Genomic DNA, 103006 nt, shown 5'->3' with positions numbered 1-103006 from the left:
GCCTTACGAAACGGACCTGTCACTAGCAATCGCCTTTTTGTCAAACCTGTGCTCCGGAGCTCGCCAACTTGTTCCCAGCCAGCAGCCGCCGAGGCTGCCCTGCCGCGGGCCTCCCCCGCGGGGCGCGGGGCGCAGGCCGCTGACTGACAGCTGCCCCACGGGCCCCGTCAAGGCGGGTCGCCGAGGAACGCCGCCTCCCTCTCGGCCACGGCGCCGGGCCTGGGCCGCGGCGGCGCTTCCCCCCGGGCCGGGACAGCACAGCTGCCGCAGCGGGCGGGGCGGCCGGGAGCGGGCCCCGCCGCAGCCCTGTCACGTTTTCCACCGCCCGGGCTCGGCCGCCGCTTCCCCGCCCCCGGCCCTCCCTCGCTCCGCGGCCGGCGGTGGGGCGGGCGGAAGGAGCCGCGTCCGCAGCGGTTCCTCCTCCTCCTCCTGCGCTCCTGCTGCCACCGCCTCGCAGCGCTACCGAGCTGTCAGGAGGGGCGGCGGCTGCCGAGGACCCGCGGTAGGAGCGACCGACGGGCCGGGCCGGGCAAGAGGGCCGAGTGGCACCCAGTGGCGCGGGGCTGCGGGCCGGGCCGGTGTCCCCGGGGTGACGGGGGAGCTGGCGTCCGCCCGGAGGGGGCGGCAGCAGCCGTGGCGCACTCGGGGTGACAGACGGCGGCCCTGGGGGCTGGTGTCCGGGGAGGTCGGGCCCGGCGGCAGCTCCGCGGTTCGTAGAAAGCTGCTCTTGCTTCATAGGCACGTGAGGTGGTTTCAGAGGAAAATGAGTCTTTTGCTCTCGCAGTTGCAGTTCGGTGTTTTGCCTGTGTCCTCAGCTTATCTTGAGCTTGTGATTTTGATGCATATGGTTAACAAGAGGAAGAAGCCTAAGATGGTAGTCTTGTCAGAGCCGTTATACAATGCTTTTTTTACCAAACATCCCTTTCTACAAAGTGCTTGTAATGTGCTTTACTTTTTCTTACGCTGCACGTACTTAAAGGTGTCTTAAAACAGAAACTCTTAAACTTTTGCTATAGCTTGTGTAAGACAGAAAACGTATCTAACTAGACGTAAGACAGAAAACAGCATAAACATCTCAATATTCAGAAAAGCAGTTTTCTTCCCTGTCTCCATCCTGTTTCTGGAGAAGGGAGGCTGGGCAGTGGGGAGTATCTTCTTGGGATGTTTTTTCCTCATTTATCAGATTAATGGTAGTTCCTGGAAGCCTCCTCCTGGTAAGGAGGAAGGGTTGAGGGAGAGATCTTCTAAAGGGAGCAGCAGAAGCATGGAGAGCAGCTCAGCCAGAAATGGGGACAGATGCATTGGAGCAGAAGGACTGAGGTGAAGGTGTGAAGAGAAGAGTTACAAGAGGGAAAAGTGGTGGTGCAATGTGTTTTGATGAAGGAGCTATTTAGTAGGTTTTTGTGCATCTAAAAGCCTGGCTGCTGTAGGAGGTGAGGGGATTCATTCCCTGACACCCCCCTGCCCCAGCACACGATATTTTCTGTTGAGTGAGTCAGTGCTCTGCTGGTGCACAGTAACATCAGAAACGGTACAAAACCAGTGATAGTGCATGGCTGCTATAAAGCTTGAGTGCATGAATGCTTTCCCCAAATGCTTGGCTATTTCTCTAACTTCCTGGTTTTAGAGCTGCTGTAAGAGTCATGTGGACCACTCTCCTCCCACTGATGAAGCAGATAACTTGCACTGGGCATTGCTTCCAGTTTTGCCTGTGGCCCAGTCCCCGCTGCATTTCTGCTGAATTTCTTCTTCCTGAAATTGCCTCTGTAGCTACTCTTGTGACTTCTTCCCACCCACCGCGCCCCCAAAGCATCGTATATAATACGGTATACCATATATAGTACAGATTCAGGAAGAATTTGAAGTGCCCAATGATTTTATGTCTATGTCAACAACGGTATTTATGTACCTTTCTGTTGCCTGACCTCAGTATGAGGTTAAGAGCCAAAACGTCTCTGTGAATCTGGACTTAGAAATTTCTGGAGTAGTCATCACACTCATTGATACGCTATGTCACTTCTTTAGCTTGTTCTCTATAGTCCCCAGAAGTTTTGAATTGCCAGGCTGGAAATTCTGTGAAATGTCAAAAGTCACTAAAAGATATAGGAAAACCATAGTGTGATGGAGCTATTTTATGGAGGTATTTATGTAGTCAGTATATTAAAGAAAAAATATTGTAAAGACTGTAGTGTTAGATAACAACTTAAAACACATAATCCAATCTACTACAGAAAGTCAAGCCAAGAGGTCTTTCTGGTTTGAAGGCCACAGGAGATGCTGTTTCCTAGATGTCTAGCAAGTTTCAGAAGATGGAGCGTCTCGAGGGTCTGTTCAATAATGTTACATTAATCAGAGCTAAGATAGAGCCTGTCTTAGTTCTGTGGTAGCGATCTAGGGATAAAAAAAGGAAGCTATAGTTAAAGCAGAGATGTAATTAAAAAGAGCAGATGGTTTAATGGCAGCTACAGAAATAGCAGGGCTTTTTAAGAACTTGAAAGTTTAATTTATATTTAGCCAAGGCTCTGTGTAATCGTCCATAGAAACTCCTCTGTCAGCTTCAAATTGCAGTTAGAGGCTTCCCTTGAATTAAGTATACAACTGAGTAACAGCACCAATGTAATTTCTTTTATTTCATACTTTTATGTCTGCTACCTTGAAACATGTTCCTTATTGGATATGTTATAAAACTGTATTATATAAACTATTGGAAATAAGGGTGGAGACTTGTCAGCTGTATGTAGTGACTTTTGTTTTGGTTTGCTTTCAAAGAAAGTAGCAAAAGCCTTTTTAAAAAAAAAAAAGAAAAAGAAAAGGCTGCGTGTTTACGCTCCTGTGAGCAACACTTTCACCCATTTGAAAACTGAGTTGTTGTCACGCACCAAAGCTGAGGTGGTCCCTTTGGTTTTGCTGTTGCCAGTTTACTTGAAAGCAGGTGTGTTTGATGTAAATGCTGAATTTCCTTCAGGCAGTTCCCCAAGCTGGGGAGAATGTGGTGCAGTACCGCAAGTGGTAGATAAGTAAGCAAAAGGGCAGCAGCAAGTATTTACAGTTTATTACTTCTATTGTTGCTTCATGTTTGTTCCAGATTTTATCAGAGCTCACTACAAAATCTTGATAGGAGGTTAGATCCTGGCTGGGACAAGCTTCAAGTCAGTTATGGGTCAGAGTGGGACTTGCTGGTGTCCTTCTAAGAGACAATTTTACTATGTGCTTGTGATGAGCAGGCAGCCAATCCTGCCTATGCTTAGCAGCTGGTTTTTTGTGTGTATGTGTGAAATTGTATTCATACTATTCAGCTGTCACAGATGCTGAGTGTGGACCAGTGCTAACCATTAGACTGTAAGGACTTAGACTGAGTAGACTTCATGTTTTTTTAAAAAAAAACAAACACAGCCCCACACAGTCCCGCTACCTGGCTGTTGCCTGTGCAGTGCAGAGTGTCACTGTGCTGTCCGATTGGTAGCAACATTCTTTTCTAAGATATACAAAGAAATGGAAAGAAGTCCTTCCCAGACATTGCTTCCTTTTTTTCCTTACGTGGTGTCTGTTTGAGAGAGAAGATGCTGTCTTATTTGGTAATAGGGAAGGTTAAAAGCTTTTTTTTTACTACAAAGTATGGGTGGTTATTTTCTGAGGGCACTGGGAAAGTGTCACCAGTAGGTCGCTCTGTTCTAGCTTTAGCTCAGCTGTTGTCTTAAGGAAGCACTAGACTTAACAGTTTCCTTCCTTCTTTGGAGCCATTGATTAGTATTCTTTTAATCATTAGGAGAGGTGGGCCTCCGATTCCAGGCTTTTGGATCCCAGCTTCTTTCTGGCAGGTTTAAGAACTGTCAACTAAATTAATCCCATATTAAAGATTCAAATTAGTTTTAAATCTTTGCAAGGCCTCTGTTTGTGCTAAACTTTACTATAGCCATTCAGTGAATATGCATGCAAAGCGATACTAGCTGTGATTAATTTATACATCTAATTCACTTTCCCAAAGACCTCTCGCTTGGGTAAAAAAGCATGTTAGATTTCTGACTTTGGCCTAGCAAGTTGCTCTAAATTAGGTGCTTAAGTTGCCTAAAGCAGATGGTGTGAATATCCCTTTTATTGTTGCTAGAGAGAACAACTTTAAGTTTGGAAAATTGCACTCATTCTGTAAATGTTGATGCCTATCTATAGTCCAAATAACTGGTTATTGGCTGCACTTGACAGTGTTTTGAAAATACTCAGTTTTCTATTAGCTAGGAGACTAAATGTATCTTACAAATGTTACACTTTAGGGGGAAAAACACTTTCAGTAATAAGCTTTAAGGGTTAAAGTTTGCTGATCCTGTGCACAGACTAGATTTGAAGGCCATAGTCTTACTTTCTTTTAACTTCCCTTGTTTACAGTTGTTGTGAAATACCTGGCTTTCTAGTTTGCTATGCAAGATTGTTTTTTTCTTGAATAAGTCAATTCCTGGAATGAATTAATCAATCAGCTGAAAATCAGTAATTCTTTATAGTCAGGAATGAACGAAGCACATCCATTTGCTCACTGACAAGTAATAATCTTCCTAGCATTGCTGGACAGCTGTGTGTGTAAGCCCTTCACTGTCTAGAAAGCATGAAAGCTGTCCCCTTTAAGAAAAAGTTCATGTATTTGCACACTCATATTTACCTGTCTTTCAGCTGGGGAGTCCCAAGGCTGTCAGCCAGGTGCGGAGCATAGAGGTTTTGTGTGCAGCGTAGGGTACATCCATACAGCTTTTAACTAAGGTCCCGTGCAGGTCCTGTAAGTGTGCCTTTGTGGAGTTGTCACTTGAACAGCTTGGTGTTATTTGGCTGCTTCTGCAGCCCGAACACTGTAAATGTAGGAAGTACTGGCAGGAGCCCTAATGGAAAAATTTAGTTGTCCTTTTGTTTCTGTTGCCTCGCAGGGCTGGGGAGTGCTGGAGCCCTCCGCTTTCGCAGCGGGACCACTCCCTGGCTCTGCACTTCAGGCCCGGGCACAGCAGCTAATTAAAAATCGGTGGTGTAAAATGAACAATTAGGTGTTTTTCTAGTAACCGTTTTAGAGTACTGAATGTTACACTATTGCTTTAGTTCTGTAGGATTTCCCACACAGAGTGTACTTTGTGCAATGGAGTAATTGGTATTTACCTAGTCTGACTTGCGCTGATGATGTAAAAATGGGTTCTTGCATGGTAGAACTTAAAATAGATGAGTATAAATCCTTGAGGCATTAGTCAGTTGAGAACATAATTCAGACTATTTATATAGCATGACTGTTTTTTGCAACAAATTATTTTATATGACAAGTTATGAGTTTGAAGTAGAACAACCTCATTCTATTATTTCTTCAAACATCTCATAAACCTATTTTGGTATTATTTCTTGCTTGTTGTGTTGTTAGGAAAGTGTCTTTGTGTTGTCATATATGTTTTGACTGTCTGTATTGTAAATACTCCAAAGAGAACATTGCAAGAGTGTGCTACAAAAGGAAGCACTTGGGTCAGGGCAGAGTAGGAAGCCAAAGTGAAGCTCCAGGAATTTAACTCAGGTGTTTGCTGCACATGGATCTTGAGAGTCCGTGCAGCTCAGTGAAGTTCTTTGGGTTTTGTTGCCTTGAGTATAGATGTAGGGACTGATACGTAAACCCAAAGAGGTCTGTGATCTTCCCAGAAAAGTAACAGATACTGACTGAAACCATATGCTGGGGGAATAAATGTTTAGCTACATAAGCAGGATCTTCACAACGATGAAATGCTGCCACTGAGTCATAACTTTATACTACCTTTTTCCCCTCTCCCCTGTTCTCTGCTGTTTGGACCCTTAAGACAAAAGTCCATAAAACCAAGCACAAAAGTATGTGTCTTTCTGTTCAACCTCTTGTCATCTCTGGTTCAGTGCTGGTGAATGGTGTTACATTGCCATCTCTGGCAGACCTGGTTCTGCTGGCAGCTAGAATATGAGGTTGGCCTACTTGTCCTTTCAAATTTTAACCCTCTGTGAAGGGTGTGGGTCTTGAGTGAGCAAGGAGATGTACCAGTGAGAGGAGAGTACACTCAAGCTGGGATGAGCCTGTCTCATGAAGGAGGCAAGGGGGCTGGTTATGGGAGCTGTTGGTCCCTATTTGCTGCTGTGGTGTGGCAGATGCTGGTTATTGTTACTAGGAGTTCAAAGAACTTTGTCATGAAGTGGCTGAGTTGCCTGTTAGATCAGAATTATCCTTTTCAGGCTTCTGAGGTCTTAGTTGAATGTGGTGTCATTTTTGTTTTGTTTTGTTTTCTCACTAGCCAATAAAAGCAGGCAATAAAAGGTACTAGTTGTAGGTCACAGTGAGTCATCTGGGAAATTCCTTGTGGAATAGATGATCTCAGAAGTAACTTCTAACCTAAGTTATTCTGTGAAATACAAAGTTTGTACTGGTGCAGGTACCATCAAAGCAGTTATTTCACTATCTTGGAGAATCTTATTTTGGTCATATATTCTCATGCATTTCTCTGTTGCGTGGAGTGTTTCTAACACTGTTCAAATTACTCTTCAAGTAGCGTTTTAACAGTATAAAATGTTTGAAGTGGGATAATCTTATATGTAGTTTTAAATTTAACTTCTTGTTGCTAGAGGTTTGAGAATTGAAGTGTGAATATTCGCACTTTTGTCTAGAATCCATGACACAATCGCCTCGTGTTAGCATCTCCTGCAGTGGTATGTCTGTAGCATCACAGTTTATGCTTCTGTCAGTGGAAGTTATCAGTTAAATGAATGTTCTTATTTAACATTTTTACAGCTCGGTTGTGGCTTATGGGTCCATCTTCCCATTCAGCTATTCTTTGTTGGACATAGCATCTCTCTTCTGCTCTACCTTACTTGGACTAAGGCTTGTCAGTGCTACCTTTCTGATGCTTCCCCCCACCCCCCACTTACCCCAGCAGGTCAAAAAATGCTAGATTATCTTCCAATAAAGTATTTCTGTGATGATGGTGGTGATGATATTGAATTAGAAGGATCATCAAAACTGGCAGTGCTCCTCACTCGTAATACTAGCAAGCAGTTCAAATGGATAGTTTGAAAAAGACCCCTTATTTGAATTTCTGTTTTACCATCTATTCAGAGCCATGGGTTGTTTTTTTCTTTTTTAAAGAAACATCTTTTTGTAGGAAATGGATGATGTGTTGGTACTCTTCAAGTATACATTTTTGGATGAAGACCAGTAAAGGTTCCTAAAGGCAAACTATGAATGATAAGTTCTGTGTAAAAGAGGTTTCCTGAGTTTTGGCTGGCGTGAACTCAGCTACATTAAGCCCTGTTGGAAGTGGAACCCGTTCTACTAAATTAGTTTTTTCCTAGTGAAAGGAACACTAGACAGGGAGTCACATACACAGAAGACTTAACGGAAAACCAAACTGCAGGGCTTTTTATCTGTTGGGATGAAGAACATTACACCTCGTACAGGAGAGAACATCTTCTATGCTGCAGTGCGTAAGTCAAAGATAAATCTTGCTCAGGCTGGTAAAATAGCAGTTAGCTTGTCTGCTGACTGTGGCTTGTCCTTGTCTTGCAGAAGCACAGTGGTGGATGCCTCAGTTCGCTACTGATGAAAATCTACAGCGTGTTGTAAGGTGATAAATTCTGTTCTGCTGGTTTCATAATCAGGGATCGGTCTCAAAGCAGGTTTTGTAATTTATAGCTTTAGGCAGCCTTTTGTACTGCAGCCTCTTGTACTACATCCTGATAATTAACCTGGAGGAGGAGTAAAGGCCAAGGGTTTAATTTTACTCAGTGTTCCCTGGGAAACAGGCATAATTAAACAAATTATTTTGAACAAATATAGGTCATGGTCTCTTCATCCTTTTTTGCACTCAAAGTATTGGACCTTGGCATAGCTGGAGCCTGAACAGCAGCCACTCAATAAATTCCAGGAATGGGTGTGAATGTGGTTGCTGAGCTTGTTTCTATTGCACCTTGAAACGGAAGTTTTCTGACAGTCTTACAATTTTATTCTTTACTTCTGCCATTATTGTGTAATTTGTAGTTTTGTTACAAATAGCTCCAGTTGTAGTCCTTTTCTGCTGTGCTGTGGCTCAGAGGAGCGTATGTTCAAGATTCCCATTGAAAGTATGTCACAGATTAATCTCTTATGAACAAGTCTGTTCCCTCTTATCTTTGCCAAAGCAGCAGGAAAATGCTCAAGAGCCCTAGCTGTTCATGGCTTGCAATGTGGAGTGAGACAGCGATGTCCACTGCAGGAGTAAAACCTCAGATCTTTACTTAGAGTTTTGAGGTGGACCTCCAGGGTGAACACTGGGAACAGGAAGAGGACCTTATCAGTATTTGTTCTGTATTTTCTTCAAGGTACTCCCTCTTTCCGTGTGTGGTTTGGGTGTTTGGATTTTTTTCCTCCTCTTACGCACTACTTCTTTTATGGCTGAGCAAACACAGACCTTGCTGTTGCTGTATTGTCCCAGACAGTATTTGTATAGCAGGGTGGACTTCTGCAACTTCTGTACCCTGGCCTATGTCACCACTTTATTGTCAGCAGGCAAGTGCCACTCATCACTAAGTTTTAGTAAGATGTTGTGGATGTAGCAGAAGAAATTTGGGAAGATGGGCTTAGAAGACGAAATGGAGACAAGGTTGTGGGAATGGTTGGGAAAGTTAACTTAGGGGGCTAAATATTTGCTAAGTTAGAGAAGTGGCCAACAGAGACTTGATGAAGTATGGAAAAGGTGGTGATGACGGAAGTTTTTGAATGTGAGTCAGTGTGTTTGTGGATCTAGTTTGCCTGGAATCAAACCAGTGTGGGAGAAATTCCCCTTGGAAAAGTCCTGGATAAATGCAGTGTTCAAAAGAAGCAAGTGAAACGTGGAGAGAGAGAGAGAGAGTAACATTTTTTTCAGATTGCTAATGAAGTTAGCCATTATTTCTTAACCTCAGCTTTAAGTGCTAAAGGCTCTTTTAATATTTTTTCAATTTGAAAGGAACGTTCTACATAGGATTAAAAGCAAGAAAACAACCCTGCTAAGAAAAACGCCTATCCCATTGCTCCCCACCCTTTACCACAAAAAAAAACCCCAAGCCTTTTTGCTTTAAATTTGTACCTAAAGCCTTATTGAAAAGGCATCTTATAATTTTTTTTTTAGTATCCTGTCATTATTGTATTTACATGTGAAGCTAATAAATAAATAAATAAAAATAATTATGGTTACACATGAAGAAAAAAAATATATTTCAATGCTGTAATAGTAAGCATTATGCGTGCTAAGAATCTGAGTTGTAGGGTTTTTTTGTTTGTTTTTTGAGTGACTTGAGTAATAATTGTTCTTTTTTATTTTAGTACCATGGCTATGTTTTATTATGTAAAGCAAATTACTGATGTATCGAGGCTCTGAAGTGCCAGGCTGCCTTCTCTTGATTTTTTTTTTTAATTTTTTTTTCCTGTTCTGTCTCCACTGCCATGCACCCGTACCTGCCTGGAGGCAGCAGTGGAGCAGAGCTGGCAGCGTGGACAGCGATGGCAGCCGACTGTGCAGCTCCCCTGCTGCCACGTACGCTGGGGCCTGGCAGCTCCCTCCAGCAATCAAACACGCCTGTGTGCAGGCTGATAGGAGCATGGCAAAGCACCAGGAGGGAGGAAGCTCCCTGCTCTTTTTCCAGCAGAGGAGGAGAATATGTGTTTTGCTTTCAGCTCTAATCAGAAATGTTGAATTTTTGCTTTTTGGCCTCATGAGCTTTGGGGGGTTTAACAGTCCTTGTATGTGTAACAGCAGGCATTGCCTCCAGCAGTTGTGATTCCCTTGGGATAGCAATATCTTCCAAGTGTTCTTTGGATGGGTTTTATAACCATATTTGCATCTACTTTATTAAAGTGTTCGGCTTTATAGAGTTCTGTAAAGTTGCAGTGAAGTATGGTGGCATTTTGAAGATGTTCAGGCTGGAACACTGTCTCTCTAGAGCATTGAAAAAGACTCCATGCAGCAGCTGCCATATCTTTATGCTCTTTATTTAGCATCAGTGAATATTCAAAAGTAAAAATCCATTATTTTGCAGAACTACAGGGATGACCATGAGAGACCTATTTCCAAGATTTAGCTTCTAGCATTAAAAAGGGACACAGATAGGAACCAAATCTAAATGTAAGGTATGCCATTGGGCACACCTGGAAAAATAAACTTGATCTCCCTGATGACTGCTGTGTGTGGAGGTTGTGCCCCTTGTGTATATTGCACAGTAATTGTATGCTGGATTTGGTGCTGTAGGTCTTACGCACTGTGTTTTCATATGCAATGAAAAATTACATAGAGCTTAGTCATGTAGAGGAGTGCATGTATAATAAAAAGCTTGTTGTCTTTTCAGCAGCCTTGATATTTAAGTTATTCCAAAACTCCTAGATAGCACTGTAGTGAAAGATCTCATTGGAAACCAGGGCTGAAGGGAATGTGGGAAATACATTTACCATGCTATCGAGAGCATCTCGTAAGCATCTCATATGATGTAAAAATTTCTGTGAGCCTTTACCCTTCAGATATAATCTGGTTATGAACGGTGTCATGTTAGCTAATCTATAGTCTGTTCTTACAGTTGAATATGCAGAATTGGGCCATGAGGGTTGTAGGTGGCTTTGACTTCCCCAGACCTTTCTTGAGGTTTAAATCTAGCCATTTGTGATTGACAGTTTACTGATTTAAAGCCTGATTCTGTAAAATGCCAGCAAGTTTCCTAGCTGTGTGTCCTGCTTGGTTTCCTCACGTGTGGAGCTCGGTGAATTGTTAACTGTGTTACACCCATTGGAAGAGGAAAAGGGTGTAATGTTGGGGTAACGGTTATACTCCTGGCTGATCCCAGTTCACACTTCTGTTTGTAGGGGGGGATGGAGAGTGAACAAATGGCACAAATGGAAGGGCAGTAGTTAAATTTGCATACACAGAAATAGTTTTTTTCCAGTTAAAGGCATTCCATTTAGATTTACTGGTAAACATGCTTTTTCTAATGCTGAGAAACTGTGTTCACTTACTTGTTGAGTCTGTTGGAAACTTTACACACTGGAGTAAACGTAAGGTAGGGTTATAACTTTTAGTCTGCTCTGTTCGTTGTAATTTCTGCTAGTTTATTTTATTTATTTTTAAATTTAAATGAGTACATGTAGCATGAAGTCCAAACAGTTTTTAAATAAATTGAAGATTTCCCAATTGTATTTTCCTTTAAAAAAAAAAAAAAAAGTGTTTTTCCATTCCAGTGTTGCTATGCAAAAGAGCCATGCAAACCAGAAAGGGAAGTTATCGTGATTATGCAAAACAAAAACAATCCCACAAAAACAGCACCCCCCAAACCCAAACCAAACCCAAACCAAAACTCCACAGCTGAAATCCAAAACACAGCAAAACAAGCCAGATGCAAAAGGCAGTGCTTTGGGGGAAAGAAAGGCGAGGGATACTGTTTGCATGGCAGTTTAAAAATAGACTAGGGATTGTCACTAAAAATAACCTTGAAAAAGTTAACACTGATTGTGGATGTTTTCTTCATCTGCAACAAGCTCCTTGAGTTACTTTTATCATTATTCCTGGCAGTTTTTCTGTTTAAAATAAGGCTTTCTGTATTCTGGAAAATGATTGTTGTTTTGTCCTTCATTTAGCTGTCCGTCCTTTTTGACATCCCCTTCTGTTTTGGACAGCTAATGACTTTGTCCACTTCTGTGCTGACAGAGGCACTATCAGCTTTGAGAGATCCAATTTGTTCTAGTGATCTTATCCTCTCAGTAAACCCTTCATTTTTTATGGTGATGCTGTAAGGATGAAGTGTATCTCTTCTGCTTCTTACTCTGACCTTACGCTTTTGCAGACGTTTGTGTTTAAATGCCTTCTAACACTTCTCATACAATTACTCACTTGGAAGATGTAGCTTGTTTGTCAGAACATTTTCTACTCTTGATTAATAAGACTGTTCTGTATAGGTTGCAAACTTCTGGAGACTTTAATAGCACAATAAAGTAAGCATTTTCAAGTAATACATCCTTAACAACATAATAGACAAAGTGAGCAGTAAGTAGTAACTGAAGTAAGTAAGAAAAAATAGACTGAGGAGTGACTGTACAACTGTTTAGATAATCTGAACATGTTTATTGGTCCAGCAAGAGGAAATGGTAAGAAGTTTCCCAGGGAGAAACCTGGGTGACTTGTGCAGTTTATGTCTAAATTTTGGTAACCGACTACTGCAAACATGTTGCCTGTTAATTTTATGTGGTGTAATTAGTGAAGCATTACAGAACATGACTGTATCACACATACTTTTCAGATCTTTGCAATGAGCTACCCTGGCTATCCCCCGGCGGGTGGATATCCACCAACAGCCCCAGGTAAGTTGTTTAGGTGAAGTAACATTAAATGGCAGTGGTGGTCCTATCTGGAGTGGAAGGGTGGCATGGGGGAAGAACAAGACTGCGCAGCGTTTTCGTGACTCACTGAAGTTTCCTGTGCTCTCTTGTTAAGTCCTATTTTATCTTGGCTGGGGATTCTGATTTATATAATATGGGTACTCTGCCATGTGCTCATATAAGGTCTGTTTTCATTCACCTCAAATGAAGCACACAGCACTAGGAGATGGTCATAATTTGACCTAAATTAATAAATGTCAAGGAACAGTGTCCTGTCAGTACTGAGTCTTGAACGCAGCTGGTGAGAAAAATGAGTACGGGGAGAAATCAGTCACACAATTTAAAACCATATCCCACAAAAAATTAGGGCTTTAATTATGACATTATCCCTATTTCACTGTTTTTAGGCAGATGGTTGTATATAGAAGGGAGACGGCTGTTAAAAAGGATATAAATTATAATAATACAAAGCTGATGAAATACGTAACTACTGTTTGGTATCAGGCTGAACTTTACAGTTGTTAGTAATGAACTTTACATTTGTTAGTATTGTTGGTAGAAAGAAAGAACTGGAGTCACAGGGGTGTGGTGAAATGTGGGGTTAGGCAAGCTAACTTGGGAAGGGGAAGCAGTGTACAGTGAGAAGCCAAACTAGCCTGGGAGGATAAATCCTATTTCTCAGCAGAATATTCTGGCTTGCTTAGAATGCTATGCAGACAAGACTGTACTACTGTGCGCAGCCAAGTTTTGTGACTTGGGTAGCTGTGAATGTACTGTGTCATGCTCTGTAGACATCTCTCAAATTAGCAGCCTAAAAGGAATTAATAATATCTTCCTATTGGAATACCCAGACAACTTTGTAGTTTAAGAGAAACTACTCTGTAGGCAAAATACGGTGTTTACAATATTAACTCTTGAGTGTTAACCTTCAAATATGTTTGGAGTTGTTTTAAATGAGAACTTATAGATTCAATGATAACTAACGTGATTAGAAATATCCAGTGAGGCTCTCTTTATATCATAATTGCACTGCTACTCTGCACCTCTTCCGTTGATTTTCCTTCTCCCAAACTGCTAGTGTTGAACAGACATTACATTAGAAACTTAAGTAGTAAGTTTAAAAAGGTGTAGTGTCTTGTTTCAGCACAGCTGTGTTTGATTTCAGGTAGCAGTCCTTGGGGTGGTGCTGCCTATCCACCTTCAAATCCACCTCCAATTGGTCTAGAAAACGTGGCTGGCTATGCCAGTCAGTTCAATCCCAACTACATGGCTGGAATGGTGAGTTTGCTTTCATTTAATGTGTTTTACTGTGACTTCCTTAAGTGCAAAGATGTGTTTCTGGCATTGCCACTGAGAAATTTATCGCTTGAGTTCTGTGCCTTTATGTCTAGTCTGTTTAGGTGTTGAACATTCAATATCTATTGAAGAAAATGGTTACTGCAAGCTATTCGTTACTTTAGGAAAGCAGACCACTAGTTAAATGTTGATTTAAGAGCCTAACTTCGAAAGTCATGGACATAAAATTAATATAACTTGGCTTCTGCTGTGCAGAGGAATAGGGGAACAGACTATTAACACCGAGTGTCCACTGATAATATATTGACATTGGCAAACACAGTCCAGATTTTGCCTATTACCTGGATTATGGCCAGTCTGAATAAGGAACAAGGCTGTGCAATTTGAGGAATCAATGACTCATTCCTGAAAAGAATATGGGATCAGCTGTCTCTTATAAGCACTGAAGTTTAACAGATGGCAGATGTTTCCAGTGTGACTTTTTTTTTTTTTTTTTTTTTTTTTTTTTTGCATAGAGCAGAAGTGAGTGACACTTCTGACAACTTAGTCTTCAGAAATCTCTTAGGCTGCATAACGAGTGCACAGTTTGTAGGATGACATTTGCATTACAGATGCCTTTCTGAGGCAATGATTAAATGAAGTGATTTGGCAGCCAGCAGTCAAAATGAGCAACAAACTATCTAGGGTGCACGTACCAATATCCACAGCACCTAGCTTCTGAGAACGCTGCAATCATCAAATGTCAGTTCTTCTGGTTCCTCTGTAGAAGAGGGTCCAAGTGTCTCACGTGGGAAGATCATACTGCCTGTGGAGTGGAGTATCTTTGTGGCAGTTTCTGCAGATGTCTTTCCAAATGTAGTCCAGGAACTTTTGCTAGTTGTAAACTACTAATGCATCTAGTGCATTGTAGAACAGCCAGAGGTTGCTCGTAGTAAATCCCTGTACTCAGATAATGCTGTGGTCATGTAACGCAGCCATGGACAGAGAAGTCTGTTTATGTTGCTGGGATTAATTGGCGTAAGTTTTTAGAATAAGAGGTGTGTGGCTATTGGCACTCTTCCATGTGAGTGGTGTGTAATGCTGGATGCAGTGGCAGGTGTGTGTCTGTTGGTTCTGCTTCTTGATGTATGGCAGCTGATTACAGTAGAGCAAGAGTCAACTGCATACAGGTTTTCTTCCATCTTGCTCACTGGTAAGACATGATTATTGTAAAGGTCTTTTGCGGATGCAGAACTACCTATCTGTGTTGGTGGGGAGGAAGGTTGTATTGTATTGAGCACATCAATGAAACTCAACCATTTGTACACCTTCCTATCTCTGGCTTTATTGGCTGTCGTTGCAGGCATCTAACCTGGCAGGGACCTTTGGAGGGACAAACGTACCACAAGGCGCATATCCTTCAACACCTGGGGGTTATCCCCCAGTCCCTCCAGGTGGCTTTGGGCAATCTCCATCAGGACAACAGCCCTCTTACGGAGGGTATCCTCCACCTGGAGGAAACCCACCATCAGGAATGCCACCTTACCCAGGATACCCAGGTGGCACTGTGCCAGGCCAGCCCACACCACCACCTGGTCAGCAGCCTGTGGGCTATCCAGGACAACCACCAGCAACTTACCCAGGGCAGCAGCCCATGCCAAATTATCCACCAGGCCCAGCCGTGAATCCTTCTATGCCCTCTTACCCAGGAGCTGCAGGGCCTACAGTCTCTCCTGTAACAGTAAGACCATTCAGTGCTTTTGTTTTGAGATGTGACCATGTATATGTTTCTCTACATTTTTGTTGTGTATGTAAGTGTAAACCAACCCTAAAATTGAAAAAAAAGTCATGAAAAGAAGTTTGGCTGAAGAGATAGATGGATGCTTTCCAAATGCAAGCAATATAGGCTCATATGGCTTGAAACAAATGCTGTTTTACCACATTATTCAAGAGTTGACATGAATTCAAATTTAATGAAATTTGCCTTTCCTAACTTAACAAAGCACTGCCAGTTGTATATATGGTCTCATCAAACCATAATTAATTGGACAGCAGTTTTAATATCAGTGAACCTTCTTGACCTTGCATTTTCTCATAATTTGGGTATAGAAATGAACAAATTGTTTAAGGTGGAGTTTTCTTTGAGTTTTTCTTTGTTACTTTTCTAACAAAAAGACAATTGGCATCGGTGGTCATCTTTCCTAAGTAGTAAAACACAGTCTTTTACTGATTAACACTAATATGCAACTCAACTTGGTCTGATTTTAGCATGGAAGCCGAGGCACAGTCACTGATGCACCGGGATTTGACCCTCTGAGGGATGCAGAAGTCTTAAGGAAGGCCATGAAGGGACTCGGTGAGCAGTCTGTGGATTTACACTTCAGTTAAAAGTAGAATTGCAGCTTTGATTCAGCACTGATCTTTCTCCATTGTTACATGTGTACTGAGTGGGCTACTTCACATGTGGTTGTCCTTGGTTAGCAGAAGAATTATTGGAGTTCATGTAGGCATAAATAACATCCTGAGTTTAGTATTTGGTTTTGGGGTTGGTGTTTTTTATGATTGGGAGGTAGAGCTTGAAGTTCTGTGGTTGTACACAAGAGGAGATACTGTAGATGAATTAAAGGCATACATGTCCTTCGGTTGGGCTTAGGAGAGATAGGATCAAATCGAAACAGTAAGCTGAGTCCTCACATGACACTCATGCTCGTTCTGTGGTGTCTGTGTGCATGTACAGGAACCGATGAGCAGGCTATTATCGATTGTCTTGGAAGTCGTTCAAACAAGCAACGCCAGCAGATCATCCTGTCCTTCAAAACTGCTTATGGAAAGGTAAATACGTCATGAGAACAGAAGGAAGAAGAAAGTGACTTCACTGGAAGTCAGAAGACAGTGTTTGGAAAAAAAGATTGGAAGTTGCTTAAGAGGAAGATGGTTCACAAGTCATAGCCTGTTTAGGGTTCTGCTTTTACCCACTCTTGACTTTTTCATGCAGTATTTCAGATGAAACATATAAAGCAGTTTCTCTGCTAGATGATTACTTTGACTGGTCTGTGCAGTCTATTTAATTGGACCTTAACTACCTAGATGTACATGTTACAATTACGCTGGATTTAGTGTTGTTAAGTGGAACTTCAGAGCTTTACTTTGAAGATACATTATTGATGCTTACGCATAAAGAATTCTAATTAAGCTCCACAATTTTGGTGCTTACATTTGTCAGTTTTGGTCTTTATGCATTTTTTCCTTGTTTTTACTTCTCATTAGGATTTGATCAAGGATCTCAAGTCTGAGCTATCAGGTAACTTTGAGAGGACAATCTTAGCAATGATGAAGACACCTGTCATGTTTGATGCTTATGAAATCAAGGAAGCTATAAAGGTTTGTGTAGGAGATACAAATTTATAAGATAGAGGAAATATTTTAGCTGATAAAATTTTTGGTAGTACTTTAAAAGCTTGAACTTACATTGCCTCCTCTCCATCCAGATATTCAACCCACTGTTTGACTGATCTGTACCCTGTTTCTTGGAGGTATATGATAGTAAAATTGTGAAATGTTATTCCCATAGGTTAAAGGTAAAGACCATTTAATAGGTTTGTGTTGTAACAAAAATATATTTATAAATAAATACACAAAAAAAGACAGAAACTGACTCCTAACAGTTTCTGCAGTTCATTTATTACATAGTCTGGAGCAAGCCACTGAAGCGGCTCTCTTCTAAGCCACCTACTGCATGGCGTGCCTTGTTTCTGGGTTTTTGCTTTGAGCTGTGATGCAACTGATGATACAGCTCAACTTAGAGTTTCAAGTGACTTTACATTGAGTGCTCAAGAATAGTTCCAAAAACTAGGTTCATAAAGATTTTGAGCAGGGTGTGCCTTCTATTTATCTTTTCCCCCACCTCAAAAGCCTATTTTCCTAGTCCTTGCTGAACCTTTTCTAAAATATTATGGAAGTATTAAGTACTTTCTCCTTAAAGCAATCAGAATATTTTATAAACATTTAGGTTTTTAAAATAAAAACAGGTCAAACATTTGTATATCAAGACAATGTTTAAATGACAGTGAAATAAAATATTTCCATTACTGAGTCAGTACGTATATTTACATGTTCTTTGGCCACAATTTTAAAGTAGGTAGGAGGATGAAATAATATTAGCTGTATTGTAATTGCAACTGCTATCTATAAGTTAGTGAAAGTTACTATTAGAATTAACAAATTCATCTTTAATGGTAGAAAAAATTGATTCTTAAAATGCCTAAAATCTGGTGTGAATTATGACTTTTAAAATGAAATTTTGTTTTCATAATTATTTTAATTATCTGTTCAATTTGTATCTTTAATACATATCTGTGTCTTGGAAACATGTTATAAGTAGCATTTAAACTACTTGCTTTGACTTCTCCTATAAGATTATATTCTGAATTGTATTTTGTTGTATAATTTTATTACATTTCTTTATACTAGGTTGTAGAAGTAAGATGAGAATCTGAAGAGTGTGTTTTCTCTTATGCTTTGTTTTAGGGTGTTGGCACAGATGAAAATTGTCTCATTGAAATCTTAGCTTCTCGCAGTAATGAGCATATTCAGGAACTCAACAGAGTCTATAAAGCAGGTTAGATTTGTTACAGTTCCATCAAAATTTTCTTCCTTTTCTTCCTTAATCACTGACTGACAATATGATTTAGGAAATGAACAGGGGTGTGTGATGTTTCATGACTGTGTGTCTCTTCCAGAATTTAAGAAAACTCTGGAGGAAGCAATAAAAAGTGACACATCTGGACACTTTCAGAGGCTTTTAATTTCACTTTCTCAGGTACTTGCATGCCAGGGTTTTAGAGTTTGGGGGTTTTGTGTGTGTTTGTAGGTTTTGTTTTGATTTAAAAAAAAAAAAAAAAAAAAAAGCCCCACCAGTAACACTTTTGTATCTTCAAATTCTTTCAGGGAAACAGAGATGAAAGTACAAGTGTTGACATGTCTCTTGTCCAAAAAGATGTGCAGGTCAGTAAAAATTCTTCATAATTTCTAACTATAGTCAACTCAATACACTGAAATTTGACTGTGTGGTTTCTGCTTACTCTTAGTTTTGGACACCTTGTGACTTCTGATGTAGTGCTTATGTTTCAGTGGTTGGAAGTGATATGAAAAGCCCTGACAGAGCACTGGAGCCATGTAGCTCCATTACAGAGATGAAGCTCTTGGGAATAGAGTCCATAGGGGTTTTTTATTTCTCATTCTGTCAGTTCTCTGGCTTTTCTGGGTGCTGGGTGACTCCATTGTGCTGGTTATTGAGGGAATGGTCCAAAGAGATTTATGGTGATGCGTGTGTGGATTAAATTTTAATCTGTTCAACACTTGCATTAGCCTTTGCCTGTTATTTAAGGAACTCTGGATTTTTACAGCAAATAAGGTAGTTGGACCTAGTAACTCTTGCCCCGTTACTTTTTTTTTGTGTGTTCCACTTCACCACGTAGCAAAGAGAAAACCCCGGATCATTTCAGTGCACTACTGTCATATAAATAGTAATGTAAGTAGCTTTGTACATAATATGCCTTAGCCAAAAGACAAGAACATCACAGAACATACCTAGAGGTGTAGACTATAAGCTAGATGTAAGCCCTGTTAGGAAGAACAGTTTTCAGGTACTTTTAAAACAGTTTTTTCCTCTTTAGTAATCTGGAGCTCTTGTGTTTGAGCACTTATGCCTCAATAAGCTAGGAAGACTGCAAGCATAGCATATTGTAGGAAGGTTAGAACTAGTTGCTATTTATTGCTTGCTTCTGTTTTCCAGCAGTACACAAAGTATAAAAGGAGGGGAGGCTGTAAGGAAGCGGATCTGTAACTCAGCTTTTCAGCCTGACTGCTTTCTGAGTAATGAAGTGTGAATTCCCTTCTGTGTTTAGGAGCTATATGCAGCTGGAGAGAACCGTCTAGGAACTGATGAATCCAAATTCAATGCCATTCTGTGTGCAAGAAGCAGGGCCCACCTCAGAGCAGGTAATGGTGTCCTCTACATAGACAGTAACTTCATTCTGTTGTGTGTAATGATAAAAATGATAATATATGTAATGATAAAAACAAACAACACTGCTCTGTACCTGAATTTCCCCCATCTGTAAAATGAATGTAATGATACCTCAATGAAAAGCAGGGTGAATTCTGCTGAGGGAAAGGGTACACAAGAACTGCACATTATGACCATCTTAAATATCAGAGCAGGTAGTGGACATACTTGTTCAAATGTTTCTCTGATAAAAGAATCAAAAAACCGGAATTGTTTCAATTTTGCATGCTTGTGTGTGCACAAGATACTTGAAATCCTTCCCTTCCCCTTTTACATGCTGGTGATTAGGTGTTATACCAGTGGTGGAAATGTTTTAGTAACTACATAGAACTTTTGAAATGTGCTACATATTGAGGCACTTAATGGAGAGAAAAGAGATGGGGGTGTATGTGAGAACCTTAATGTTTTCTTCTTAATTTTATTGACACAAAGCTTTCCTAGAAGAATTTTCACTGTTTCCCTTACAGTGGTTTCTTTGTCTAGCCCTTTAAAAATATGGATAGAACTAGACAAGCTAGAAGGAGCATGATGACACGTCAGTGGAACAGTGTGGTTGATAACATAGTATTAGTCTTTGAGATGTTAAAAGTTCTGTAAGTATACTGTAGTATCAAGTTCAGAAGTGCGATTGAAATGAAGCCATCCAGCATGCACCATTACCACCTCTTTTTGTGAGGCCGACTCCTGAAATCTTTCTCTTCCATCAACAGTCTTCAGCGAGTACCAGAGGATGTGTAATCGGGACATTGAAAAAAGTATATGTCGTGAAATGTCTGGAGACCTGGAAAAGGGCATGCTGGCAGTAGGTATGTGTCATCTTAGCAAGTTCATTCCTGGTATTCCACTACAACTGGCTGAGATGGTGGCGTCTGTGACTCCAGCTAAGGATGATGTTCTTAGTAATAATTCCAGTTTTCTGCTTTTTACATTGAGCTTTCTGTGAAGTCACTTGTGGTTAGTAAAGCAGGCCACTTAACTTACCTTAAAATGACAGATGAAGCTTTTGCTTCAGGCAGCTGCAGAATTTAAATGTCACATGTTAAAGTGGGGAGAGAATTATTAACTGTACTTGGCATTATTTTAAGAAGTGACGAGAACTTGTACCAACTGCTGAGTCAGTGAGAATGGAGTATTTGGGACAGCTTTGGAAATCAAGCAAAATATAGGCATTAACCCGCCAATTAGTTACCTCTATCTCTTTTTAGTAGAAAGAAAACTTAAATTTGATTGTAGAGAGGTTATTTTTCCACATCTCCTGTGGTTACAGCTTTGTTAAATCTTTCTTTTTTAAGTACTTCTGAAGAGTAAAGACTTACCTCAGGTCTACTATTGTCCTTTGGGAGGTAGTCATTAGTTTTCATGAGGTTGGGACAAGGCCTCAAGTTGTTGTGCAGTAGTTTTATTTGGAATGTTTTATTCTACATAAAATTGTGGACCTCTTTTTCTCTCTCGTCTTTGTCTCTTGTCCCTTAGACAAGACTGCTTCTTTACATCTCCATTTCTTTTTCTGTTTATTACTGTGAATTTACTGTGATACCTAGAGCTGCTGCTTTAAAAGTGTTGTTCTTTGGTTGTGAATGTGGTAGCTAGAAAAGTGATGTAGCAAAAAAAAAAAAAAAGCAAATCCAAAAAAGATCCTACCAAAATAAATAGGAAAAATGTACTTTGCATCATGTGGAAACAAGATGGGAGAGGACATTTGGCTCAATCACAGCGGATTTTTTTCATGGTAGTTTCTAACAAAATCCTGCAAAATGGGAATCAATTTTAAAAGCCTCTTTTTTTCACTCCTGTCTTGTGCATGTGTGAACTATGTAACTATTGTTCTTGCTCTGCTTGGCCAAGCTGTCACTATTGTGGTCTTTTCATGACCCAAACTGGGTCCAGCTCTGTTGATGTGATACATTTGCAGACCTTTTCCAGGATTCAGAATCTGTCACCTCAAAAAGTATTGTTAGAAAACCAAACTTGGGGAAAAGAAGTATTTCCCAGTGTTTGTAGAAAAAGATCGCCTCAGTGAAGAAACTGTCCTGTCAGAGTTTGGAAGTCCTTTGACTTCATGGAGCTTTGCAGTCACTTGACAGGTCTCCATGTAGATACAGATTCAGAATTGGGACTGTAGCTTGCAAACAAGTCAATAGCCTTTTGAGCAAGAATTGTCATTAATATTCACTGAATAACTCCTTGAATAGATTTTGTTTGGGGTTTTTTTTATTTATATGTGTATATATATGTGTAGATACACACATATATATCTATGTTGGTCGATGTTAGCATCATTTGTTCTGTGAACCTTATTTTCAGGAAAAAACAGTTTTCTAATTGCAAATATTTAATTTCGCTTTCTTTAAAGCTTTCTGGATTGTACAACTGGTAACTTACAATAACATCTTCAAACATCTTAAAAGTGCAAGTGTGGTGTTTAGCTAAATACAGTGATGAATAAACATGCATTTCATTTGTCATTTGTTTTTGAATTGTATATCATTGATAGTTGTGCGTGGTGAACTGCTATCTCTCATCTACATTTTCCTATTCAGAAAAGTGCTTTTTCCTATATAGTATGTGTGTTGCTGTGAAATACGTGTTTAGGTTTACCCCTTTTGTTCTGTATTGATTTTACATGATTGCTTTTGATACCTTTTTGTGCTATAAAATATAAGTCAGGTGTGGTTTGTTTTCTGTGTAGTTTGCCACAGATTGCATGACTGTTCACTTGTAACGAACATAGGATCAATATATAGATTTTAATTCTGATGAGTGATGGAGAATTCTTTCATTATCCTGATTAACATGACAGTAATTTGGTTTACATTTTGCTCTTTCAGATTTCTAATAAACTGTGCTAATTAAATATAAAATCCAGTCATTACTACATAAGCATGTCAAGAATTTTTCAGGAGTTCTGGTGAACTTTGTGGCTAAAAAAAAAAGTGTAACTAACTTCAAAATAAGGGTGAGGTTTCTGTCATAGGTGGCTTCCCAACTTGTGTTAGGGTAGCACTTGAATTTTTCATACCTTGCAGATGCATGGCCTAAAAGTTCTTAAATTAGGAAAAAGCCAGGAACACCACTAGCTATGTGTTCCTTCAAGCCTTCTGCCTCCTGCCTATGCCCTCTTTTCCCTTCATAAGCAAGAATCTGGTCATTAAACTTTAAAGATTCATTATGGCTGCCTCATGCTAGATGGTTTCTAGTGACAGAAAAGTTTGCTTTGAGCCATGATGTGTAATAGGTTCTTTAACTTTATTGCAGCTACTGTTTGGATTAAAAATTATTTCAGTGACTAACTGAAGGAGTGGAAGCTGCATTGTATCAAGTGTATGTTTATTTAAAAATAAAGCATGTGACTGTCTAGGGTAAGCTCAAAAAATGACTGTGAGTTCTGATTGAGGAGGAATACCTGATTTCTGTGATACTGTTTCTTTTTGCAGTTAAGTGCCTCAAGAACACACCGGCTTTTTTTGCAGAGAGATTACAGAAGGCTATGAAGGTAGGTGCCTGTAACAAGATACATAAACTTATAGTGTGGATTTAGTGGTTTTTTTGGTTTGGTTTTTTTTTTTAAATGCTTGTACAGCTCATTGGGATGAATTGTTCAGCTGAAGGTATTACATTTTTGAGTGGGCAGATGACTAACAAGATGCAGTCATTATTATGAAAGGCTGGAAAAATCTAGTTAATTTGATCCACTTAACAAAGAGATGCATACAGCCATACCTGAAACAACAGAAGTCTTCATTTGGTAAAACACAAATATGCTTAAGACTCATTGAAGTTGGTATGTTTTTAAGTAGGGATGTCTAGCTGAAGTAAATAAATAGGCAATTAAACCCACCAAACTTTCCTGACTCCCTGTCCCTCTGACACCCCCCCCCCCCTTTTTCCTAACTGTTCTTGTGCAGAGAAATGACTGTTCTGTTCAAGCTTATTGAAGTCAATGTGTTATGCTAGTTTGTGGGGTGATGTATCATCCAGCATTTCACACATTATTAATACATTATATTGTTGTTTTTTTTGTTTCAGGGAGCGGGAACAAAAGACAGAACTTTGATTCGAATCATGGTATCACGCAGCGAGGTTGACCTGCTGGACATACGTGCAGAATACAAGCGGATGTATGGCAGATCGCTCTACGCAGATATCACTGTAAGACTTGGAGACTTTGTGTTCCCTACCATGACATCCTTTCTGCTAGTAGAACATGGATCCTTATGCTGAATACCTGTTAGCTGCACTGAGTGTAGCTGGCTGTGTTTGGCTTGCTGCATTTGTCAGGAGAGTGGAGGCTGAAGTGCCAGAGAACAGAAAGCACTTGCTTTTGTGTGGAGGCTAGATGAGCTAGAGATGGGCAGGAAGCCAGCAGACAAGGAAAGAAAGGGAAATTGGTCCAGAGGAGTTTCAGAGACCTGGTCTTAAATCTGGTCTCTGTCCCAATCTCTGTATGTGATCTTGTAGAAACCATTTGGTCCTCCAACTGAGTAACGATGGTGCTCTACATCATGTGCATGTTAAAGAGTGTAAAGCTCCTAATATGCTTTTAAAAGATTGCCTCCTTTTTCTCTTGAAAGTTTGGATTTAGATTTTGGAAATAGACTAAACTTCAGATTCTTTAGCAGTTGTAGCAGTTGATCCACCCTACTACTGATATTAACAGCTGTAGCAACAGTCAAGAGGATGCCTGGCCAATGGGGAGGGTAATAAGAGCTGGAGGAGAGCAAGTGGTGCCCCTTTCATTTACTTTGTAATGAAGGTGCCAAATCTGTTAAGCCCCTACTTACTTCTGCTGTTGACGCTGAAGGGCTGCAACTTGGTGGTGTCTGGAAGGAATCCTGCAAAGATAGTGAAGGATAATGTGCGCCAAAAAGTCTTGATGTGAGTCTTCTGCCAGCAGCTATATAGTCTTTCTGCCCATGCACCACAGAGCTTCACCTAGCAGAAGCTTTTTCCCAGTGTGTAGCTCTGGCGTGAAGATGTGCTTCTACTGCAGTAGTTACATGCCCTGTAACCACCAATGTGTGAGTAGAAAACAGTGAGACATTGGTGGAAAAGCTGTATGTGTCTCTCCCTCCCCCCCTTCTGTTTTGATCTGGCATTAAAATAATTTTACCATTCAGAAACAGCAACAGGCCATACCCATTTAATGGGCTGAACTTACTCAACACTTGGTTTCAGTAAATATGGGGCATGCATGTGCACAGTTATGTGTATACAAACTCTACTTCTTATTTCTGTAAAAGTAGAACTGGAAATATCCTTGGAAAGAAAGTTCTTAATTCTTCTCTCTCTCTCTTTTTTTTTTTTTTTTTTTTTTAAAGTGGACAGCAGTTCTTTCCTTTCTGTGCATACATAAACAGGAATGTTTTTGCGGTGGGTTGACCCTGGCTGGATGTCAGGTGCCCACCAAAGCTGCTCTATCACTCCCCCTCCTCAACTGGACAGGGGATAGAAAATGTAACAAAGGGCTCATGGGTTGAGATAAAGACAAGGAGAGATCACTGAACCAATTACTGTCACGGGCAAAACAGACTCAACTTAGGGAAAATTAACTTAATTTATTGCCAATCAAACCAGAGTAGGGTAATGAGAAATAAAACCAAATCTTGAAACACCTTCCCCCACCCCTCCCTTCTTCTTGGGCACAGCTTCACTCCCAAATTGTCTACCAAACCCCCCCCCCCCCAAGCAGTGCAGGGGTCAGGGAATGGGGGTTGCGGTCAGTTGGACAGTCTCTGCCACTCCATCTTCTTCAGTGGTAGGACTCCTCACGCTCTTCCTCTGCTCCAGTATGGGGTCCCTCCCACGGGAGGCAGTCCTCCACGAACCTCTCCAATGCGAGTCCTTCCCACGGGCTGTAGTTCTTCACGAACTGCTCCAGTGTGGGTCCCTTCCACAGGCTGCAGTCCTTCAGGCACAGACTGCTCCAGCGTGGGTCCCCCACAGGGTCACAAGTCCTGCCAGAAAACCTGCTCTAGCGTGGGCTCTTCAATCCATGGGGCCACAGGTCCTGCCAGGAGCCTGCTCCAGCGCAGGCTTCCCATGGGGTCACAGCCTCCTTCGGGCACCTAGCTGCTCCGGCGTGGGGTCCTCCCCGGGCTGCAGGTGGATATCTGCTCCACCGTGGACCTCCCTGGGCTGCAGGGGGACAGCCTGCCTCACCATGGTCTTCCCCAAGGGCTGCAGGGGAATCTCTGCTCTGGCACCTGGAGCATCTCCTCCCCCTCCTTCTTCACTGACCTTGGGGTCTGCAGGGCTGTTTCTTTTACATCTTCTCACTTCTCTCTTTGGCTGCAGTTTCTGTGCCCCAGCAACTTTTTTCCCTTCTTAAATCTGTTATCCCAGAGGCACTACCACCATCGCTGATTGGCTCGGCCTTGGCCAGTGGCAGGTCCATCTTGAAGCTGGCTGGCGTTGGCTCTATTGGATGTTGGGGAAGCTTCTAGTATCTTCTCACAGAAGCCACCCCTGTACTCCTCCTGCTACCAAAACCTTGCCACGCAAACCCAATACAGTTTTATATTTTGTGGGTTGTGCTTTATGCATGCACAGGATTTATCCTGATCTTTGAAGTGTCTCTTTCTCTCAATTGTAATAATTTTTATCTGGACAAAACAGTTTTCAGTCATACCTGAAGATGAAGGATGAGATAAATGCACTAACTGAAACTGTTCTGTGAAAAGGATTGGCAAGCCTCATCAACCAAAACTAGTTCATGAGTAGCTCCCAGGGAACGCTTTTTACTCTTAAGAGCAGCAGGCAAAACTCGGCTAGCGGGGCCTTTTGTGATTAATTGCATGTTTGTGTGTGCATCCATACTAACTTTCACTGCCCACAACATGAAAAAGATGTTCTCTAATTGTGGGGAAAAAAAACCCTTAGATCTTTTGATATCAGGGCATTGGTTTTAACGTTTGAACATAACAAAGAGTAAACTTTCACTCGCTGCCCCTGGAAAAATATCCACATTGACTGCAAGGAAAAGGACTTCTGTATTAATTTTTCCATACCTTTTGCTGGAAGATAGCTTTTCAGTGAGGTGGTTGTTTTTTTTTTATTGAACTATTCCCAGGTACCTAGCTGAACCTGTATACCACATTCAGTTTGCTAAAGAAATTTATTCTCTATGGACACTTTTGGTTCCAGTCATGGAAGGAGCAGATTTTACTGTGTACTTGTGTTAGAGTGATTTCTAATTAGCAGGCTCTTTAATTTTTCCTTTTTTTTTTTTTTTTGCCTTTTTTAAGAGTTTAACACCTGCTTTCTTTCAGCCCTGGTTTCATCTCTTTTGGTTGTTAATGTTGTGTTTAGGATGCTTACACTTCTTTTTCCTCTATTTCAAAGCACAAGTCTTCAACTTTTCTTTTTCTGGGTTTCTTTCCAGGGTGATACTTCAGGAGACTACCGGAAAATCCTACTCAAGTTGTGTGGTGGAAATGACTAAATGGAGCACTGAGCTTTTCTTAAAAAAGCTGCTATGATCATGTTTTTACTTTAAAGCATCTTTTTTTCTCCATAAGTAAATATGTAATGACCTGTTTCTCCTAAAGCAATTGCATTTTAAAAGATAATATTGCATATATCCTCAATTCAAAAATAGTAGGTAATAAATGCCAAAAAAGTATAAATATCAAGCTTATGTGCCATCTGCTCAGGATTCTGTATAATACCCTCAGCAATCCATTAATGACAGGTCATTATTTCTTTTCTGCTTATATTATGCTGGAGTAATATGTTTGTTTTATGGAACAAAAGTCACAGTTGTGTGATTTAAGGTTTTATTTTGTATAAACATTATGTGCCATTTTAATGCAAGTTTTATATATATTGTATGCAGAGTTGGTTCATGCTAGCCTACTCCCTGATATGTGGAGAGAACAGCCTTGAGTTATTGTGTCTAGTTAAGACTGTTTTGAAGAAGTTTTGTCAAGTTCTGTTTTCTTTTCTTGATTGTTTTTAAGGAAGATGTGTTCCACGTTTCATTCTCACTAGGGCAAGTGTCACAAGGTAGTAGTAACGTTGACAGTAGTAAAGATTCTATGGTTAATGTTTTAAGGTTTTGGATTGTGCCTTAAATATATGTACGTAGGAAGAGGTTATGAAATTAAAGCTGTCTATCTTCTAACTCTTTGCAGACTATGCTTTTTGGTGTTCATGTTGATTTACGTGTGAGTGATCACTCAGTTTATGTAACTTAGTTTTTCCATAGCAGTTCTCTGCTGAATCCACAGAATTATTCAGAAATTGTTGTGTTGACAAGAGTCTGGGAGTTGTGTCCTGTTGATGAGCAATTGTCTGTACCTGGTATATGTAATCTGTAGTTATTGTTGAGTATTTTCATTTTGCATATTGTAACTTCTCTTCCCTGACTCTTGGAACTCTGAATTTTTATTCTCTGCTAGCATGGATGACATCTCTTCAGCTTGTCATTCTCAAAATAGAAACATGTAAAGAAAAAAAAAAGTAGAAGGGGGGAAGAGGTTTGGAGCTAGGTCACTGAAAATAGACTGCTTGTTAATCAAGAATGTGCAAACTCCTCTTTATTTCACGCACACATGCACGCTCTCTCTCCATTCTGTAAAGGTCAGGTAGGTCCTTTTTCCTAGAAGAAGTTGTGTGGCTGTTTGTCATGGAATAAAATGGGGGTGTCATGGGTGTGGATGTTGGAATTAAATCTGGGTTGCACGTCACTACAGCAGTGGAGAAGAGTGTAAAGATTACAGAATAAGGTGGTTGCGTGTCCAAATGACAAATTCTGACTAGTCCCGATTCTGACTAGGATGTGCAGCTAAGACTCCTCTTTCAGTCAATGGCAGCAATGTGACTACGTCCAAAGCCAGACCACTCCATACACTCATTTTTGTCAGACAATCTAAGCATATCTTGAGAGGAAATTGCAGCTGAAAGTGTATCCTCATTGATTTACACCAATAGCAAGAGTTCATTTCTTTGCAAGGGAAGGAGTAAGCTTTTGAATTAAGTGAAGTTTGTTAGCTGTGCTTCAGTCCCAGACCCCACCTGATCTTGTTTTCTTACTGAGAATGCTGTATTTGAAATGCAGTTTTGATAAAGTAGGGCTGCTGAAAGATTTAAAATAAAAAGCTTTGAAATAGTGTCTAAAAGCAAATACCTGTTTATTATAAAGCACAGGAACACAGAAGGCAAACTACAGCTGAGGATCGTTCATCCCTGCTCAAATTCTGGAAACACAAGCTTATTAAATGAACAAAAATGCCTACTGTTTATTACAACCATACTGTTAACATTCAGCTGTCTTCTGTCTTCACAGTGCTCAGCTGGTATCTGTATAGAGAAGAGTTGATGTAATTATTTTTGGTTATACAATCAGGATCAATCTCTGTGGATAAACATCATTTAAAACATGAATCCTGCCTGCTCCTTTAAAGTGGGAAATTGTCACTTTGATTCACCAAATCACGGAAAGAAGATCCTATCTGCAATTCTTGAGCCATTTGGCAGTTGTTGCAAGCTCCGAGTAGTACTTACTATAGTATGTGCTGCAAATATGCCAAGGTTGACTTAAGATTTCCATTTTAAATTCACTGTAATACTTTACTGGAATACTTTTCTTTTTTAAACAAATTATTATTGCAGGGGAGTAACTGAATTGTTACCTATTAACTGCCCCTTACAGAAAACTGGAAATATTAATGAATAACAAAGTTGGGAGGATGTATCATGGTGACCAGATCTGTACAGCCAACTGCAAGAAATAAAAACCAACAAACTCTACTGCTGTCTACTTCAAGTCCACCTTCTATCATGTAAGTGCACTATGGTATGCAGGTGTGTATGTACCCATGTACAGCTATCTTAAACCAACAAACAAAAAAAAACCCCAACAATGACAAAACTGACTTCATAAACGTGTCTGGATGCTTATACCTTTCCACAAGAGGTTTATTTTCCACCAGGAGTGTCTCTCACCTTGTTAAATTCACTATTGATATTTGGGCAGAGAATGAAGAGGGCAGAGCATTATAAGAAGCTGTGTAGAATAGGTGGTCTCATCCAAATAATTTCTGTTGTGGTTTAATGTATTTCAAAAACGTTTATCCAGGAGCATGTTTTGTGTGAGGGGCTTGCATGTCAAAATTGGATTTAAGATATCAAAATGCTAATACTTCCAATAATTTCTTTGGTATTTTGTTACCCTCCTTTGTTTCATTTGACACACGTGAAACTAGAGAATCACAGGATCTTAAAACTGAAAGAGACCTTGAGATTGCTTAGTCTATCCTGCAGTTCTAAGGTGTGATGCTTGTTTAACATTTCCAGTGCTGAGGAAACTACAGTCATGTAATTTCAGTGGATCACTGTCCTTGTAAGAAAGCTTTGCATTGTGTTTTGCTTGAGTCTTTCTTGCTGCATTATTTTTTGTTTTATTCACTTTTGCAATGGGGAAGAAAACACAGCTTTCATCTTCATGGCAGCCTTACTTGTTCTGGTGGGCTACGTTGATATTCTTTAGACTAAACATCCCCAATTTAACAACCTTTCTGTGTAGCTCATGTATCTAGCTCTTTGGCTGGCTCCTTGTTTGTTTGGTATTTTGGTTTTGGTTTTTTTTTTTAATTCTTTTATTTCCCCTTCTCTCCCCCCCCACCCCCCCACCCCAGTGGTTGTTGAAACCTGGTGTTCAAAACTGGACCCAGTGTTTCAGCTGAGGCCTTAGCTGCACTGAATTGAATGAAGGAATTACTTCACATCTCAGGGGGAGAAAAGAGGACATATTTGAGAATAACATATGTAAAGCTGTTTTCAGTTTAGGTTATATCCCACTAGATACTTACCATCAAAAATGTCTATAAGTGGGGTTCCTGGAGCAATGGGGATATTTGATGTTGTCTCACTGATGATGTTGAGGAGCGATTTGACTTCTGATTCTAGATGCTCCACTGTTTTTATTACCTTCTAATGAAAACAAGGGAGACAAATAGAGAAACGGTGTAGTCAAAGGGTCAGTTGGAAGGCATTGTACTGAATGTGTTAGTGGAAGTGCAAATCTAATGTCCCATAATGCCAACAGCTAATGTAATTTATATTGCGCATTGCAGTTTTAAATATTTCTTGTGTTATTCTGGCCTCTAGTGGCACAAAGTATTAAAACTTTTGCAAAATTACAGCATCCCTCTATAAAGAATCACCCATAATTTGACTTCTTGGAGGGAGCTTTGTGTTAATTTGTTTTTAATTCTCTCTCATTTCTGAGCCACTGTCATATCCAAGAAAAGAATCCACATGGAAGATGAGAGGAACTGATGGGGTGGAAAGAAGAGGGCTGGGACTAGAGCAGGAGAGAGGTAACGGTGCCATTTGAGAACCAACAGCATGCAGTTTGGCAGCTAGCCAGCTGGGAATAGTTAGCACTGGCCATGTATCTTGTGAGTGCTTAAGACATCAGGGAAAAAAACCAAAAGCTTTGCAGCTTTCCTAGAATCACAGTCACAGAGTTCATTTAGCTCTTGAGTAGAGAGCAGAAACTCCTCTGTCACTCTTCGTCACCTGCAGAGTTTACATCTAGCCACGACCAGATATGAAACTTTACAAATATCGGTTCTGAGATTGTTATATTAAAGGCACAGTTATGAACATTTTAGAAAAGGCTGATATCTAACAGTCAGTGATTGGTTAATCAGTTGTTTGGAATTCATCAAGATTATATGTTTCTGGTCATAATAGCTTTATGGATAGTTACAAATAATGACATCTGAAAAAAATAGTGAGCTTGAATAAAATCAAGAAGGGACATGTCTAGAATCATCATTCTTCTTTCTCTTCTGTGGTCAACAGGATGGGGCAGAGGTCTGGTAAGGACCAGGAACCAGCGCAATAGCTCTTACCTCTTCAATAATATCTAAGCGTTTGTGGATCGTATCATGTTCGTTACACCAGCTCCCTCTTCCCAAACTTCCAGGTAACGTACTGACAGGGTCTGCAGCAGCTGTAAAAACAGCCACAGTTAATTAGCAGGAGCTTTTTAATAGCAGCCCTTACCTTTCTGACTTCTGAAGTGGTATTTTGCATGCTAAATTGCATTTTTTTATGAAGCCAAATGTAGGAGTCCCAAGTAGAAGTTGAACCTCTCTCCCAGTAACTACAGCTATACCCTAGTACTGTGAATGTCTCCTTGCCTGTATATGTTGTCATGGTTGGTTGGAACAAGGTGTTTTCTCTTGCCAGGGGTATTTTTTGTTTTGTTTTGTGTGTGCATTTGTTTTACACAATCTGTTTTTTCCTACCGGTGCAGGGTAAGTTTATAGACTGTAACTCTGTCTCTGCAAGTATAAAACCTAAGCATTGGGAAGATCTACCTTACACATCAGCTCCTCTTAGACTTTCTTCAGAAGCAGCTGGTATGGTAAAGCTAAATTGGTCCACTTATATCCCAAATGGATACAAGCTGGTGATTGCCCTGAGCCAGAAACTTGTCCCTAACAGTCTGATTTTGCAATGGGAAGGGAAACACTAAAAGTGTGTATAGGTGATGCGATTTGCTGACCAAGTCACTTGTAAATGGTGCTATATACAAAGTCACTCATCTCTGTCAGTTATCTGTATTTACCTCAGTACTCGTGAGCTCTTGCTCTTCGAACATTTCATTCTGCTGGCTCTACTCCATGAAAGGTCAGTACCTGCTGGTGTCCATGCTTTAATGGAGCCAATTTGCTTTTCATAACTTCTGTGCAACAATTCAGTAATGTTTAGATTTTAATATGTATGCACAGAACCGTAGCGGAGTATTTTAAACCTCACTAAAGTGATAACATATCTTGCTCCATGTGAAGTTAGGTCTTTTTCTTGTTTGAGGCCTGAAGAAGCTATGATAATGAGAAAGCAGCAGTAACTCATTCTGTCGTCATTTGATTGTAACACAGACAAAAAGGGAACTGTGAGTTTGTGTTATAATGAACGGTAAGAAACACAGGAAGAGCAACTAGTTCTGTCTTCAGTACTGTTGGGCGAGAGCAGTGGTTTGGAACTGCTGCAGTGCCTCATCACAAGTCTGTGCCAAGATTTTGGGAGTGTATGTATCAGATGATGGCAAACACATGTCAGTAAGGATTGTAGCCATTGCAGTTTGATGGGATGAGAGATGTACTCTGAGTTGGAATGGTATCCTTGAAATTGGAGGGTGGGGAGGAGAGGAGGATTAAATTGTGATCTGATGTCATTTAGAAATGGGTTTGGCAGAGCTAAGAGAATTTTTGGTGGTTTATTTGTAACAAGATTTTGATTTGGGTTTTTTGGTGCACGCACCAGGAGGTGGTGCTGTTAGGACAGAATCCCAAAGAATTCATCTACCTGTTCACAGAAGACTGCTGAAATATGGCAGGTACTTAAACACTAGCTGCTTTGTAGTTGCCCTTTTTTTCCCTTTGTTGCTGCTGTTGGGAGTGTTGTTACCTTGTAACTTAGTAGTCAAGTGAACCATGGTACTTCTCAAAATTCTTGCGTATTTACATGTTTTTTTCCATCGTGGCTGGAACAATACAGAGATACTGAAACTCGGTGTCAAAAATTGAGGTTACAAAGCAGTGACCAGTCTTTGTTGACAAACCTTGGCTTTCCTAATAATAGGATAATAGCAAGGTAAGCTCCATTTTACTGTCAGAGATCAATAAAATTTCCACCTTTGCAATATTCCTAGCTCTAGCTCTCAGCATCAAGCCTGATGGCCCGATTCAGCTGTACGCTGAACTGCCACCCACCGTGTTGGAGAGAGGACCAAGGGCAAGCAGAAGGCATTGTGATGATGTAACTGTGGATCAGTTGTTAACTGCTGGGAACATTCCCAGATCTAACTACAAATGAACTGTGAAAAGAGGCAGCAGAAATCATTAGGTGGACTAAGAGCAAACGGAACAATTTAAGAAACCCCCAGGAGGTTATTTTTTCACTGTGTTAACCTAGCTGTAGATGGCTGGATTACAAGGTTGGATGGAAAGTCTGGGTGAAGGCCAGCACCAGTTGTATGTGGTTGTTAAAGGAGCTTTTGGCCAGCCATAAGTTACATGCCAGGCTTGTTTGGTTTTGTCCATTCCCTAGGAATGGAAATGCAAGGGGGTTAATGTTGGCTAGCTCAAGTTAGTGTTGGCCACTTCTCTTTCTCTGATCATGCATCTTATATCATGCTGGTCCGTTAAAGAAAGCCCAGAGAAAGCTCCTTCTTCCTGTAGGAGAAGCAGAAGTAGCTGTCTGTCCTGCCCGAATCGGACTCTGACCCAGAGACTCTCTGGCCCTTCCAAACTGCCTAACGGCATGGTGGGCATGCCTGTTGGCACTGTGCAGGGGCTCCTTTCACCTTTTTCCTGATACAGGACCTTAAATCCACAAAGTGACTTTTTGAAGCAGAAATTATATAAGTTCTTACCCAAAATGCCACTTTAATCATTCCTATAGCTTAGCCCTTCCTTGTGAAAGAGGATTCTGTTCAGCACAAACCTCAGCATTGTGCTGACTGCTACTCTAGGCAGTGTACATAGATGGGGAGGTTACGTATGACGGATGACTGTCATTTGTTCAAAGCAGGGTGTGCTATGATAGGTATATATAGCCAAGGTAAGGTTGTTGCATCTCACTGTGAGGTTAGCAAAACACTGCACAGCTTTGTGTGCACATGCACGTCTAAAAACTAGGTAAAGGGGTTGCTGTGAAATGCAGGACTCGGTGGTGTTTTGTTCCTTGGAGTGGTCGCTTCCTCTCTTCTGACACAGAGACAGACAGCTTTCCGGCACTCAGAGCACATTGCTGCTTTATAAACTGTATTGGGCTTACTGAAGGAGGAGGAAGTGTCTTGTCCTAGTTTGATAGGACTGTAAGATGTTACTCAGAACCACAGGACTAGTGCAGTGCCTAAAAAATTTGACAAATAGTCGAAGCCTAAGTGTCTCAGGAAGCATCTGAGAGCTGTTGTTAGCAAGTGATAAGAGTTAGTAGAAACCAAAGCATGTCTAGTTCCCAGAGCTCACAGTATGGAGTTGGCTGAGGGCTGACCCAGCAGAAACCCCCTCAGCCAGGGCCTGCGTGTCTGTGTCTGGTTAGCGACTTTTGCTCTTGTACTTGTGATTGCCCCTTCACCACCATGCCAGAACAGGGTACTTGAGGTGGGCGGTTGCTGCTGCTGGCTGGGCAGCCAGTGCTTTGGTCAGTGTAGTTTTCTTCTGTTTTCTGAGCCTTGGCTGGAGGCTTTGGCTGCTAAAAACCCTGATTGTTATTTTGTTGTCTGGCTTTGGCTCTTAACCCACAGCCTTTATCTCTGGGATGGGCTATTCACAGGACACATCCGGTCCCTTGTAAATATGGCACGTATCTGGGTCACTATGGTCAGACAATTCAGCTGAAGCAGTAATTTCCACGTGCTCAAAGGGAATCACATGTTGCTTATGAGAGCTGCCCTTCTCTGTGTTGCAGTTGGTGAAAGAAAATGACACAGTCTGCCTTTGGCACTGACCTCCAGTAGCATCTCTACCTCATGTAATAATAGTCACCTTGTAAAGGGAGCGAAGAATGGAAGGCTGCAAGCCATGTAAGCAAAAGACTAATGGCCTTTTAGGATACTTCCATGTACTTGCTCTCTTGTTGCTGAAGAAACATTTTTAAAATGTAAATTAAAATTTTTACTTGCCTATGTGTCAAAGCAGATGCATAAATGCAGAAAACTTTGATAGTAAATTTTAAAGCTAACAGCTTTTACAAGTAAACTGTTCTTTGTATGCTGTATAAATTACATATTTAAAATGTGTGGGTATTTGCAACTTCTGACAGCTTAAGCAAGTGTGTAGGAGGCATATTTCAATGTCTCAAATATCTCATTTGAAACTTAACGGATTACTTCAGGCAGGTATTTGTTGTAATGTTTCAATATGGCAGAGAGTATATTACCTTTCAGTTAACTTCCCATCCGCAAATTCCCACCTCATGCTTCCTGCAAGTGAGATGCTTCAATTCTTGAAGTCCATTCTATTTGATACCCAGGTGGTTATTTTCCATCAGGAATCAGAACTCTCTTGTTCAAGATAAGAAAAGGACCCGTGCCTTTCTACCTCTGATTAAGCCCTCTGTGCTACGTTGATGCTGCCCCATAAAGGCTGGGTGGTTCTAACTGCCCTGTGCTGTCATACAGTCAGACACCAGCAGATGGAGCAGGAAAATGGAGAATCTCTGAGTTGGTTGCTAATAAGGATATGTTTAATAGAAGAATATGCTCAATGTTTGAAAGAAGTAGCATGATGAAGAGTAAAGATCTATGTATCATGGTCAGCCTGACTGTACAAAATTTAATTTTGTAGTAGGAGACAGAAAGAGCAGTGAAGTAAGAATTAAAACAACCTTAGCAAACAGGTTAGGAGCAAAGGCCTTAGTTTTAGAACACCTCTCAGTTAAGCTCCTCTGCCTCCTGTACATTTGATATATTCCCGCAACTCCCCAAGGTGTTGCTTCTACACAATCCCTGAAGAAATTCCCTTCTAGGATCATCAGGATTCTGTCTACCCAGATGCTGTTAAATGGTTCATTTTGATCATCTAAGTAGTTGCTAATACTAAACATCGGAATAAACCTGAGTAACTGCCTCTTCACTGTCATCTGCTGCTGGTACTAAGGCTGACAGAACTGAAGTACATGATCACATGGATCTGGTCGGTCTTTATAAGTATTCTTCCTAAAGATGCATTGCTGGTCAAACTGAAGTTACAAGCTTGATACAGAAATTACTGGGTTAGGTTCTTTGGTCTGTGTTATGGAGAAGGTCAAGCTGAGTGACCATAATGTTCCCTATTGGTCTTAAAGTCTATAAAATTCCTCTTGTATCATTCTATGATTAGTGTGGTTTTGAAAGTTAACTGAGAGTTCACGTTGTGCTTAGTAGGGAGGGAGTGGTAGAACAAAGCAGGCCACAAGCCAAATGAAAGACAAGTGAGATGGAAACAGGAACCAGATGGCAAATAAGGAAGCCTGAAATCATGTGATGGACCAAAGGGAGTAAAGGAGAACATGTGTAACTCTTCAAGAAAACATACTATGCTGTGTGTTCTTGTTTGCACTGCATTAGGTTTAGCAGTATCATTTTATTCCTGGGAGTGTATAGCGTAAGGTGGCCAGATAGCTTTTAATGAGAAAATGAAGGGGGTAGTAATGGATTTATGTTCCAACATGAAAAAGGTCATGAACTTGAGTATCAAGTTCAAATGGTGAACCCCTAACCATTTTGGGAAGAATGCAACAGACCTCTGAAGGGATTTGCTGATCCTTGCTTACATTATTCCTTGTCTAAATATAAGTGTTGGACTCCACTTTAACATGTATATATAACTTTGAAGTGTTAGCACAAGAAATTACATGGTTTACAAAAGTGGTTGGTGAAGTTAACTTGCAGCTGCATACAGCAAAGGTTCCATTGCTTTGAACCTGAACAGATACTATCAGTATTAGTGCTTTCAGACCTAAGACCATGTTAAGCCAAGAGTGTTAGTCATATTTAATTTTGGGGACTGTTCTTAACGGCATCAAACTTAGTTTCTGGTTATGTCAACCCTTAATTACATTGGCATCCTTAGATATGGAAGTACTGGGTTAATTTTCTGTACCATTACCAGTTTCATTATCACGAGTGTGCCCAAATTCATTTTAAGCTGTATTGTATATAACTTAATCTGAATCAAATTTTATTATTAGGACACCAAAAATAATTGATTTGGATAGAACGTGTTGTATTGGAAATGCTTTTTAATGCGCAGATTGTCTTCAAATTCTTACATGCTCAGGAGCCGATCTTTAACTGGACATAGAGCATCTTCCAGGCTGTAATCCATAAAACACTGCCTAATACTTAGCTGTGATTTAGGCACCTCTGAACCTCTTTCTAGATTTTAGAGTTTCTAGTTGCTTAAAGATAAGGGAATTCTTGCCTTCAGTGATTGCAAGAAAGACTGCAGGAATTGTAATAAATATGTAAAATTTCTTAGCTTCTTATATACTGTCATAGGTTACTATGCTTACACTGCAGAAAACTGCAGGGGTTTGCTTATATATACATGCAAATATACATACACACACACACACACGTAAACATATATATGTACACACACCTTTATTAGGCTCTAGCTTTTATGGCAGAACAACATTGCAAATTCCATACAGGGCAAATGTGGAATATCCAAAGTGGGAGATGGAAGGTAAGCATTGTATATTAGACAGAGAATTGACAGTAGAAAGCTCTTCTGGAATTTGGGAGGCAGAGAAGGATTGGTTTGGTTTGGGCTTTTTTAAAAAATCATTTCAAGAAGGTACATTGAAAGTTTTTAATGCCTGATTAGGGTTTAATCTGTAATCTATACATTCACTGTATGCTTCAACTGCTGCCTGAATGCCAAGTCTTGGAAAGACTTCAAACATGGAAGAAAATCCAAGGGATTCCTCTGCTGTCCAAGATTCATGAGCCTCTGATAATAATGGAAACATCCTGAAGTAAGTTTCTTCCATGAAATTAATTATTTTTAATACTAATTTTAGAAGCAAAATAACCATATCAGAAAGTCAAGTTCCAAACCTGCAGACCTGGTTCATACTCTGTTTATCAAGACGTAGAATATGCTACTATGAATATTATTTCAGATCCTAGGTCAGTTAAGATTGAACTTATTTTAATTCCTTTTTCCCCTGAAAGAGAAGGACCAAAAAGGAAATCTCATGCATTGTGGGATGTATTGCATTAGTGAAGGTGGGTCAGGGTATCAGCCTACCAGTTCTTACTTCTCTAACTTGCCTGTCCCATCAACCTACATGTGAGATGCCATGTTGTGATGTGTTGTGGTCCTACTGTGCCTCACTTGTGCTTGTGAAATATGCAAAATCAGAAATGGGACTTGATAGAAATTGTTCCTAACTAGGAGATGGCTGCCATGTATTTCTGTGTAAAACTATTTCATCTGGAGGAAGTTTTTGCTATCATGATCCATGTCATTCTCATTTCACAAGGGAGCTTCAGATTTTGCTTACTCACCAGTGGAGACTGAGGGGGGGGATGTACAAGGCCAGGGATAGTTTGTGCTGCCAGTGGGCGCTCTTTTTCAGGCACAGCAAAATCTGGGGCCCCTGCCTTGGCTGTCTGCCAGAAGCAAAATTACTACTTGAAAAAACACTTTTCTTCTGCTGTGCTACCATATTTGCAATTGTAAGAAGCACTTAAGTTATGTATATTTTCACTCAAAGGAAGGAAGATAACAATAAAATGTTCCTGTGAAGGAGCTGTTGGCTTGGAATATGTTTCCAGCATGCTGGTCTTCTGAACAAGCAGCCAGGGAATATCCTCTTGTGCTTGTTGCTGCAATGGAAAATGACTACAGGGAATTGGACTGATAAGAGACATGAGCTACATAATGTGCAGGTAGGTTACTCTAGTTCATGCTGTAACTTACGATGGGATACCCTGAAGCTTTGGTCTGCAAACAAAAGTTTCCCTTTATTATGAATTTATTTCTCTGTGAATATGTATTTGTTTTGGAAACTAAGGCAAAGTGTTAGGAGGACTATAGCTAGTAGCTGTATAGGACCTACTTGTGAGTGGAGAAGGGGATGAGCTGTTTTAGCAAGAAGAGGAGCCGTGTTGTAGCGTATGTAATGAATTTAAGTTGTGTAGAATGAGTGAGCTTAAGGCTGATTTGGCAATGGAGGTGGTGAGATGCGTAAGTATTTGATGCCACCATCAATTTGAGGATGACCACTGGTATCTGGGGATAAAGAGTTCTTCAATTTTATGAGGACATGGCTTTTGGTCTGTCTTTAGTAATAGGAGCTACAGTCATGGGGAGTGGGGTGAGGCAAATCTGTGACTTATTAGTCAGCTCTGTGGTTGTGTAGTTTGCATATGAGTAAGTTAGGGTAGTAGAAAGAAATGTGATAGTAGAATGAAAGAATATGCTTGTTTTTTTTCTAATACTTGAACAAGTCTAAGAACTTGCTTGAAGATACATTTTCCTCTGGCAGACAGTTCATGTGTTCTGCAACAACTCAGGAAGTAGAATAGTGAGAGAGAGAGAGATACACATACACAAGCACACATACATACATACTAGATCTTGGCATTCATGGCCAAGATTCACAGCTGTTTCAACCAGAGCAGACCGGCTGCATTTGTAAATACAGTTGCATCCTGCAGATGAACAGCAGGAGTCCAGTATTTCTAAACCCCTGACTTTTTTGGAGTTTGATATTAACATTTGCTTTACATATGGAGGTTACAAAGTCCACAGAACTTAATAAATTCCTTTTAACTATATATAACAAAACATACGGTTTTACAGATATATAGAATCTGTAAAAAGGCTAACTTTTGCACGGAACCCCTATCTTCAGATGCCTCATGCTCTTAAAAACACACCTACATCTGGGTACACTTTGTTGTGACAAACTTTCTTTCTCCTTCCTTGTTGGAGCTCAGAGATGAATGTTTGCAAAGACTGTAATCCTTGCATTGGAGACGGTAATGCCAGTAGGTTTCTATAAGGACAGAAAATACCTATAACATGGGGTATAGGTTAAACCACTACTAGTTTATTAATAGAGAAATATGAGTCCAAGTCTGGTTTAAGATAGGACATCTCTCATAAATTTTTACTGTGGATTTAATTCTACAATGCAGTACTTTAATCTCCTGGAGGCAAAACGCTGTTCTGTGAGAATGCAAGTGGTCAGTTTTGGGCAAAAGTGTCTGTTCTGAAAGGATTTGTTTCTCTCCAGTTTCTAGGCAATGGTCTAGCTTATAGATCTTCTCAGCTTTGATATGGCATGTGGATATCAGAGGATCCAAAGTATTCTGAGAAGTCATAATATGTTAGCTGAATGACGAAAAACATTCTTACACTTGGTTTACTTTAACTTGTAGTTAAAACCAAAGGAAACTTCTGCTGTTTAAAAAAAAATCATGCCACAGTGTGGAGTATTGAGCAGCAATGCCTGTACTGGAGCTCTGCTGTTGCTGTTGCCCTAGCAGCATGCTCAGTAGTTGGTTTGCTCAGCTAAATGGAGCATGTCAGTGGAGCCAGCCTGCTTGCCAGCTACTTGTTTACCTGAGGACTCCAGGTCACCTCTCTGACATGCATAAACATGCAGCAAAGACTTTGCTGTTGGGGTGCTGCACCCCTCAGAGTGATTTGCCTGGAGGTTTTTGTAAGAATGGAAACATGTTTAAATGGGGCAGGTATTGAATGCTCCTGTGCCCCAGGCTACATTGTATGCAACATTTGAGCAGCATCCCACAAACTAACCCAGCAACAACAGCAAGGAACTGGAAACTGCGGCCATTAGGCAGGAGCACATGGTTGCATCCAAAAGGGCTCCAATGCCAGCCTCTCCTCTTGAGCTATTTGAAGGCTGAGCTCTATGAATATGAGATTAGTCATATTAATGGCTGAATTAAAACATAAACTCTACTGTGGCTAACTCTGAACCGTTTTTAAGAGGAATCCATGGGGATTGGGAGGGAGGATCTGTAAGGAAATCAAAAGTTAGATTCCCCGACTCAAAGGTAGCAAAGGGAAAGTAGGGATGACTTTTTTAAGCCTGTCAGCCAGCCAGGGTACTCCCCTGGCCATGACAAACGCAAAATTTCCCATCCTATATGAAGTACACCATTGAGACAGTGAAAATGATTCCCTGACTGAGTAGCTACCAGCTGGCATGATATTGGGTACTAGTCTCCACTGCAGTTATTATTCAAGTAGTATTCTATTTAGCTGGATTTTATCTGAGTTTGCTAATGATTTCAGCTTAAAACCATACTTTGGGGGAATAAACAAAAACATTTTTCCAGCCTTTTTTTTTTTTCTTCTTTAATTTCACAGTTTTTTTGTGAAGCTCGCAAAACTCACAAGGTGATAGTGAGTACTTGTGGAATGAAAACAAGTTAGAGTGCCCTTGCTGGGGTATTGATATTTCAGTTCATCACTGATAAACATTACAAAGCCAGTTGGGTGGGAGGGAGTCAGGGCAAGGAAGAGTGACTAGGACTTGGGGGCAGAAGGGACTAACAGTTTTTCAGGAAATGTTTTGATTGTAATGGAAACTTACTACCCTGCCATGAAATACAAACATTGTGTGTTGTCAAGAAGTAAGTGCAGAGGGAAAATAAAGCTAAGCATCAGCTAGCAGAAAACACGTAATACAAACAGGCTGGGAAGCCAGGTTTGTGGTTACACGGGGACTATAAACCCTTGATCTAGCCAGACTGAATAGCTTTCAGTCATGCTGTCAGCTACAATGTGATTAGAGGTTATTCCAGCACTAATCTGTTGTTAATGAAAGTAAAATTCAGATGCAAGCTTATCAGATGTTCTGTGTTTATACTTCATACTCCTAAGGCATTTGAAGGAGGTGTTATGTGCCTTAAAATCTCAGGAATAAGTAATCCAAAGCAGAAGAGAAAAAAATGCAGTGCTGTAACCAGCAAATCTGAAAAGAACAGTTTGAATAAATGAAAATCTTTCTCTATTTACCTTGAACTTCAATCTCATTTCTGAGTAGATTACTGTGTATTTTAATAAGGCTGCCAGAAGAGTAATTACGGAAACACAGGTCACTGGCTGCAGCACCTGAATGCAGTTCTAAATTTCTGAAAATACAGTGATAGTATCTCCTGTGAGAAGTGAAAAATCTTTATCAAAGCTATATGCCTCCAGGATGGACTTTAATAGCACAAAAATGAAGTTTTTCCTGTTAAAAACAATATTCTCACAGAATTTTGACACATACCTGTGTCACCTTCATATAAAACCCATAGAGTCAGCAATACTTTACCTCCCCCTCCCGCCCCATGCAAAGGCTTTGACTATGCTACGTTTAAGCTATAGTTTCTGCTTTGCAACCTCAGAGTCACTTACCTAGAAGATCTTGCTCCTGCAGGACTAAAATAAATGCCAGTGCCCAAAGGAAAAGCATGGTTTCAGCCTCTCCAAGCTCTGCTGTAGTCCTGGTGGAGAGCCCTGCAGCCTCCCTCCCCGGCTTCGCATCGACTCCTCCGTCCAGCCGTTCATGCTGAGGTTTAGCCAGAGTTAGGAGGAAATATGCCCAGGCTGAGCCAAGATTCTTGAGCTGTTCTCTTCTGCTTCCCTCCTTTTTAAAAACACCCTTCCAGCTCCATGCAAAGTCCAGTTACCCAGGCAGGCTGGCAGTGGTCCAAGCTCCCCAAAGGTTGGGTTTTTTTTTTACCCTTGTATTTATTTACATGGACTACAACTGCAATGTGCTGAAGAGCTTTGGATCCTATAAATACAGCAAATGGGGCAAGAAAAGGAACGGAGAAAAGAGGAGGAAGGGGTGCTTGATGTTTCTTTCCCTGTAGGTTTTCATCTAGGGCGGGGAAAGCAGAAACACTGGAAAACACACTATCTTTAGATTTTGTGAACTTACAGGGCTTTTTCCATTATTTGTTCATTTTGAAGACTGCTGAAACATCTTCTCTGGGCAGTATGAAGTATGGCAGTGTTGTGGGAGGTGGCAACTGTCTGTGGTGCTTTCTGTTTGGACGGCACCATAGGAGTTCCTGAGGAGCCGTCTGAGCATTTTTCAGTTTGGCAGGTTTTTGAAATAGGTTAGATTGGTAACATCACATGCAAAAAATAGTGCTGCTAATGGTATTCTGGCGATGTGTGTGATTTTTAGCAGGATCTTAGTTAAATATTAATTGTTTGTCTTGAGGGTTCATGGGCGCTGACTGGGTGTCAGTCTTTGACCCCACTAGGCTGGTGTTCAAAGACTTAAGGTATCTCCTTCCTGATATTGTTCCTCATATTCATTTAAGTTGAGTTACCTTTTTTCAAACTATTGCAAGTAAAAGGTGAAAGGCCATTAAGGTGTCCTACTTAATCCTAAAGGCCATTGTCCAGGATAAACAGCGTTCTAACTATTGAAAATAAAAACCTGCAAACTAGAACAGATTTTCTTAGTCTTTACTACCTCTCTAGCAGTCAGAAAATCAAGTTATTTGAAACTATATTATTATATTATTGCTATATTATATTTCAATATCTGAAAGTGACCCTGTAGGGATGCTATTGTAGAGTTCAAAGTATAATCATCCTCAGTGACTTCCAAATCAAGTTAGATTGTAAGCTCAATTACAAGGCAAAATAGCCTCAGTAATAAAGATTCTGTGATTGAAATTTAGCTGGTAACTTCGTTGAGGCACTGAGCAAAACAGAACAACCTCAGTGTGTATTGAGCTTTCAGGGCTGTTGCTAGTAAGCTAAAATTTTTGTGAAATAAAAATTAAATTGGCTATGAGAATTAGAGTGGCGGTGTTTTTCTGGGTGTTTTGGCTTAAATCACTATGTAGCAGTACTGCAATTTTTACAAATTCTTGTTTTGAGGATAAATCTGATCATTCCTGCTGTGAAAAATTATATGAATTTTAATTTTGTTATAAACGGGTCTTTAGAGAGCAGCTGCGACAGGTAACAGTGAGTCCACTCTCTGTTTTATTCTGTGTTTGAATATGAGATGCTGACGTGGTAGGCTATGATTTTTGAAGTGAGAGATTATCTACATGTTGTCTGCGCTTTGGAGAGAGGAGGCTGAGGGGCAGAAGAATATTTATGAATAGTTGGCTGCTGTTTTCTGAATGTGTTTGTCCTTTACCCTTGTCCTTTCTTAAGCAAAATCACCCGATGCATTCTCTGTATTGCAAAGGGAGCCTGTTTGTGGATGCTTTTCTGCATGCTCTCTGCCATCCTCTATACCATACTATTAAAAAGCAATGAACATTCATTGAATCAGTTTTCCATTCAACACACTGTAAAAAATAACGCAATTTCAATTCCAGACCACCTCTGCCGAGGTCACTCACCCCCTTTACAGCACATTTCCATGAAGTTCCTCTTGAATTGTTCTCAGGCTCCTGGAACAGTTCAGTCCCTCCAAGGCACTTGCTTCTTATTTTTATGTATTGTGTTATGTTTGACCATGGTGAGGTGCTGGTCTGATAGCCATGGAGAACTAAACAAAATAGTGAGGGTTTTCTCTAGTATCATACTCCAGGGGTTGTTTCTATAATGAGAGAGAAGCTCTTTCCACTGCAGGGAAATACAGCCAGAAAGAATACTTCTGCCATGTAGTATTCTGGTTTTCAGTAGGACTAGCTGTCCTGAGAATTTTGATGGTCTTAGGTAATTAACCAAGATTACTTTTGTTACTTATAAATACTCAGAACGAAGCTACAGATTAAGACAACTTAACTAGCAACATGAAGTACAAAAAATCCAGGGTGTGTGACAGAAATCATCAAATTGCAAAGTAGATTTTTCAGTGCAAGACAGAACATTTGAGAGGAAGAGAAAGAATATGTTACAAACCTGTTTGTCTTCTGAAAAGTAACTGATTACCATCAGAGAAAGCATTCTTCAGTGCATTCAGCTTGGAAATGTCCATATATGAGAATATCATGAGATCATATGAATATAGGTTTGCACAAAATCCAGCTGTTGAGATGTTCCCAAGATACCAGCAGCCAAAAAAAGCATACCAGTGAATGGGGATGTGAATTTTTGCCAGGAGGCGTCTGGTGAAAGGGAGAGCAAACATAAGGATTAAGTCTATTTGGGGAGTGGGGTTTTTTGTGCAGTCTTTCTGTATCTCTTTCTTCGACTCGTCAAATGCTTGGCAAAAGTAATAAATAAGTGCACAGTGATCCCACTGAGCGCGTAGGGAGAAGGAACAGAATGAACAAAGGGCGTGTGTTAGGACTATGTGCCATGTGAAAAAGATCATACTGTTATTGGGCTTGAAATCCTGCAGTATGGGTTGACAGAGGATATAGCTGAGCATACACTTGGCAAAGACTGGAGTGCACTGTACTGCAGTCCCTTGGGACTTTAAGTGAGACAGAGAGAAAATTAAGTGGAGATTACTTCAGGAAACAAAAATATGGTAGAAAACCCATCCCTGTAGGGAGAAGAAAGCGCCTTACACCGAAGAGAAGGAAATGAAAGAGAGTAATCTCTATCCTGGATTTAACACTGGTGGATGATGAAATCAGTGCAAGGTTTATGCATCATGCCTACCTGCCCCTGGGAGAGGATTTGTGTCCATTAGGGACTGTGGAGATTCCTTGGGCTCTCGTCACAAGCTTAACAGCTGCTATAGCTGCTCATGACCAGAAGTTCTTGCTGCCTGGAGGCTGTTGAACACCTTATGTAAAATGAGGCTTGGTTCATGATCCTTTTAGAAGAGGTCAATTATTTTCACTCAGTTTACTCAGTTTCTGGCTGCTGGATTGAAACAGTAGTTGGGTAGATGTGGAAGCAGAATTTTGTTACCTGGAGAGGTTGACTTCCACAGAGCAAGTGTGCAGCTTGTGGACTGCTTCTAAGGGAAGCACAAGCTTGCTCTGCAACCAGCATATCTGTTCAGTGAATAGATGAAAGGGCTCTTGCAGTGGTGATTTCACCAGAATGAAGTAGGCATTGACATTTAAAGCTTTTGATAGTAGTGACTCTTAACACCACATCCCTGACAGCCTCCACTGAGCCTCCACGTCTCTGTTGTTCATGGGGCAGCCTCAGTTGGTGTTACAGGTCTTGTGGGCTGCAGCCTTCAATGTGTGAATGCCTTCAGGTTCCGTGCCAGTGCAATCCCCTCTCCAGTCTGTTATATATCAACTTGTACTAGTGTTTTATCACCTTGATTTGCAGGGGACATCAAAAAGTGTGAAGTTCTCCTGCTGTTGTCATAAAGGCATAATCTTTGACACTGTTAAAAAAAATAGATCACATGGTTGATGGTATTGAGGTACTGTCAAGATCAGCTCTGTCTCTAATTGTACCCTCCCTGGAGAAGTTAAGAAATGTATGTGTCATGGAGCAGACAACTCTGATCCAGCCTTCTTCAAAACAATACATTTTGTACTACGCCTAAAGCCAACAGTGAGTCAGCTACAGGAATTGACTCTCTTGTGTCATCTTGGGGCCAACACACTAGGCTGGATTCTGTTTGCCAGCATTAGGTAAGCGTCCGATGGCTTCAGGCTGTTTTGCATCTGTGGCTTCAGATTCCTGAGCAATCATCTGTGAGGAAACTGAATCAGAAAGCTGAAGGAAAAGGTGGGTCACACGGAATATTAGTGAACAGTGTAGTTTGTTTTGTATTTTTAACCAGTTGTTAGATCCTTTCATTTGACAGATTTCATGCATTTTATGAAGCCTGGCCATGCCTCAGAAAGCCGTATGAAATATGGTATGTGGTGTGCCCGCCCATTTTAGAGAAAGGAAAAACATTGTCCTAACAAAGTTGGATTAACTATATTCCCAGCTAAATTAGTGACTCAGGAATAGACTCTTGACTCCCAGTCTTGTATTGCACACATGGTGATCTGATAATATGTGCTATATTTTCTATTACGGAAGGCTGTGTCCCTTTGCTGTTGTAACTTTACGTCCTCCCATTTGAGTCACATAAAAATGTGAAAAAGATCTGTGAGTCCATGGCAGATAATAGTCTAGAAAATAATACTCATGGGGAAGTACTTGATTATTCCCAAATTAGAATTACTCAGCTAGTGTCTTTAGCAGATCAATATTGCAAACCACACCAATTAAATGAGATAATTACTTGAAACTGGACCAACATTTTCATTCTGTGAAGGAGCAGCTAATATCCAAGAAGCTCTTAATCTGTTGAATAGCACCTTGCTGAACACAAGTCATGACATACAGCAGTAAAGCAGAGGTCTGTGTTACTTAACATGTGTGTACCTTTCTCCATTAGGCAATGCATCAGCCATGTATATGAAGCCTTTGAATATAGGTAATATTTACCATATGAGTGACTTGTGGAGATACCTAACGAAACAAAGAAACAGCTGGAAATAAATCCCATTTTCGATTACTAGTCAGCCTATCCTCCTTTCCTCTTAATTACCACAAGGTCACGAACAGATGCAAGGGAAAGAATGACTGCCAGAGAGGGAAGCCAAGCTAATCACTGCACTGCCATTTCTCTGAAAAATTACAGTATGTGTATTATTTTACAGCCAGTGTAGTAAAAATCCCAGGTTAAGACTCCTTTTAAAATATGTGTGCTGGAGGAAATATAATACTGTACCAGGATGGTAGTAATTCCTGTTATTATAGATCCCTCACATCTTTAGCTACAATTTTTCTTCAGGCATGCTTCCAACACATGCTTCTAGGCAGAAACTGAACAAGCATGTGTATGAATTTTTTAATCGTGCTGTCTGCGTAGTTAATAATACGGTGGATCCTGTCCAACAAGATTCCCCAACAGTACAGCTAGCTATTACTGTATGGTACTGGCTTCTCACCTCCTTAATTCCAGCTGCAAAACTGCATTAAAAGACAACTTAAATACTTTCATAATGCCACTATTTAATAGGAGAATTTGTGGTAGTTGCCATAGGGAAATTGTGTAATCATGAATGGGAAGAGAAGTGCCCGTGAAAAAATTTCTATTAAAAGTTGATCCAAGGCATGAAAAACCTTGTGAGAGTATGAACAAATGAATAGATTAACAAGATCAGCATGCACCACAAGCTCTGGAGGCAGGGCATTAATTCAGATTGTTAGAAAACAGATGTGGACTCTGGATTCTTGTCCTCCAGCCCTTATTTTGAATTTTTTTCTAATGAGATCCTTGAAGTGTGATCAGTTCCATATGTGTTATGGGGGGAGGCTGATGGTGGTTACACCTGCTATTAGTTTGCTGCATCTGCATGGATATTCTAGTTAGTGTTAAGGATGAAACCATTAAGAGCAAGAATTATCACCCGAAACAAAGTTGTTGCAGGAAATCTGGATAGCATGGATACTGTTTCTAATGCCAGATTTTAGGACATACTACCTTGCTTTAAGACACCAGTTGGCTCTAAGTATATTAAAATATCTGTTACAATACTCTGTCCAGATGTAGTAAAATGCTTTAAGTTATCTGTCCTAACTGTTCTTTAATTCAGACCCACCACTGGAACTCATTGTAAGAATAACAGAAATATTATTTCTTAATTCAGATATTCATCTATGTCATTTTTGTATTTTTATTTCTGTAAGTGCTTGCTGTTTTTTCCTTCTTGGATGCTACTTCTTGTCATCTAGACAATAGCAAAGGGATGATTTTGTTTCACAGCGGTGACTATCTAAGGTCTCTTCTAATTAACATTGAGAAAAGAGGAAATGGAAGATTAGAGGATAAAAAAACGTGGAAGGGGAACGGAGGGGTCATTGCGTGTGTTCAAGGAATAAGAAGCATCAGAAGTGAGGATAGAGAAGTCATGTGAATCATCAGGATGCTATAAATAATTCTGAGGTAATCTCTTTTCTTTAAACTATCGTTAGGAAAGTGAATTAGGAGAAGCTGATAGGACAAGAGCCTCTGGTTTGAACTCAGAAGAAGAAATTACAGCAGTCCAGGGTGCGGAAAGTGTTCTGCTGGCGTTAGATACTGAGACCAGGAAACAACCGCCGGGAGGGACTCGGCTGCGCAGCCTTGATGGAGTCGGTGGAAAGAGAGCGTAGGCCCGGGCAGAGAGGAGGCGAGGTGGTCGGGAGCGGCCCAGCAGAAGGGCAGGGGCAGGAGTGCAGGGAGCCGGCCGGCTAGCGTGGGGAAACCTCACCCGGCAGCCGGGGAGCTGCTTCACGGGTGGCCCACCGGCGAGGTGGTGGATTTCTGTCTGCATGGCCACCAGGTTACCCCAGGAGCCGCTCCGCCTCCCGCCCTCTCTTCGGCTCCGGCGGCTCCTTTGTTTTGCCCTTCCCACAACGGCCCTCGGTAAAGCCGAGGGCCAGGCTGGGTACAGTCCGGGTGAGCTGATCTCCAGCACAGCGTGAACTGCAACCGAGAGTTCAGCGTTTTAATTAGGCACAGCGGGGGGGGGGGGGGGGGGGGGGGAGGATTTGGATCAATGAGAGTCTAGGCCAAAGGAACAGGCCCTGAACTGTTACGTACTTGACCTTGAGCTTGCTTAGGCTGGCGGGGAAGCAGAGGAGTTTGCGTAAGTACTGATGCCGAGAGGGGCTGGTGTATGGCACCCCGGCAAAGCGTTTGTTTATTTTGGCAGAAACCATCATCTGTTCTTCACTGCTGTTGGATATCTAAGCAGTGACATCGCAAACACCTTCAAAGGCTTTTTGAGCCTCTGAAAGCATCATGCAGTAGTTAATCCACAGACTGCGGCAAATCAGAATCGCTTTGAGTAAGTCTGTAAAAAGCTATCTGTGTTTCGGCTCACAGCCGCTTCTCGTTTGAATGCTTAGTGATTTTTGTTAGTGAAAATAAAGGTAATGATTATAGTAATACTTTGAAATTATATGGTGCCGCTCCGATGTTCTAACACCGTCTGAAATAGTGGAAGGTGAAGCTGTTGATCACAGTCGCTGTGCTCTGTGCAGACAAACTAAACGTCTCTTCAGGGATTTGCTGCATGGGCTTCAGCCAGTGCACCTTTCCTTTAATGTGAACACAGCCGCGTGACCAATGCTTTAGACCCAGAAGGACAAAAAGCCTGGAGTCAGTGATAACATAAGGTGTCTCCTGTTACCCAAAGATATCTAGATACAGCCTTTGCTAATTAATGTCATTTCGTTAAGCATATTTGAATAGATTATTGGATACTTTCATGCATTTGCAATGCTAATTTACTGCCTCTGCATGTATTAAAAATGTTATCCTACAACTTCGATTTGAGAAAAGCACGATGTAGAATCATAGAATAGTTTGGGTTGGAAGGGGCCTTTAGAGGTCATCTAGTCCAACTGACCTAAATATCCCAAATAGCAATGCAAAATGTTTTGCTGGTTCTTATCAGTTACTTAGTCTCAATAGTAGAGAGCGTGCATTTTTTGTAACGGCAAAGCACAACCTTTCTGCTGGAGTTCCCAGTTTTTGCTCAGCTGTTGAAATGTATTGGTTCAGCATCTTAGAATTAGACCTCTGATGGATATAAATACAATTTTCGGGAGACAGTTTTTGGACCTGTAAAGTTTTGCTCTTTGTCTTGAGAAATATCTCATCCTTTCAGCAAAATGTCTATGTGATAAGCAGATACACTCTGTCCTGCATAGTAACTACACAAAGCACACTCAGGCTTCCCTCTAGCCTCTTGTGCCAGCAGGTGTGTTCTTTGAATTGATGCTTGTTCTTTCTCTCAGCCACTACAAAATATAGCTTGAGAAAGCTAGATCTGTTTCCACTGATTTCAGTCTACCTTGTCAGTCTTTTTCCAGGTCCCTAAAGATAACAAACAGGAGCGTGACATTTCACTACCATGGGTCAGCTGCTATCTGACATAGAAACACTGGGGGCTGAAACCCTGGTCTGCTTTATAAATATTGATTTTTGCAGAAACTGAGATGGAAGTGAAATTAGTATGCTAAATTAGATGGAAATGTGGAGCTTTTTGTTGTCTATTTGTTCTTTTTCTTCTCTTTTTAATTGGTGATTCTTTTTGAATTGTTTATATTTGTTTATCCATACTGATTGTTACAGTGGTTTACCACCACGTTTGCATCAATGCATTGCATAATCCTAAATTATCATCTTGGTTTTCTGTGTTGCTATTCTCTGAAGAACTTTTATTGTTTTTCTTGGCTTAACTGCAGACTGTCTCCACCCTCTATCTTTCTGCAGCTGATCAAATTCTGCAAAGAATTATCCGCTTTAGATAGACTATCGCTTCCCACCCATGCTGTTCTCACTGAGGTTGGAAATGTTATTAATTTTATTTAGTGTGGGGAAAAACTTGGCTAATCCTTCAAAACTGTCTTTCAAGTACTGTAATTCAATGAAGTCTTTATTTACAATGGTAATAGCTATTTCTCCCAGTGCTGTCCAAACTGAATTTTCTCTGGTTGCAAGAGAATGAAGCACTGTTTTCCACCTTCATGGCAAAATGGTCCCATTTTATTTTTCACTTTGGGGAAAAAGCAGCATAAACTTGTTTAGAAGGCTTTCTAGGAAAAGAAGCAGCTGTTACTTTCCACGTTATGCTATCTTGTAATGGCTTTTGTGTCAGTGACTGAGGGAGTAAGGCAGGCAGTCATTTACAACCTGACGAGTGTAAAACTGTTATTCTGAGACTTGGATTTTCCACTTCTTTTCACTCCTAATTGTTGATCCTACACACTAGCACATGAGCACTGAATTTCAATTCTGTCCCTTGATTAAACTGGTGTTTGGTGGTTTTTTACTCAAAATTATTGAAGTACAAGATAATAATATGGTATAATGTGGATAAAAACACTTCTCAAGAAATGACATTTCATATATACACAGTGCCCCTGATAGAGGCTAGTTTTACTGAGGTCTCAATTAGGTATGCCTAAAGTTGTGCAGATATGAATGATTATTTCCTCGCACAAACACAAGAAGTGTCACTGCTGGCAGTATGGAAGATGTAAATGAAACCTTCGGAAAGATACACAGCACTGAGGCACTGGCTTTCTTCCCTTAGGACCCACCAAAGAGCAGCTGGGAGGAGGTAAGAAACTCTAGATTTGAAAAGGAATGTGATCTGGGGAAGACCTGTAACTTAGTGTCATCCTTGACAGTTTCATGGCAATTGTGTTGGGTTTCACTTGACAATACCAGCAATGTAATTACAACTTACATCTTACCTACTTGCTCTTGCCCTCTCTCGCACGTGCGCTCTCTCATATAAAATGAAAAAGTCAAAGATGAAAGGTAGTTTTTCCTTCCTGCAGTGGTTGTAGTGTTTTTTGAAGCACTGTGAACAGGTTTGGAAGTGGCTATATTAAATTGTTCCAGGTCATGGTTTAAGAGAAGTAGAAAAATGGTTATTTGAAGAGTTTGGCTTATTTGGAAGTTAGATAATGGGTCTCCAAATAGGCTATAGCTCAGATCAAATCAACGCAAAAGGCACAAAAGAGTCAACCCCATCCTATCACAGGACAGCTAGTTTGTTGTTCACATGTTAATTCTTTCGTTAGTCTTATGGTGCGTATTTTTAAATCTTCAAGCAGTTAGTGGACCAATCCCTAGATACGTGGGTAACTACTTAATTTTCCGTATGTTTTGGTCTGCTGGTAGTGATTAGCTTGATTCTATTCAAGATTAATAAATATAATGAAACTAACATATTTCAGTCTGTTAGCTAAGAGCTGAGAGTGAGATTATATGTGAAAGGTTTACCTGATCGGTTACTAAAAGGCGATACGCTAGAGAAGTTTTTTGCTGATTAAGTGCAAAACCAGAGAGAAATGAGGGCATCCTGGGAACTTCAAATGCAGCAGATAACAACCCCTTGCTGATAGTTGATTCAGAGGCACGCAGTTTGAAAAGGAATGACAGAAGATGGTATCAGGGAAATCACTAATAGGATGTAGCCTTTATAGCCAACTAATTCAAATGTATAACTGGTCTACCATGACCAGTGTGCTTTTTGATGTAAATTAAGTAGACAGCACCAGAGGTAACAGTGGTTGGATTCCCTCCGCACACCTGACTAGATGCTCTTGGTAGCAGTGGGAAGGAGGCTGTGCAACGGATACCCTGCTGCTGTGTCTTTCACTGTTTGCATCCACTTTGTCAGTTATAAAGCTCCTCTAACAATCACAGCGCTCTACTTGGAAAAAATGTCTGAAAACGCAATGAAATCTGAAAGGAGCTGTAAGTTCCGTCATATCGTTTTTGTAATAGCTGTTAAACTATGGGTTAATCTAGTTCAATTGTATTAAACCTTGAATCAAAAAGCATAAAATATGTATTTAAGTTCATCCCCAGCATAAGTATTTTGCTGTGAGACTGCCCCTAAAACATGTCTTTTATGGGGATATTGCCTTCTGCTGGAGAGTTCTGGTTCTTGGACAGCAGCAGCAGATATGCCAACTCCTGCTAATAATTGCATTAGTAAAGACAAAGGAAACACATAGGAATCTCATGGAGAAGGATATTAGGAAGAAGTAGGAGATCAGATTAACTTCCCAGATGAAGGTGCCTGTGTTATTCAAAGGATTCAAGTAACAACAGAGAGATGTCTTAGAGAAGACACACAGATACTAAAAAACCAGTGCCTGTGAAAGGTGACAAAATCCAATTGCTCTAGAAAGAGAAAGCAGGACTGCTGTATGGCCATCCTCTCTGCATGCACGGATAGTGAAGGTGGATACGTGAAGTGGCAGACAAAACCTAAGAACCTAGTAGGGACAATGAAGTCTGGCAGACAAGAATGAAAGGAAGACACATGTAATAATAGCATGTGTTTAACCATTTCTCTCTCATTAAGGAAATAAGCAGCTCAGAAAATAGTCAGTTAACTTACAGCAACTAACAGTGATGCAGTACCTTCTAAGACACAGCACAGCCAGTGTTTCCAGCAGACACTTAGGTAAGGGCTTTGAATGAATGTTTGACGTGGGTCTAAATCTACAGCAGAAATTTCCAAATATCCTTTTTCCCTAGTGGGCTGCTTGTTTGGGAGTGTTCTAGAAGGACAGCAATTCAGTGCTTCATGTACTTCTGTCCTGAAAGAGCTTGGTGAAATTGTTTCCAACTGCTTGGCCAAATGGTCCCCAAAATCCTTTTACTGGTTTTGCGTGGTCGGCAAGTACTGATCACAGATCAGGGCCTCATTTTGTGAGGAGCTGAACTCATGTCAAGACTTGAGCGCATCAGTCTGGGCTCACAGACACCCGAAAGGTAGGCATTGCGATTTTCACTACTTTTAAGTTCCCTTTCCTGCCCACCACTGCCCTTCAGACATGTTATGAGCAAAGTAATAACTCCACCCACCTTCTCTCTGTGCTTCAGGGCACCGGTGAAGTTGGCCTGAACTTCACTCTGGCTTAGAGCTGCAAGTGTTAGCAGCAGCCAACTGCCTTTTTGTCTCTTCACTCCTGGCAGCAGCGTGCTGCTGGGTTGTGGCCATGTGTAGCACATGCCACCTCCACAACCTGCACATCCAGTGCACTACCAAGGGGTTTTGGGTGGGAGAGACAGGAAAAAATGGTGAGCTGGAGCTTCATCTGTACTGATCAAGTCAGGGGAGCATGCACCTGTCTGCCACGCCAGTGTAGGGAAGGCTCCAGCAGCACAGCTCAGAGTTTCCTAAAGATCCCAGAAGACTATTTGATCATATATTCTGACTCTCCCATATAAAGCAGATTATAATATTTCTCACGGTACTCTGTGGGGAGGGTTAGGTCACAGCTTGGGTTAGATTTTACGATGTGCCTATTCTCTGTCTTGGAGGTTAAGATTTTGTACACTATCAGCAGAAAGCAGAGGGTACTGGGGGACCACTGATACCGGGAAGGGGACACCAGGTCAGTCCCAGAGCAGCCTGGAGCCTGCGCTCCATCAGGGCTGTATACCAGAGGAGAGGAACCACAGAAGGACCCCCTGCTCCCATCCCCATCTGGAAGTGTGGCACTGCCTTTGCTAATACTCTCTCACGGCAATGAAGAACAGATTTAGATGGGTTTTTTCCATATCCGTTGCTGTAGTCTCTTCCTTAGATGATCTTTTCTATCTGTATGATCTGGATATCTCTGTTTTTCTGCTACAAGGACTTGTGCCAAGAGAAGACCCAAATGAAGTAATCTTTCTCCTCTGCGCCTCAGACACGAAGACCTGTGTCCCTTGGTGCTGCCTTGAAGAGGATCCCTGTGGGTGACTCAACCACCAGAAGAAAGGCATCCCTTTCTTGCCACCTCTGCCTACCCAACTGTATGCTGTTAAATCGCAGGCCCTACAGCAGGTCTAGATCATGCTCTACAGCTAAGCAGTAAGTAACTAAAGCTTCAAGTGTCCTGCTAACAGAGCGTCACCCAAGCATAATCCAGGCCCTGACTCAAATTGACAAGGACAGGTTGGCCTCTGAAATAATCTCTTTAAATAGCAGCAGCCATCTCTCTCAAAGGCACTTCCCTCCCCCAGCCAGTGCTGGAGAGCTGCTTACAGCACGTCACCCGCTGTTTCCCACCCAGGCATTGCAGGGCTGGCACTTCTCACAGGCAAGTGTGTCCCCTGCTCGCAGTCTCCCAACTTTGCTTTGCACCAGGAATTACAATGAATTTTGCAGCACAGATTCTCTACTCCAGGGTGTTAAAAAACAGAAGTCCCAGGGACCGCACCAGGGAAGATGAAGACTACGATCCTTTCTGGCAAAGGTTGGAGAATATTGGTGTCTGACTTAGAGCTAGAGTGCTCCTTTCTCCCCCTCAGGGGTCATGGTCAGCCCTCGGGGTCCACCCAGGGCCAGGCCCACGGACATGACAACCCCTGGACCCCTCCTGCCTCCTTATGGTGTCGTAGTTGGAGTTTTGCTTCACCTCGTTGTTTATTTAGTCGCAGTGCTGTATAGGTAATGCTTTCTTTTTCCTTTCCTTACTTTCTAAAAAAAAAAAGGAAATTGTTTGTAATTTTCCAGTTTCTCCCAGGGTTCTGTGGGTATGAGTTGCTCTTGGAGTCATCCAGTAGAAGCAGTGGAGATTTGAATACTTTAAGGCTGTGGAGTTCACATTTTTTTATTTCTTCATAAGCACAGTATTAGTAATAACCCTAGACAGGCCAATGGGCTGCTGAAAATTTATCTTGGGATAGCCTGTATCAGATCCTGTTATTATAGGTGTTCTGCGCTTTTCTTTGTTATCGTGCTTATGCTCTTGGATTCCTGTTTTCAGGCTTGGATGGTGCAGATGGAATTGAGAAGACATCTAGCACCCTTGCATAGCACCAGTTGGGGGGTGTGCACCCATATGGCATGGTTGTGTTTGCACAACCATGCTCTTAACCTTTTCCATAGTTGTTTTCTCCCCCAATTTTATTATCTGGACACCACTAGCAAGATCACAACCTGGTGTTGCCAGATGTGGTATAAACAATGGGCAATTCTCATCCTGCCAATAGTCGCAGTTGTTGGTAATATTTAAAAGATTGTTTCAGTGGGCTCAATGCTCATGGAACACCAAAGGGGAAGACAAGATTCCAGTTCTGCATTGAAAAAATGGCTTGTCCAAAGTCGTACATGATGTGACATGTTCTACAGCGAACTGAGAATTTTAAACCAGTCCTTTCATCGCAGGACCGTTCTTTCCTCTAGTTTGGGTTATGCTATTTGTTCTTTATTACAAGTGAATTATGGAGCTGTGTTAATCACCAGAGAACCTCTAAACTCAGAATACATTTAACTTACAGAGGAAAAAAGTTTAATTGCTTGAAAAGTTTTAACTGCCAAACTTTATGCAGTGTTTGATAGTGATCATTTGACATTCACAGCTGTGAAAGTCCTGTAAGAACTGCTTAGAGGGATGGATCTGTTTGAGGGACACTTGGAAGGTGTTGAAGCAGAGGTAACCAAGAGGAGTGACCTTCTGAGTTCTTCTTGTTTTCAGATTAGTTTTTCCCATGTTATCTATTTAGCAGCTGACACCCTGTTGCCATTGCCAGCAGTAAGCAATGATATTTCAGTAGGCGTACAGAAGACTGGCAACAGAATATGACCACAGATGAAGGCAGATAGAGTGCTAGGCTCAGGCTTTGGTAAATCTGACTTGCTGAAAATAAGGAGATATTTTATCAGAAGTGATAATGCAGTTTGGTTGTTCCCTGCATGAGCCTGAGCTTTCTTCGTTTTTGTTGTTGGTGTAGCATCACACAGTTTTGTCAGATCTGTGTATGGTGAGGAGAGTTATAAATGCCTGCTCAATCTCAAGTCTTGGTTATTATGTACCTATCTATGCTGGATGGTCACAGTGCATACATCCCCTAACATTTGTGTCATACAGGCTAGTAACTAAGCCCTGATCTCTTTGTCTTTAAGACACTCTGATAAGTAGCCCTGCTACGAACTTCCTGCGGGAGTCTTAGGCAAGTCGCTCGATCTGTCTGTGCCCCAGTTTCTATCAATAAAGTTGAGCTAATATTTACTGAATTTGTCTTTCAGTAGTGAAAGTGTTTAGGGGAAGATGTTGGTGATCCCTGTGCGATTTAGGAACAATCACTTTGCATAGGGTTTGGGTATCTAAATGTCAGAGATGCATTTTAAATTTCCATCCTGTCATTGCCACTAATTGGGAGTGATACAGTCTCAAATGGGCGTTTCCAAGTACCAGTGTTAGACAAAATACTGGTAATTTGGGAAAGTAATGTTTGAGTGCAGCATTGTCTTCAATCTGTTTTAACTGTGTTGTCAAAGAGAGATCTAGCGTGTTCCCTCCCCATGCCTGGGGGATTTTACTTGTCACCCTGTAGTCCTGCGGAGGACACTCAGACACTATACAGTGTAGTAACCTAGAATTACTACCAGTGAAGATGACATCCGTTATGATGCTTGTCATTTGTATCTCAGCAAGCCTCAATTTTTCTATCATTTCTCTTTCATAAAGACCCGCTTGCACAAGCTGCTGAGATGCTTTTACAAATTGCTGCTATCACAGCATTTGGGTGTGGTTGGGGGCGGGGGGGGGAGTAGAAGAGGATTGGGTGGGGTCAGTGGGGATTTTGCAAAAGTAGGGGAGCTCACAGGGATTTACACTGCCAAAAGGAGTTGGGATGGAACAGGAGTGCTTTGGAGCTATTGGGAAAGAGGACTGCAACAAATCGGGAAGGTATCAGAGGGGTGTGGAAGTCTCACGCATCTGGAAGGGTCAGAGGAGACGGGGCTGGGGACATGGAATAAGAAGGATTAATGGAGCTGGGTAGATTCTGGGTAAAAGAGGGATTTGGATGAGGGAAAGGGCCCTCTCTGTCATATCCTGGGATTACCTCTTTCTCACTCCTTTCCAAGAAGATCCTAGTCACATCTCAGTTATAAGCCAAGCAGACTGCTACCTGCAGCAGGCTGCTTACCTCACCCCTCCCAGTACGTGACCTGTCTCTGCTCAGCACTTTGAAGAATGAGGGAAAGTGACTTTAAAAGGGTCACTTTTTGCTGTAATAAGTATTCTCAACTTCCAGGTGTAAGATCTGAGCCCATTTATCCAGAAAGCAGAAGACAAGTATGTCTAAAACTTTACCTTCCCAATGTCTGTTGCTCAGTGTGCTCCAGGAAGGTGTTCAGGCAGCCTGAAGGTGATGGCAGCATATAGACACAAGCTTAAGAAACCCCTACACCCAAAACATTAAAAAAGAATGAAATAAAAATGTATAGAGTACATGTGCATATATGTGCATGTGTGTTGACGAGTTAATTACAGGCTAGCCCCAATTCATTGGGGTGGTATTCAAGCTTAACACTAGCCAGTTTGCACTGTGCCATTGCCTGGTCCAAGTTAGGCATTCGCGTTTGAAGTTCTTGTCATGGCATAGACCCCTAAGGATGCTAAAATACAATACAGAACTTGTACCGTGCTGTTGGTCCTTCTTCCTGGTGAGTGTGTATCGTTGTGAATGCAGATGACAAAGACTGCTGTGGAAATGACAAAGAAATGCTGAGTTTTCAGTCTTATACTAAAATGTCTTTGTTTCCTTTTGTGGCACTTGAATTTCTATCTATGAAGCAGCAGAGTAACATTGGAACACATGTCCATAATTCCAGCTTCATTTCTGCCTCAAAAATGCATTGTTGTGACTCATTTTGTAAGAGGTGTAAAAGCTGCCAAATGGGCCAAAAGCTGACATTGGGTACGTCTGCAAATAAAAATGGCAACACTGGGTGAGACCAAAGAGTTGTCTACCTCTGTGTCTTCTCTGTAGTGGTGGCCAGTAACAGGAGCTTGGAGAAAAATAAAAGCCACGTAAGATGCTTTCTCTCATTTGCTCTCATGGAGCCTGCCAAGTAGGTGCTTAGGGGCTTCTTGAACAATGTACTTATTAGTCATTATTAGACCTACCTCCATATAGTTGCACAATTTTTTTAGGAACCCATTTATATTGCCTTTCACAGCATCCTTTGGCAGTGAGTTCTGCGAGCTAATTATTTTTGGAAGAAGGGAACTTTTAAATTTTCTACTCTATACTTTCATATGATATGCCCTTAACATTTATACTGGGAGAAACAGTTGGCTGTTTCCTTCCCAGTTGGCTATTTCCTGGGCATCCATGACTTTGTAGATTTTTTGCTCCTTCAGTTTTAGAAGCTGAAGATAATCCAGTATATCAGTTTAATCTGTTTAGTCTGTTGCCACATGGATCCTGAGGAAGCCAATTTGCATGTGCTTCATCTGACGGGGACACATAATTGTCCCATCATTGCAGGATAACTGCATAGGCATTTCTTTCTCCCTGTAATAAAGGCAATAATTGTGGTCTTCAGGTATAGTATGTGCTACTACTGTATTTTATCTTCCCCAAATTATTTTTGTTGGTTTTATTAATCTGTTGGTGTATTAATATTACTATTTTTCCAAACTTATTTCCACAGTGCTATTTAACTTGATGAAAATTATCAGTATATTCAAAAAACCAAACTGGAAACAGAAAAATTATTCATTCCGAGTTGTTGCTTTTTATCATTCTAAGAGTACATTTCAGCACACACTCTCTTTGCATTGGCTTTAAGAGTTCAAACTATGTAAAGCTATCTGCTTAAACAAATGGTATTTTTTCCAGTTCCTTAATTATTCATGGAATGTCTGCATATGGATCTTCTCTTTTATTTTTTGCAGTTATGCTGAGCAGCTGTTCTTGAAAAAGTAGGTTTATAAACTGTATTTCCATGTTTGCTTTTACTAATCACTTTAAAGGTAAAATACCATAATTTATAACCACATAACAAAGCTTGCTAGCTGTATATTTGTTTTATGGCTGGAAATAAACAGACTTTTTCATGAGAACTTTCCGAGACAAACTCCAAAAAAGGAAAAGTGATTCATTTGAAAGGAATAATGTTTTATAATGCTGAGGTTTGTATTTATATTGGCTCAGATTTTCATCTGGTGGGCGTGACCTCTAGAACAGGGGCCGTACTTTGTAACTGTGCATGAGAAGTCACGTGCTGTCTTTTTGTGAACACTTGCATGCTTTGCTGCCTGTTTTGACTGTTCCTGCAAAAGAAATCCGTACGGAGGTGTTCTACACCAAGCATACAAACTGCATTTGAGGAGACAAATGCATATGACCCAACAGGGTTATTAGTTGCCTCTTTGCGATGGATTGTCAAACCTAAACCGACTGTTTACCTTGGGAGTTTGAGAGCTCTCACTGGGTCTGTGGCACACCCAGATGGGTTCAGTAGGGAAAAATGTCATTCACTAACGTAAACTAAAAATATGTAGATAGAAGGAGAATAAAAATTAATCTGAAATAAATATACATAATACATACATATACCATGATGATATTCCTTTGGTTATAAGGTTGCTGACCTTTCAGATGCAAATGGATGAGAGTTTTCATATTAAATGTTGACATGGTAAGGTTTCAGATGTGCTTTAAACCTGTCTCAAGGTTGAAAAGCCTACACATATTTTAAATCTGTTTCACTTTTGTTCTTTTTTTCCAGTGGTCATAAGGTGGTATCTGCATCAGGGTCCTGAGCAGATATTTACTGTTCATGAGAGCAGTGCTGCAGATCAAGGACTGAGAATCTGAAAAAAAAAAAAAGGAAATACAAGAGTAGGGCCAAAAATCAGTATCCCATTTTGGTCTTTCTATTTGCAAATAAGAACATATTTAATGGCACTAGTGTGGTGGGGTGTTACCCTGTAGATTTCTAGCAGAATCCTGGTTCATCAGTGGACTTTTTGTGGTCATCTTTGGTTGGGATTTTTATGAATTTTTGTAGTTGATTGCAATAGATGCAAGGAAAAAGTGTGAGTTTATCTCCTATCTCAACTGCCAGTCAGTAAAAAGAATTTTTGACCTAGAAAAATCACAAGTTTTTGATCTACCTATATATTTTACCTTACATATACCCTTTTAACCCATTGCCAATGTAAGGAATAGCATTCATTCCTAATGTTTGCTAAAAATTTTGGATAATATATTTAGAGATAAGATGTATATGTTCTTCTTTTTCTGGAGTGGTTATGGAAAATGTGTTGGGTTTTTTTGGTGGGGGGGAGTAGGGAATGAACTAACAGAGATGTGGCTTCGTATGTGACGATAGCTGTTGTTTATTCAACAGCCCTATTTGGTTCCGGGAACCATGGGCTGTGCCGTAACAAGTTCATGGGGAGACAGTCTGATCTGATTGTCATCTTTGCATTAAGCTAACTAATATGCATGAGAACTAACACTGGAAGCTTAACATTTTCATGAAGTGTTCCAACCCTCTAACCCCAAAGAAGCAGAAATGCAGAAAAGTATGGAAGAGAGCTACTTGATAAGCTATTTAATTTGAAAACGGAATGCCTGCTGTTTGGGTGTATCAACTTTAAGATATGCTATTGGGAAAATATTTTAAATCACAAGTGTTAACATAAACAAGTCACAAATGTGTAAATACTTTATTTATTTATCTTAGAAAATTACTGTTGAACTCATTAATTTTGGAGAGAGAAGACCTTGCTACAAAAACTGCCCTTTTTTGTCTCCTGTGAAGATATACAGAATGACTGATGCTACTGATAGATCACTTGATTCAAGTAACAAAGCCTCTTATGCTGCCCACATTGTTATGTGAAGTCCTCAGTGGAACAATTGAAAGTGTAATAGGAAGCGGATCTACTGGCACAGATTACAGGACCATGAAGAAAATGGATGACACTGCCAAAAGCAGCTGTTTCTAAATATTTTAGAATTCTTTTTGGAAATTATTACAATGCTTATTACAGTGGTGATTGCTGCTGTAAAACTAGGGAGGCATTTGCTTTAGCCAGCCCTGCTGATGAATAACTGCATAACTTAAATCCAAATTATTTTGTGAAAATGGTAAATGTGGTTTGTTGGAGATGATGCTGGAATCTCTGACATAATTTAACATGTAAATTTTTTAGAAAGCCCTTTCTTCCAAATAGATTAATGTTGAGTCCTTCATGTAGAGGGGTTTATACCATTGGCTTATACCACCATAGCCACAGACTGGGGGTGGTATCAGCTCTTTTCCAAATTGCTGGTCTTCTGCCTAATGCTTCTTTTCCTCCACGTTACTCTCCAAATTCCTGGAAGTTTTCCATTTATTCATTAGTAGGGCTGCAAAATCCTACACTGTAGTATATTATCCCTTGTGAACTCCTGAACAGTGTGGACCATAGAATAAGACAATCTAAGGTAGGAATACCAGCAAATTTTTGTAGCAAAGTGTTATGTCTCTGAAGTTGCTTGGGGAAGGAGGTTTGTGTGGCATCACAGTGTCATCTTATCTACAGGTGTTTTTATCTATGAAGTGTTAAATTGCAGATCAGCAGACCTAGTTCTTTAGCTCTGTAGTAGGATATAATTGTTATCCCTTATCAAAGTAATTTCCTTCCCATCACGAGGCAGTTGACATCTGTCAAGAGTATGGTCTGCAAGTACGCAAGAGCAGAGAAGCATACCTCTTGTGTACAACGTAATGACATTTGTTACTGCTATTAATAGTATCAGGGAGTGCTCTGCAGCAGCTATTTGCCTTTTTTGAAAAACATGGAGTTGCGTACAGCAAATGCAATTCCAGTTATTCCAAAATTTCTGGAAGCACTGAACTGGGATCATTGCCGATTGGGACTGAGTACCGAGGAGGGTCTGGCTGCCCAGACAGCATGGATTATATCTTTCTTATTTTCTTGGGTATGACAGTTTCCCAGTTTGTCCACATGCCAGGTTATCTGTGGCTTTCCTATAAGCTGGCTGGTTACAGTAGTTTTCAATCCACCTACAAGATAAGGTAATATGACAGTAATAATTCAGTCTGCCTGTCTGAGGCTTGCAAAGAGCAGCTGAGATGTACATCCTTCTTAAATGCTAAATGTCAAGCCTTTAATCATCCAAGCTTTCTTGACAAGTTTCTTTTATTTGTTTTTAGGGATGACAATAAAATAAAGAAACAAGATGCCCCAGCACTTTGTGATCTTCACTGTTGTAAGGATGAGCCAATAAGAAATGGCCTTATTGGGCAGAAGCCACCTTCTATCAACCCTGAGAGACTGAAAGATTTTGGTGAGGAGGATTACCTGAACGGGGATGTGAAGACCTGGGAAATGAAGATAGTGAGCCGTAATGAGGAGTTACTTAGGGATGCCCTTTCCCGCATCCCTCAGTCAAGCAGTAGGACCAGCCTGTCAAGCTCTAACAAGCTGATTCGATTTGAAGATATTAGTGCAGCAGCTTTCAAAATCCAGTGTGGTGTTCAGAAAACCCCCTGCATGGTAGGGAGATTATATGGCTTTGCATTCTCTCAGTATTTCTTTTATTTTCTTCATGAAAGTTGATCAGAAATGAATGAAGAGTATGTGTGAGTTGCAGCAGATAGATCTGTGTAAGATGACCCATGTTCATATTAGTTGTTGTTAACTGTCAATAAGCATTTTCGTCTTACCTATTTACATTAACCTAAATCCTCAAAGACTGCAGTGACCTGTAAACAAAGGATAAACCACATTATGCATAGACTTAATGCACTGTGATATTATGCTCCTGGTGAAAAACTCTCGCTACAAGGAACCTGAGTTGGAGGTGGCAGACTATCAGCTGTTTGGGTAAGCAGTCTTGTGGGAGAGTCTGGTTTGGAACCAGCCCACATATTCGGAGAGTTTGAAGGTACAGATTTTCCTCCTCGGCTGGCCAGCCTGGCAAGGCTGGATATCTTCTGCAACCAGGTGGTTCTGCCATGTGCATCTTCAACAAAACAAGGACATTAAGATACACAAACATATGCACCTATTGATCAGTCTAGGTATGAAAATGACTGAGACACTCCCATAAATGCACAAGCTAAGCGTACGATTTGCTAAGCATAAGAGAAGTACAGTGGCAAGCTAGTTAATTGGTAGTGTATTTCTAGTGTTGGGAGCTCTTCATGAGGCTATTGTAGGCACTCTGTGGCTAATCTCCTCTTTTCACTGCAGTGGGTGAAAAGAGCATCTTTGCCAAATAGCAATTCATAGCAGCAGCCCCAAATCACTCTCTCGATGAATCCCTCCTTGTTGCTGACCCAGGGCACCCTGCCAGCCTCGCCGGCTGTGGATTGTCTTTCTGGCCTGCGCAGGGAAAGGACCTTGGTGTCTGAGCCGCTGCTTGGGGTTAACAGTCCCTGGAGCAAAGTGGTTGGGTCTGCAAGGTATAGCAGTTCTCCTGGTTCCCAGATGGTGCCTGCTGATCCAGAATTACTTTTGGTGTTTTCTTTTTAACTTAGAGTTCCCAAAATAACTTCAGCATACTACTGAAGAAGTGTGTCTCGTGACAAAGGGCATGATACAAGACTGTTTGGGGCTGTAAGGTGGCACAAAAAACTTGCGGGGTAGTGTTGGCTGGAGTGCAGGGGGTCAAACTGGATGCATTTTGCATTCATATACTGCCTGTTCAGAGTGACTTGGGAGTAAACCATCCTGCCAGCCGTACCTGGATTTCCTTTCAGAGTGGAAAAGTTGGCTTGCTCGGGAAGGCAGGAGGGGGAGTGAGCAAACACCTGTGCAGCACGGGTGGTCAGGGAGCCGGGGCCTGGGTGCACAGAGAGAGTGTACCAAACTCTGCATGTCGCATTGTTTGTCACCAAAACTCTCAGACTGTCATGCCTGAGAGCACAATCGGTGCTCTAGACAGAAGTGTCAATCTTCTGCTTTTGTGAAGACACTGTCCCAGGAAGAGAAGATTTGCATTTATATTGCAGGTAGTGAGCACTACACTTCTCTGTAACTGAGAGCTCTGGTCAGGTTTGTTAGATGGGTTTAATCTTGCTGTGCAAAGGTAGGTCTATGGGCAGGGAGAGCGAGAGTGTCTGGGCTTAATCTGGAAAGCAGAACTAGCTAGCTCTGTACCCTTTGACAGCCTGGATCATCCCTTCCCTGCAGCTCATGGCGTCGTGCACTTCTGCCAGACTACTGAAGTCTATCTCAGCCCCATCCCCTGAGCCATGTTCTTGCTCTCAACACATCCTAATGCAGGGAAAGGCAAGACTGCACCACTGAGTCCATCTTCTGCTCCTGCAGGCACCCGTGTAATACGAAACGTTTTGTAAACTGATCGTGCTCCTGCTCACGAGTAGTTAGGCTCTCTTTGGCCAATTCATACCATTTGTTCTCAGGCAGCTTTACCCCTCAACTTAAATAGCTCTTTTCTCTTGGGTGCCCCTGGCAGCTTTATGCAACATGGTTGTATCCCCTTGCTGCATTTACTGTGCCAAGCTAAACAGGCTAACTTTCTTCAGTCTCTTTTTATGAACTATGCTTTTGGGATGATCAGAATAGTGGAAAACCTATATCCGCACTTGTTTTAGGGTGAAAATAGCCCATGACTGTTGCTATTCAAAGTAATGTCCCCACAGAAGTCATTAGTATATGTTTCATGCACTGATTCAAAAGGAAAGCATTGAAAGCACAGGGTGGTGTCAAGAAAAACACAGATAACCTTTATCTTAAATCATTGCTGAGAGCTAAGAGCCCCTTTCAGGGACATTTGTTTGGATTAAAAAAGCAAGCATGACTATAACCCATTCAGTTAATTGAACGGAGAAACACTTTGCAGGGTGATTTCTAATCTGCAGGTAAGACCATGGATGGACTGTCCTGGATCCTTCTGCAGGAGTTTGCCTGGAACTGAGATATGGCATCATGAATTAATGTAACAGATGTTATAGAGGTAGTAAGTATAGGAAAACAAAGAATTAGAATTAAATTGGGCACTTGGTTTGGTTACTGATGTAGAACTTTAAGGGTTGTTTTGTGTTAGCTTTGTGGATGCCAAATGGAGGCTGAGCTGTGTGTTGTACATTAGACACAGTATCTGTAATCCTTAGATAAGATCACAGTGACAAAAGGGAAAACTTACAGTCTGGCTCAATGAGTCTTACAAGGTCACGCATCAGGTCAGTACAGCTGAAAATAGCACTGACACCTCCTTTGTTAGAAGTAATTGCTATATTTAGGCTACGTGAAAAAAGCCTCAGTTAAAGGAAGCAGAAAAGGATAACCTGAGGAGTTAAAATATTGAGTATCAAAATTAAAGAAAAATAATAATAATCTGAAGTGTACCACCTCTGTGGTAAAAAGTGACTTAATGACACATATTTTTAAATGTAGGAGACTTAGCAACTTTAAAAAGTCACAGGATTCATCTCCTTAAATTCTTTTTCTCATTGTTCACTCTAGAATCCAAGATTCTCTACAAAACCCCCAAATGATACAACTAGTACAGTATGTGAAGAACCAGTAGTGTTTCTTGTCTAGTGTTCTCGTTCTGTTTTGCATAGGCATTGATTAGGCTGTTTAGGATAGAAACTATTACTCTCTTAGTGTACTAAGTGCTTTCCATTCTTTCAGTTCTGCAGCCAGATTTGCAAAGGAGCTGCAACTGGTAGCTCTTATTGCAGGATTTTCAGAAGCAAAACAGAGAATCTGGCCCCACCTATGGGTGAGGAACTTAACATATGCTTGTAAATCCACTAAAAAACCTTGAAACATTCGTCTGACATATTTAGTTTAATTGTGTACCTTATAAGAATTGTCTGTTTCAGGTATATTTAGTTTATATAAATTCACTTTGAAAGTCCCACAGTCTGAAAAATATGTCCGTACATATTACTAAGTACACTATACACCATATGCATGACACTGCCAGATACTTTTTGAGATAAATATTTAAAATATATTGTCATGCTGTCTTTTAATCTATCTCTCTTTGTGACTTATAAATGAGGGCTTGATCCCTTAAATCCCCAGGTCCTTATTTGCTTTGGCAGACAATGGAAGAAATAGAGCCAATTAGGAAATAGAGACGCAGAAATAGAGATGCAATAGGCCTAGGGAACTGGAACCCACAGGCTTACCACAGCTCTATTTCATAAGTTATCTTGTTTAAAACTCTTGTTTTAGATAATGTGGTAATAGGAAATTAATATGGCGATGCATGCTGTGAGTGTCTTACTATAAAAATTGATAAAGCTTTGCCATTTAAAAAAAAAATTTAAAAAATCATGCACTTGGACACTACATCACATGTACTATGCTTGCTAATTCCTCTCAGCTCAGGCATCCTTTCCGTTCCAAACACTGCACATTTTCAAACAGCTGCTGCTTACACTTGCAATCTGGGGAAATATTTTTTATTATTTCCATCATTCTTCAAATAAGAAATGTCTTTACTAATGTCGTACTGACCTTAGGAGGCAAAATGGACAATATTCAGTAGTGAATCAGTGGCAGAAATGATAGCAGAGTCATGCTGGGACTCAAAGAGGAATTCTTTAACTGCTTTTGTATCTATTAGGAGATGACCTTATTTTGGGGGTATTTAATATCCAGTTCTGCAAGTGCTAAAATATCAGACCACAGGGTGGCTTCTGAAATAATTGAAAATACTTATTTTAATATCTGTATTTGAACAGTAAGACCAAAACAAGTGCTATTTTCAGAATTCATAATGGCGTGGGATACGTATTTCAGTGCTGCAAGTTTGAAAATGACTTCCATAAACCAGAAGAATCTAGCAGGTAACAACACACTGTCATGTATTTCTAAGGAAACAGATTATGAAATTTACTTTTTAGAGCTCATACATAGCAGTTGAATGCATGCCTCACCAGGGACCTGATGGGGTGTGGAAGATTTTTCTTAATTTTAGATACATCCCCATAACAACTTTTCTATACTCCAGTATTCTAGGCTATCCAAGCAGTATGGAATGGACATCTACCTAAAGAAAGAGTTCCTCCAGTACACGGGATCTGTGAAGGAACGAGGTGTACTTTACGTTCTGACATCATTGCCTCAGGTATAACAAAATGTCGGCGTTCAAAAAGAAATAGATTAGTTCTGCTTCACCAAAATGGGGCAGAATTAAAGATAATTTTACCCGTAATGTCCATGGAATCACAGTGTTTCTTGCCTTTTGAACCACTGTGCTGAACAACATAGATAGGTCTGTGAGTATCTGAATGTAAAATACTTTACTACTTTCTTTATGCTTGGCCAATCTGCTGGTGAAATACTTAAAAATATTTGAAAGAAAAGCTTGCAAAATGTAAACATTGGCGTTTTTCTGTGGCATTTATGTGACAGTGTTTGTGTGCTTACTATGGTTCTGACGTGTTGAAACCACCAAACTTTTAAGTGATGATGAAATTGAGTTACAATGGGTGATGAGAAGGATCTAGATCACCAATTGATTTTGTAATGAATTGCAGTATCGTTACGTGAATAGCTTGTTTATCATTTGTCGTAGGAGGTTATTGAGTCTCTGCAGCAATAATAATTATAATTGGCATGATACAGCAGCCCAGAAACAGTGGTTATTCCTGCACTTTTGTAATAATATGAATAAATCCTTCTATTGAAGGGAAACCTGAAATGAAATAATTTCACACAGGCAGGGAAGAGGGACCAGATATCGGCTCTGAGGGGCCAGATATCGGCTCTTCTGGGATTAGCTTTTGCAGCTAATTCCAATGGAACAAGAAGTGAACCCAGAGGAGTGCAGGAACAGGGGTTGATCTTGTGCTGTCTTAGCTCTGTGTGTACGTCCTGAGATCACACCAGACATGCATATACTGTATCATAATATCATAATATGATCAGCTAGTAGAGGAAAAGAAGGAAGTCAGACCGTTAGAATGATCCAGGATCATATGGGACAACTTTGTGACAATATACAATGTGCAATAAGCAACCCTGTTTTTTAGGATCAGCAAAGAAAGGGGGTGATCGTGGCTTCAGACAGTAACTTTTCCATGGCTGTTGCTTACCACGCCTCAGAGCTCCGTATTCCAGTGTTTGTCATCATGTCAACCAGCACGTCCCCGGCCAGAGTGAAAATGTGCCGTGAGTATGGTGCCATGGTTATATCCTATGGCACTACAGCTAAGGATTCCCAGACGCACGCAAGAAGATTGGCACAGGAAAATGCTTACCTCTACCTCGAAGAGTAAGTGGAAAGTGAGGCTGATTAGAAAGATTAGATTAGATACTTGCGCAGTTCTGCAAAAACAATTAGTTTCATTAAAATTTGATCACAGGTCACCAAAATGTTCCCATTACCTGGAGTATGGACAGTTACATATTCCCAGGCACAAATCATGAATCTTTTTATAACAGTTGGGGATGGAAACCAAAATGAAACACTCTTCTTTTCCCCAAATTAGGCAAACTTCCTGATTAGGAATTTTATGGGCTGGTATGGTAATGGATATGTGTTAACTCTTTATGAATGCTGTCAGAAAGCATTAAGGCTAGCTTTTGTTTTTGGTCTCTCTGTTTGGACTAAAATGGGTAAAAGCTAATCTTTAATGCAAAGGATTCGGTGGCATAGTGTAGAGCAAGAGAAAGCTAATGCTGTAAAATTTTTGCATATCTGGTGTGACTGACAAAACTGCGATTCTGCCTTGAAAAAAGATGAAAAGGAGGCTACTTCACACATATTTAAAGTAGCTAAGGATCAGTATAAATTTTAGTTTGAACTATTTGAGGTCATTGAACAAGCCCGATCTAATAAAAACATGATTAGAATAAGCTAAGACAGGCAAAAATATTTAGAACTGATCCATTTTCCTTTTTTTCCTTTTTTCTCTGCAGTCTCTTCTGGCTTTCCCTTCCCTTTTCTTTTTTTCTCTTACCTTTTTTCAAGTAAGATTTCCAAAAGCGCAGAGGGGTGAATCACTAGCATGAGGTAGGCGGCAGTCCCTCTGATGCACTGAGCTGGAATGTTATTCTCCCTCCCCATTGCTGCCTCTGTGCAGGCTTTAATAACCACTTCGTGTTTGTATGGTACCTACTGCAGTGAGTGCCTGTTCCCCTTTGGCTCCTAGGCTCTACTGCATTAAATGTAGTAATAATGAGTAATGTTGCTTGGAAAGAGGATCCCAGAATGAGCAGAATGGTGAAAGTCCTCATTTCTTTCCCAGTTGGTTTATCGGGAAGTCAATATTAAAAACTGTATTCTTCAGCTGCACTTGCTGACGGCAAGTGACCCCAGGGCTGCTTGGTGTGCCTTCTCTTTCACCATGGTCACAACCTTGTCCCAGATTGAGACTTTCAAAGAAACCCAAAGGAATGAGGTGCCCTAGATCCCACTGAATTTTAAACCCATTTAGGCTCCCTCTGAAAACCATAGCTTTCCATAACCTTGTGATTTCCAAATTTCTGTCAGCCATTTTTCAATCGATGTGTTAACTCCCAGCTGGCTTGCATCAGCTATCACGTTTGCGCATAAGAACTAAATTATTTTATTGTAATTTCATGTTTAATCTTCCCCTCCTCCCCAGATAATTATTTATGTTACATAAGGTAGATATTCTCCAGGTTCATGAAGCTCCAGGGTCAACGCATGCGAAAGACTTCAGCATCTAGCATTGAGGAACTCTAAATGTACATGTTACCATTAATAATATCAAAGCACTCTGATTTATTATATTTCAGGTTACAAGAAACAGAGTTATTCAATCTGTTACTATGTTTAATTAAAACATCACAGATGCAATTTTCACACTCTAGAGGAACAAAAAAAAATCGACCCCCCCCCCCCCCCCCCACTACAGTTGTGAGCCTTTTCATAATGGGATGCCTGAAATGTATTTTTTTGGGTGTAGACTGGAAGAGCTTTCCCAGAGAGATGTATGTATATATAGATAGCCAGTCATCTTCAATGTGTGTCTGACACATTCATCATCACTCACCAAAGTTGTCTGTAAAAACATCAGCTAATCTCCTGTGCTTTAGAATGGAATTTCTGAAATGTCATTGTACTTCAGTTTAATTCTAGCTTGCATAAAATCCCTAGCAATTTGGTCACTGGATCTCCTTAACCAACAATTCATTCATTCCTTCCTGAAGTAGACATTACGTGACTGACTGGTTTTACCTGCACAAGTAATGTCCTGTAGTTGGGTGTGTCAATGTTAGTTCTTCCCATTTCTTGAGTTCAATTAAAATACTGTGTTATGAAAATGATCATGCAAGAGTTCAATTAGAGGAAGGAAACTTTTTATCCAACTGCAACTTCCTGTGAAATTCCAGGAAGGAAATGTGATTTTTCAAGTTGGAATTCAATCATGAAGTCTATATAATTGCTGCTTAGCTAACATGGGATTTTTAATAACTATAGATATTCAGGACTTCATTATAAATGCAATGTGAAGATTGCGAAAAAGCAACACAGTACCTCTAGGATGATGTGAGAAAGATTGATTTGTGAATCAGAGAAGTAAGAGTGCTACAGATTGAATTACACACCTTCCTTCCTTGAGAGTCCATTTTTTTTCTCATGTAACTCGATGTCCAAATACTGATCAGACCTGATCCTCGTTCATTTGTGATCTGGTTAGTCTCTTATTCTAGGAAGGACAACCAATAGCTTTCAAACCCTTTATTTGGAGAACAAGGGAACAGAACCGGTGAGCTGCCACATCAAAATTTGGGAAACTGAAGCCTGACAGCCCGTCTTGGATTGCTGATGTATCGTACCTTTCAGAAGGCAAATGGCCAAATTTCTAGCTCTGACTAAAAAATGCTTATTTAAATCTACAGTCTTTAGTTTTATCTGCCCTTTTCCTTGATTTTTCTTCAATGGGATATGATGCTGAAAGAGATCTGTTCGCTTTCACAAAGCGAAAGTAATCAGTCACAGTGCAAATAAAATAACTGGTTTTATTATAAAAAGCTGAAGGCTGATCAGTGAACTGGTGTTCTAACTAGATGTTAGCAAGGAAAACGTGATTATCTGAAACATTCATTCAAACTGCTAATAAATCTCCATGCCCAGAGCAGTCTCCTTCAGACAGAATTATTTAGAGAAGTTTTACTCATAAATTGGATATCCCAGGTCCTCATTCATTTTTGCAGGTCCCCATGGTTTCCCATGTAACCATGGCAGGGGTAACTCCACAAACTCAGTTCTCAATCTTATTTGCGAATAAGGCTCCAGAAGAATTGTTTAGGAGACCAGGGATATATTTTTGTCACATATAAGAATGAGGGGAGAGGTCCTTCAGTATCTTGATAAAGACAATAAATTTAAGGGTTCGGTTACCCATCCTGCTATGATTTCTTGCCTTCATCTTTAGCTATGCTACAGGAGTGAAAGTTCATTCCTCCCATCCTTTCTTGTGTAGTTATATAGACTCTTGTCCTGAGGAATTTGCTGTGTTTTGCTATGTATGTGAGGTACCTTCGCAAGAGGGCCTTGGTCTCCACCTTGCAGGCATTCTGTACCCCTCTGCTGAGCCTCTCTGTGCATGTCTAACAGTAACAAAAGCATAGCTTCCTCGTACCCAAATGTCCTGGGTCAAGTAAATCAAGTGAAGTCATTGGAGCTGTAATTCTGCGTATCTGTTTGCCAGAAAAAACAGAACATACAGGCATACAGAGGTCTCGTATTTTTCGTTCATATATCATTCTACATTTACATCTTTGCTAACTTTTAAATAAAATGCAAACCAGCTTCAGAAATAGATCCAAGTCAATTGTGTGACTGTACAGTGGACTTTTCTTCAGTCTTTTGACTCTGTTTGACTCTATTCTGCTCATTAAATTACCTTTGCCTGAAAGTGTTTTACCAGTGAGTATTTTGGCATGACTAAATGCTTCTCCTACCCTTCCAGAGTAATGTGAAGGTATCAGATATTGGCCCTGGATTGTGGAAAGACTTAACTCTGTAGCAGTGTTTGGTATTTGTGAGGTTGAACACAGTGCTTAAATTTCATGAAAATTCCCATTTATCACAAACACTAAATTCTGCTTATAAGTATAGCGAAGGAGATCTCCTTCTGAGACTTTGCTTTTAGTTTGGGCTGCCACATTTAAAATTTATGAAGCATAAGGTAGTGACAGCAATAGAAAAATTACTTCTGTCTTACCAGCTCTGTAAACACCTGATACTGGTAACAACAGAGATATGCGCTCTTCACCCTGAAGGCTATTTGGGGAGTTTGTGAATGGCACAAGTTTTCTCCCACCACACTTTACACAGCACGTGATGGTCTGTCTAAAGGCAGTGTCCTGTTGTATCGCCTCCTGCCCTCCTGCTGGTGACTTACTCTCGCATGTATCTTTTCCTGCTGAAGATGTCTTTAAAGTAGTAGATTGAACTATTATTGTGTTGACAACTGAGAACCCTGCTGAGCTGTGCCCTTCCTTCCCGCAGGGAGGATAGTGCTGTCTACCTGTCGGGCCTGGGAACCGTGGGGCTGGAGGTGTACGAGCAGGTGCCAAAGCTGGATGCAGTGATTTTCCCTGCAGGAGGCCACTGTGGCTTGCTGGCAGGGTCAGCTGCTGCACTCAAACACCTCAACCCACGTATTTCTGTAATTGTAAGTTTCCTTTCACCTACGAAGTGTTGCATTTTGATGGCTTTCACCACAGCTGTTTTCAAAAGGTGCTGGTATCTAGTGATATGCATATGCTGGGGACAGGGACTATCTGATCCTGTGGGCTTCACCTAGGAGAAGAGCCACTGAGAGCCTGGGAAGTCTCCTGTCCCTTGGCTGCTTGGCTGCATTTAAGAAAAAGGGTGGGAAGACTCTTCCAAAGCAAATGAAATCCAGTTCTGTGTTTTGAAATAATGTCCTACTGGAGAAGTTTGGCCCTAAATAAGTCACAGGATAAATTTAGTGATAGCACAGTTATTATGCAATTTGAAATTAATTGTTAATTCTAAAAGGAAACTGTGTAGCTTTTTTTGGTGTCCACTTTGGTGGTGACTTCTGTTATAACTGAATCAATAAAAAAGTGACAACACTTTTCCCCAGGGGGTTGAATCTGAAAATTTTCCTGTATTGCAACAATCCTTAAAGGCTGGCCACCCAACTGAAGACCAGGCTTGCAGCAATCACCACTTTTATGGAGGTAAGAAAACGGATTATTCTTTTGGAGGTAAAACAAAGGTTTTCATTGATTTCTCCAACCATATTCTTTTCTCATTAATTCAGTTCAAACAGACTTTAAATGAAACCTCTGAAGAGTCAGAATTTAATTCATGCTTTAGGAGCAACTTCTGACATGTTTCCCCAACCACCACCCTGTGCATGTGAAATGTTCAGGTGAATACTTAGAAATACGAGAGTATTTATCTGACCATTGTGTTCACAAGCAGCATCTTAACCAGTGAAGTCAATGGGAAGACTCTCATGTAAAAGACTATTTGTGAAAAGGCAGGAAAATGCAGTGCTTAAATACTTACTCACAAAACTGTTGTCAGAACAACAGCGTTTATAAACGATACAGTTTTTCCCACATCATTTGCTCAAAACCCCTCAGCTGTTAAGCAATTTAAGAATATCCTGTTTACCTGATGTTCAGATCTCTGGAAGCTTTGGGTTAAATGGGAGTTTTATAAAATGAACAACTTCTTAACTCTCTGGTAAGCTCTGCCTGTCTCTGCACTCCTTTCCGAACTGTCCTGTTGTAGCTAACAAACCCAGTGCCACGCTTGGTTCTTCTCTCCTTCAAACCTTGCTGAACAGTGAAAAGCGCTGGGCTGCAGGGTCACTCTTGCAGTGCAACTATGCCAGTGAAGAATCATAATTTTCTTAAAGGGGACAAAAATGGCAAAATCTTCCTGGGAGATTTGGTCTTTCATTATCAAATGCATTGTTGTCATATAAAAAATCAAGCAACTTGAGTTCATATAACAACAGTGTGCTGCACTCATTAAGGGCACCAAACAGTCAGGATTCTAAAAAGTGTTGAACTTGTCCAAAGCAGCCGGCTTCATATTTGTGTCTTTTTGAAATCTGCAGATGTGAGTGGGCTTTGCTTTGGCAGCAATTCTTTGCAGCTGACTGGGAAACTTGTGGATAAAGTTGTTGCTGTGAGGTAGGTGAAGAAAAACAGTGAAATGAATAATACTGAGTGAACATTGTTGTATATGAAAAATGTGCTGTACCACCAGGGTATGATGGTTCTTAATTTACAGTGGAAAGCAGATTGGCAGGAGCTGCCATCGTGCACACACTGTGAGAGCATGGTAGGTAGTGGTGGGGTGCCTTTCCTTCTGAGAGGGGCACTGAAGACACTGAACCCAATCCCACATATCACAGAATCATAGAATACCTCAAGTTGGAAGACACCCATAAAGGACCATCGAGTCCAACTCCCTGCTCCTCACAGGACTACCTAAAACTAAATCATATGACTCAGAGCATCATCCAGACTGACCCCTTTGGCCAAAACTTCACCTGCGGCTAGTACCTGGTCACACTCTGGGTGTAAAACTTGTCCTTGTTGTGTTCTACAACACTTGAAGGAAGCCTTTCACAAAACTCTTCTAAATCATCACAGAAAGGCCAAGTTGGTAGAATATACTTACCACTAGGACTTAGCTAGCACAATGGTTCTAGTAAAAAATGCCATCTTGTCTTTCAGTTGATAACAAGACTGAGATGTGCATTCACCCCCACAGCAGCACAGCTTTCTGCAACACTGCTTTGGGGTCATATGTACCTGGGAGGATGGAAGGAATCCAGTTATACATAAATGTATTGTCTTCCTCTTCTGGTAACTCTTATTTTGTTTTGACACAACTCTTTTGCCTTCAGGGAGGAGGACATCCTCATTTCAATGCTGAGATTGCTGGAGTATGAACGAGCCACGGTTGATGCAGAAGGGGCCATTGGACTTGCAGCGCTGGTTGCAGGGAAGCTGCCTGAGTTGAAGGGTAAAAGGTACAGCAGCTATTGCAAACAAGGAACTGTGGCAAAAGCATGGCATTGAGTGCCTTGGTCCTAGGAAACAGAGAGAAGCTATTTGTTTTATGAGTGACAAGACAGCTCCTGCCCTGAACTGGCAATGGGCTTATCTGTGGCATCTGCTTCAGGCTGAAGGGACCACTCACAGGTCAGAAGACCATGTTGAACAAGACACATGTCAGCCTGGAGACCTGACAGATCTTGTCATTTTCCTGTATTCTCAGATGGCTGGGGGAAGGGCAGTTACGTACAGCTCCACGAGGCATGGTCACATATGCCAGGAGAGCATCCTGCTTTTGTCAGCCTGTTGCCTTCTCTCATTCCACTTGTGGAAATCAGCCCTGTCTGTGGTAGGACAGGAGCTAGGCTGTCTTCTGCAGCCACTCAGTGACACCTGCTTCCTGGCCCTGAGAACTCCTGCCCAGATAGTCAATGGGATTACCCTTGTGCTTAGCATTAAACGTGTGGGTAAGTGCCTTCTTGCATCTGGGCTTGAGTACTCAGTACTTAAGCAGATTGAGCCTTGGCTCAGGACATAGCCCAGAATGTATTTAAACATACATGCACTCAAGACAAAATAAAATTTCCAATGCACAGCATTGTATGCTAAAATACTGCTGAGGCAGTTCTTCAGAAGAAGCTGACAGAGTACTTAAAGCAGCAACAAATTTCAGTTCAGTACAGCTAAAATAAAAGGGAAAATGCACAGGTTTGGGTTTAAAGGGGTCAGGGTTGGCTCTGCAGAAAGAGAATTATCACGTGGCTCTTCACTTCCTCTTCAAACATTTCTGTACTCATTTTGCAGGGTTGAGATGGATGTAATTAATGGTTACAGAAAGCCTTGAACATACATGTTATCTAACCATAAAGAGGCTGAGACTCAGAATTTCCAGGGGAAAATGATGTCACATTTTAAAAATTTGAAACAGACCTAGAATTCTCCAGCTAATTAACAGGACTAAAATCTCCAGCACATGCAAAATGAAAATAAGTTTTCAGACCAACAAATGCAGCCAGCTTCTATGCTCCCACTGCCTGCCCGCAACTGATGCTGAGAGCTGGGAGCCCCTCTGATACGTGGTACATATTTATCAAAGGGTGGTCCTAGCAGATCTTAAGCTGATATTGAATACAGTGTCTGTGATTTACAGTTCCTTTGCACAAACAAGTGCTAATCAAAAATCCTATTTTTCTTTCTATTTTCAGAGTGGCGATTGTCATATGCAGTGGAAACTTGGAATTACATTTGCTGCAACAGTGCATAGCTCGTGCCCTGACCCTCGATAACAGAGTGTGCAGATTTTCCCTTGTGCTTTCTGACAGCCCAGGAGACATTTCAAAGCTACTGGAGATTTTGGCTCGGGAAGAAGCAAGGTAAATCAGACTAGTAGTAAGGAAATATAATCACAGAATAGCACAAAGATTATTAAAGATTTGGACATGTTTCTAAATGTCCTCTGAAGGCAAGTCTGTAAGTAACTAATTAATCAAAGGGTTTTTTCTTGTTATATTTCAGAAAAAACTTTTATTTCTTGATTTTTGTTCCAACGTGCAAGCACCTTTGCAGCATAGAACAAAGGTCTAATACAGAAAGCAGCAAAGATGATTACTGTCCAAATGCTTACTAAAACTATTTTAGAATGACAAAGGATTGTTGTGGTATCTAATTTATCCCTTATTTGATTTAGAGTTTTGGATATCAAACAAGAACACACATTTGTGACATCTGAGCTCTTCACTGTCGAGGTAAGATGAGATGCGATTTCAGTTTCTCTAGCAGTACTGGCCTCCCCTAGTTTATTCTGTTTTCCTGTGTCTCTATATGACTATGTTGAAGAAGTCCAATAGAGTGTGCTCAGTGATTTGGGGAGCAATGCGATAGATAATTTCTTCTGTGTTATGCAGCATCTTGCCTCACTGAACACTTAGCAGGCATATAAATTATACAGGACCTGTTTTACCTGCTATTGCGACACCATGGGTGAAATACTCCAGCTGTTACTATTACAAACCTTCCTTACGCGTGTGGTGGTGTGCCGGAGGTGGTGAGCAAGCTGCAGCATCCGTCCAGAACTTGAAGAGCCAGCTGTGTATGCTGGCTGTAATTACCCGAGATCAATTTGCCTTAAAGCAATGTGGAGAACACCCTTACTCCTAAGGAATCCTCATTTTTAACTAGGGCCTCAGTTTTGTACCTTATCCACAAAGAGCACAGAGCAAAGTCATTATTCCTTTGTTGAGTATTTGATATAGTAACAGTGAGGAGGTGTTATCAGTTAATGGCATCTCTTAAAAGGAACATTTGTATCATGGCATATCTCTTATTTCAACTGGTTTGGCAAAGGTGTGGTTCCACTGATTCCATGCTACTGCTGTCCGAGTCCAACCTGACTTAGTTTGTGAAATCACAGGTGGAAGTCAAATTAGGGATCTTTGCTAAACAGGTTCATAACTGGAATTCAGTAATGCTATTGAGTAAGCAAGTTCTTCCATTTTGGCGTTTAAATGTAGTTTCCCACCTGGATGCAAAAACCTGCTCAGTATTTTCACTTGTGTATGTAAAGAATAGGTTAGATTAAAGATGACTATAGCAAAGGACTACAATGAAGTTCATGAACATCTTTCAGAACGTAATATTATCAGTTTTCTCAAGTGTCTAGGACTTAAAACTACATTATTCTGCAGTTCGCTGTAATGATAGACCAGCTTATGATTTTGAGTAACTTGAAGATGACATGACACTGCACAGGTAGACAAATCCCTCTGATTCAGTGACTAACTTAGCTCTGAAAAACCTTTTTACTGAAGGCTAGATTCGACAAACCCTGTAACTCTTCTAAAGCTTTCAATGTGATTTTTATGAAGTAATGCTTGTAATTTTTATCAATGCTACTACGTAAATTAAACAATATCCACTCTTGGTTTTTGATTGAGAATGTTAGAAGAATTTTCAATTGCTCTTGCAACCTCCCCCAATGAGGCAATTCTATCAGAATCTCTAGTAAATACAGTGCCTGAATGAAAAAGTGCCATGTACTATTGTCTGCACTTTAGACACAATGTATTTTCACTGGCTGTCCACTTCAAGAATCTGACAGTGTTGTACTACAAGAGGGTTGAAGGGAGGAATTTGCATCCCTGAGTAATTTATTTGGATGTTGGATTTGTATGATGGCTTTTAACTAGCCTGGGAGAGGCTATTGGATAATTAGATGTGAAGTACAAAGTAGTGATCCAGATTTATAGACCTCAGTGACTTTGGAGGCAGCTCTATCTGGTGACACCTAGTGAATCGTGAAGCTTTTCTGTGAAAACTAAAACAAGGATAATCAAAACCGGTAGAATATTGAATTTATCTTTAAGCATCGCAATGAATTTGCTCTAACCAGATATAGAAAAATATACATATTTTCATAGTAAAGCTAATATGCGTGGGGGATGTTTTGCTTTTTTTCTTTGTTGCTTATAAGGGCCAAAGCCTTGTGTCAGCAAAGCATTTTTAAGCATTTGCTACTAAAGCAGACCTGCAAAGAACTTTGTATCATTTTCATCAGTGTAAATCACAGCACATTAAATTAAGCATGCATTTAAATCTGGATCAAGAACCAAAAATTATCATGTGTTGAACTCTTGGTAATATTAAGAAAGACATTACAGCTATACCCACTCCACTCCAACTTTAATACATACTTTTGATTGTGGATACAGATTAAGTGTTTGACAGAACAGAGCAGTAAGTGTAGTGGCTTATTTGAAACACTAAATCAGTCCTGTCAAGATTGTCATCTCAGTATTTAATCATCCTTTTAGATTTACCCCTTCATTTCCAAAGGAGAGAAACTCAACTTCTAGTCACTGCTTATCAGGAAGATAGAGCACTTTTTTTCCTTCTAGTGAAATGCCTTGCTGGGTTAGTGTTTATTCATCTGGTGCATGCTTGGAATGCTCCATGGGAAGATCCCTGCTGATAGTCTGATTGCATGGAGTAGTAAGGACTTTCTAAAAGGAAGCTTTATGTTCAAACTATACTTCTGGAACAAATAACTTTTGGAACACTACTGGTAAAAATAAGAGATTTTTTTTTTAAATTAAAAAAAAAGATTATGGCTACGTTAGCTGATTTCATAATGAAGTGCCTTGTGCAGTGGAATCGGCTGGTCACGTTCTTTGGAACAATATGGGACTTTCTTTTGGATGCTGCCTGCTTATACCTCCAGTTCAGTTTCTCTTTCCTTGTGGCTCGTACTGGATTTCTGTCTTGCAGAGGACTACACCCAAATTCACTCTTACCTGGGCAGCTAGGAAATGGATTCCAAAGTCCCACTATTGAAATAGATAACTCTTAGCAAATCCTACAAATAACCAGTCTGGCAGGCTTCAAATTTTACAGCTATTGAAGCAGGTTACATGACCAGGAATATCTAGACAAAAATAAAGATCAGAGCTAAGGAAAAAAATCATCTAGTATCACCAGCTAACTGGATATAGAGGTCTAAAGGATTACCCAGTTCGTGGGAGGAAGCTACAACTTGCTGCTTTGAACTTTCCCTGTTCTTTATCAGTAATATTCCTTAGATTCAATGTAGGACAATTTATCACTTAAATTGCTTCCATCTGTAAACCTCTTTATAACCATTTGAATCCCTTTAATTTCATATTATTATTGACTTAGAGAGAAGTCGTTGAGCAAAATCAATAAGGTTCTTACCTTAATAAGGTAAGAACTATCTTTGCTATGAAGCCATGCAAGGCTCTGCTATAGAATAGCAGTTGCCTGCTTAATGGGTGTCTCATATTTGGACTCAGGCAACTCAGCTGAAAAAAAAATATCTTTGAGCTCATCAAGTTTCTAGAAAAGTCTTCTCCTCATCACTGCACCTGCAGCATAATCAGACTGGCAGGTACAGGAGGGTCCTGGAACAGAGCAGCGAGGGCCTGCAAGGTCTCGAGGTGCTCCAGCAGCTTTGCAGAGAAGCAGCTGCAGTGGCAGTTTTCCCCCTGACCTCGGTCCTGTTTGACATTATGGGGTTGTCTGGTCTGTTCACTTCAAACCTCTCAGGAGCTTAACTCTGCTGTGGTTTTAAATAACCCGGAGGAGACCAGTTGTAAAAGAACATCCATCACATTACTTCTCCCTCTGACTGTGCAACAAAATACTAATTCATAAATCAAGTGCTGCTTTTTCTTTACAATAACATTACACATTGTCCCAGTGGTGTTGGGTTTCCTGCCTCATTTTGTGTAGTGTAATACCTGTTTTTTCCATACAGTTTATTCACCTCAGGCTATAACTCACTAAACTATTTTAGTCTGTTCTGTTCAATTTGAGTAAATTCCTTTGGGCCAGCTTGCATTTTGTAGAAGACTGGAGGAGAATATTTTGTATTGGAGTTCTCAGTTACCAACATATTCCATGTTATTGTCCTGTGAAAAGAATACAGAGGAGCATGCAGCTGTCCAGCTACAAGAAGGATGCTATCATTCCGAAAGCATTTCCTGCACAACCATGGGCAAGGCACAGTTTCTGTGCGTCAGTTCCCCATCTGCAAAATGGAGACAGTTGGAGTGGGAAGTTCAACAATACATTTCTTCTGAGGCCCTCCAAAAGAATTTGGTCATTTTCTTTAATGGCATTCCACAGCAGATTAACGCAGTACAGAATAGCCTGCCCCAGTTGTAGAAGTAAGAACCTGACTCCAGGGAGGCTAAGAGTTGACCTGTTGGATTATTATCTGCTTTGTGTAACACGATGGTAACTTAATTGTGCTTGTGCTCACTGACCTGAATGCAAGAATATGGCAAAAGATAAGGGCTCATGTTGCACAACCAAGTGACAGCTGTGGCAGCTGTTACGCTCTTTCTCATGCATTGCATTGCACTGACCTTGGGGACTATCTGGCAGCTGATCCCCAAACCATAAACTGAAGTGCTGTTGCCAAATAATCTGTAATGTGCAGTAACCTACACTGAGTGTTTACTGAATAATTCAGAAAATTGCCCAGTTGTTGATTTTTTTAATAGAAATGAAAAGCCTTGCTTTATTTATAGAACTGAAACCAGTGTGTATGAATAAAGATTTCAGTTCTAAATCCAGTGATTTTTTTTCCTGTAAACAAACCTATACTGTTGCTGAGCATGGTGTATCATGAATATTAAGTTTTGTGAATCCTCTGAGACCAACATCTTAGAAGAAGATGGATGTGGTTTCTAGGACTAAAGAAGTGGGATACAAAGGCTCAGTGGAGCAGTCAGGGACATAAGAGGAATTGCACTAGCTGGTTATGATCTATCTTTACATGGAGCCTGGAAAAGCACAAGACTGAAATCTTTTGATTGAGCAATGCTGCTCACATTTCCTCTGTTCTCTAGCGCTGGCTCGGCATGTCGACCCAATATCTTTCTTTACACACACAATCTACAGATATCAGGCATCAGGGAGTTGAGAGGCATGCCAGATTAATTTTTAATATCTAGGAAAATATGGTCTAAAAGGCTAAGTGCCCACATGTGATACTTGCAGTTAAAAGGGAGCAAAGGTGCCCACCCTGTTGCCCAAATTATTCAGCACAGAACTTTGCAAATTTCCTCCATCTTGTGAAGTTATGAACTTTCCTGTCTTTGAAATGGAATTAATTCCTATGAATATTTTAATTTATGCATCTGGATTTTGGTTTTGCACAGAGTAGTAACTTGTGATAAATTTTATCCTTTATCTTTTTTTCAGCCTTTGTTCTGCTCCCTCAATTATTTCTAGTTATTAAATAAAACCCATAAGACATCCATATTCAGTGAAGACCGTTCTGTCTTCCATTACTTGTAGGCCTGCCACAAAAAAACCCCAACAGGCTAACTAAACTCTTAGGCTGGAATCAATCTTTAGATTACCTGCCACAGAGAGCGCAACTCTAAATGCAGTAAAAAATCCATATGGCTGGTTATTTTAACTGTCTTACAGGACCAGATAATTTATTTTTATTTATTTTTATTTGTTTTTAATCCAGCAAGGATATAATATGCAGGGGAGAAATACATAAAATTTGGGGGGGGGTGTTGTTGTTGTTGTTTTTTTTTGTGGAGTTTTTTGATACACAGAAAAAAATGTCTACTGTGCAAACCTGGTCCTGCAGTCAATGAGAGCTCTGCTGGATCAAAAAGCCTATGTCTGGTACTGAGGGCTTATGGGTTTGAAACAAATTTAAAGCAAAGGTTTCCCTAGTTGTCGTGGGTTATCTTGTCTGGAGTATAAGAAACATCAGGCAATAGGTTTTGTCATTTGTTCTTAAATAAGATCAGTTTGGAGCACTTACTCTTAGTTCATCAGTAGGTATGCAACCTCCTGTAGCTAGTAGTACCTGGGTGACTATTAATCCTAGATAAATGTAATCCTCATATACATCCCCATGAATATGAGGGTTGCCCTGTTGGACACTCATGGAAGTCATACTTACCAGGTGAAGCAAATGAGAGAAAGGAGTTCTGTGAAGGTAAAACTGCAGTGTAAATTGGCTTAATCTGAGCAAGAAAGCAAATTCTTGCCTTCCTTGCTGTTCAGATCTGTAGCTGCTCTAAAGTGTACAGTGATTCTCTGTTCACTCCTACTGTGAGCTAATGTTCTAGCTTCCTCTATTTGACAAGTGTAAAAAATCAGGTACATTTCTGGAGTTGTTTATTATTGCTGCCGCTGTTACTACTTTTATAATACACTACAGCATATTAATGGCCATATCACGTGTTGGACGCCGTGCATGCACAGAACAAAACCACAGTATTTATCCAAACTGTTTACAAGCTCTCTGGCTCCAATCTATCCAAGTCTGTCTGGCTTCAATTATTAGCAGAAAGAAAAGGGCAGAGAGGAGGATAGTTAGCTCTATAAATCAAAATGCTTTCCCATGCTTGCTCCCAGGGCAGAGCAACTGCTTGCTGCCAAATATTCAAAGCTCAACCTGGCAAGTCCAGACTGGTTCCAAGTGCAGCAATTGATTTGCTCAGGACAAAAAAGGCATCATTCCTGTGGAAGGGGAAAAAGTTTGCTTTTTTGAATTACAGATTCAGCGAGAGATGAATATGTGCTCTTGGAGATATGACCACAAAGCTTTAGGGATTTTATATGAGCCATGAAATGGATAATGGTTATTTGGTGCTTTGGTACCTAGATATCCTTTAGATACTTTTCCCAATCTTTGTGTTCTCTCCTCTTCCCTAATTATTAATTGTCTTCTGTGACTGTCCTTCTCGAGACTAAATCCCACTTTTTCAGAGGAGAAAGAAATTAGCACCTAATTTGTGTTCCAAAGAACCAAATAAGAATAGAACTATGTTCAGGATAAGAGGCAAAGAATTACCACAACAGATCAGATATGTGGCTTATTTCATGATGGATATTTAAGAAGCTATAGTCAGTTTTCTAATTAAGTGAGCTCATGGCTGTTTAGAATAACCTGGAGTTAGTGTTTTCTCTTCTCATTCAACAGTTTTGCTAAAGGTTTATTGTTATTTTAAGCTCATTCCCAGAAACACAAATTCACAAAGTTCTTATTTAGAAATGTCCTCATAAACATACTTGAGTAGAGACAATTTTTTTTTTTTTTCCTTGTTGCCTCCTGTAAAGGAAGCAGCTCTGATAGGAACATTATACAGGGCATCTGTCTCTAGTAGCACACCTTAAGGTCACCATGACCAGTTTTTCCTCTATTCACTGTGGATTTGCCTGTTACAGTAACTTCTCCGTTGTTGCACTGTGACTCACCTTGGATCCTTTCCTCACTAGATTTCCATGTTTCTGTGAGGTCTTTTTTCCACATGGCACTTTCAACATCAGTGATAATTCCAGCAGCATCAGCAGTGATGGAAGTTAGTAGTCTAAAATTGTGAAGTATAATTTTCCTTCTGCACCTTCCCATCGGTGCCTCACCATTGGTAGTGCCCAGATTTTCAAATGATGCAGTAGAGATGTGAGTATATAGAAAAGAGGGATTAAAGAGGAATTGAAAAAATGACATTGAAGTTACTGTCTTCAGTGGCTATGTGACAGTATTGTCAATAATACTTGTGGAGGCAAGTGAAGAATAAAAAGAAAACTATCAAGACTAAGTTTGCCTGTGTTTAGTTTGGTTTAGCAGCAGAACAACTGTAACAGAAAACTAGAAATTAGTCAATGAGCAAACAAAAAATCAGAGTAAAACAAGAAGGTGTGCGAGTAGATGAAACCAGCCAGAATACTGCAGAGATGATAAAGGACTGGGGGATAATTCCATGAGAGAGAAGAGGAGGAGAATATAAAAAGTTTGAAGGATGGAACAAACACTGCCCAGAAGCATGGGAAATGGGGTGAGGTAAGAGTCAGAGATGGGTGAGGTGGCAGCAGCACTACATACATACCCCAGGGAAGGGACAAGAGAAGCTGCTAATGGATGACTTCAGGGAGGCCAACACTAGACAAGTACTTGCCCAGCAGCCAGCAGAGGATTAGCCTATCTTCTTCAGCCTTTGAAGGCAATAAAATGTAGGGCTGTTGAAGTTGTTAAGACTGTGCAGAAGGTCTGGAAGAGCCCCAGATGTCTGCAATGTCAGTTTTCTTGCCTGCGCATACAGGGGAAGTGAGGTCCAGAGTTTTTACGTTGAACTGATCATTTTGGTTTTATGACTGTATTTTAGGATTTCTTTGGAAATGCCTTTGTCTGAGATTGCTGCCATGCCATCAGGAATGTTCCTAATTCTTTTCCCAGGTCACCTGCACCGTGGAGACCAGAGACAAGATCCACACAGCCCAGCTGAGGAACGCGCTCCTGGAACGCTACCCCACAGCCGCCTGGACGGAGCGGTGATGGGCACAGCACAAGGGAAGGGGATGAGGTCCTCTGACAAGTATTTTACAGAGCCCTAATCTTGAGGCATTCAGAACAAATATTATGTTTCAAAGCTGAACAGTTAGCAAATAGTTTTGGGATATTTATTTCCTGCTGAAAATGTAGTGAATGTCCTTGGGAATAAAGTTGAACTCAAAACTTTAGCTTAGCTAAGGGAAACTTCTAGTGTCTGCTGGTGTTGGAATTCAATAATTCATTATCAGCTGGCTGTCTGGATTTTGGCTAGTATGTAGGATCCAATGGCGTTCAATAAATAAACAGGGAGAAGGCATTTTTCTTTACATCTGAATAGAGACCTCTCAAAGGTCTGTTGATTTTCATGCCCCTAGTTAAAGTAATGCAGCTCCTTCTGCTGGATTTTGCCATACTACTAGTATAGTAATTTTCCATTTCCAAGCCAGAAGCAGTTCTCCATTTGCTGAATCTGCTTCAGGAGATATATACGTGTGTGCGGGTGTGGGTTTGAACACACTTCTGTTCTAATCTTTGCTATTATGTGAGGAAAAATTACGCTAATAAAATGCAATTTAAACAAAACCAAAAAAACCTGGGAAGATAAAAGCCAATATTGTATTCATTTTTTTTCCAAGGGAAAATGATCCTATTTATAAAGTAAGGTTCAAAAAGGTGTTGCAGCAATTAAAAAAAAAAAAGTATTCTGAATATAATTAGACCTCATATGCAGAAAACAAATGTAATTCTTCCCTCTGCTTTTGGGGACTCAGTAGAAAAAGTAGCATATAAAATGGCTTGTGTTTCTTTATAAAAAGGGGTCTTTCCACCCATGTGAATTTTGTAATTAGCATTCCACTGATCATCTTAGTCTGCCTAAAACAGACTCTATCCATCTCACCTGACAGATTAAGTACACTGTTAAGAGTGAAATATATTTAAAGACCACAAGTTAATAGCCAAAGTCAGCGCTGGGAGAAGAGGAAGCCTAAGTCTTAGGCACATGGCTAATGCAATTAACAAAGAACACATTGACCTAAATACCATATTCATCACTACAGGCAGAGACCAACTAATAAGGTAACAGACTGGGATGGCAAGAAACGTAAGAGAAATTCAGGCCCACTTCTGAGTGTGCGTACAACAGTCGCCTTTCCGTTTGGGCAAAATTCAATTTAAGGCCAGCTGCAACAGAGCCAATATATACCATTCCACTTGGTTAAATTTAACCAGGGTTGACCCCAATTTTGAGTGTAGGTATTTTAATGAGAGGTCTTAATCTTGCCTCTAGCATATCAAGTTGGTAATTAAGTATATAAAATAAATATGATGTATTTAGCAGTGCCCTAGGAGAGCCCAGCTGAAAATCCAGCAAGGTCAGAGTGAGCGTCTCCATGGGCTGCATGGGATCAAATCATTCCAGTTCCCACGTGCAGAGCTAGGTGAGCTGTTACTAAGTGTCCATGAAAAACAACTTTTACTACAGCTTTTTGGGGAGAACAATGCTGTAAGCCCATAGTGATGCTCCTTTGTTGTCATATTACAATTTATAATTTGAGCTTCCATCTTTAGTCCTCCCCTGCAGTTAGGAATGGGCTTGCCAGTACATTTCCTTTCCTGGTTCTGCAGTGGGAAACATTTGTCTCTAAAGCACAATCGAGAAGTAACATGTGGAAGAGAAGATGCCCTGGGGTAGGCGAAAGCTTTCTCTGCCCTCTCTTAACTCTAGTCCATCTGTAGGCTAGGAAGGGCATCATCCAAAGAGTTAGAGCAACCTCAACAGAGGGTTGGTCCCTATGGACTAAACAGAATGAACTGCATATCCAGTCTTATGCAGATCTCATCTGTATTGTATCTGGTACTGATGGATGTCCAGCTATATCTATAACTTAACTTGTGCCTGCAAGGTGGGACAAAGAGGGCAGCATTCTGGCTGTCTCTGCAGTATTTTTTTCTGGGAAATAATCTGTTTGTTCCTTCTTATTGTGGTTCATGAAGGAGCAGGAATAGAGAAGAGACTCTCGCAAATGGTAGACAAATAATAGAAGTTCACTGATCTGGTCTACTTTTGGAAGAAACATGTTGGTTTGCACATGGAACTAAGAATTATTGATGCCCCAACGGTTAGTTTCTTTCCCTTCTTGCCATCCAGGATGGGTATAGGGCTTGGTCTCCAGAACATGTCCTATAAATCACAGACTGTCAGACACAACTCCTTTCTTCACAGTCAGAAGAGTTTAAGAAATCTGTATAGAAATATGTGGTGACAGACTACATACTGTGTACGTGCTAATTCCCTTGAAACAAGCAGTGAACCACACAATCAAAGAACAGATTTGGGGATGTAAAACCACTATAAATAAGGGTCTAATTATCCTCTCATCTCTTTTGGCAAAACTTTCAGGACATTTTGAGCATATCCCAGGTATCTACGTGAGAAGAAAAGGGTACTTTATGACCAATGTTCTCAGTAGTGGCCAACAGCTTCTGCTGTCTGAGTCATTGGTTTATTGTCCTGCATTATCCTGGACTTTATTATTTTAGAAGCTCACAGCATTAATAACTTCTTTCCTAATCAGTGGGAATGGCATTTAGCTAGTCTTCACAAAACTGGTGCAAGAGAGGTAGCAGATAAAGCAACCAAAAATCAATGCACTCAAAACTCAAAGTCACTGTATGATTTTGAAAATGTGTTTTGGGGGACAAAAAAAGGCAAAAAAAAAAAGAAGGCAAAAAAAAAAAGCAAAGTGATGTCTAGAAGTTGCTTAAAATGTCAAACATGATATATGCAGTTTGGTTTTACTGTATTAAGTATAAACATAAATTGTAAATCACTCTTCAGTGGTAAACACTTCACATGTGAATATAATGATACCAGAGTTGATTTCCATTCTATATTGCTTCTATGTGAGTCCATTGGCTTTAAAGCTAAGATGAAATACTTCCAAGGGAAAAAAAAATCAAAATTAAACATTTAAATGAAAGTATGCAATTGGAAAGAATACTGAAATATGTGTGCTGCTAACCTTTTTGCATTATGAAATATAATAGGACTGTGGCATTTCAAAGATCTAATAATGTGGTTTTAAATGTTTCATTTGAAGAAGTATTTTTCTATAGAGCGTTCTTATGTACCTTGAAGGAAAAATATCTTTAATGATTATGTAAAAATTTCACAAATTGTTAAATCAGCAAAATGTAAAACTAAGCATTGTATTTATCTGAAAAATAATTAAAATTATGCTATGCCACCTCAGCAATGAAAGATTTGTCATTCTCTCATATAGTATTGATAGCAGCCTTGCATTAAAATCAGAGTTAATTTTTTCCCTTTCTCTGTCATTGACATCGACATGAAATCCACGTCGTTTGTGCACGCTGAGCTCTGGGCTGCCAGGGAGGTGAGCGCAGCTGGGCAGGACTGCGGCTCTTGCCCTGTGGAGTGGGATGGGAGCCTGCCAGACTGCTCAGCAGTGTGGCTGGGTAAGCATCTCTCCTTACTGGCTTGGAAAGAGATTCTGTTTCACTTACTGGGCCAGGTACAAATGCCACCTTGCTTGTACCTGGCTGTGTTCCTGGGTAATGTGTAGAGTCTGGGTGCAGAGGTATCCAGGGCCGGGCATGTGTGGGTGAATTAAGTCCATGATATTTGGTGAATCGCATCTTAGATACTCATCAGAAATATTGTGAACTTTGGTAACCCAGTCCTTCAATTTCAGGGTGCAGCAGATTCCAGCAGCTAAAATCCATGTTCATGTCTCCAGTGGAGGAGGATGCTTTGAACCAGACAATTCCGCTGGAGCTAAGCTACTTAGCTTTGGGAGCAGTCCTGTGAATACAAGGTTTGTCAGGGACACAGCACAACTTATTGCAAGGACTGATGCAAACAAGGTGTATCTTTTATTGAAACAAAATCTTGTCCCACGTTTGATTCCTTAATTTCTTCAGCCAGCTCCTGTTAGCTCTGGATTAATATCTAAAGCTCTGCCAGTACATGTTTACATAGTATCAGAAAAAGTTCACCTCCCCATACAGGTGGCATGTCCTCACAAGTAGCACCTTGCCGTCTAGCCTACCCCTTCCAGAAGATTCAGAAGTGTGTGTTCCTTCTTCCCATCCCAAAATGCAGTAAGTGCGTTTGACATGCTGTATCAAACTTTTGCTAGATCCAGACCTAGGCATGTGGTTTAGCAATTAGAAAAGGAAGCTGCAAGGCTCCAAGGTTGGGCTCTAATTCCTGCCAATCATTTATTTGATGGCCTTGGTTCTCCTGTCACCTGAAATTTGTGGGAAAGGGTGGTGTTTGCGTGTGGTTTTTCTTTTGGTAAGAAGTCTAGAGTGTCTTTAGGAGGAGAATTTAACTTGTGTGGTTTCTAAACTTGGTAGATTGATCTCCCTGTCTATTCCTTCAAGGGGCACCTAAGAGGTTTTGCTTTGAGAGAACAGTCTCGAGGAACGCTGACAAACGATACGACAGTATTCCTTACACCTCTCTTTCCTCCTCTCCCCTCCTCCTTCCCAGTCACGCACGTGCTCTAGTTGTGCTTGTAGTTGCAGGGGCCTTGTAAGGCCTAGTACAGCATGCGCATTGTGCCCTATTACTGCCTCCCCTCTGAAAAGCAGTAGCAAAGGAAATGTTGAGCGGTATTTTTTTTTGTTTCTTTTGCTTTCAACAAACCATGACAATTTCTTGAGCTGGTCATGCAGGCCTTCCATACAAGCACTAGTCTGAATAAACATGTTGCTGACAAAATGAACTGAAGGTATAGGCTGCTGTCCATATACCAGAAGTTTTCATTAAGTCCTCGAATGAGTGGAGTCATTAAAAAAACCTCTAGAAATATCTGTTTATTTTCTGTGTGGAGATTATCTGCTGGGAGGCAGAGGAGTAAAAATGTACAAGCTTGTAATTAACAAGCAAAAAAGCAAAGGATTTTTTAAACTGCATAGCCTTGTAAATAGTGGAGTGAGACTGACAGCCTCATTAATGAGGGCTCATACACAACAGTACTGTAATTAAAAAATGTGAATTGATGTTCCGCTCTCTTTATTCAAACATGAGGTATAAATACAGAAGGAACATATAATTCAGATTCCCTCATTCATGGAAACATTACTGCATTAGTTACTTTTTTCTTTGCAAAGGTCATTTGCCTGGAAACCTTAAAATCAGTGAACTAACAGTTGCTTTTCATAACATGTTCCTCTAAAATCTACTGTATTTCTCTGGAAGGTCTGCAATTTCTGCCCCCCTACCTCAGAGATTGTGCCAGAATGCCCACAAGCAGCAGACTGTAGGACTTCAAAGACCTTGCTTGTAGTGGCCAAACTTACAGCAGACTCTACGACAATGGTCAACAAGGCCATTCCCCCAGCTTTAACTGGGCTTTATTGCTGTTCAGGAGACCAGCTGCCTAGCCCCCAGGCAAATTAAATGTCCTTAATGAACCAACACTTGGGTATTTCCAAAGGCTGGCCCAGTTGTCTTCTGTTGTGTTTAGAAAAATCTAGGTCAGCATGGAAGAGAGGCAAAGCAAGACAACATATTGTGATACTGAGAGAAGTTTTTCATCAATCCCTTGCAAAAATGAGCTACAGTCCTTATCGCTTTAGAAATAGTTCTTGGAAACAGATAGGAGACATCTCATTGCCTCTGTTCAGGCTCAGCAAAGTTTCTGAGCTGATGCTGCATTTCCTGACACAGTTTCTCATCAACAGAGCTTGATTCGAGCAGTGATTTGCCAAACATGCTGATCTGGATTACTCGCCTTACTTTCAGGAGTACATTAATTTCCATATATTCCATATATTATGACTTACTTAAAGCTGAAATTGGATCTGGGTAGTTTCCTTGTGTTTTCTCCTGCAACAAGGTTACAAAGCAATAGCAGCATAAAAGCACTGTTGTAAGCGATGTGGTTATTCGTGACTTGTATGAAATTATTTCTTTTGATCACCAATGCAGGTCAAATAAATAATGCTTTATTTTTGTATATGCCTAGAAAAAACAGGCACTGTTTAAAATTTTCTTGGCATCTACTTTACGTTACTAGCATCAAGCATACCTAGTTTTGCACATACACTTTCATAGCAAGGTTTTTTTTTCTTTTCAATTTGAAATGGATGGCTAAATGGTATTTATTTCTCTTCAGTACTGTCAACCACCTAGTTGGCAGAAATATCCATCCTGAAAAACCTTTCTTAATGTCAGCTTAGCTTTCTTGGTGATTTACCTTCTTATTTAGTGGTATTCTTCATAGTAAAAGCGCTCCTGTAAGTTTCATTTGGTTTTCCTTTTGGTGGGAAGTAATATTCTGAAACATTTTTTTTACAGTGAAGTACTAACATTTGCAAGTGTTTTCTTTTGGCAGGCCTGGTGGGCTGGGTGTTGATGTGGGAGATGGTTTGACACTCAACCTCGCCTTTGAGCTGCCATAAGTGTACACTTCTGTTGCTTTCCCCTTTTGTTGTGGAAAGAGTATTTTGATTGCAGTGGAAAGAGTTGCGCTATGTGATAAAGAGTCATCCTTTATTGTTACTATTAGATTAGCCTGGAGAAATGCTTATGCCTGGTGTAACCAGTGCTATTTCTGAAGAGCCTGTTACTAGCCATGAATGTTATGTCTCTATGAGCTTTGTGAGTTGCTGACCTGGATTCATGCTTCTGCTGGCTTTTTTTAACTAATAATTTTGTAAAGTACTATGGTATGTTTATCCTGCTGTGATGTTAGCGACACTGTAAACAATTATTCAAAAATGGTATCTCAGTATTATTTTGAATCTTGTCATTCTGCTGGTTTCTTTCTTTTCCTCAAGGCTATTTTACATCAAAAAGCTAGTCAGTATTGCTTATCCCATGCTTCTCAGATTTTGAGTTGGGAATCTCCTGGGCTTCAAAAACACTAGAAAACAGGCATCTGTGATATTTACAGCTCTGGGACAGAGGCTGAGAGCAAATACTTTTTTTTTCTTTTTTTTTTTTTTTTTTAAACAAATGGAAAAACCAAACTGCTGCCAAGCAAGGGTAGAGAAGAGAAAATGTTTGAAGGTAGGTGAATACAATGTAGTTACATTTCTAAGAAGTTTGATAAGCAAAGCCCAACAACCTCCAAACAGAGAGCTGCTGAGATCTGTCAAGCTAAAAAAAACCCCAAACAACAGAAAAAAAAAAAACCCAGAGAAGCTTCAAAAAAATCTGCTGATGCCAGTTTCTGGCTACAACTTGTTCTAACTTGGAAATATTTTTTAACTAAGGCAGTTATAAATTGACTACATTTTTTTTCTTTTATAGCTTCCTTGGGCTGCACTGAGGAAGCTTTTACCATTGCCTCTCTAAAAGGAAGCCCTTCTAATTGAGTCGAGTCTAACAGCAAGCAGTTAGCTCTGAGAAGTTGTGATTTATCTATAGCCATGGGAGAGCCCTGGCAGAAGGGCTGTGAAAGCTGTGATGGTTGAGCATCACAAGAGCTCACTGTGCAGACTGGCAGTGGGAGGGGAAGCTAGCATAGTAGTTCTGACCTTATTTACAGCTTCCCTCATTGAAAGTGAATAGTGGGAAGCAGGAACAGACAAAAATGCCTAGTAAGAAGAAAAAAAAAAAGAGTCTTTTACCACCTTTCCTGCTGAGTCTTTAACTAGCCTTGGTGTTATCGTTACACCTCTTTGTACAGGAATGCCATCATGAAAATGTTTTTCCTTTTATCCCTTCACATTCTGAAGTTAATGCTCATTAAGCATTCAATTAGAATTCATCTTATACCTATACATGTTTTAGTGCCATGAAGAATTTAATTTTTTTTTTTTATAGACAAGCCACATCAATAGCTCGCCCTGTTAGAAATACTAGACTTCTGTGGGACTCACTCTGTAAAGCATACAGCCAGCTGATCCTGTATGTTCCAAGTGTGAATACTGATACTCATGTAAAGATGATGCCTATATATCTTGTATAGACATTTATTTCCAGGATAAATTAAAAAGAAAAACAGCATCTTCGCTTTTTTTAAAATCTGTATTTCAGGGTCACAGACTAAGATAAGAGGTTACACAGTTAAACATAGCTCAGGCTCTTGACATTCCTACTGGATTTCTAGCCCCTAACCATGAGTTTCTACTTCTCTACAAAATGTTATCAGTTTGCCATTTCAAAGAAAAAACCAAACCCAAACCAAACAACCATTTCAAACCCTTCAGTTCTCCATGCTTTTAGTACCCACTGAAAAGCAAAAACTTTATGTACCTGTGCTTGAATAAGACTTCTCCATCAGAAGTGTTACAGTCTGTAGGTACTGCACAAGACGTAAGTTTATTTGTTACTGCCTCATGGAGCTCTTCATTAGAGCAAGAACAACCTTTTCGTGTCCTTTCTTCCAGAACAATAGCACCACAGGTGGCGTGGTAAAGCTTCTCCCCACACCATAGTTAGTATTTTAAATAGTTACTAATTTTAGAAGTGCTAAAACAAGACAGGCTAAATTCTTGTTCAAATATTCAAAAGTAAAAGGCAATATGATAAAAGGCTCACTACACATACAGGAAGTACTCTGAGGGGTGCTTAAGATGGTCTCTCAACCATAGATTTCAGGACATCAGCACCCGGTAAACAGTGGTGTATGTTTACTCACTACATTTAATTTCATTCAAAAATACAAAATTTTCAGCTAGGTTTTGGAATGCTAATTGATTTTTTTCTTTTTTCTTGGATAATAGATTACTTTTTGAAAAAGCTGCCCTCAAAGCTCCAGGATTACTACTTTATGCTATACTAACTCAAAGATTAAAATCTTCATTCAAAAGATGAGGTCATGCTGCATGAAATTTAAGGCACATGTATTAAACCAAGTTAAAAAGTGCTTTATGTATCCAAGGTCATCACTGCACCTCAACCTGAATTGAGACTTGGTCTTTTTAATGTGCCTGCAGCAATACAGTGGTCTGTCCTTTGTGGAAGAAAATAAGTTGACAAAACGAAGTACAAAGACGAGGCTCTAACAACAACAACAAAGCCAGTAAAATGTCCTGTAGAGAAAATACACTTAAATTTAAATCCTATCACAAAACAGATGCAAGTTGCCTTGTGGCTGTAAGTAACTCTCCCTGTTGTAGAAGAAAATTCTTTCATATGAAAAGTAATTTGTCAACCACTACTACCAGTTGTCAGGGACTTTTCAATAACAATCAGAATATACAGTCTGTGTCAAAAACTGCAGAGGAGCAACTTTTGGCTTCCTGCATAATGGGATTGAACTTTGGCAGTGCCAAGACTAAAGGGCTGAATTTCTACTGAACTATCCACAGGGCCCTGTGAATTATAATGGTCTTGTTTAGTAAGGAGAGAGTTACTTGGGTAGAAGGGTACTGATTCATGTAGCAGGAATCTAATTTAGCTAATTACACCACCTAGACATGTAAGTGAGGGTATTTTCCAAAAAGTGAGGATGAAGAATGTGAGAAGTGACTTCTTTCGCTGTCTTCTAGTAGTGCTTCTTGGCTGAAGGTTTGTAAGACACCAGAAGACCAAAGGAAGCATATCCAAATAACAGTGTCTGAATGAACCATTGAAACTGAATTGCCGGGTCAGTGATTCCTTTAGATCTGTAACATTAACAAAAGCATAAAATGTGTCAAAAAACTTATGGTCTTGCAGACTATACTGTGACACTTAACAAAGTAAGGTTAGATATTTCTACCCATCCTTGATACATCAGACTTGATAGAACATTTGAACTTAGCATCACTAATTTCAGTCTACTGAGACTTATTTCCTGTACTAATCAAACATACCAGTTCTTGTGATTTTAGTGGATTTTAAGCTATCTACAGAACAAAAACTCTTCCAGAGATTTCACGCGTACAATTTCCTCAATAATATATAAATTGCAATCTCAGTCTATGCTATTTGAAATTACTTATCTTAGAAGTTTATGTACAAAGAACCAAGAAATTAAGAGTAGCTTAATACTACTCTTAATACAGAAGTCTGTATATAACTTCTTGTTGACTACAGTCACTGAAGGTAGACTGTATGCTAGCAGGGCTAAGAGGCCTGACAATGACTGTGTGATGCAGGATGGAGAAGCACTGGTACCTGAAGTTGTGGCTAGAAAAATACAGGTACAGGGGACTGAAGACACCTGACTTGATTTATGAAACAGAGACCTCCCTATAGTCAGTTAGTTATAACTTAGCTTATGTGAGTTTTTCTGTATATTACAGAAAATGTCACTTTTTCCTCCACTTCATTGTTGTTGAGAAATACTACTTTATTTTCAGAGAAAAGAACGAGTGTAAAAACATGATAGCAAAACCAATGGATTTCACATTTCCAGTAAACAATTATGTCAGGCATAACTGTGCTCCAACTCATTAGTTTACAAGGGAGCTCCCTCTACTGACCTTTGCTAGAACAGTTCAGCTGTTAATTGTTCATAGCATCTACACATACAAAATGATTGTGCAGCAAGCGTTAACACAACATTTCTTAATGTTCATTCTTAAATTATCTTACCAGCTGTGAAAACCTTTTTTTACAATCCCAGCTGCAGTGTTTCCAAATAAGTGCAGAAACTGGAAAACTAGGGCTTAAGAAATTTACCTGCTTATATAAAGCAAGCTTACTTGAATAGACCATATGCAGAAATGCAGGCCAACAGCCAATGACAGTACTACTATTGATTAACAAATTTGTATCTGCTTCCTCGCTAGTTTGTCCTCATGCCTCCTTTGTGATGTTCATAAGTAGACATCACTTTTACATCAGTAAAAAGTATATGGTGTTTGGTGCTCATAGTAAAGTACAACTGTTTAGTAATCTAGAGAAGTATGCCTGAAGAGATGATGATGGGGTCTCTCTTTCTTATGGCCTTTAAGACTACTCGTAAAACTTCATTACTTAGCTCAACTACAATATACCCATTTGGTACCTTCACTGGTAATCAAGTGCCCTCATACTTAAAAATCACCTTAAGCCTATATACCTATCTGTCTGCAGAATCAGAGTTAAAGTTTTAACTTTAAAGCTACGTAATTTAAAACTGGAGCCTGGCAAAAAGGATTTATTACTAGCTCCCATTCTGAAGGCAGAAAATGTTCATCCATATTCTGTTATCTCGAGAACCACCTTAAATAGTTTTCCATGGAACAAAATGCCTTTCCCTCCAAGAGATGTTACCCGAGAAGCCTGTGACAGACAGCTGTGAACTGAACTAAATGAAGTGGAATACCACCATTTTTACAATGGCAAACAGACCGGCCATCTACTCTGTAGAGCATGAAAACCAATATCCACATTCTTCTGAATTATTACAAAGAAAATTCAAATGAACAGAAGGATGATGTGTTTGGGTAGCATACCTTTCCAAATAATGTGTTATCCTAACATAAGACTTAGTTGGCCTCACTTTGATAGTCTGATTAGTCAAAGTGTTTTATCCCACAAACCTGCAGATACAAGTAGATCTTAAATAATCCCAAATTGAAGTGTCCAATTGTATTGTCACAATATAGATGCAATCATTTAAGCAGGTAATTAGCAGTCTTAAAATTCTGATGAGGTAAGATCTGATGAAGTTGTAACACCTGAAGTTATCGGGCTATTTCTACACTATCTATTGCTCCCGCTGCTTCCTAAAGCGCAATGTCACCCAGTGAACAGCGAGTTCAGAGGCAGACAGACAAGCTCTGGAAAACCTTGCTGCTGCCAGTTCTGCAAGTTGCCATCCCTTGCTTTTGCCACCCTGTACAACAGTAACCACTAGCAGAATTTGCAGCAATCTCTTGTGGAGTATAGCAACTATCACTGCAGCAAGAATTTTATCAGTATCCTCTGAACTAGTATTGCTGCTGAGAACCACCAAAATAAGTCTGTAGCTTATGTCACTTTTATCAGAAATCCTTTTCAGAGAAACTATGTTGGGGTGAGGGAAGGGAATGACTTACTGGCATAACTTAACACCATAGAAGGCTTCTACTACGTGAATCAACCAGGACACCCAGAACCTAATAAAAAGAAAACATGTTTTATTTTGTTGAAAATTAGGGAGAAGACCGTTGTATCCAAGATGCATTATGCAGCAAATGTAAAACTGGAAGCACAGAACTGACATCTCACTTTAACCTAGAAGGTGATGCATGTTTCTTATCTTAGGGAAAAAAAAAACCCAAACACATGCATAGTCTTAAAAGAAACTGAAGTCCACTGAGAAAGTTAGAGGAACTGTAACTCAAGCAATATGCCTGGACCTGCCATTTCAAATATCCACTGCATGCTTCCAAAACTTTCAGCACTTGGATTAAGCCAAAAAGCCAAATGCTTAGTGAAAGCAGTAAAGTTAATCTTAGTTAAGTGTGCAAAATCTGTATTTTTACTTACACAAGTACGTTTAGTGGTCTTAATGAGTTACGTAAGTTTTTATATGTTTAGTTCTATGAAAACAACTGTGTGTACAGATTCAGAATATATAATATGACTTGATTAGTCAAACTTGGTCTAAAATTTTTCATATAGAAGCTTCTTTTAAAAAGAAAAAGTTACACAGGATATTCTGTTAGGATCGGTTCAATACCTTGCTAAAGCAAAAGATGCTCTGAGCAAAGATGAAGTCTTATCTTCTATGTGATGCATAGTAAAATAAACAAGAAAATCTTGCTGTCTTCCTGTCTTTGCAGGAAGTCAGCAAGTGACAGATCTGGTTACAGGGAAGTGTTTTCCAGCTCTTTTGGTAATTAAAATAACAAAAACTAAGTTTTGTAACCCAGCAAAACTCAGCACTATGCAGTTTCTTCAGCAGGTTATTTCTCACGTGGCTAGGATCAGGATAAGTTAGTAGCAAGGTAGAAAATGTTCTTTACTTGAAGCTGGGCAAAAAAAACCCCCAAACCTAAAGAGAGAATTAGACTACTTGAGTAACAGTTTGACAGAAGAACCACTTTTATGAGGTGTTACAAATGTAAGTTTACATATGGACTAATAACTGTCTCCAAAAGTAGTATCTTAATTTTTTTCCTTTCTTACTATAACAACACAGATGCCAAATTCTAAGTTGAATTTTTAAACTTTCATACTGATCTTAGCCTGTCTAGTCTTCTACATACTTATGACCCCACACCCTTAGTTGTAATGAGCTTGAAAGAAGAGCTCTTTAAATGTAATTAACAACTGGGTTACAGGAAAGCTCGTTAACAGGGACTAAGCAGAAGAGTCAGAGAGAGGCAACAGGAGAGATGCCAAATAATTATACAGTCAAATATAACTTACCCATAGCATACCCATTTGTGGTGGTTTTCCACTAAATAATTAAGGAAGGTACCAAATATTCCCAAATAACTATAAGGTATAGTTGAAGGCCAAAGTGTTACCCACTTAAAAAAAAAAAAAAAATTAGTTAGCTTACTTCAAGGTAGAATTACTACCAATTTAACCTTCAAATTAGCTTTCTTTTTGCTCCCCCTGCCCCTCCCCGTCTGTCAAACATGGTTTAGGGCTCATCTATTCGTAGTATTTCAACTCTTTCATTCCATTAACATTGTCTAAGACCCATATTCTTCAACAAGACCACTAGCCTTCTAAAGCACGCTTACTTAAGAAGATTCAAACCTATGAAATTTCTCTTCCTTGACATATGAGATACCAAAGTGATAAGTTTAAGGTTGCTATCTGTGTACCAAGAGTGCATCTGCATGTTAAGCGGCATTTAAGTTGTAAGCTCATTACCTATTACACACGGTAGCAGCAAAAAATATATTGTCTCTGTCCTGAAGAAGTTAATCTGATGTAACTGACCTGAAGAATTCAAGCAATGACTAGACTGAGAAGGAAGAATAACTACTTATCTATAACTATGGTATCAGTCTGTCTTCTTCTGTCCCTTAAAAAAGGGAATGTCAGATTTTGTTCTGTTTTGAACAGGGCACAGAAGATAATTGAGCACAAAGCCCAGGACCAAAGATGCACACAGTGTTCAGGTATCTGTCCTGTCACTGAGTTGTCTGCAGTGCTTATCACTGTCTACCTTTATTTTCACAAGCTGTGGAGGAGAAGCCGGGAGTCAGTGAGCTACACACTTTAGAGTCCATTGGGGATGTAAGGTAAATACTAAGCTGGGCCAAAGCTCACACTGGCTTATCTTTCCTCTGGTATCAATGCTGCAGTTTCTAACTATATAATTTGCCTATGCCAAGGATGTGGCAAGATGATGAATTTAAACAGGGGATCTGCTTAAAGCTCATTTTGTTTCTTGAAACAGTCCAAAAGCTGTTTTGTGAGCTGATTGGCCTGCCTTGACCATCATTCTTTCAGTGGTGGTTCTTATGCGCAAATAGAAGAAAGACTACAACATGTGGAAGTCAATGGACGACGTTCATAAACTTGTCCGATATATCAAACCTGTCATTAATCTCCCCACTCCAGTAATCTGGCCTATTTTAGCTGAAGTGAACTAGTCTGTTTTCCAACAGAGCTACCAGTTAATATAGTCTAATAATAACTAAAGCCATTGCTCATAAACACGCCTTACTTATCGATATAACTGACAACTGTCCTAGCGTGAGTTTTATTGACGCACAATGCGGTCTCAGTGTCGAAGGCACTTCGCAAGCTACCTGGAATGCAAACCCGCGCAAGCTACGGCACTTGGGTTGCTGTTATCACACCCCAGGACGCTGTATGCCTTCAGTGCAGCAGCCTTGCTTCGCTTTGGAATCCAATTAAAGTATTTTGTTTTTTTCTCTCAATCTCCTTCAGGGATTTGTTTTGGCTACCTCACAAGCTGACCTAGCCAAAGCAGCCTTTTCTAGTTTCCTTTTTCTCCCGGTTTATTTCAGAAAGTGGCTTTTCCGTGGACGCCGGGACTATTAAGGAAGCCTGTTCCACAACCCCTGAGGCTTCCGAGCTACCTGCGAGCCCCGCCGACGCTGTGGTAGCAACAAACCCGCGGCGGTCCCATTCCGGCCCGTGAACGGTTCCGCAGCTCCAGCCGCCGCGGGCCCCCAGCCGCCCCGCGGGCCCCCAGCCGCCCCGCGGGCCCCCAGCCGCCCCGCGGGCCCCCAGCCGCCCCGCGGGCCCCCAGCCGCCCCGCGGCCGCCCGCCGCTCCTTACACCGAGGAGGATCATGCCGAAGGTGATGGCGATCATCCAGATGAGCCGGGAGCGCTGGAAGTGGCAGCTGCCATCGCGGAGCCGCTCCGCACCCGTCGCCGCCGTCGTCGTCATGCCGCCGCCGCCAGCCGCTCTGCGCGCCGGGTGCCGCCGCCGCCGCTGCTAAGACCGCCGCGCGGGGGGCGGGGCCGGGGGCGGGGCCACTGCGCGTGGCGGGGGCGGTGCTGCCGGCCTGCGAGGAGCCGGGGAAAGCAGGGCCGGGCCGGGCCGGGCCGGGCCGGGTCGGGTGGCTGACGCGGGCCGGACCGGGCCGGGTGGCTGAAGCGGGCCGAGCGGCGGCCGAGGGCCGCGGCGGGGCCTTCCAGGGCCGGTGGGGGCCGGTCCCGGACGTCGCGCGGGGCAGAAGTGGCGGCTGGGGCGGGTGTGGGAAAGCGCGAGGCCGCCTCTCGGTAGCCGGTAATTCGGCCGTGCTGCTGAGGGAACCTCCAGCGGGCGATGGCGTCACCGGCAACGAGCGGGTGACCCTGTGACCAATACGGCGGCGGCGAGCCGTGCCCGGCCGCGGGCTGGGGCGGCGGGGTGCGCCCGGGGACGGCGGCCATGAGCGGGGGCAGCAGCGCCCCGTCCCCGCCCGGGGTGAGCCTGCCGGCGGCCGCCTCTCCCCGCCGCGGTACGCGGCCGGCCCTCCGAAGGTAGGTGTGGGGCAGGTCGCCGGTCGGGAAGGCGGCCCTCCCCCGAGGGCGGCCCTGCCCCTGCCCCGGGAGCAGGAGGGGGAGAGGCGCAAGCCCCCGAGACCCGGCTGTGGAACAACGCGCAACCTGGAGCGGGCTTTTCAGCGCAACCCCTTACAAAGTAACTACACCAGTCTGCTTTGGGGATGGAGGAGAAGCAGCAAACGTAGGAAAGCGGACGGTTGCTAACAGACGTCGTTGGCCACGCAGCGCGTGCTCCAGGGCAGCGTTCCCGCCCCGGCACTCGCTGACCTCGTCCCTCGGCACTCGCCTGAGCCGCGCGCACCTTTCCAGGCCGCCCCTTCCTTCCCCACTGGGAGGTGAGCGGTGCCGTAGTTACGCCAAGAGTGCTCTCTTGTGGCACAAATGGTGAACGGTTACAAAGAGGGGGAAAAGGAGGTTGAAAGGCGTACTCCGAGGGGTGCCAGCGGGCCCCGGGGAGGTGCGGAGCACTGCCTCTGGTACAGGTGTGCACCGTACCACTGACACAGCCCACCCGGGGATTACAAATGAGCAGTAGTTCTCGCTGCTGGGCTAGAATAAACAGGCGTTGACATTTCTACCGCTGAGCGGTTCGGTCTTGGGGAGGACAGGGAATCCAAAGGGCTGAGGAGCCCTGGGAAGGCTTCCTGGAGGTCCGGAAGGTCTCGGCTGAGCTGGGGAAGCCCAAGCCCACACACACCATGCCCTTGGATGACCCTCAACTTAAGGCAAAACTGAAAGAGGTGCTAGAAGGGTCTAAGTTAATTTCTCCTGTGTTGGTGAGGTTTAACTCGTTATAAAGCACGTTGAGGTCCATGCTTTATGGTAAATAAATTATTTGAACTACTCCTCGTAAAAAACCCATGCATATACACAATCCTATATTACATATGTATATATATGAGGCACTCCTAGAATAATACATAATACCTTCCCTTTCGAAAACTACCGATTTAAAGCATATTAAATCCAGCATTTTCTACTCTGTGCCATTTGGGGACTTTGGACTCGGTGATGAGCTTGTCCAAAGA

At 40.8% G+C, this 103006-nt stretch overlaps 4 protein-coding genes across 9 annotated transcripts; 2 read left to right on the top strand and 2 right to left on the bottom strand.

Annotated features, from left to right (window-relative positions):
- The first annotated feature begins 363 nt into the window (after window positions 1-363).
- On the top strand, window positions 364-27804 carry ANXA11 (annexin A11). 2 transcript variants are annotated; one of them, XM_052798893.1, is made up of 15 exons: window positions 364-502; window positions 12262-12322; window positions 13506-13618; window positions 14979-15356; window positions 15884-15971; window positions 16353-16447; window positions 16883-16996; window positions 18143-18233; window positions 18355-18434; window positions 18563-18619; window positions 19522-19615; window positions 20393-20488; window positions 23117-23175; window positions 23709-23831; window positions 27064-27804. In XM_052798893.1, exons 2-15 carry the CDS (start codon window positions 12271-12273, stop codon window positions 27121-27123), a joined length of 1500 nt encoding a protein of 499 aa, XP_052654853.1. In that variant the 5' UTR covers window positions 364-502; window positions 12262-12270; the 3' UTR covers window positions 27124-27804. The 2 variants fall into 2 exon arrangements, with proteins under 2 accessions (XP_052654853.1, XP_052654852.1); XM_052798892.1 differs by lacking the exon at window positions 364-502 and adding an exon at window positions 1305-1326.
- A 994-nt stretch (window positions 27805-28798) lies between these two features.
- On the bottom strand, window positions 28799-42870 carry PLAC9 (placenta associated 9). The gene is made up of 4 exons (XM_052798894.1): window positions 42578-42870; window positions 31544-31644; window positions 30494-30614; window positions 28799-28982 (listed from the first exon to the last, which is right to left on the bottom strand). Exons 1-4 carry the CDS (start codon window positions 42633-42635, stop codon window positions 28972-28974), a joined length of 291 nt encoding a protein of 96 aa, XP_052654854.1. The 5' UTR covers window positions 42636-42870; the 3' UTR covers window positions 28799-28971.
- Window positions 42871-55336: 12466 nt separating this feature from the next.
- On the top strand, window positions 55337-89494 carry LOC128146927 (L-threonine dehydratase catabolic TdcB-like). 5 transcript variants are annotated; one of them, XM_052798922.1, is made up of 12 exons: window positions 55577-55828; window positions 60266-60292; window positions 63544-63886; window positions 68328-68444; window positions 69352-69593; window positions 73806-73971; window positions 74410-74506; window positions 75400-75475; window positions 76198-76323; window positions 77554-77721; window positions 78036-78093; window positions 86076-89494. In XM_052798922.1, exons 1-12 carry the CDS (start codon window positions 55728-55730, stop codon window positions 86172-86174), a joined length of 1620 nt encoding a protein of 539 aa, XP_052654882.1. In that variant the 5' UTR covers window positions 55577-55727; the 3' UTR covers window positions 86175-89494. The 5 variants fall into 5 exon arrangements, with proteins under 5 accessions (XP_052654884.1, XP_052654882.1, XP_052654880.1 ...); XM_052798920.1 differs by having other exon boundaries at window positions 55577-56022; XM_052798924.1 differs by lacking the exons at window positions 55577-55828; window positions 60266-60292 and adding an exon at window positions 55337-55443.
- Window positions 89495-94160: 4666 nt separating this feature from the next.
- Window positions 94161-101401, bottom strand: TMEM254 (transmembrane protein 254). The gene is made up of 4 exons (XM_052798925.1): window positions 101263-101401; window positions 99424-99527; window positions 98106-98165; window positions 94161-95762 (listed from the first exon to the last, which is right to left on the bottom strand). Exons 1-4 carry the CDS (start codon window positions 101374-101376, stop codon window positions 95642-95644), a joined length of 399 nt encoding a protein of 132 aa, XP_052654885.1. The 5' UTR covers window positions 101377-101401; the 3' UTR covers window positions 94161-95641.
- Between the last annotated feature and the right edge of the window lie 1605 nt (window positions 101402-103006).

Source organism: Harpia harpyja, chromosome 10 (assembly GCF_026419915.1).
Source record: "Harpia harpyja isolate bHarHar1 chromosome 10, bHarHar1 primary haplotype, whole genome shotgun sequence".
NCBI lineage: Eukaryota > Metazoa > Chordata > Aves > Accipitriformes > Accipitridae > Harpia > Harpia harpyja.
This window is presented reverse-complemented; position numbering and strand designations above follow the sequence as displayed.

Excerpts from the sequence above, each read along its gene's own strand:
- PLAC9 (XM_052798894.1), bottom strand. The coding sequence starts at position 42,635 with ATGCTTTTCCTTTGGGCACTGGCATTTATTTTAGTCCTGCAGGAGCAA. Across the intron at positions 31,645-42,577 it reads GCAGGAGCAAGATCTTCTAG|CTGCTGCAGACCCTGTCAGT; the intron begins GTAAGTGACTCT and ends CTGTTTTTACAG. Across the intron at positions 30,615-31,543 it reads GCTTAGATATTATTGAAGAG|AAGGTAATAAAAACAGTGGA; the intron begins GTAAGAGCTATT and ends TGTTTTCATTAG.
- TMEM254 (XM_052798925.1), bottom strand. The coding sequence starts at position 101,376 with ATGACGACGACGGCGGCGACGGGTGCGGAGCGGCTCCGCGATGGCAGC. Across the intron at positions 99,528-101,262 it reads TCGGCATGATCCTCCTCGGT|TGGGTAACACTTTGGCCTTC; the intron begins GTAAGGAGCGGC and ends TTTTTTTTTAAG. Across the intron at positions 98,166-99,423 it reads CACAAATGGGTATGCTATGG|GTTCTGGGTGTCCTGGTTGA; the intron begins GTAAGTTATATT and ends TCTTTTTATTAG.
- LOC128146927 (XM_052798920.1), top strand. The coding sequence starts at position 55,889 with ATGGTCAGCCCTCGGGGTCCACCCAGGGCCAGGCCCACGGACATGACA. Across the intron at positions 60,293-63,543 it reads GAGCAGCTGTTCTTGAAAAA|GGATGACAATAAAATAAAGA; the intron begins GTAGGTTTATAA and ends ATTTGTTTTTAG. Across the intron at positions 74,507-75,399 it reads CAATCACCACTTTTATGGAG|ATGTGAGTGGGCTTTGCTTT; the intron begins GTAAGAAAACGG and ends TGAAATCTGCAG.
- ANXA11 (XM_052798893.1), top strand. The coding sequence starts at position 12,271 with ATGAGCTACCCTGGCTATCCCCCGGCGGGTGGATATCCACCAACAGCC. Across the intron at positions 15,357-15,883 it reads CTACAGTCTCTCCTGTAACA|CATGGAAGCCGAGGCACAGT; the intron begins GTAAGACCATTC and ends GTCTGATTTTAG. Across the intron at positions 18,234-18,354 it reads CAACAGAGTCTATAAAGCAG|AATTTAAGAAAACTCTGGAG; the intron begins GTTAGATTTGTT and ends TGTCTCTTCCAG.